We start from the raw sequence: 144,179 nt of genomic DNA on the forward strand, positions 1-144,179 counted from the left end.
AATAGACACAGAGAAGTATGCAGTTTGGTCAAGGCCGCACAGATCCTGAGGAGCACAGCTGGGACTCTCTTTGCACAATATAAGACCACCTCCTAGGAAGAGCACACCCACAGAGCCTCTGTGGGGTCACTTTTTGTTACAAGGATGAGCCAGGTGCTGAATGAAGCCAGAGGTAGCTTTGAGAATTGCATTAAAAAAAACAACTAGGAGCTTCTGGGCAACAGAGACATTCCAGAGTCAGTATCAGCTTCCACCTGAGCCTGCCAGTAATCATGACCCAAACTGGTCCTATCTGACCAGAAGGAACAAAAATAATAGGAGCTGAGTAACTCCCAGGTACCCCTCTGCTCCTCAGTGAATGCACACAAGTCTTAGAACTTTTTCCTCTCCATCTCATGAGCAACACTGGCCTTTGATTCATGTTCCAAACTAGTACCTCTTCAACTTGATGTGTGCACTTATCGGTTTAACCATCAGCAAATGTTTTAAGCTATGAGAGAGGTTCTTGGGCTCTAGAGATGAGATGAACAACACTAGGTTCCTATCCCCCAAATGTTGATGTTCCAGAGATGGAAACAAGAAGTTGAACAGCTGGGCTTTCCTGGTGGCGCAGTGGTTGAGAGTCCGCCTGCCGATGCAGGGGACACGGGTTCGTGCCCCGGCCTGGGAAGATCCCACATGCAGCGGAGTGGCTGGGCCCGTGAGCCATGGCCGCTGAGCCTGTGTGTCCAGAGCCTGTGCTCCGCAACAGGAGTGGCCACAACAGTGAGAGGCCCGCATACCACAAAAAAAAAAAAAAAAGAGGTGTGGGAAGAGGGTTTTGGTGAGATTCCAGAAGGAGGAAGAGGGTTGAGTTTAGGAAGGTTTCACTGAGCACGTAACATTCAAGCTCTCTGTGAAGGATGAGTGACGCACAGCATCATTCATTGGGGTCTTTTGATGGAGTTTACAATCCTGGTGCTGTGAGATAAATCCCAAGCAAAGCAGCAAAGTTTTCTTTATGAATGTTTATAATATACATTTTATCTTGAGTTGAATGGAGTAGCTAGTGTTTTTCTTCTGGCATTTTTCATGAGCATTCAATCCATTTTTATCCCAAACTCTGCAATATACTCACCAAACCCTATAACTCCAGCTAAAGTATCATTTTGAATATCGGCCTCAACAACCCACACAAATCTAATCTAGGCTCCAGCTTGGCACACTCCTTCTTCACTCCAGAGCATATTTATTCCCACAGAGTTTCCAACTTTAAAAACAAAAACAACAAAACCTAGTTAGGACATTTTTATGTAGCAAACTCAAATGAAAAGTGTCTTTCATCTTGTTTGAAACTTAAAAACAGACTAGCAAATATTTCCTGGCTAAAGGATAAATATTCCAAGTGTCAGGACAACAAATGCAAAAGCTTTGATACTAAAACCTATCTGATTAATGCTAAGAGTCCTTAAGAGGCTCTTGGTATAGTAGCTGTGGGGTATGTACTATCTGTAGGTCCTGGAGGTAGAAGCCAGACTTCAGAGTTCTAAAGACTGAATGATAACATTTTCAAATCACCATGGAGCTTTCCTGGAAGGCAAGGTAAATTCTTCCTTGAAGAGAATATATGCAAATTTAGCTAGCTTCCAAATAGAAAGAGAGCTGCAGAGTTTTATACCATTTGGAGGTTATATTTGCCCAGTGGGAAGACCAGTTAAAGGAGAATTATAGTAGTTTAGGCTTGAAAAAAAACTTAAAAAAGGAAAGCAATGTATCAATGCTCTTAGATTTTGAGCAGCGCTTTTAGGCTTAATGTTACAGTACATTATTTTTCCCCCAGAAGAAAAGAAATATTTTAAATTATATTATTATTGTGATTCATAAATAAGAATATGACACTGAGTGATTTTCATCTGACACTGATGCTACCAGCAATTATAGCTTTTCATTGCAGCAGAAGTGTGCTACTATAAGAGGTAAGAAAAAGCAGGCATGAATAATATCAATTTATTTGTGTTTTGATTATTAAGTCTATTTTAAAGTTAATAAATAAGAAAAATAATCTAGTCAATAATGATCCTGAAGTTCTGCCTAATGTTCTAATTAAAGACAACAATATTTATGCTATTTGATGTATTAACATATGTCATGTGGTAGGTGATATTCCCATTACCAGATTAAAAGTACTCTAGAACCGGCATGGTCTTGATGTTTTTGTTGTTGGGTTTGTTTGTCTGTTGTTTTTATTTTTACTTGGTAGCATCTGATTGGAAAGGAACAAATGAAAAAAGGAAAAAAACTTGATGAATGAACAAAATTCAAAGTTAGTACCTATGGGGTCTGACTTGACATTGGGGGCAAAGGCTCTGATCAAGCCAGAGATTTTCAAGTAAAGTCAAATTCAGTTTAGTTTTTCAAATTTTAAGGATTGTTCTTGTTCCTTTGCTTAGCATCCTGGTTGCCTGATTGTAAAGTAAGGAACCAATTTTTACAGACATTGAAGAGGCTGATGTAAAACCGAACTGAACTCTTATCTGGAAATCAATTCCACATGGATCAGGTAGTTTGGCTTTCAGGGTTTGTGCAAAGTTAATGTCAGTAGCATTAAGTATGCTCTGTAACTAACCTGTTCAAGATCCAGAAACTTCCATATCTAGATCACTCAATATGCCTCTGCAGATCATTTTTATCAATTCTCCAAAGAAATAAATGCTACTAGTTATCAGAAGGGTGATTCACCCTCCATAAGGTAAATCTGATCAGTTTTTGAATCTATTTCAATAATTGGCAGATATTATTTCAAGAAAGAGAGATACTAATGGAGGCACGTGCACATGCACTCCTCTAAAAGTACAGAAAGAAGAGAGCAGAGTAGGCAAAGCCAGATTAGAAGAGTTTATTCTCATGGTAACCATCACTGATGTCAGCTACAAAAGTGTAGGGTCATCCAGAAGTGAAAGCAACACCAAAAAGCATTACCCTTGCCAGAGTAGTCCCCTGGTTTACTGCACGCACTGTGGATGAAATAAACCTCTCTAGACAAAGAAGAATGTAAGAATTCCATTCTAAAAACACGGTTTGAAATTAAAATATCTATCCCTGGTCTCAAATGTACTATGTCCCTGCTCTATTCAGCTATGAATCCCCAGTGTCTAGCTTATGCTAGTAGACAAAAGATAAATGTTTATGAATAAATGAGTGTACTGAAATAGTCCAAATGTGTCTAATTATCTGAAAGCAAACAAGAGTTATACAATTAGAAAACAACTTACATGGGGGGCAGGGGATGAATTGGGAGATTGGGATTGACATGTATACACTAATATGTATAAAATAGATAACTAGTAAGAACCTGCTGTATAAAAAATAAATAAATAAAATAAAACTTTTTAAAAAACATTTAAAAAAAAACAAAAGAAAATGACTTAGAAAAACCCTAGGATGTTTTTATTCCCAGTTGTCTTTACTTTATCCTGTGGCCCTTCTTTTATGTTTGAACTGCTCTAGTCTGTAATCCCCCCTCAATGGCGACTCAATGGCGAGTCCATTGTATCAGGGATACCCGTGACAACAGCAATAACAACAACAGCCCACACAGGTTCTGTTACTTACTAACCAGACCCAGAACCCTGAGACAGGCATTCCAGTAGACAGACAGCACAACTGCAAATATGGCTGGATACTAAGATATTAAAGCCCTAAAAGAACTTTATTTTTTAAAAAAAGGTTTTTAACTATTTTAACAATATATTTAATGTACTTATGTTGTTTATCTGACTTGATTTCCTTGCACAACCGCTAAGAATGAGGTCTCCCAAAGAACATATCCAATGACTCTGGACGTGCTAGCATCCCCACAGGCTCACTTCCTACACATACTATACGTCTTTTCCCTTGAGGTCTTGATATTTTCTCGTGACTCTATCACAAAGTAAATTCTACTCTTAGGACTCAGATATACTTCCCACTTACACACTCTAGAAGACTCTCTCCCTTCCTCTCTCACCCCCTCCAAAAAATGTCCCTCCTTATGTTCTCTCTCTAAGTTGTACAGTATCACTTCTTCAAAGAGATTTGGCTTCTAAAAAAATAAATGTACTCTCTTTGTTTCAGTCAGTTCCTTCTTTCTTTAAACTTCTACTGACTAACACCCACTTTAAGCTGCCCCTGAGTGAAGGAATTACAAGGTCTGGATACCTGCTTGTAAAAATAGGAAGGAGAAATGTGATAAGAAAATAATAAATAAATAAATATCTTAGTAACTGTCATAGCTTGTCTACTTGTATTACCTCTAAAACAACACCCTAGCCCCTGTTCACCAAAATCTTCCTTCCACTCGTTCATTAATAAGAATTTATTAAGTACTTCCTATGTACTCAGCACTGGGAAGTATTCCGTATGTGCATAAGGCCATGCACTTGGTACCTGCTATATAGACTTTCCTATCTAGTGAGAGACAGAGACATGTGAACTGGCAAAGGGAAGACAGTATAAAAGTGCTGTGATTGAAAATATACAGGGAATTCTCAGAGCCACAGAGGAGACAGTGACACCCAGGCATGGCAACTGGAGCCAAAGAAAGCTTCCCAAAGGAAGTGACATCTAAGAGAACCCTGAAGGAAGAACGAGGGTCAGCCATGGAAAGAAAGGAGAAAAGAGAGAGCAAAGGAGGAAGAGGAAATGAAGAAAGGAGGATCTCAGGCTTTAAAAATAGCCTGTGCACAAGTTCAGAAGTAAAGAAATAGGAACCAAAGATTTAGAAACCAGTTCAATATGTCTGGAGAAGATAAACTAGGAGATATGGCTAGAGAGGAAGCAGTTGTCAAATCAAGAAGGGCCTTCAGCCAAGTTAAAGGGCTTGGGCATCCTACTGAGGGCATCCTACTAGCTATGATGTGAAAGATGTCTTGGCAGAGGCAAAAGTAGAATCAGGGAGTCGAGCATGGAGGCAGTTACAGTTGTCCAGGTGAGAGAGGGTGGAGCATAACCTACAGTAGTGACATTACAGGTGGCAGGAAGGAACAGAAAGGAGAGGAATTTGAGAGATACAGAAGAGATAAGTGACATAACTGGGAGCCTGGAAGTTTGGGTAAAGGGGAGAGAAGTTAGGATTAATCCATCAAATTAATAAATATTTACTGAGCACCTACTATATGCCAGACACTGTTCTATGTGCCAAGAATACAAGGGTAACCAGAAGAGTCATATTTCTTCACTAAGGTAAAAGTATTGAGAGATTCACATACTAAACCAGTAACCACAAATAAATTTATCATTAAAACTCATGTCAAGAGCTCTGAAGGAAAATTAAAGAATATAATAACAGATCATAATGGGGGACAGATTTAAACTAGAAGATTTAGAGAAGACTTCTCTGAAGGGTAACCTTTTAACTGATGCTGAAAAATTAAGTACAGTGACAAAAGAGAAGAAGAAGAAGCAAGGCAGAAGAAATAACATGGAGAGAAGCAACAGTATTGAGAGATATTCAAAAGGAGAATCAATAAACCTGATGATGGATTGGATGTGGGACTGAGGGAGGACGCCCAGGGGATGATTTCCAGCTTTCAGGCATGAATAATGACTAGATAATGATGAGCTCCAACCAATCTCTTTCTTCATAACAAACTTCCTAAGTGCCAGTCATCAGGCACTGCTTCTGCTTGAGACCATTTCTGCCCTGTGGTGCAGCCCCTTGTCTTCAACAGGCTGGCCATTCTAAGAGTCAGGAAAAAATGGGTACAGCACCTTTTTGTCCTCACATGGGGAACTCATCCTTTGTCTTTTCAGCTTTCCTCCTGAGTTTGACCACATCACCTTCCTTGAGTCCCTACAAACACGAAGATCGACGAATTCAACCCAGATCTACACACTCCTAAGCCCTACTTAGGAATGATTCTGACTAATTGGTAATGGCCAATAAGGTATTAGCCCTTTCAGGTCAATGATTTACACTTCACAGGGAATATTCCATGCCTTAACCTACTGATTTTCGCACATTTTAAACAGTGGAATTCTTTTATCAAACTTACAAACTTATTCTTACAAAGAAGCTCAACCTAGAGAACAGATGAAAAGGAAGCTATTCTGGCGGAAGCTTCGAAGAAGGGTCCTGGGCCTTGTCCACTCTGCTCTTATCCACCCCCCTCTCCAAAGTTATCCCTGGAACTTTGAGGTTTTGCCTCAATTCAAAGTTAAGTTGGGAAAACAGCAGGAAAGTCTGAGATCAAGTAAGAAACAGACATTCTCAAATCCTAACATGAAAGTTAGAAAGGAATAAAAGATAAGTAAACCCTATGATTCCTATGACCCTTTTCTCTTTATGAAAATAATGTCTTAAATATACATTATGCTTTTATATGCTAAATGACAAACAAAATAGGATATAAACCAGGGTCTTGGCCAGATGCAGAGGGCACTCAGATTAGATAATCTAAGGAAAGTTTAATAAATATATACAAAGGTGTGAGGGGCCACAAGGGATACGAGGGAATCCCATTAGGAACAGATCTAAGTTACCATCCCCACCCAGGCTGTGAGGAGAGACCCCTGATAGGAACAGGGTCCTTGGTCAGCACGGGGAGCCCCTCAGGGCGAGAGCTGAGTTAAAATGCCCCAACCTCACTCAGATTTCCCTCTGTCCTGCTGTAACCAGAGGCCAGAAGACAAGGAAGCCTGAGGCAGACCCTCAGAGCTGGTGAGAAAAGGGAGAAAGCAGATATGAAACCACAAACAGGAAATGCACAGTACAGGCAGTTGGCTTGATTTGCAGGTAAGGGAATATTTTAATGTGACTTTCAAACTTGGAATACAGGAAAATACAAGATCACTTAGCAGGTGACGTAAGATGACAATTTATATGGTGCTAAGTTCAGAAGAATGATGTAAGCTCAAAATAATACCTTTGACATTGCAGACAATGATTTGAGTTTTTAAATATTTCTCTCCATGGTGTCTAGGAAAAATTTGTCTGACCTTTAGTAAAAGACTGTCTCAGGCAGATGATTGATTGTATCTGCCCTGAAAAGTGATCATCCTAAAGATGGTTTCATGGCACAACTGCTACAAAGAAGCTTTTTTGTCAGGTTTTTCTTCAAGTGATTTGGTAAAAATACTCAGGTGACAGCAACATGGCTAAATGCCTCCAAAATTCCCCCCTCCAAACTTTGAGAGCCTTAGGCTGCTCTGTGAATGTCTTTATATAGCCATTATCTTCGGGACCAGCATGTATATACATGCTGTACATATGTATATACATATGTACAGCTGACCCTTGAACGATGCAGATGTTAGGGTCACCCACCTTCCACGCAGTCGAAAATTTGCCTGCAACTTAGAGTTGGCCTTCCCCGTACTCAGTTCCTCCATATCTGAGGATTCAACCAACCTCGGATTGTGTAGTACTGTAGTATTTACTACTGAAAAAAAAAATCCGGGTATATGTGGACCCTTGCAGTTCAAAATTGTTTTGTTCCAAAGTGTCACGAGTAATTGGCATGCTGACCAGGCACATGGTGGATGCAATTAAAATACAGCTTATTTTTTTCTTTCCCAAACTTCCTTTGGATTTGCTCAGTGGGATGATCCTCCCCAGTCCTGGAAGAAAACTCCAGGGTCCAGGGTTCTTGACTCATCCTTAGGTTGGAGGCAGGCTTACCACCCCTTTTAAGGAGAGAGCTGTTGTCAGAGTCTGCATTCTTTCTCTACTCATTTGCCCCCTACTCACCAGTGTTGAGATTGGGAGAGGGGGAAACAAGGAAGAAATGGAACAGGAGATCCTTACTGGCTGAGAACGGCTTCTGCAGTAAAGGGATTTTGAGCTCTCCTGCTGCAACAGCCATTTGAGGCTCACTCTCCCTCCCGTGGAAGCTTTCAAGGGATTCTTGACAGGGTCCCTGCTAGGATCCTCTGACCAAGGCTCTTCTGTCCTGCCGTCGGGTCTGCTGTGCTAACGCGCTCTCACTGCTGGTGTCCCCGCACGTCCTAGTGTTCCTGGTGAGGGCCCACGGAGGCTGCAGCAGCCTAGCTCTCCTCCCACACACCCACGGGGCGCCTTCAGGAAACACTTCCCTGGTGGGAGGTAGTTAATCCCCAGTCAGCCTTCTTCCCCCTCCCTCTCTCCCTCTCCCTCTCCCCATCCCCCGCTTCCTCCCCTTATTTTCTCCCCGCTAATGCACCACGTTCCATGTTGCTCTTACTTTCTCAAACATGAGTCAAGCACCAGACCTCAAACTCCATGAAACTGGGCTTTGCAAGGGGTCCCTCCCTGCTCCCCACTCGAAATAGGAGGCAGCACTGTTCCAAGATAGTAATAATTCCCCAAGAAGAGCCAGTCAAGGAACCCTCTTCTGTACTCTCTCCACCCGGAAGTGTCTCCTCGTGGATTTAGAACCATCTCAGCAGTTCTCAGTCCTGGAGTTGCCACTCCACTTTCACATTGAACATCTATTCTGTGTAGGTGCCTTGGACAAGATGTAAAGATTAACATCCTGTTATGCATTCATATGGACATTCATGCTCACATCTATATTCTATTTTACACTTTATACCTTTATAGCTTTAGGGTTTAGGTAGTTCAATTCTGGGGCTCCTCAAACTACTAAAACTCACTGTCTGATGCAGGCTTTTGCAGAGTAAATGGGAGCAAGACTAACACCTGTCTACCTATTTATCCATCATTTGCTACCAAAGGAATTTAAAGAGGGCTACAAATAACACAAAAACAACTTTTTAATGGGTGAAATTAGGAGAAGATAAGCATTAGCTGTTTTCATATAGTCCTTCTGAGTTTGGATTGCATTATATTTCATGACTTGAACGTAAATAATTAAATAAGTGATTATCTGTACCACTGGTTCTTTAGCATGTTTAAGAATCATACGGAGGCTTTTAAACTTAAGATTCCCAGGGATCTTTCCAAACATCTATATTTTAATAAGGTGATTCTACTGCATAAGCTCAAAGAACACATTTGAGAAACTCTTCTGTGTACCCTGGTGAAGGACAGAAACAGAGTTGTAGGTGCCTGTGGGCATGACATGCGGACATTGTGCTTCTAATACACCTACAAGAAGCCCTCTTCCATGCCTCTGTCAGTATCCTGACTACTCAATCAAGAAGGTTATTTAATGCTTAAATCATAAAAATCTATACTTTTCATTAATTTGAAATATGATATGTATTTATTCACCAATCTTTTTATAGGATTAAGCCATTTTTTGAGTATGATTCTTCTGATAGATATTCTAAAAGACCATTCTTTCCTAAACCACACCCCTAGTGCATTTCCTCAATTCCCAGTTCCGGTTCCTTTAAAGTGGAGTCAGAATCTAAACACAAAATGAATGCAAAATCCTTCTGGATTTTTATTATCTCCTTCTGGTAAATATGGTTATATTGGACACACCTAGTTTTACAGTAATGTATTTTAGCTACTAACCCCATGCCTCTACAAAACATTTGACTTAGTTTTCATGAAGGCAAAACCCCAAATCCCTACTTCTTTTTTGAATTCATATGACATGGGTTGATATAAATGCAATTAAGTTAAGGGGCTGCAATAACAAGAACACTGGCACAAACAAGTTTGGGAAAGAAAACCACTGACTCCTGAAAAGAGTCAGTTCCCGAGGGAAACAGAAGTTCAGGGTTGGACTACAGCAGGGCTGGCAAACCATTTCCTAAAGGGCTACATAGTAAATATTTGTCTCAGCTACTCAACTCTGCCTTGTAGCACAAAAGCAGCTGTAGGCTATAAGTAAACAAGTGAGTGTGGCTGTATTTCAATAAAACTTTATTCACAAAAACAAACAGCTGGCTCACAGACAAAAGTTTGCCCACCCCTGGACTATAGCAGTGGTTTTCAAATATTAGCATGCATTAAAATCAATTGGAATTTTTGATTCAGTAGGTACAGCAAGACTTTTGCAAAGCCTAAGAATTTGTATTTCTAACAAATCCCTAGATGATGCTGATACTGCTGGCTGAAGGACCACACCTTGGGAAACACCAGACTAGAGTGTAACTTATTACCTCTGGATGTCCCGTATGCTGTGAGCAATGGTTGATATATTTAATGAAGGTGTTTTATCCCAGGTTCCCTTGAAAATTGAGCCTGAGGAAAAACATATCAGCTAATGCTTCGGGGAATGAAGAGGGAAAACCCAAAAATAAGGGGAAAAAGCAGTAATAGAAGAAATGAGAAAGCAAAACCATGGGGATGTGTTACTGTGCTGGCCACAGTCTCAGGACAAACACAGCTGGTTGCTCAATCGCGCCAGTTGTCTCCACAAAGCCTATATAACTACTATTTCTTGAAACAGTCCTTGATGAGGACGAAGGGCAAGAAATAGATCTGCTGGCTTCTTTCCTTCTTCCATATCTTATTGGTCAACAGCAGGTCCAGCTTGTGTTCCTTGCTCCTCCGTGCAGCTGCAGACGTAACTGGAGTGGCCCGGTGTCCTCTCCCACCACTGATCAGGGACAGGGGATGCCTTTTTATACCATCTCAGCCTTTACCTTAAAACCTCTGCCTCTTCTCACCCATTAAATGTAGCTATTCCCAAAATGTTACCTACACTTTGTAAAGGTATTTTTTCAGTGATGCCATCCATTCTCATGACTGCAAGCAGCATTGCTCTGTGAATTATTCAAATGACTATCTGTAGTCCTGATAACTTTCCCGAGTATATTAGCCACAGCAAACCTCAGCATTTTGTCAGGCCCACATCAGTTCTAAGGGAAACTGCCCTTGATGTTTAGGAGGTTATATTTTATGTCACATGAGCTTGCCACCTCTAGTCACAGCTGATGGAACAAAGGGCAGCACCTGACCCAAAGCAATCAATCCTTGGGCTGGCGGTGGCCTATGCCTTGTCCTGATAAGAAACGATGGGGTAATCAAGCAGATTCCTCCAAGGAATGTGAATATTAGATGCCCTGAAGCTGAGCAGTTGGCATCAGCTGTTGAAACTGAAAGGATCCAAAGAGATAAAGTCAAGATTACATCAACCCGAAAAGCAAGCTGAAGTGATGAAGGGAAAAGAAATGATGAGCAAGAAAGAAAAAAACCTGGCAATGCAGAAAGGAGAGGAGAGCAGAAGTGCAGAGATGGGGAGGACAGTCTGGAGCACTTGGCCCAGTTCCCATGAGGGCCAGTCATACCCCGTACACCACATGTGACTATTATCTTTGCTTCCCTACAGTCACAGTCTCTATACTTATCCAAATGGCTTTCACTACTCTCCAGCAGGACACCTATCAGAACGCATCATTCCCCAAATATAAATTGCCTCATGCTTTTGCTCATATGGTTTCCTCTGCCAGTGGTATCTTCCACCAAAACCCAAATACCATCAATTGAAATTCTCCCCATCCTGATTAATGATGCTCCCCTCACTGTAACAACAGGAAATAACTCCTCTCTGCCTCCCCTATGTTTTCATAAAATGATTCTTATCAGGCACGTAAATCTCAAATATATTTATAACTTATATTTCTTAAAAATTGTAACATCCTTCAGGGCACAGACAAAATATAAACATTTTTGAACAGCATGATGTCTCACACAATAGATTTTCAATTAATATTTGCTAAATATTTTATTAAGTAATTATATTAAGTAATTATTCTAATTCTTTTATATATTAATTCTATTCCTCCATACATCCCTAATACTATCCCATTTGATCATAATACTTACAAGGTAACATGACTTGTCAGCACTGCTCTTTAGCACTTTAAATGTATTATCTTATTTAGACCTTGTGATATAAGTACTATTACTGTACCATCCTTATTTTTTTGGCAAGGAAACTGAAGCACTAAGAGTTTAAATAACCTGGACAAGGTATCACAGGAGCCCTGAGATTTGAGCCTAAGAAGCCAGGCACCAGCGTCTATACCTGTAGACACTATGCCATCATGCCAGGTAGTAATCTAGGCTGCAATGAACAAAATACGGTCTTAAGTTCACTTGAGAATTGGGTCTGGTGTGAAACAGGGTACATTACTAACAGAGAGAAGACCCACAAGCCTACATCAGATGAAATCTGTCAAATTTCAGCCTAAGTGCCAATAACCTGGTGATACATGCATGATACAGAAAGCAAAGACACAGATTAGAAGAGGCCCTGAGTCATAATCCTCCAGTTCCATACACAGAGGCGACGGGAGCCCCACTGACCAGCTGCCCCCTAAAACCCAGTTCTGGGGCTAGAGCAGTAGGAAACAATGTCTGAGTGGAGTAGATAACTGCAAAGTGTTTACTTTTTTTTCTTGTCAATAAGGATCAGAATATTATATCCAAATTTCCAACACCTTTTCATGTTTCCTTGGAAACAGTCCAGCCTAGGGAGGACTCAGGAGCAGCTGCGGACAGCAAATCACCTGGCACAGAGCTGTGTGCATAATCTCTCCCCCCACCCACCCACCACACCTACTCCATCTTGGAGGGAGGATGGATACCCACACAGGTACGACCATGAGCTCATCCTTCATTTTTTCCAAGCGCCTTGTGGACAATGCTGGAAACACCATCCAGCTGGTGGGCATGGTGTCAGAGTTCAGGCTCTGGAGTTGCCATTCTTGGGGTCAATCATAACTCTGCCCTTTACCACCTCTTTAATCTTAAGTACACCATTTCATCCTTTCTGGCACTCAGTTTACATACCTATAAAATGGGGATAATAATAATACCTTTTTCAGTTGTGGGGACTGGACTTATACTAGTTAAATAATTCATTTTGTAGAGCTCTTTTTTGTGACAGAAGAGGCTAATACATGACAGCTATTTATTAAGTATCTAAAATGTCCAAGCTAACTCTGGTTGCATAAATTTGAACTTGTTCAACTCCTCAAACTTAGATTATTTATGTGTAAAATAGAGATGACACCCACTGCTTATGGTGTAGGGGAACATTAAATGAAATCACATAAGTAAAACTATATTACTTGTTGTTTGATAGGCACTAAATTAATGTTAACTGACCCTAAATCCTTCTACACATTTGCTCACAGACAAGGCCTCCATGAAATAGTCTACTCCTGCCAATCTTTGTATCAAGTCTCCAGTTTTGTACAGAAAATAAAAGTGTTTTGAATGAGTTTTCCTGTTCTTGAGAAGCCTGCCAAAACAATTACTGCAATCTATGCAACAGGCTAGTGGGAAAAACTACTGATCACTAATTTTTTACAAATATTTTGAGTCATTTGAGTCATAACTCAGTGCTACCAAAACTTTTTAAATATCATCTGGTTAGATATTTTGTCTTATGTGTAGATCTCAAACAAAGAATTTAGAACAAAAACTTTGAAGCAAAAGAAACTGAACAGTTAACAACTGGAGACTTGAAGATGGAGGAAAACAATCAGTGTTTGCTAACCAAGCGATACATCGTTCTGCACAAAACTTCAGTTTGTCCTCAGAATGTAAGGAAAAAAATTATCATCATATTAGATTTTTAGACTTTGTTCATATTTAAACAAGTCCCACAATGTCCACTGATCTGCATTTAGACAAGGGCCAGCATCTGGGTGGAAATGAAGAGTCACGGAATAGTAAATTATATTTCCAAATTGCAAAACCTTTGTTCTTTGGGGCTCCAAACAAATACAATGAGCAATTACATGCCCATCAGATGCTAAGATAATGGTAGATTACCAGAAATCATGGAGATTAACTATTTTGTTGAATAAGATCAGACTCAGAAATTTATAAATGAAGAAAGATAGAGATCAAGTCTTTGGAAAAATAAAAGAATACCATAAAAATCCTAAACCATTTAAAATATTTACGAATTTTTAGCTCTCTCTACAGGTACTTCAAGGTCATTTGAACAAAAACTAAAATAATGAAACTACAGCCTCAATGTAAGAGCTTTATAGTATAAAACAGGATTTAAACATAGGAACAACGATACCAAGACAGGAAGGTCATATTAAAACCCTACATAAAGGACAGCAGGGAAGTTGTGAGAGGAGAAGGAAGTGTGAAGTGTGGGAATTAATAACTATGCTTTTTCTCAGTCTCAAAGGCTCTGGCCTCAAAGTTAATTAGAAGATATAAAAATATAAAAATTCTTTGTGTATGGAACACACAGAGGCAAGATCAAAGCCTCCCGTGGGTCAGAAACAAAATCATTACAAACTGAATTTCTGGGCCATGGTGCCTCCTGTCTTCCCAGCACAGAACCTCCTGTCCCTGTCCACACCTTTGGACTCTTCCTTTAATATTCTCTTCAGGTGGAGAGCTCCCTTTTTCACCTTGGCCTCTGCATATGAGCAGGAACTTGTTTCAAAACTCAGAGTCAATGGTGATTCTTGCATTGGCGGATATGCTAGAAGCCCTAACTCTGCACTGATCAAAATGCCTTGATGCTCCCCTCAGCTTGACTAAACCTCAGACAGGTTTCTTCCTGAATACAGGCCCCTGACCTTCCTTTTCTTACACCACTTACTTTTTAAAAAACCTGTAAACGCAAATTCTTTCTCTGCTCCTTTGAAATGTAGATAAATCTTCTTCCAGCCTCCGGCCAGTTTTTTGTTTTTTGTTTTGTTTCCTTGCGGCACGCGGGCCTCCCACCGCTGTGGCCTCTCCCATCGCGGAGCACAGGCCCCGGACGCGCAGGCTCAGTGGCCACGGCCCACGGGCCCAGCCGCTCCGCGGCACGCGGGATCCTCCCGGACTGGGGCACGAATTCGCGCCCCCCACATGGGCAGGCGGACCACCAACCACTGTGCCACCAGGAAAGCCATACTGCCAGTTTTATAACCCAGGAGTTTCTGTTTCAAGGACCTGGAAGAGCATCTCTTTGAAACGTCATCATTAAGAAAAGACAGCACCCCTGTCTCCCAGTCTCTGTGGGAGGGGAGAAGTGCCAATAACCTGGTGATACCTGATAATTTGAACAAGAGACAATAGCCAACACAGATGGACTAATCTCACTGACCAAACTTCCTTCTAATGCCCTCCACTACTTTTCCAGTAGCTCACCTCAGAGCTTAAAAACCGTCTCACTTTTTGTTTCAGCAGAGTTGAGTTCACTCTCTCTCCCCTATTGCAATAGTCTAGAATAAAGTCTTCCTTGCCTGTTTAACTCTGGTGCAATTTTTCTTTGACATCATACACGATTTCTAATGAATCATTTTGAGGGCTTTTGTCCTATTAAAAGATTCCACAATTAAGTAAAACAAAAATTATTTAAAATATATATGCAATAATATATTTCATGCCAAAATTTTAAGAGACAATTACTTTAATAAATGTTTGAGAAAACTTACAATCATAGTGTAGCAGAGATGGTCAGTTGTCTATCAGAGAATAAAACAGTGTCCTGTCTGGAAAGCCAGAGGGTAGAGAAATTTTAGAAAGATAGAGTGGTCAACAGGGTCACATGTACAGAACTGCCCAGTAAGATAAGGCAGAAAATAACTGCTGGGTGATCTTTGCAAAAGCAATTCCAGTTAAATGGTGCCATTGAATATAACGCAGAAGAAAAAGAAAGGAAAAAGAGGAATAAGCCTACATCCCAGGAAAACTAATGAGTTAATGATAAATCTAGTGTTTTTGTCCTCGGTTCCAAGCATCTGAAGGATAGTGCCCAGAATATGACCCTCTCGTGGGTAAGCATAGCACACATTTCCAAATGTAGCACCTAATAATCAAAGTGCAATACTCTGTACTTTGTACTCTGCCTGCCAAGAATGTGTGCAAAGGACAGAGGTAACAAAACAATTGGTAAAATAGCTGGATGGGATGGAACTGGACATATCAAGAAAGCAATAGTGGCTTGGGTTATAGTGAAATTTCAACATATAACAGAGGAAAAAGGAGACTACTCAACTTTGTTGCTTACAAAGAGATTGATCTTCAGCGTGATACCATGGAACAGACATTGGCAAGAGAGAAATAAAGCTCATATTAGGTGAAGAGCTTGTTAGAGAATAGCTGAGAGTCAAATTCCTCTCGCCATGGAGCGACCCAGCAGGAACCCACTGACTCTCTTATGGAGAGTACAAACGAACATTCTTGAAAAGTCACTAAAAGGAAAAGTTGTGGAGAACAGAAAGGTCTAATTTCAGAAAATGAGCAGACTTCAAAATATCACTCCACAAAGTAGTTTTTAAATACAAATAAATAAAGTTACCTTTACAGTGGAGAAACTTGGTGGACACCATCTTAACCAGAAGATCAAATTAAAATCACCAACAATGAGATAAATGATCATCACATGTCCCCTGATGTAATGCACTGAGCAGAACACATCCCCTACGTGGTATTTCTGCCAAAAATGGTTAACCAGAATCTGATCATGAGGAAATGATCAGATGAACCCAAATTGAGAAACAGTCTAAAAAATAACTAGACTGAATTCTTCAAAAATTTTCAATGTTGCAAAAGGTGCAAAAGGCAGGGAAACTTCCAGATTAGAGGAGACTAAAGAGGCATGAGAACTAAATGCAACATATCAGCCTTACTTGGATCTTTCTCTGAAGAACATCACTGTGATGATGGGGGAGATTTGAATATGAATCGTGTATTAGATAGTATGTTGATGACAAATTTCTTGAGAGTGATAAACATAATTACAAAAAAGGTGCTTTGTGACTCTTGCTCATTCTCAGTTCTGCAAAAATTATACATATGTATATTATAGAGCATAATCTTAAGCAAGATTCTGTTTAAAAATTAGTTAGTAAGAGCTTAGAAAAAGAAAGCGTGTTTACTACAAGCCAGCTGCATGTTTACTAAATTAAGTTAGACTAATTTTTGAGAGCTTAGAAGACAAGATATTTCAGGGAAATGTAATAGGATTTATTTTTTCTTTTCAAAATTCAAAAAAGGCAATTAATGTCTATCTCAATATCATGTAGACAAACTAAGAAATGTGAATTGAATGGTCATAAGGCAAAGTGAATTCAATCTTATCTAAATGGGCATAATTCAGAGGGTTGACATCAGCCTGGAGGGAGCTTTCCAGTATTAAGATAAAGGATGCTAGCCATCAACTGGATAAGAACATGAATGGCATGCGAATGAAATTTGTTAGTGACATTGGCAAATATTCTCAGTGACACAGACATGAATCCCAAATATCTTGATGGACTAAATGGGTCAAAACCAACAACATGATAGTTAATGAAAATTATTTGAAGTCCCATTATTATCAGTTAGTCATTATATGCATTTTGAACCTCTCCCAGGAACTGGGAATAGACAGGTAAACAAAAAGGTCATAAACTCTTAATCTTGCATGAAAATTATACATTTAAAATAATTTTGAGTGAGCTAAGTCCATGAAGGTGGAAGCACAGAGCCTTGGAAGTATGGATTAGGGAGACCTAACATAGACAGAATATCAGGAAAGGCTGCCCACTTGACAACATATACATGGAAAACATTAGGGTGTGCTGCAAATAACCAGTCAAATGGGAAGGCATCATGACAGAGGGGTGAGGGGAATTGGAGCAGGAAAAAGAAGACTACACCAGCCTGGCAGAGGGAACAATTGTGTAAAAGCCCTACGCAGATGTGGCCATGGCACAGTAACCAGCTGAGAGAAATCCAGTGTGGCTAGAGCACAGACAGCAAGGGAACAGCCCCAAAGAAATGGAAGAAACAATCCTAACAGATGCATGAGTCGAAAAGGGTTACAGATTTAACTGACTCTTATTTCATTATGATTCAATAATGCAATGTAGTTCTTCAAAGGATACAATATCCAAGACAAGGGTGGTGAGGTCCTAGACTGTTCATTGCCAATCACACCCAACTTTAAATCTGTGCTTCGTTCAAATAAATTCAGAGCAATCTGTATGTTGGAGCCAATGGAAATCCCGACAAAGTGTTGAAGGAATTGGAAATAGGTCACCTAAAGAGAAGAAAAGGAAAGGTTCCAGGAGGCATGATAACTATCTTCAAATAATCAAAGAGCCATCATATGAAACAGAAATAATAGCTGGTATGTATTTACCAAGAGTTAATGAATGGGCGTCAGAACAATGCATATTTAATTCAATCTTAGTTAGACTTTACTAATAGATCCTGGCTGGAGATGGAATGGCTGTCTGGAGAAAATGCTGAACCTCCCAGGCAAACTGATAAATAGGCAAAAAATTTATAGAGAGAATCCAAATCCTTGAACTAAATAATTAATAGGTCTTCTTCTAATCCTGATATTCCATAATTCTATGACAGTGCCATTTCCATTATATGGGCAACATATTAAAGAGCTATTCAGAATATTCTAGTAGGAAGAATTTGAATAGGACCAAGCTGATGAATTTATAAAAATAAAACCTATATCCAACAACTGTTCACAAAATTAAGACTGGATCTTAAAAAAAGAAAACCTCGGGCTTCCCTCGTGGCGCAGTGGTTAAGAATCCACCTGCCAATGCAGGGGACACGGGTTCGAGCCCTGGTCCGGGAAGATCCCACATGCCGCAGAGTAACTAAGCCCGTGCACCACAACTACTGAGCCTGAGCTCTAGAATGTGCGAGCCACAACTACTGAAGCCCGCGTGCCACAACTACTGAAGCCTGCTTGCCTACAGCCCGTGCTCCACAACAAGAGAAGCCACCTCAATGAGAAGCCCACACACTGCAAAGAGTAGCCCCGGCTCGCCGCAACCAGAGAAAAGCCCACAAGGAGCAACGAAGACCCAATGCAGCCAGAAACAATAAATAAATAAAATAAAATAATAATAAATAAAATCTCAAAATGTAAAATAAAGGCAAACCTCATTTTTGAGATGAAGGCAGCTGAGTCATTAAGAACTTGGACTTTGGAGTAGACCTGTGTGGCCCCCGGAAAATTCTTCAGCCTTTCTGTTTCTTAGTTCCTTATATACATAATAAAGATAATTTTAAAAAAATACCTGGCTTATAGGATTATTGTGAGAGTGAGTCAATAAATTTAAAGTGCTCAAAACAGTGTCTGACACACAGTTAACCCTATAGAAATGTTTGATATCTGTGATCAATCTTAGTAGTTAGATGAGAGATTCTGGAGTCAGACAAGAGTTTACAAAAGTTTGTGAGGAAGGGCTGGAGGAGCATGTTCTGGACTGAGTTTCAGAAGAGACACCAGTAGGACAATACCACACCACTGGTCCTCCATGGGAGCTGCTGTCTCTGCCACAATTTGGAATCAAGTGAATCAGGAAGCCACCGTCCCAACTACTAATCCCACGCCATTTCTGCTAGGATCTAGAAATCCAAAGCCGCTACCACAACTGTAGGCTTTCAGAACACATCACCAGACAATGGATGCTACACTCTACCTCTCTACAACCACCCTGTTATCACTGTTACACAACAACAAATGCCTCCACCGCAGACCCTGCAGAAGCAAAAGCATGTGGACTTCACCTCATGTCTGGATTCCAAATAGTATGGAGGCGCATCAGTTCACACACAAACCTGAGTTGTAAGGAAGTCTGAGAAATGTAGAATAAACTTTTCAGCTATAGCAGCAATTTAACATTTCTAAAAGGGAGAGAGAATGGAAATAAAAGTGCTAATCTATAATATCTATCATCCTATTTCTTATCACTAGGATAAGAATTAAATAGGATATAATCCATATGCAGTACTTAGCCCTGAGTTTGGCAGACAGTAATCACTCAATAAATTACTAGTTGACTTCCATCATAAACATGGCTGAATAAGAATTAGCTTTCCACATCTTATCCTAAAAATCAAGAAAAAAAAACAACTTAAAACTCTACTTTCAGTAAAACTAAAAGAAATTCATAATCTACTGACTCATAAACATACATAAAGCCTTCCAAAATTAGCAGAAATAAAACAAAAGCCACACAGGATGTCAGGCAGAAAGGAAATGCTAAGAGTGCTGAGAGGGCCCAATGATACAAATCCTATAAAGTATTGGGGAAAAAAAAAAAAAACTTCCTTAAAGTGAAACCACTGAAGCACAAAGGCTATATACCTGGTTTTTTAAAATGCGTGCGGAAGTAGAGGTGAGAAAGCTGACAAAATGAAGTCTCCTGGATGGGTTTTATTTCACTTTGAGAAACAGGGAAGAAGGCACCCCCAGTGATTCACTTTCAGGAGCCACAGCTGTAGAAAGCAGTCCCTCTCTGTGAGCAGGGCAGAAGGGAGCCTTTGGAAGGCTACCATGCACACATACCCACTCCCACCCACCTCACCCCACATACACAGGCAGAAGTCCTAAACAGAAAAACAGTTCAGGAAAATTCAACTCATTCAATGAGAAATATATTAAATCAACATGAAAATACTATAAGTAAAAAACATGAAGGAAAAAAAGTAAATTTTACCATTAGATAAAGAATATTTAACCAGAAGATGTAGTCAAAAGGGCAGATTAAAATGAAAACTAAATAATTTAACAAGAATTCAAAAAAATAACAAGGCATTCACCTGCTATGGGCTGAACTGCATCCCTCTTAGCCCCCGCCAAATTCATACACAGAAGACCTAATCCCCAGTACCTCAGAATGTTACTGTATCTGGAGATAAGATCTTTAAAGTGGTAAAGCTAAATGAGGTCACTGGAGTGGGCCCTAATCCAATATGATGTCCTTATAAAAAGAAGATATAAAGACACTGACAACACAGAGGAAAGACTAGTGAGGACAGAGGGGGTAGATAGCCATCTATAAGCTAAGGAAAGAGGCCTCAGAAGGAATCAACACCTTGATCTCAGATTTCTAGCCTGCAGAAATGTGAGGAAATAAATTTCAATTGTTTAAACCACTCCGTCTGCGGCACTTTGTTATGACAGCCCTAGCAAACTAACACATCACCTCTATGAAGAAAGATCACAAAGCAGAAATGCAAAACTCAGGTAAAAGAGTTACCTTTTAGGCAACAGAAGAAATTAAAATGTGAGCTGATAGAACTCAGGAAATAAGTAAAAGGGAAGGGAAAAGCCATCAGTGGAATAACCAAAAATCACTGAAGAAATAAACGCTGTGGAAAACACTGTTAGGGACTTAAAGGACAGAAATAATACAGTGGAAAAATGCACAGGAAATAAAGAAAACGTTTCAAAGGCCTAGAGGAAAAACGATTATGGAAAGTAATCGAAGCAAATGTAAAATATGCATAATTGGAGATGCTAAAGAATAATACTGAAACAATTCCAAAGAATAAATATTTAAGCACACAATTCAAGAAGAGTTCCCTGAGTCTGCATACCAAAGGGTTCATCATGTGCCTGTCAGTGTGGTTAACAACAAGACACATCCTGGTAAAGTTATTGTAGTATAAAGATAAAGACAGACTCTCAGAACAGCCAGGCATAAAGATTAAGTTGTTTACAAAGGGAAAAGTCACAAAGTGATCTCAAATGTCTCTACAGAAATATACAGTCCCAGAAGCGGGGCAATATGAAAATATAGTCAAGAAAAGAAAGTGTAAGTCAAGGATGAAGTATGCAACCACTCATGGTAGCTTCAGATGCGAAGCTACAATCATTTGAACATGCAAGTATGCAAGGAGTATGCTACTCATAGGTTCTTCTCCAGTACGCTGCTGGAAAACCAACTTTAGCCAATGAAGAAATACCTTGGGGAAGAAAAGGTAAAAGGACTGGCAATGAGAATTGAACATAATTAATTATAAAACTAAGAAGAGAACAAATGTGAAGATCAAGGTAATAAAAGAAATTGAAAATATTGTATCTCCCCACAGTGTAGGAATCATACAACTATTTGGAGAAGAAAGAGGTTAAAAGGTAGGATGTACAGGAAGATTATTATTTCACCTGTAGAGTTAATAGTCAAAGGATTTCAATAATATCATTAAAGTGATAAAATATAAGCATAGGTTAGCAATACAAATGTAAACACTAAGAAAATACTAATAATTAAAATTGAGTTGTAAAAAAGAGAGAAAGAAAATGGTAAGGGAAACATGTTTACATGCTGTAGAAATCAATAGATATTGACTAAAGAAATATAAGACTAAGGCTATTATTATATAATAATTTAATTATAAAGATAACCACTAGGACAAAAATATAACCTTCTCTAAATTCCATTAAAAAAAAACACACACACACAAACTAATAGACCAACAGGAAACACAGTTAAGACTTTAAAAACATTACAAAAACAGAAGATATTACATAAAATAATACAACAATACTAAGATCAAATACAACTTATGTGTCAAATCAGTAAATGTAAACAAGTTTAATTCTCTTAATAAAAAGGAAAAAAACCTTTTAACACTAGATCACAAAGGAACACCCAACTCTTGATTTTTATAAAAGATAAATTAAAACAAAGTGAGACAGAAAGATTGAAAGAAAAACAGCAGGCAAAAGTATACTAGGAGATGAACTTCCAGTTGTGTCAGGGTGAAGAGGTCAGCAAATCATCACACACACACACACACACACACACACACACACACACACACACACAAAGTGCAAAGCTGGTCAAAATTGTTCAAAGCAACTATTATGGGGCTCTGGAAATAGACCTAAAGCAGACAGCACATTATAAAGTACTTAATCTTGAAGAACCACTAGAGCTTCCGATAAGAACAGAAAGAGGTCTATGGCCTTGTTGCCTGGGGTTAGTCACGTACCCAACCCCCAACTCAGTAGACAGGAGTGGTAGTCTTACCAGAGTAGGGATCACTGGAAAACCAGCCACCTGAAAGGGAGCAATCTTTATTTGGATTACGGATGGGGGAAAGGGGTGACACATGGCTTTCTCACTAAAAATGATGGCCTCAGTAGGAAGCAATCAGGAAAAAGCTACTTCTTTTCTAGCCTGAGATTGTGGTTATGGATGGGGTTAAGAGCTAAAAACGAGGGAGCTTCTAAAGGGCTTTGAAAGCTCTCCATACATCTTTGGATTGCAAGACACATGCATGTGGTGGGGAATCCCAAGAAAGCCCAGTGGAAAAGAAAAAACCGAGACTTAAAACTGGCTGAACTTTGCACTTCCAACCTCAGCGGAGGGTTGAAGCCTTACAGGATCAAAGAGTTTGAGCCCAACCTCTGCCCAAGTCATTCACTGACCACTAAGCTATGAAGACATAGGAACAACCCTCATGAAGTTTAGCTAAAAAATACAAACAAAAATAGATAAACTGACCAGAGACTTTAGTGGCTACATACAATGGGGAAAACAAGATTCCACAGATTATGTCCAAGTAATTTACCAAAAACATTATTTAAAAAAAATCAGACTCCAGAGTTGTTACAGAACATTAATTAAAATGTCCAGGATTCATTCAACCAAAAATTACAAGGCATGCAAAGAAACAAGAAAATGTGACCCATCCTCAGGGAGAAAAAATCATTTAATAAAAACTGACTCCAAGTGGACTGAGAGGTTGGATGCACCAGACAAAAAATTTCAAAGTATCTATTATAAATATGCTTGAAGAATTAAAATATGATTCCACAAAGAAGGAATCTCAATAGAGAAATAGAACCCATATTTTAAAAATGGAAATTTCAGGGTTGAAAAGTAGAATAACCCAAATGAAAAATTCACTATATGGGATCAATAGCAGATTGGAGATTAGAGAATAAAGCATGAGTGAACAACAGAATAATAAAAATTTCCCAGTCCAAAGAACAGAAAGGAAAAACACTGAAGGAAAATGAACAAAGCCTCAGAGAACTGAAGATCAAGATTAAGCATCCCAACATATATGCAATGGGAAACCTAGAAAAAGAAAACAGATTAAAGGAACAGAAAAAATACTTGAAAAGACAATGGCCTTAAACTCAAATTTGATAGAAAACATTAATCTACACATCCAAGAAGGTCAACAAAATCCATGTAAGATAAACACAAACACAGCCACACCTAGACACATCATAATCAAACTGATGTGAGCCAAAGACAAAAAAAAAATCTTGAAAGCAGGAAGAGAAAATCAACTTGTCATGTAAAGGGAAGAACAACATGAATAATGGCTGACTTCCATCAGACAGTATGGGACCAGGAGGCAGAGGGACCACATAATCAAAGCGCTAAAGGAGGAAAATCTATCAGCCAAGAATTCTATCTCCAGCAAAACGAACCTTGAAAAATCAATGTGAAATAATGACATTCCCAGAACAAAATAAAAATAATGTGAGATTTGTTGCAAGCAGAACTGCCCTACAAGATATACTAAAGGAAATACACCAGGCTTAAAGGAAATAATACCAGATAGTAACTCCTGTCCACAGGAAGCAATGAAGAGCACTGGAAATGGCATATATGTGAGCAAATACAAAAGAACAACCAGCCAGGAGAAACCTCAGCACCTGAATATTTGACGAGATTGAAACTGCAAGCTTCCCCAAGAGCTACATGAAGAGGCCAGTAATTCAACCCAGAAATGTAAGGGAGTTAATGTCCATGAGAGCACATCCCAACCAATGGGAAATGTGAGACAGAAGGAAGCAGGAAATAAATAGCTCACCTGTCTGCCCCCCTCACAAGGACTGTTCTGAGATCTATAGCCGTAAATGCTGCCTCTGTTACCAGCCCTGAAGAGCCAGTTGTGTTTTGGGGAAGCTTGTCTTACTTAGTAACACACCTCCTTGTATTTCTGCTGCTTCCTTCCCCACTTCACTTCCCTCTTTCCCTCATTTTTGCTTCTCTAGAATGACAACCCCCTCCCAATAAAGTCTCTTTTTTACCTAAATCTAAGAGAGCTGGCCCTAGAAAGAGTGGCCCTAAAAAACCCAACACTCAGGATGGGATTTGGAGGGCTGAATTTGCAAGCTGTCTGGAAATAATAAGGAGCCATCTCTGGAAGTTAATGTGGTAATAATAATTATTATCACTATTAGTTGTTATTATTCCATATCATGCTTTCTCACTTAACAATGTCTTTTAAATATCTTCAATATTAATATATAGGGAACGTTCTCACTCTAGTTTTTTGTTTCATTTTATTAACAGGAGTTAACTTCAAAATAACCAGAATTTTTATTTGTTTATCTATTTATTTATTCATCCATCTAACAAATATTTACTGATTTCCCCCACTGTGTGCCAGGCACTGTGTTTAATATGAGAACTACCCAAATGGAAAAAAAACACAACTGCCTCCTGAAAAAAAATGTCCTTATCCTCACGGACCTAACAGCATAGTAAGGTCCTAACTAGGACACTCCAATGGGATGACTGAAGCAATGATAATTCCTGGCATTCAACGGCACCACAATCTCTAAAGTTTTACCTGTGGTTAATTGGGATGAGGTACAGGTGGAAAGTGAGGCACTGGGCTACTACAGGGTTGCTACTCTTAATGGGTTGTCATGATAATGACAAGGATTGTGGAGAGTGCTGTCTGCTTTTAAAGGAACTGGAATCTTTGACAAAAAAAAAAAAAAGAACCACAATAGGTCCAGCAGTGCAAATAGTACAGACAATAAAAATGGAAAATAATAATAAAATCAGAAAAAAAAAGGCTCTTCCAACACACATACACACACATGTGTGCACGTATAACAGGGGTTAGCTGATTCTAACACCAGGCAGTACCTTTGCCCATCCATTTCAAGCCTCAAATGGATCACAGCCTTCACTTCAAATTTCCATAACCTGCCACAAAGGAAAGAGAAGATTCCTTAGAGTGCTCAGCACCACTACACATTGTCCTGGCCTTCCAGAACCATGGAGAACAGATAAATTATTCAACTGGGTGGGTGTCTGGACCTACATACACACACGCACACACACACAAACACACACACATAAACACATGTACACAATGGAAGTTCACCTGGGATTACAAGGGTGATAGTCAATATGTAACAACTCATAGCAATCAAAACTCTCACCACCGGGGTTTCCCTGGTGGCGCAGTGGTTGAGAGTCCGCCTGCCGATGCAGGGGACACGGGTTCGTGCCCCGGTCCGGGAGGATCCCACATGCCGTGGAGCGGCTGGGCCCGTGAGCCGTGGCCGCTGAGCCTGCGCGGCCAGAGCCTGTGCTCCGCAACGGGAGAGGCCACAAAAGTGAGAGGCCCGCGTACTGCAAAAAAAAAAACCTCTTACCACCTAGAAAGTGCTTCCCAGATGAAAAACTTCACTGTTAATGTACTTCCTGCCTCAAGTTAACCTCTAAAAATCCCCAATAGTCAGAGTTACAGAAACTCTGTCCAACCGGAAGGAGTGGGCTGAGAGTCAGGGTCAGGATCGGAGCAGGGGGAAGAAAGGGAAGTCCAAGCTGATATCCCCCTGCTCCTCTTTCCTCCTTGAGCACGGCCTCTTCTGTAATTATGTTCCTCCTCTTTCCTTCAGCTCTAGGCCTCATCCATTTCCCTAAGTGATGCCTTCAGTTCTCATTTTACTTTTGCTTCCCTTATCCTCTTCATTTCAAAGCTCTCACAGTCGGCTAAACAGGATTGTCCATCGAAAAGTTCCCTACCCAGACTGTCCTAGATTTAATGACGGAATCCAAGTATAACTATGCCAATTAAATCAGGAGCAGAGAAGTGAAAGAGAAAATGGCTTTGTCCTAGAGGAGCAGAAAACAGATCCAGAAATTTTGCAAGGATGGTCTTTGTAGATTTAAGAGCTATATTTATTTATTTATTTTGTTTTTTATTTTTTATTTTTAATTAATTTTTATTGGAGTATAGTCACTTTACAATGTTGTATTAAGTTTCTACTGCACAGCAAAATGAATCAGCCATAAAAAGCTATATTTATATGAACCTCAAAGTTATTTCCTAAATAGTTCTACAGATCATAACAAGCGCTCTAAAAAATGAAGTAGCTGTTTTCTCATAGAAGAGCTATAACTTCCCAATATGGCTCTGGCTTCAGTTATTTATGTATTTAACCTGGGCTCTCTATAAATATTTGCTGAATGGTAAATGAGTGGGTGAATGCTTGCAGTTTTGATTAAACAGATTATAGTAGTTGGTTCTTTTATGGCAGTTGAAAGAGATAACAATGTCGTTTTGAATTTTTTTTTTTTTTTTTTTTTTTTTTGCGGTACGCAGCCCTCTCACTGTTGTGGCCTCTCCCGTTGAGGAGCACAGGCTCCGGACGCGCAGGCTCAGCAGCCATGGCTCACGGGCCCAACAGCTCCGCGGCATGTGGGATCTTCCCGGACTGGGTCACGAACCCGTGTCCCCTGCATCGGCAGGCGCATTCTCAACCACTGCGCCACCAGGGAAGCCCCGTTTTGAATTATTTTAAGACTACATCACTGAAATTACTAATAGAGGAGTCTTCAAATATGATGTGTCAAAAGATTCCATGGAAGCATTGCGGTTAAATACTTTACTGAGGGCTTCCACATCAGCTCTGGGTATGGCTGATGCTTAAAAAACAGAAAAGCAAAGGTGTGGACGGTTCTAGCCCTATTGTAGCCTCCCATGACAATTCATACATACAACTTCCTCCTGGCTCCCCAAATAAACATACCTTATTCCTGAGCCTACTGGGTTGGCCATTTTTCTCCTTTTTTCACTTTTCTCTCCTCAAATGCATAGTTCACTTATTTCATTATGAAAATCTGAATCTTCTCTACCTTCTATCTCCTTAGGATCTTTGCTCTGCTCTAAGTCAGTCAAACATCTGTCCATCCTAATGGAGTTTTTTTTTTATTATACATTAATTGCATTAATGGCTCAAAGTTATGGAGTTTTGCTTAGGCCTCTGGCAGCTAGTCTTTCCCAAGTAAGCTCTGGTGTGACTCCACGGTCAACAGGACTATTGGAAGCAAGACGTCCCTCTAACATAGTAAGAGGGCAATAACTGCATAGCACATGGATCCAAATGTCACACCATTCTACATGTGAAAATTCTGAGGAAAGCACATACATCTAAACAAAAATTAAGAATGGATGGGACCTCCCTGCTGGTGCAGTGGTTAAGAATCTGCCTGCTAATGCAGGGGACACGGGTTCGAGCCCTGGTCTAGGAAGATCCCACGTGCCACGGAGCAACCAAGCCCATGCACTGCAACTACTGAGCCTGCGCTCTGGAGCCCATAAGCCACAACTGCTGAAGCCCACACGCCTAGAGCCCATGCTCTGCAATAAGAGAAGCCACCGCAATGAGAAGCCTGTGCACCACAACAAAGAGTAGCCCCCGCTCACCGCAACTAGAGAAAGCCCATGCATAGCAACAAAGATCCAATGCAGCCAAAAATAAATTTTAAAAATTTTAAAAATTAAATAAAACTATTAAAAAAAAAGAATGGATTATAAAGCCTCATGCTAACAGTATAAAGTTTTACTTTTTGGGAAAATATCTGTAGATAAAATGTCTGTTGACAATAGACCCTGCCTTAGAAAACTTCAGTCTGCCAATGATCTACCAAAGATCTCTAACTTTTTTTTCTATTTGACATCCATCACCACTCATAGTTACAAAAAAAATTTTTCATTATAATAAGGATTTTTAAGATCTACTCTCTTAGCAACTTTCAAATATGCAATACAGTATTATTAACTATAGTCATCATGCTGTACATTACATCCCCAATGACTTATAACTGGAACTTTGTACCTTTTGACCCCCTTCACCAATGCACACCAGGAAGACACAGATATGTAGTTCTCCAATGTTAACAAGACACCTGATATTTAGACTGAGAAAGAGTAGTAGCTTGTGTAATAGGTAAGCATGCAAGCCTAGACCCAGAACCTGGGTTTGAATCCTAGCTCTGCCACTTACTTGGTGAAGTTGCTTAATTCTCTATGCCTCAGCTTCTCCAGCCATAAAATGGAGATAATAATAGCACCTACTTAAAAGTGTTTTTGTGCCATGTAAATGAATTAATACATGTACAGCACCTAGAACAGAGCGTGGCCCTCAATAATTATGGGAATCTGATTCCATTTAGCAAACATTTATTAAGCATGTACTACAGAGCAGGCTCTGTGTGTTAGGAAATGGAAATATAATAATAAACAAGACATAATGTCTGTTCTCCAAAAGCTTGTAGTCTAATGGCTCCACAGGAGACCATTCTCATTAAAATATCTAAGCACCTGGCAATATGTCACAAACTCTATGACTATTCTCTAGGATAATCTGACCATGAAAAAAGATGAGCTGAGATACTTTTCACAGAAAATCTTGAAAGCAAATGGGAAAATTGCAGTTATTATTTGGGGCCATCAATGAACTATATAATATTTCATTTAGACCAAAATGGTTTTCACCTGAGTCACTTGGAGAATTTTTCTAAGCCTCTGCTTCCTGAGGCATGTATGAACCAAGCTCAGGGATTTAAACGCTACTTCTTTCCACTGAAGCTCTCATTGCACCTAAACGTGTAAAAGAACAGAATGTGATTGATATGTCAACCCCAAATTTGTGCAGGTATTAAAAAAACAGAGATAAAATTTCATATAATCTAGCCTCAATGGGAAAAATCCCTAGATTCAGACACAGATCTCTGTCTCACATAGTTATAGAAATAAAATTGCTAAGTTAAATTAGAGAGGACGACATGATTGAAACCTCTGAATCCAGCACTTCCCTCCTTGAAATTATAAAACTGTAATTATAAAAATGAAACTGACTCAAATCCATTTATCTTCAGGGATTGGTTTACACATCACTTCAAAACAGGCATACCAAATGCTTACAGCAACTGAAGCTGAGACAAGGTAATATTAAATAGTCCTCCCACCTGAAATCTCCAGAGGAGCTGAAAGAAATCTTGACCCTTTTCCATTTCTTTCAAATGTAATAATATCCAAACTTGCTAAATTAGCCATAAACATTAGTATCTGAGAACCAGGTTAAAGAGAACACAAAATTTTCAAGAGAATAAATAAATTTGATATGACATGTTAGAAAGTCTCTTTCGTGGGAACTGTCCTGTAAAAGCACAACCTCCTGCAGGACCAAGTCAGTGAGATATTGTAACTGTGAGGCTGCCACCAGTTCCAACCTGCTCGAACATTTCCTATGGGAATCCAGCCAGCAGGAGAATAGAGTCTGTAGCATAAAGGGAAAGTGCGGTGGCCTTGGGAGCAGAGAGGAAGGGGCACCTACCTCTCCAACATAAAGGGGTGGGAATCAAGAGAAACACTCAAGGGGACTGGGGGTGAAGGAAGGAAACCTGTTACTCCCAGGCTGAACACTTGTAGCACTGCCGAAGCCGGCTAGCCCTCCCAGCTCTCTCATCACAGCAGAATGTAGCATCTGGGTTCTTGAACAAACTTGCATGGACCCTCTGGAGTCTGGGCATATTTGAACATAGAGACACATGGATCCCCCTGTCTGGGAAATTGTGAAGTAAGGCAACAACCCATAACAACAAAACAGAAGCAGCATGCCTGACATACCACAGTGTGCTGTGTACAAGTACATATTATTATCATTTTTGTAGGTGCAAAGTTATTCAACAGAATAGAAAAAAAAATGGGTTTCTCACAAGAATAAAGCAGTAGGCTTCACAAAGTGGGTGCAAATTCTCCTGGGGGGTAGCTCAACCCTGAAGTGAGGAAGGCTAGGGGAGGCCTTATGGCATACTTAAACTGCATCGCATCTAGGTGTGGCTACCACTCATCTAACCCTAGCATGAAAGACCCAACATTTTTGGATACAAAACACTAACAGTACTCAGGCCATTAGTACACAATGGCAGCAACATACATTTTGGGTTAAACAAAACTAATCCACAAGACAGAAAGTGTTTTAAGGGAGACAGATGCCAGTCTAGACATCATAGGATAGCTGAATTCACTTTTAATGAGGAGCAGTATTCAGAGGAAAAATATGGATGCTTTCTCTCCCATGAGGAAGGCAAGGGATGGGAATCCGCCTGAAGATGACAAGGCTTTAGTGAAGGGGGCCAGGCTAACTCAACAAATAATGCTGGATAACGCCAGGACCCAGCATTGAGAAAGGGCTTGTCTCCTGACCCACTAGAACCTCTTAGCTGTTTCAATACAGGTTGAGGCTGAAGTAGCCATGAGGCAATGGCCCTCCCTTCAGCTGCTGAGATTTAAGGCGTACACTTAAAGGATCTCATGGATCTCCAAACCTAGGGAGGTTCTCTGGGGCAACTGTAATTTACATGGATGCACGCTCACTGCTCTTACCCCAAGAATAGATCAGAATAAGATATATCCCACGGTACGTTTAGCAGGGACAGGAAATATTCTGAGTAACACTCATGTCCTCTCCACAGGAGGGAGTTGAGTTCAGCTATACAAGAGCACGAAATGGAAACGTGTCTCAGTACAGGACTTTGAACAGAGGTGAGGTAACTGGCTTTGTCCCCAGCTGACTTGGAACCCGGAAGTAACCAAACCATGGCCAGTTTTAATGACTCCTGCCCATGATAACATCTGGTATATGGGCAAGGGCCAATCTGTTGGGAAGACATAGAAAATATCTCTGTAGTTCTTACTGACTTATTCTGTCATAAAACTAAAGTGTACCATGACTAATGGCATTAACAGTAAGATTCAACTGCCTTATGTAAATAAGTTATATAATAATTCTCATATTGATGATCAAATATACGGGAAGATGGAGTTAAAGCCTCTTCAGAATGTAATACTGATGGAAAATGACTGAGGAAGAACTGGAAGCTAAAGCCTGAGGAAGAACTGGAAGCTAAGCCTCTGCTGATTTCTTTGCTAACTAGTTCTGCACAAGTTTATTACAAGGTACAAGTAACCAAATTAGTACAAATATATGAAAATGTATGTCATGCCTACACAGGATGAATTGGCTGCTTCTTTAAGTTTATCCCTACCCACACTGGATCCTCCAAATGTTAGGTATATTTATGCTAACAACTATTGCTATATCGTTACATAAATGCTATCTAAATGTAGGTGCTCAGAGAAATATGAATACTTTAAGAACAGATCCTAGGTCAAGGGCTACGGGTCTGGAACTTGTGGGAAAGAGATAAGTCAGCAGAGCTGGGTTACTCAAACCCTGCACATTCCCAAGAAATGCCTACTTCAGGATTGGCCCTTGGCCAGCTCCTGGGAATTAAGCTCTGAGCCTCTGGAATATTCCGCCTGATAAGAGTGCTTTGGTGTGTCTGAAGCCTTGGGCCACCCAGTACCCATTTGATCAGACAGTTTATGCTAACAGTGTGCTTTATGGTGAATGCCTGTTTTTGCTCTGGGAGGCTGGAGTTCAAGTAGTTGAGATCAGTCATGCCTATGTACTAAACCCCGATAAAAACTCTGGACACCAAGGTGCAGGTGCACTTCCCCTGTGGGTACACTTTTCCTGTGCTATCACACATCATTGCTGGGAGAATTAAGCACATCCATGTGATTTCCCTGGGAGAGGATACCCGGAAGCTTGCACCTGGTTTCTTCTGTATTTTGCCACATGTGCTTTGCTGCCTTTGCTTGTTTTAATCTGCATCCTTTCACTGTAATAAACTACAACCATGAGTATAATCACTTATTCTGATCCCTGTAAGTTCTTCTAGTGAAGCATGAAGCTTGAGAGTGGTCTTGGGGTCTCCCAACGTAAGGAGTAAGTAGGGAATAAAGGCTACGCAGGGGAGGTAGAATGTGAGCCGATACGTGAAGGATGGGTAGATATCCTAAGGAAGAACAGATAATTCAAAACAAGAGGCAAGCTGGACATGAAGAAAGTCCTCTGCTGCAATTACGAATATTGGAAGAAAATAAAGAATTTCAATTTACCTAGAAGTCTGTCTTATGGCTTCCTGGGAATCTCTTTATGACTACTTTCTAACCCTGGCAACAAATAATACAAAACTACATTTTTTATTTTCTAAATTATGTTCCCTAAGTTTGGAAGCTCACGATGAACAACGCTCCAGTTCATTCATCCTCCCTAAAACAGCACTGAAACTTATTTCTATTTTGAATGTTGATAAGTTGTGAATTTTGTCTTTCATGGAATCTTGTTCTTTTATTTTTACAGATTAAACCCATAAACACGGGCCTCTGTTGACTGTCACTTTTTCTGAGAAAATTCACAAACTGTGCCACATGATAGAACATGTACTATAAAAAGTTACTCCACATTAGCTGTCACCAAAAGCATCTGAATTCCTTTTGTTTGGCCAAGGCTTTTTGCCAAGCAGCTAAAAATGTTCTATCATGGACACTTGATTTCCTAATAAAGCTTCTAGTTCATATCTATGAAAATGCTGTGTAAATTATTTCCATTATCTGATCCAAATTTTCCTGATGCTCTAATCATACCAAGTTCTACACCACAGAAAAACCCTCCTTTGAGTGTTTCTCATCACCTCTGCCATTAGTCTTTTCTCTGACTGCCTCCTAGTTTGAAGAAATTCTTTCTTGGCTCTCTAGCTCCCCAATCTAACACTTTGAGCTGTCAAAATGAAGACCTTCCAGAGATATTTCAGAAGTTTGTTTTTTTTTTATTCTCTGAAACATCTGGCTAACTTCCCATAGATGTTTTTCTTCTGCATTATATATGGAAAAATATAAAATAGGACTGAAGGGGGAAAGTAACTCTATAGTAGGTAATCAATAGAAGAGTACTTCTCTTGAGAGAGTGCTGAGCTCAACTGATTCTGATTTGCTTTCTATTTAAAATGTACCTCTCAAGGACCTAACAGTTCTCTTGAGTTCACAAAAGTAACAAGACTTGGAGGACCATAAGCCAGCTGGCTAAACAACAGACTGGAAACTCCAGAGCTATTAGTTCTCTTTCTTGTATTAAAATATTATAATCTGGCTGAAGTCCAACAACCTCCTTCTGCTTTTGTGTCCCCAGGTGTGAGATGGTGCCAGGACTACTAACCTATCTCACTGGGTTGCTTGAAAGATTATTAATAAGGGAAATTTCAAAGTGTTCTCCCAGCATAAAGCATTATACAAATGCTAAGTAAAAACACATGAATGATTTTAAAATACCATGGTGAAAGTGTGCTGTAGTAGAGACTCTCACATTTTGTGTTTACACTAGCAAGAATGATAATGTTGGCATATAGTCTTTGTGAAAGTAACAACAGTCAGCCAAGGGCTTGTCTTGAATCTTCAAGCAAAGCAGTATGCCGTGGGTACGCTCAACTACAATCCGTCTCTCAGCCCAGCAGATACATTAAATTTATGTACAGATTAGTTGAAATGGAGTTAATTTTACCTGAGATTTTGCCTAATTGTGTGATTTGCTCTGTTCTTTAGGCACCTGGCACCTGACAGATTCTAATTTTAATATTCTAAAATCATTAGTAAGATTGTGCTACGCTTCAATTCCAAATGCCTTTAATCACTCGGTATCATCTGTCTCAACAATTTATTTTCTATTTTTAATAATTTTTGACTCTAAGGAATGAGTGAGAAGTAGCTTCTTTGCCCAACATTTATCCAGAGCTTCTTTCATGAGAAAGATATGAAACTTGAAATGAAGCAAGCATAAGCCACTGTAGAAAACAAGAATCTGCCTCAAAAAATAAATAAATAAAACCTAGTGAAAATATAGGATCAGATAACCTCTGTACAAGTCAAATTCTCCTTTAATGCCTCCTTCATAGTTTCTGAAACTTAACAAGTTCAGAAGGAATTTGGTTCTGATCTATATCTTTACAGAGCATTGGGAATGATGCTCTCTTCAATCACATGAGAGTCCCCATTCCATTCAGTGCTCAGTCTCCAAACTGCACCACTGAGGACCTCAGCTGTGGTAGATAATCATGCTAACAATGGAAATGTAAAATTAAAAAGTAGCAAAGTGTCTGCACTCTTCCTGCTCTCTCTGCAGTCCCACTTCCTCCAAAAGGGGACATGTTCTGTTCATTCATCATTTACAACTCGCTGCCATGATTCCAGAAAGTCAATACATGCTCCCAACCCAAAGGTGAAAAAAGGGAAACTGAATTCCCTCTAGTCCGTACACGCGCACCGGCGTGCACATACATACAGTACAAACGTATTTGTTTAAACATGAATATCTATAAACAAAAATTGAAATTTAGTAAGAGAAGCAAAAATCTGAGCCAAAAGTGTAAGATTAACTATTACACTTCTGTTGAGGTTGGGGTGCAGGAAGGATCCCATGGGGAAGAGGAGACGGGTAGTAAGAAGAAAAAGGAGACAATTAGTGGGAGGTCTGTGAGCTCTTCATCCTGGATATAGTGCATCTGCCCAGAAAAGTTTGATTACACCTAAAAGCACAACTTAGCACTAATATAAAGTTCAATCCATTTTTGATATTTGGCTGCAGACAGCTTTCAAGCTCCACCAGTCCCTCTTCTACTTCTGCTCTCCATCTAGGTAAGCTGGTAGGAAAGCCCAGGTGCTCCTTCTTTTGTGCCAGCAAAAAGTTCTAACATGCAAGCCCTGGCCCATGTGAGGGAACCCTCACCTCAATCCCTGGCCCAACCACAATTAAAGCCAAGCCAGTCTCCTTTCCCTACTCTCTCACCCCATTTTCAGACCTGTTTGCAACCTCCCCTGTTCTCCCCAGAAAGCCTCAGCATGTGAGTCATAGACCATTTCATACCCCCTTGGTGCACGTGTGGCATCATCAGTTACAACACCCAAACCAAATTTGGGGTGAATGGAAGAGTACACCCCATCTCTGTGGGGGATCAGAACAAGCACCATCTAAGCTAAGCATGGTCTTTATTAGTTGGGTGAACTATTAGTAGTGTGAACTGAGGTTCGAGTCGTTTCTACTTCCACTATTCAGTCTGGCATTTTATGTGTCAAGGAAAAACTCATAACTAATGTTCCACAGCATCGTCCATGTAAAAGTGGTTGTAACCCTTTTTATCAGAAGTGACTACGGGAATAAGGACCCTAATTTGTCTATGGGGATAGCACAAGTCCTTCAGTTCAAGCCTCCACTCAGGTATCTAAAGCCTACTGGGCAGCCCAGCATTTTGGTACCAACTCCCCGCACTGTAAAAACACAGGGAATAATGCATACAATAAAAGATTTGGTTAAATAAAATTTAAAACTAAGAAGTATTTTATCATATCATTCCACATCACAACGTACCATATAATATTTTCTGTACCAATTATTAAATTATTTTTAAAGAATGGATGGACCTTGAGTAAACACAGAGATTATTTAGAGCTATTGAAAATCAAGGAAAATGGGCTTTTATGAAAATCTCAATCTGTATAAAATCTAATAAAAGCAGAAAAAACTGAAAAAGACCCAAGAGGAGATACTTATGAGACACACAGTAGCGCCTCCTGGACCTCCAGCTAAGAGTGTGTACAAAGAGGGGAGAATAAAAAGGCAGAGAGAAATTGGAAGGGCTGACCCCAGTGCTGTCTGTCCCCTCCTTGTGGAGGGTAAAGTTGCAGAAGTTACTGCCTTTTTTGAAAACCCGAGGTAATGGTGGTATTGAGTACATAAATCAGGACAGTAACACAGCTCACAGAGTTATAAGCATCATACAACTTTATGTACTGAAAGTGCTTCCTAAACCTGAACACTGCATAATTAAGAGTTCGTTGTGACTGTATCCATCTTTCCTACATCCTACACGAATCTCTTCAGAAGTCATGATAACTCAAGTCATAAGGGAAGTTTGGCTTGGTACAACTTCTTCTTACTACCTTTTCATTTGTCTTCTTGAATCCCTGTGCATGTTTGCAACAAGCAGATAAATGGAGCTAAAAACAATAAGTACAAAGTTTAAGGCCATCGATTTTAGCTAGCCATCAGAAAAGACTTTCTAATTAGAGATGCTCTACAAGGAAATGGGCTTCCTCAGCAAAGGATTGAGCTTCCAGCCCCTGGAAATGCTCAAGTAGAAGCCATCTGCCGCGGGGCTGTAAACAGCATTTCTGCCCTGGGAGAAGGATTGGAATATTTGATTTGTGAGGTCCCCTTCCACTTCCATAATGTGATGATTGATTGATCATGTGGAGAGAAAAACATGCTGTGAACTTGAAAATTATTTTGTCCTCTTAAAAAATTTTTTGCAAAGCAAAAACTAACACACTATTGTAAAGCAATTATACTCCAATAAAGATGTTAAAAAAAATTTTTTTTTTTGCATCTCTTTTCCAAAATGACATTTCTAAGGAATGTGACGCTGATGGTCCCCTAGAGGAACATAAAGACAACTACCCAACCTTGATTTCTCCTCTCTAAAACATAATTTCTGATTAAGAGCTGGGGGTGGAGGGATGGTGGGGAAAACAAGGTAGTTAATAAACCTTACAGCACAGCCAGCATCATCAATCCACCAACAGCTACATACTGAGTAGCTATTATGTTGCAGGCATGGCAGGAGATAAAAGATGTATCAAAGGTCCCTGGCTTCAATGTCCTAAAAATGTGTGGACAAATAAGACATTAAAAAGCAAATGACTGAGCTTCCCTGGTGGCGCAGTGGTTGAGAGTCCGCCTGCCGATACAGGGGACACGGGTTCGAGCCCCGGTCCAGGAGTATCCCACGTGCCGCGGAGCGGCTGGGCCCGTGAGCCATGGCCGCTGAGCCTGCGCGTCCGGAGCCTGTGCTCCACAGTGGGAGAGGACACAGCAGTGAGAGGCCCACGTACCACAAAAAAAAAAAAAAAAAAAGCAAATGATTATGAATAAATTAAAAGGTTGCAAACTAACTGCCAGGGACTAGGTCCAACTTGCATGCCTCATTTGGTCAACATACTGTTTTTAAAATTTTTAAATTAGAATGATCCAGGAAGATCCCACATGTCGCAGAGCAACTAAGTCCATGAGCCACAACTACTGAGCCTGCACTCTAGAACCCGTGAGCCACAACTACTGAGCCCACACGCCACAATTACTGAAGCCCGTGTGCCTAGAGCCCATGCTCTGCAACAAGAGAAGCCACCACAATGAGAAGCCCACGCATCACAACGAAGAGTAGCCCCCGCTCACCGCAACTAGAGAAAGCCCACACGCAGCAAGGAACACCCAACGCAGCCAAAAACAACTAAATAAATAAAATAAACTTCTATTTAAAAATATTTTTAAAAATTAATAGAATAAGGAAAATGATTGGATATGGGAGAGAGGTTTCAATTACAATTAATTTAATAAATATTCATAAGTGTCAGTTCTGTTTTAGATACTGTTTATACAGCAGACAAGACGTCTGCATCATACAGCTTACACTCCTCTGAGGAATATGGAGGTGGAACATATAAACTGAGTAATAAGTAATATAATTTCCGTTCCTAATAAATGCTCTGAAGAAAAACAAAAATGTGTAGATGGCATAAAGAGTGGTGAGTGGAAGGTGTTATTTTAGATAAGGTAGTCTGAGAAGGTCTTTAAAGGAGGTGACACTTATGCAGAGAGCTGAACTGTGAGAAGGAAGCAGCCACATAAGGAACTGGAAGAGAAGTGTTCAGGGAGAGGGACCAGCAAGTGAAAAGACTCCAAGACAGGAATCAGCTTGACTGAGGAGAGAGCCAGAAAGACGAGTGGACAAGGGGAAAATGAGAGGAGAGGTGATCAGCATCGGACAAGGGCCAGATTTGGTAGGGTCTCCTAAGCCATGGAAAGGAGATAGGATTTTATTCTAATTGCTATGGGATTTAGAGCAAGAGACATGATTTCATTTGGGCTTTACATAGACCACCCAGGCTGGGCCATAGGCAAGAGTGAAGCAAGTTATCATGGTGGCCCAGAAAAGGACATGGTGGCTTAGGCTGGGATGCTGGCAACAGAGATGGTGTTAGACAGTCAAAGAGATTCAACATGTTGTGCCTGCGTGAAATATAGCATTATTATGAAAAGAAAACTAGAAATGGTTGAAGAAATTTTTCATACTTAAACCTGAATACATCTAGTACTCAGGCTATATCTAAGCCATTGGGTGATACTCCCTGTTCAAGAGCAAAGGCCCACGAGTGCTTCCTTCCAACTACATAGAGGGGGGAAACATGTGCCTAAGAACTGCTTTTGACTAAAAGTTTTAACCAACAGTGGAAGACTATTGACAATAGCTATTTCTGATATGGAAAAAGCCCTAAAGGACGCCCCAAAGAAAAAGAAAGGATGAGAAAGGAATATAAAAAATAAATCAAAATGAAACTTTTAAAAGAATATTATTTCACAGAGGAATTCTTGAAAACTTCACAGAAAAAAAATGAGCTCCTTTGGCCTCTGGCTTTCACGAATTTTGTACAACAAAAAAGGCATGATTCCCTATCTCTTCTTCACTTTCTTCTTTCTATTAAATTTTTGGTGGTTTTTCAGAACAAAAAATTATTACAGAGACATTTCGGTATATAAAGAGTAAATGTCTACAGATTTTCTGGAGGGGATTTTTGGCAGAATCTATAAAATAAAACATACTTATATGCTTTATTCATTCTACTAGTTAATTATAGAAATTTGTCCTATATAAACATAAATATGTAAAAATATTTATGTAAAAAGGTATTAATTACATATATATTTTATCTGAGATATATATATTTAGTTAAGAATCTGAAATAATCTAAATAAATAATGACAGGGGATTGATATCAACACCATAGGTAAGTTTTCTGTATCCTTGTTGTGTTGGATTATAAACACATATGGGCAGGAGAGAAATCTAGAGAAATCTAACAGAAAGGCCCTTCCGGAGTTTCACTGGGTTAGGAGTCTCATGGAAAAGGAAAATTTTTCATCTGGTACCTAGTTTATGACGTACAGTGGGGTCACTGAATTGTGAAATTCTGGCTTTGTCAAAAGAAATCCCTGGATCATTTGTTACTTCAGACCTCAAATTCCAGTACTGAAAGGCAAATAGCCAATAAAAAAAGAAAGGAGCAGAAAATAAATTTAAAAATCCTGTGGAGCAATAGGTTCATCATTTTGGATTGAAGCCAGCAGATTAGCACCTTGAGAATGAAGATGTAGCAGTTCTGTCACCATATCTGTTTACATTTTGATCTTGGAATCATCTGTATTTTGCAATGCTGCTTTTCTCAGGCATTCTTTGGCCCTACCAGATATCTATTGCTATTTTGGTCCTTGACATGTCTAAAAGTTTTTAATCTCAGTCTTTATTAGATTTAAAGAAGGGACCCCAGGGGCCACAACAAAGAGGATGCAAAGAACTAGTTGTCCCTGACTGCCTCAGTTTTACATTGAAAGAGAGAGAGAGACAGAGATAGAGAGAGAAACAAAGGCATGTAAAAATGAACAAGAACATTTTACAGTTACATCAGTGGTTGTCTGTGACACCAGCATCCTGTCTCCTTTGGGCCACCTCTGAATTGTTTTTCACAATTAATGGGAGAACTGAAGAAACAAATGGCAGAAAATTTAATTGCAGGTGCTAACCCTGAATACAATGCTTAAGGCAGAGAATTTAATCTGATGGCTTCATGTACTGAACCAAAATAGAAAGAAAACACCATGTGTTTATATTTTAATGATTTTCATTTTTAATTAGTGACTTCAAAGATGTTTAACAAACCTGAGTTTGGCCCCTCAAATACCATATAACGTTAATTAGAGTCCAAATTTCTCCAGTATTGTAAAGAATGCATTCAGGGCTTATTTCCCTTTGATTGACAAACGTCTTAGTACCCTGTGACAAAATCCACTTTAGAACTTTTAAAAACACAAATGTGTTATAAATAAGATTTACATTTTGGTGACTCTGGTTTAAGATTTATTTAAAAGGTAACCATGTCCTCTTGGTTATGATGACATTTGTACCACACTCATTTGGCAAAATGCTCCAGAGAGATCATTTATGTTTAACAAAACACAGTTGGTGCAATCAAAGCTGTATTTTAATGCCCTCATTTGCAGTATTTTCTCATGACATTGGCCTCTGCTTTGGACACTGAGAAAAAAGAAACAAACACTCCACATCCTATTTTTTTTTTCTGTTTCTTCTGACATTTAGTAGTGTGCCATGATTTCAAAATATGACTTTTCATTTCTTTATACATGATGATGTAGGCTCTTGCCTGGAGACTTTTTACATCAGTGAGTTTCCCAGTCAAGAAAGAGTAAGAGGAAACTAACACTGCCATGGGAGTAGACTCTGGGTCTGTCTAGGTGTTTGAAGGGAAATTTCCATCTTAATGACAGAAATGTATCCAATTCTTACATTAAAAGGAAGACTGGTGTAAAAGATCCAAGTTCAGTGGGAACACAATCATCATTTAAGCTGTGTGAACAACTGTCACCAATATGATTGGTACACCAATGACCTCATTGGCTGAATAAACAATTACCCAAAGGTCATGTTGCTCCCACAGAATCATGATGGTCAAAACAGTGAAAGTAATAGCCCAATGTGGTAACAGTTTGACACTGAAACTCCCATAGCATGGCTTGAGAGAATTTAGTTTGAGAAATACAGTGGTGACTGACTGTGGCCATTAGCTTTTTCCTGTTGTGTGAGATTAATTTGTGACTGAGATTTATTAGCCTAAAGGAGGCTGGGGTTGATGAGATTCTGCTGATATACTGCGTAGAACACACATCAACTCAAAGAGAAAAGATGAAAAATTAAAATGATAAAGTTGCATTGCTAGCTTGTTGCTGAAGTAATTGAAGTGGCTTGTGTTGTGCTGTGCTGTGATGGGTAGAAATAAAATATGTACAAATTTATCTAGATCATCCTTCTGAAGAAAGGAACTACAAAATATTTTCCCTCTCTATTAATGTGTTGAGGAAATCTCCCAATTCTTTTTTGACAGTGATATTGAAGCAAAACGAAAATGAAACCCATTCAGAATAAGCTCCAGAAGTGAAGCCAGCTATTATCCATGGAAATAGGCATAAGGGTTAGCGTAGATAATTGAAATACGAGCATAATGTAAAAACAGCGTTTTGTCTGTTAGGTGAAACCACAACTCCATATAATTTCTTTTTAACAGAACTGAAATAGAAAAATGAATTCAATTTTTTTAACCCAACCAACTTCCCCTCTGATGGAGATTCTAATTATCAGTGAAATGCCTAAAAAATACATACAGACCAGAATATAAAAAAAAGGAATAAAAAAGCAAGGGCCATGACATTCATAAAGCACTAGAATATCAGCTCCACAAAAACAGGGATCTTTAGCTCACAGACATGTTCCACGTGCCTGGGGTTGTGCTGGCACATGAAAGGTGCCCAGTGGGTCTTTGCTGAATTAACAAAGTGCACAATCTTCTACTGCTGAGAACTGACCAGTTAGTGTGGATAAGACCACAAAAATGTCTTCACTTTTGAGAATCATCTGGCCAATAAATGTGTCACATGGAAATCTGGTGCTCTATGGAGTGTCCACCAGAACAGGACCCTGGATGGTGGACCACAACCCAAGTCTAGTGGGCATGGATTTTCCCTGAAGGCAGTGTGACTGGAGAAGTGACAATTCCCCCACACCCACCACCTCCAGAGTTGCAGGGCTTTCAGAGCTGGGAGACCTTCTCCCTCTGAAGCCCATGATGATATTCCAGGACTGTTCTACACCACCTCGATTCTTTAGTTCTTCAGTTACTCGAAGATGTAACATTGACCAGGTATTACAGGTCCTTCACAGAACTGAGCAAATGAGAGTCTAGACATCACTGCCTTCCCCACCCTTTTTTTAACCTAGTATTCTCATGCAAGTGAAACAAGGTTCAAATCAGCAAGAGGCCATAAGCAGGAAAAAACAAAGCACAAAAAAAATTTTCAGGGAGATTTATAAAAGCTAACATGATTCACTTTAGTGAGTGAAGGCAGGAGCTGAGTGCATGTATGAGAATCCAGCTTTTGGAGGAAGCATGGGAAAGGTCTTTCTTGTACCAATGGGAATCATTTCCTCCCACTTCAGACTGCCCTCCACATGACCTTGACTGCAAGGTCAACCAGCAGTCTCTATCCCCAAAGTGCGTTTACCTTCAACACCCCAGGGAAAATTGCGACCTTAATCCTGAGAAGACTCTATCACCGTTTTAGTATCTATTTATTTCAGTTCTCCTCACAGGAGCCTGTGTTCCAAAGTGCACCCAGAACATTCTTCCCATTTCCTGAATGAAGATTCAGCTGGCATTATGGCCCTGCTCTCTCCCAAGACAGCCCCGATGACAACAGGGAATACCTAAGACCCTTCTCTGCATCAGTCTCTAGAAGGGCATCAAAGTCTCAAACTGCCCAGGACTAAAGAAGCTTCTCACCAACAGAGGAATGGCTAAGAGTGCCGGTTCTGGAAATTTATTAGCTGCGTGACCTTGGGCAAGTCACCTAATTATCATGAGGCTTATTCCGTTCAGTGTTAAGTGGAAATACAACAGGAACCCTTCTGAAGGTTTTTATGGTGAATTAATTGTAAGATACTTGGCACAAATAAAGTACTGATACATGCTACAACTTGGATGAGCCTTGAAAACATTATGCTAAGTGAAAGACACCAGTCATAAAGACCACACACTCTGATTCCATTCATATGAAGGTGCATCATAGAGAAATCTGTACAGACAGAAAGTAGATTAGTGGTTGCTCAGGGCTGGTGGTTGAGATGGAGGGAGAGGATGGGATAGCTAAAGGTACAGGATTTCTTTTGAGGTGATAAAAATGTTCTAAAATTGACTGTGGTGGTGGTTGCACATATCCATGAAGAAACTAAAAACTGTTGAATTCTACACTTTTAAATGGTAGAATTGTAAGTAAATGAGTTATATTTCAATAAAGCTGTTTCTAAAAAGATACTTAGCACAGTGCCAGCCACATATCTAATATTTGAAAAATGTCAGTCATTATCATTTATTAATTCACTCAACAGATATTTATTAAGTTTCTAACATAACTCTGGCACTTCTAATATAACTCTGTTCTTCTTGTTCTTTTTCTTCTCATCATTCGTATACCATTTTTACATTTGAAACTTTGCATGTGTGTGAAACAGTTAAATGCAGTTAAAGTCCATAATTAACATAACAGTTAATGCAGTTAAAGTCCATAATGTTATTTTGACTAAACTGCTTCCTTGAAAAGGTAAAATTAACTTAGATGAATAAAATGTTTTAGATGTAAAGTTTTTACCTGAGAAGTAGTCACTGAAACCCTGGAACCTTAAAGGCACCTTGAGAATACCAACAAAAAATGTCTTAATCTATTCAAAACTAGAGTTAATTTATTTATAGTCAACTTAGAAAGTTTTCTAAATGAGAAACACATAATTTAGTGACAGCAGAGCAGTTCTGTTTCTGTAGATTTTAGCATTTCATATTTAAAAACACAGAAATAAAATTCTGCATTGAATGGTTTAAGCCCAATAACAAAATCTAAAAGCCATATTTGAATCTCAGAAGACATGAGACAATTATTCTAAGTAGCTCTACAAATGCCATCATCCTACTATATTTCCCATGACTTTCATAAAATAATAAAATTCTGCTTCCTCTTGCCCTTCTCTCCACCAGTAATCGCTCTCACGTCCATCTTCCACCAAAGACTGCAGGTAATGGGTAAAATTTGTAACCAAAAAAATTAAAGAAAAGAGAAGGGAAAAAAGGGCTCTAAAAATCTATGTCCAAATGGGAAATTCTTTTACGAAAAACATTTGGATGTGCTTCGGCAAGTCCAGAGATTTAAATGGTGTTGGGTTATTGCCAAGGTGGCACGCACTGGGGCCCTGAGCACAAAAGAGAACAAAGAAGCAAACTAAAAAGTCAAAGCAGCCAGCCGCCAGATCGCCCCCTGTGAATCCTAACTCTATTTTTTATTTCAGATCAGATAGGCTGCTCACCAGAGCGCTCCCTCAACTTTCTAGTAAATTCTCAGAAGCCAGGGCCAAATGGAAAGCATTGAAGGCACCTGTAAAACCCAATTTCTCCCAGAGATTCCCTGACACCTTGGCAGCTGTGGTCGGAACCCAGACGAAAAAGTAAGTCTGTGCTGGTGAAAGATTTTTATGTTAAAATGCTGCTCTCCGGGTGTCCTCGCTTTTTCCATACACACTCCATGGGTTTGTCCCTTCACACTGTTTTCAAACCACCAAGAGCCATTGAAATAAGGAGGAAAATTGCCCTAAAAATATAGTATTCCAGGCAGTATTTTTTCCTTATGGACATATTCAGGATTCCTTCCCAAGCAGATTCTGAAGCAAAACAAAGTAAAGAAATTGAAAAGACTAAAAGAGTAGGAATTAACTCAAGGTCTATGGACAAACGTCCATGGGGATCACACTCATTTCTTTTCTCCTTGAACACATGGCTAACTTACTTTGCCTGCTATAGTAATAACACAGTAAATTTAAATCATTAAAAAATTTTAAATTCTTTATAGAAGAAAACTGATGGTTTCATTTTCATAGATACACCAGTCTATATAAAGCAAAATAATAATATAATAACAATAATAATAATCAGAGTGAGTTTTTCCTTCTATTAAGACAAAATTTTTTGATAAATTTCCTGTGTTACTGATATAACTATGTCCTTGTAAACAGAACTACATTTATCTTAATACACTTATTTGTCAGGAATTCTTTTTTTAATTGAAGTATAGTTGATGTATAATATTATATAAATTACAGGTGTACAATATAGTGATTCACAATTTTTAAAGATAATACTCCATTGATAGTTATTATTAAACATTTGCTATATTCCCCGTGTTGTACAATATTCTTGACAAATGCCTTCTTCCTATGGTTCTAGCCTTATGATAGCTTGCTAGCTCAACCCTAAGTTTCTTGAGGAAAGTGACTGCTATTTATTACTATTTATTTTTATTCCTCTTCCCTCACACAGTATCTGGCACATAGTATGCTTCAGAAATTGCTTCTGAAATAGTGAATTATCATCTGAGTTACTGATGTATACCTGGCATCATTTTAGAGATCTATGATCAGTTAAAGCAACTTCTCTCATAAAACGTCAGCTCAAACCATTACAAACTTTCATAGATTGATGCCCAAATTATGATTGAGAAGGAATTTACTATGCTTCCCCTTTCACTAGGTTTTGACAGTTGCTGGAAGAAAGTCATTCATGGTCATTTTATTCCATTTCAGCAAAATATTTCCTGTTACTTTGGGGGATTATAATGCGATGAGACTATCCTAGCTGGTCTATTAACTTCCCTCAAAATTGTACTTGCCCACTATTTCCCACTGTACTCCCAGATCCAGAACCCCACTGTCAAATGAACCCAGAACAGGGTAGATAGATATGCAAATACAGGCCCTTCCTCTTTGCTTGCAATCGAAGTGCTGGCAGTGAGCCTGGAATGAGTGAAATGCGTGCCCAGGGCTCCTGACAATTGCCCACATTCTGTCTCTCTTTCTCTTTCACATGCTTCATTCTTTGCTTTCTGTTAAGGATATGTATTGACTTTGTGGAACCACTGCAGTGAGCTGTAAATGATGCATTTAATGAAAAATCCTTGCCTAGCACTCTGAAAGGGAACACAACAACGTAGGGCAATCATTGCTGGGCAGTGCTGGGTGTTGGAATATCACATTCATCAGTTTCACCGGCAAGACAGATGTACTGATTGGCAATATTTCAAGAGTGTGTAGTAAAAATATTAACTAATATGTTAATCATCTTCATTATTTGCTGTTTCTCCTGTCCCTATCATGGTAATCCTTTATTCTTTAAAGATTGGTGACTCTTTTGTCTGAATGCCCCAAATCCCATATCCTGAAAAGATGCACGAAAGGGTTTTGAGTGACTACTCTTTTGGAGGAATTATATTAAAATTTTGATTTCCACGGAGCTCTGTAGTTATTGCTACCATCCTTGTATTTCAACACTGAACTTCAGGTTATTGAAAAAATAATTTTTCTTCCAGTTTCTCTTTCTTTCTATTTCTCTCTTAAAAACAAACAAAATAAACAGGACTTGGCCTTTTCTGACAATGCCGGGAAGTACAATCTGAGTGACAAAGTCCAATTGAAATAGGCACCTGATGGTGACAGAGAATCTGCATAGCAAAGCCTGGTTTGAATGAGACTGGAGGTGCTCCCCAGGGCCCCGAGGCTCCTGCCCCATCCTTCACACCAACGGTGGAGGAACGTGCTGTCGCTGGATTTCATTTTCTCCGGGATGACGACACATAGTGCCCTGGCACACTGAGAGTGCACTTCCTGTGGGAGCCTGACTCACATCCACCAGCTGGTGTGTTAAGAGACGCACCCCATTACTGAACAGCCCTGAGACAAGAGCGACAGGTGCAGCCAACAACCGCCACAGGGTAACAGCCCAGGACTCTTGCAGCTAGCTCTTCGTCCTGCAATCTGGTGAGCTGGAGCTCTGCAGGCTTGGGGAGAAGAGCTGGTTTTGTGATAACAGCCTGCAGGTGCACATGCCAGCTCACCTCTGATGGAGCAGGCTATCTAGTTGTCCCCCACGCTAGATAGAACTCACAAACGTACCAGTCACCTTGTGTTCATATTACCTGAGACTTGTCTCCCTGGAGACAGTATCTTCCTGTGATGCTCCAGTTTTCAATTACTTACTCATCTCATGAACAGTCTGTCCAAACTGCAGCCCATTATTTGTTCTTAATTGACATTACTATTCACTATATTAAGAAACAAACTTTCTAGAGGGCTTTTTTTGGGCATAATCCAACCACTAGAGCACATTTCCAAGTGAAGACAAAAATATTCTCTATATGATACCTAAAGATTTGGCCAGTTCCGATGGGGAAAAAAATTAGTCAACTATGGTCTGGGGGTCGTCGAAATGAAATAACTGGTTGACAGGATTTTGTTGTTGTTTGTTACTTTGGCTTGACATAGAGTATGAGTTATAGAAATGGTCACTCATTTTTTTCTATTTATGTCTAACTTTGACAGGTTTCCTGGAGTCTCCTGAGTGGCATGCGGTATCTCCAGCCACCCTAGAGCATGCCTGAGTCTTCAGAGAAACCTAATTAAAACTGTGGTTAGAAAAATCTTACTTTTAACATATCTAATCATAGAAATGTTATCATGTGGAGATCCATACAGGATGACTAGGATCCTTTTACATCCAAATATCAGAGGATTCCTTGTGTGTATAATTTTTTAAATTTAAATAACTCCCTCCATTTCCTATCACTGGATAAATTATAAAAAATAATTCATATATAATTTACAGATTTATATTTTTTCCAAAACTGTATTTCTAGAAATATGCTACGTCAATTTCTTACAAACTCAGCATGCTCATATTCTATTTTATTTAAGTCATCACTTGTTTTATCTGTTCTTTTCTATTTGTTTTACCCATCTTACTAGTACTTCTGGAGTCTATTAAATCACTCATGGTCTTCCACATTTAAGCTATACCAAGCTAAAGGGATGTCACCACCTCAAATGTTGTTTTCACGTATTGTACTTTCTCTTGAAAAAGAACCTTCTTTTGGTCACTCTACATGCCTCTTCTTTCCCTGATAATCTTGCCTGCTTGACTTGAAAATATTTTACTGTGTGATACGTGGGGAGATGGGGTGTTGTTGTCGCTTCCTCCTGACACTTTTCCTAGGTGAACGGAATCTCCTCAGGAGCATTACGTTGGCTTCCTGCAGAAACCTGCTGTATAAAACACCTTCTATGACATCAATACTCTGTCCTAGTTTTTCTATTTCCTGAAGGTTTTTAAGGATGATTTGAATGTTCTCACTCTAAATCCCTCAATTTCTGTCTTATAAGTACTAACCTTCTTTGACACTTCCTTGTGAAACTTTGCTGGTTTTCCCTGTAAGAAATTCAGCCTTTATCTCCCCGTTGCATCGTCTCCCTCACCACATCCCTCTAGCTGCCTGTCTCTTCCTGCTTTCCAAAACATTTGTTCTCCTGCAGACCTTCCTTTATGTAGGCAGGTAAAACAAGAAGCCGGTCCCCCAGTCATCACATTTCACTCCCCTAACAGAGAATCGTACAAAATCCAGTAGCAACTCATCACTACTTGTAGCCTGTAGCAAAATGTGTCATTAAATTTGCCCAGATTTCCCATAGGGCTCAACATAAAATTTTCAACAAACAAAATTAAAATTGTGTTCTCTAATAATTGCTTGTGAATGTCCAATATTTTTTTCTACATCTTTATTTCAATTTCTATCTAATTTTACCTCTTATATCACTCTAAACTGCATGCCCAAACTCCTATTATCCTTGCCCTGGTTGAAAGAATTTTCAATACTTTCCATTTTCTTACATTTTTAGGATTTATCTCTTTGTCTGAGGATCACACAGTCAGTTTTCCTGGCATAATTCTTACATTTCATATACTGACTCTTATTCTTTCCTATTACTTATGGGACATATGTTAATATGGGATTTAGGCTACCCAATACTTCTTTTCCACCTTTACAATCCATCAACCTTAAATGAGATAACTGGTTATCTCCCTGGCTTTTGCCTCTGAAAAACATCCAAACTCCACAATATGACAAGGGCTATAACACACCTCTCATTCTTGTAATTTTTTTCCTCTCCACCATTGAGAGTAAAGATGGATGCCTTTCACTTCTGTGTAGACTCTTCATACATTACAGTAACTTGGCTGGGACCTACAGCTTTGAATGATCTTAAAGAAAAACTGTGTTTGCCGGATCCAAAAGTTGTTCTCGGTCTAAACCTAACAGAATTCCTTCCTTTGGCACCTTCCCTTGTTTTTTTCCCTAAGACCAACATCAGTCATCTGTCTGCCGCCACATAAACAAGATCTGGAGAAGTGCTTAGAAACTTGTTTAACACTCTTTGGTATTGCCAAGCTTTACAGGAGACAGAATTCTCCCACAAATTCTGGGTAATCAGCTTTGGAAATATCCATGAAATCACATTTTACTACCTGCCTTATCCTCCTTCTCTCTACAGATCATCTCACTTCCCTCCCGTGTGCCATGAAGAACTCTGAATGTTTGTTCTTCCCAGCTTCAAAAATGCAGGAAAAAACCATCTAAGTTAGAATTGTTTGCCATCCCTAAGAACTTGATCACATTGCTAACTTGGAGCTGAGAGTACATGATATTTCAAAAGACACTGTCAATAATGTTCTTTGCAGAACTGTTTCAATGGCAGGAAACTAACTGGCTTCCCTTAAAACATTCATACACACACACACACACACACACACACACACACGCACACACACATCTCCGTACACTCAGACCCTCTTAGAACATTCTCTCTTGGTAATTATGCCTGTCCTCTAAGCCTAGAGTATCTGGGCTTGACTTTATGAAGTAAGCTGGGTTTACCCAGTGAAAACAGTGGGATGATGAGGAAAATCCCCAAAAGCAGGTGCCTCTCAAGGAAACGGAGTCAGGACAACAAGGTCCAGCTGACCCTCCTGTTATGGAGACGCCACCTCTTCCCCACTCTCAGAGCTTGAAGGTTTCTTTGCCATGAACTGCTTTACTTCTTTGGTCTTTCTTCCATCATTTCTCCACCACCTTTAATCTCAGAGTGTAGCTCTTCCTGCTCTGGAAACGGTTCTTAAAAGTACTTCACTATTCACGTTACTAACTCTTTCAGCACCATTTAATCTATTTGTTTTCCTCTCCAGTCAAGCACCCCCTTCTCTGCTTGCAAATCAGATGGATTTGCCATTGCTTGACTTCTTTTCTTTCTCCATCAACTTCATCCTATATATAAATCTTCCTTTATTGCTCTTTGATTCCTGTTATTCATTCATGATCAATTTCTTCATTGCTTTCCTATACAAATAAATTTCTTCTTCGAAAGCCTTTAGTCTCATCCCGTCTTGTAAACATTCCGTCTCTCTTGCTGAATTAAGACATGTTCCACCCTTCTATGACTTTTTAAATAGAATTTCGGCTTGTATTTTTTAATTTTAACATATTCTAAAGTGAACTTATTCTTCCACCACAGATATTAACTAAATTTTCCAGATTCTTCAAATTAATTTGACTTTTATCTTTAAAATATAAGGAAAAATGCAGTATTCATTCAGAGGTTAGGAAATGTTTTTCAAAAACCCTTTATTTACTACCTATATCTAGTAGATACTGTACTAGATACTTGAGATATTCAGATGATGGAAAGACCTACTGTCCACACCCTACTGTGAAGCTAGATGTACAGAGAAACAACTGCATACAGTGAAACACGATGGACCAGAGAGGTGGACCCAAGAGGTCTCCTTTAGTAGGAAGTGATCAAAGAGGTCTCAAAAGAAGAGGAAGTGAAGTGCTGAAGATGGAGCTGAAGTTTGCCAATCAGCTAGCCACAGAGAGAGTGGGAAAGTGGAAAGAGAGGGCCATCGGTGACTTAAATCTGACCCCAACCCTAACCAGCCCATTCCTAGCCATAAACTTAATGCTACTGGCAAGCGTCATCAAACCACACGCCTAATTTCCTAGTGCGCAGGAACGCGCAGGCTGAGCGCTGCGCTTACCCCACACCTGGCTAGCTCAGCCTCCAGCAGCTTCCCACCTTCCTGAATCACCTGCCTTACAGTTTCTGTACAGGCATGCATGACTTAGGTTCCCAAGGCTTCCCCCCTCTTCTTCTGTTTCTCCTCTCCTTTATTCTAATCTCGGGGATTAGGGTCCCATGTCCTACAGATTAATCACTTTCATTGTCTTGGGTCTCCCACTCCCAGCTCATGACTGCCAAAGGTCTCTCCTTTCCTTTCTCCCATTGCGGACCTGTCCTTTCTGGAGCAGTGGATTCTCAGCTCCTTTGTTCAGCAGGAACTCTCTTACTGGCACTGTCCTTGACAGCTCTTCTGGCTCATCTTTATGGTATTCACTGCCCTTCCATGACTCTCTTCCCTCCCCATCAACCCTGTATTTTTTCCCCGTATTTTCTGTGGCCCCTAGTAATATCTCGCCTTCTACCTCTAGGTGGCGCTGTTGCATCGGTAAGGGCAGGTGGCGCGAGCTCTGTCCTTTGCAGTTTCATTCCGGACTGCCCTCAGCTGCAGATTACACGCTTCTTCCTCACAAAGACTCTACACCATCTATATAAAGAGATCATTGCTGTGCCCTTGTTCGCCACACCTGAAAGACTTCTGCTAACAGTCTATTTACTGGAATCATTTCTTAAACTGCACCCATAATCCATTTGTCTTTGGACTCTGGTAAAATTAGTCAACCTCGCTAAGCCTCACTTTCCTCATCTATGGGGATAATAGTAGTAGACACCTTAAACTGTGATGATACAATTTAAATGATATAATGTATACAAATGTTAGGCACCATCTCTGTGCCATAGTAAACAAGTAATAAATGCTAGATATTATCATTGGTGTCATCGTCAACATCATCAGCTCTGTCATATACAAACTGTAGTCCTTCTTTGTTCTTTAAGTGAAAAATTCCTGGAATGTCATTCTAATTCCCTCTTCCCTGGGGTTTGATTCTCTATCCCTAAATACTCTTTTTCTTTTCCAAAAATATCACCATCCCAAAAGAAGCCTCAATTGCTTCAATCCCACTCTTTTATTTCTGGAAAGAATGGTGAGAATTTTTAGTCCTAAACATGCTAAGTAAAATCACAACAAATTTCTCCTGAGTCCTGTCCCTTTTTCTCCTATAAGATCTCCAGAATAAATCCATATTCTCTGTTGATCTAAAGCTCACATCAAACTTCTTATTGGGAAAAATTTGGTTTATTGAAAAATATTTCCCTTGGGTTCATCCTAATTGAGCTGATAGTCAGGGTGCACAGCCATATAACCTCTTGTTGGACGGCTGTTTCCCCCCCCTTGTTAAAAGAGTCCTTGCAACAAATGTACCTCTGATGCCATGTTTATGGTGCTCTCTTCCTCTTTCACAAACTTCCCAGATTTTCTTTACTTCTCTATTTATTCTATTCCTTTCTACCTATAATACATGAGAGGCAAAACAGACAAAGCATCCATTAGGAGTGAAATCATTCCCTTCCTTTCCCTCCTCATTCTCTTATTCCTCACCCTTCCTCACCTTCACCCAGCTCTTCCACATTCTGCTGTCTCCTCCTCTTCAAGTTCCCACTGTAACGGACTCTAACCTAGCTAAAAAGTCAGATCCAAATGCGTCTGTTCCCAAACAGGACACTCATGGAGACAACTGACCCCAAGAAGTTGTAAGAACAGGACCCACCGCAAGCTCTAACTGCCTTCATCTACTCCTTAGGCCACTTTTGCAATTTTAGTAATATCTACAACCTCTTTCTGGTACATCTCTCACAGCTGAAACTGTTTTGAGATCCTGACCACACTGGGAGGTAGTTTTATCAGATGTTAGATTTATAGATGAGAAAATGCAATCAAAAGAAAAGAAGAACTTTGCCTAAGTTCCATCTGATAATAGAAACAGCAATAAATTCATGATCTCACCACTTTTCCAATAAGAAAAAAGGGGCCCTTTTCAAATATTCTCAGTGGGATGGCTCAGTGCACGCTGCCCTCCTGTGAAAAACATTCAATTTCCATTCTTTTGTCTCTCCCCTCTATGTATCCCACACTGACAAAGCTTGCTCCTCCTTGCAAGAGCAAGAATCAGACTGATTGGTTCTATAAAGTTGATTTGGTTCACGAATCCACATGAAAGGGAGAAATACCCTATATTCACATGGAGAGGAAAAATGGTGTGACTTTGGGCAAGTTCTTTCAACCATCTTTACCTCAGTTTTCTCAATAATAAAATAAGAGGGCTGAGTTTGACTGTCTCCAAGACCCCTTGTATTGGAACATTCTGCGATATTATTATTTTAACAATGATACAAATGATACTGAAGACAATATTTCAATCTCCTTTCTTGACAAACATGATATTAAGTGGGATTTATCCCAGGGATGCAAGGATTCTTCAATATATGCAAATCAATCAATGTGATACACCACATTAACAAATCAAGGAATAAAAACCATATGATCATCTCAATAGATGCAGAAAAAGCTTTTGACAAAATTCAACACCCATTTATGATAAAAACTCGCCAGAAGATGGGCATAGAGGGAACTTACCTCAACATAATAAAGGCCATATATGACAAACCCACAGCAAGCATCATTCTCAATGGTGAAAAACTGAAACCATTTCCACTAAGATCAGGAAGAAGACAAGGATGTCCACTCTCACCACTATTATTCAGCATAGTTTTGGAAGTCTTAGCCACAGCAATCAGAGAAGAAAAAGAAATAAAAGGAATACAAATTGGAAAAGAAGAAGTAAAACTGTCACTGTTTACAGATGACATGATACTATACATAGAAAATCCTCAAGATGCCTCCAGAAAGCTACTAGAACTAACCAATGAATTTGGTAAAGCTGCGGGATACAAAATTAATGCAGAGAAATCTCTAGCATTCCCATAAACCAACAACAAAAAATCAGAAGGAGAAATTAAGGAAACGCACCCATTTACCACTGCAACAAAAAGAATAAAATACCTAGGAATAAACCTGCCAAAGGAGGTGAAAGACTTGTACTCAGAAAACTATAAAACACTGATGAAAGAAATCAAAGATGACATAAACCGATGGAGAAATATAACATGTTCTCTAATTCTTCACAGAATTAGAACAAAAAATTTTACAATTCGTATGGAAACACAAAAGACCCTGAATAGCCAAAACAATCTTAAGAAACAAAAAAAGGAGCTGGAGGAATCAGGCTCCATGACTTCAGACTATACAAGGCTACGGTCATCAAAACAGTATGGTACTGGCACAGAAACAGAAATATACATCAGTGGTACAGGATAGAATGCCCAGAGATAAACCCACGCACATATGGGCACCTAATTTACGACAAAGGAGGCAAGAACATACAATGGAGAAAAGATAGCCTCTTCAATAAGTGGTGCTCGGAAAACTGGACAGTTACAGGTAAAAGAATGAAATTAGAACACTACCTAACACGATATACAAAAATAAACTCCAGGGCTTCCCTGGTGGCACAGTGGTTGAGAATCTGCCTGCTAATGCAGGGGACACGGGTTTGAGCCCTGGTCTGGGAGGATCCCACATGCCGCGGAGCAGCTAGGCCCGTGAACCAGAACTACTGAGCCTGCGCATCTGGAGCCTGTGCTCCACAACAAGAGAGACTGCTATAGTAAGAGGCCCGTGCATCGCGATGAAGAGTGGCCCCCACCTGCCACAAAGAAAGCCCTCACACAGAAACGAAGACGCAACACAGCAAAAATAAATTAATTAACTAATAAACTCCTACCCCCAACATCTTCTTTTAAAAATAAATAAATAAATAAACTCCAAATGGATTAAAGACTTAAATGTAAGACCAGACACTATAAAACTCTTAGAGGAAAACATAGGAAAAACACTCTTTGACATAAACCACAGCAAGATCTTTTTTGACCCACCTCCTAGAGTAATGGAAATAAAAATAAACAAATGGGACTTAATTAAACATAAAAGCTTTTGCACAGCAAAGGAAACCATAAACAAGACAAAAAGATAACCCTCAGAAAGGGAGAAAATATTTGCAAATGAAACAACAGACAAAGGATTAAGCTCCAAAATATACAAACAGCTCATGGGGCTCAATAATCAAAAAAACAAACAATCCAGTTAAAAAATGGGTGGAAGACCTAAATAGACTTTTCACCAAGGAAGACATACAGATGGTCAAGAGGCACATGAAAAGATGCTCAACATCACTAATTATTAGAGAAATGCAAATCAAAACTACAATGAGGTATCACCTCACACCAGTTAGAATGGGCATCATCAGAAAATCTACAAACAATAAATGCTGGAAAGGGTGTGGTGAAAAGGGAACCCTCCTGCACTGTTGGTGGGAGTGTAAATAGATACAACTATGGAGAACAGTACGGAGGTTCCTTAAAAAACTAAAAAAGAAATACCATATGACCCAGCAATCCCACTACCGGGCATATACCCTGAGAAAACCATAATTCAAAAAGAGACATGTACCACAATGTTCACTGCAGCACTATTTACAATAGCCAGAACATGGAACCAACCTAAATGTCCATCGACGGATGAATAGATAAAGATAAATATTTTTCATAAATAGGCAAATATTACTCAGCCATAAAAAGAAAAGAAATTGAGTTATTTGTAGTGAGGTGGATGGACCTAGAGTGAAGTCATACAGAGTGAAGTAAGTCAGAAAGAGAAAAACAAATACCGTACGCTAATGCATATATATGGAATGTAAAAAAAAAAAAAAAAAAGGTTCTGATGAACCTACTTGCAGGGCAGGAATAAAGAGGTAGACATTGAAAATGGACTTGAGGACATGGGGTGGGAGGGCAAAGCTGGGGCGAAGTGAGAGTAACATCGACATATATACATTACCAAATGTGAAATAGTTGGCTGGTGGGAAGCAGCAGCGTAGCACAGGGAGATTGGCTTGGTGCTTTGCAGTGACCTAGAGGGGTAGGATAGGGAGGATGGGTGGGAGGCTCAAGAGGGAGGGGATAGGGAGACATGTGTATGCATATGGCTGATTCGCTTTTTTGTGCAACAGAAGCTAACACAGTATTGTGAAGCAATTATACTCCAATAAAGATGTATTAAAAAAAAAAAAAAAGAATGACACAGCCCGAAGACATGATATAAACTGATTAGAACCAAATGGGTCCAAGATGGCGGACAAGTCGACTTCCACTAGACCTTGAGCCTCAGTAGACGCTCACTGTAACACAAAAGCAAGCTAAACGACACGCCCACAGGCACCAGGACAGTTCCAAGACTGACCATAAGGATTAAAACGTGGGTGGTGGCCCAATTCTGGGAAATCCCCGCCCCTTCCTGAAACAGCTGGAATACTCCTCCCACTCATTAGCCTATGAAATTACCCACCCCTATAAAAACTGACAACCCCATACCCTGGTGCCTTTTCTCCCCTTCTGAGGTGGCCCACACTCTATCTGTGGAGTGTGTTTCTCTCTAAATAAATCCATTTCTTACCTATCAAAAAAAAAAATTACAGAAACACATGTATAACTCTTTTATTAATAATAGTGGGTCATCTTTAATGTATGCTTACTATGTGCCAGATGGTGTTAAACAATTTTTGTGGGTTATCTAATTTAATCCTCATAAGAACCCTATGTAGTTCTATTTATGCCCACTTTACAGGTGAGGAAATGTAGGCACAAGATTAAATAACTTGCTCAAGGTCACGGGCAAGTAGCCAAGCCAAGGTTCAAATTCAAACAGTGAGACTTCAGGAGCAGCCACCACGTTCCACTGCTTTCACGTTCTTAATGCTCTTCAATGAAAGAAAAATATGCAATTAGTGGCTATTAATTTTTTCAGATACAGCACTAATCCTCTAATTTAAATCATGTACAACTTTGCCTTTAGTAGGTTATCAATAAGCACTTTTAGACCTGTTTCTTGCAATTATTTGTTGCATAAGGACTTCAGAATAATGTCAAGAATAACAAATAGTTTTTACTTACAAAGGGGCTGGCAAGTTGAGTTTCCTTCATCTGTAAAACCTCTCCACATAAAATTAGTCATCCTATTTTATACCTTATTTTTAGGCTGCTTTATGTTCTCTTAACATTTGGTGCAGTTGAATATCAAAAATCACAGCAATTCTATGTCTGGGGAGTTACTTACCAGAGGCTCATATTCAAATATTAATTTATAGTCCATGCTAATTTTAGGAATTGGTGCTTTTTTAAATAACATACACCTTGCCCAGCTTTTAAAGGATTTGTTATGAATCAGGAGTGATCATTATGCATATGTGTCATGCTGAGTGTCCATGTGAGTTGAACAGTGAATATATTTTAAACATTTTTTTCTGCCATTTACTCTCTTCTTCGAAAAAGCATCAAACCTAAATGATAGGCCAAACCCATATGTTGCTAAAACACAGAAATCCCCACTCAGTTACTGAAAATTTACATTTTTTATATGAAGATACAATGTTTAATATTATTACTACTATCATTTTTGAATTATTAACTCATCTCACATGACACTTGCAATACAAATAACAATAACGAAAGTAAAAAAGAAATCAAACATCTTCTTCCAAAAGACATGCCACTTGAAAGTGAACTATAAAAATGAAAAATTTTAAATGATTGTTTTGTTTCAGCAAAGCACAATTTGGGTGTCTCGGACAGGGTTATAAACACACACTATGATTTTTGTGCATTCATGCAGTGTTTCACAATGGGAGATGCTAGCGGCCCTTCTAGGAGTACTATCTGAGGGACTGCACAGAAAGCTTAATTTAAAACCATCAGCCTCTTCACTGTACCCAGAATGACATAATCAAAGGACATACACTCTGCCTTCACACCACTAAAGCTGTCACGAATATTATATTCAGGCCAAGATTTGGTATTTTATAACAAAACACATTTCTGTAGTTGAATCTAGGACATGACACAAACCATAACTCATGTAGTCTGGGGCATCATGTACCCTAATATTTAATAATAAATCCAAAATAGTAAGCATGCTGGTTATCCTTCTGTATTAGTTTTCTATTAATGCTATGACAAATTACCACAAGTTTAGGGACTTAAAACAGCACCAATTTATTATCTTACGGTTCTGGAGGTCAGAAGTCTCGTGTGTCACTGGGATAAAAATCAAGGTGTCAGCAGAGCTGTGTTCTCTGCAGGATCTCAGGGAAAATGTTTCCTTGCCTTTCTCAGCTTCTGGAGTCTACTCCCATTCCTTTGCTCTTGGCCCCTTCCACCATCTTCAAAGCCAGCAATGGCCAGTAGAGTCTCTCATATCACATTACTCTGCCTCTGCCTCTTCCGTCTCCCTTTTCTACTTTTAAGGTCACTTGTGATTACACTGAGCCCATTTGGATAACCCAGGATAATCCCCCTGTTAGAATGTCAGCTGTTTAGCACACTGAATTTCCCTTGCCATGTAACCTAACATAGTCACAGGTTCTGGGGATGAGCGCTTGGACATCTTTGAGAGACCATTATTCTGTCCATCACACCTTCTAAAGAATTAAAAGGAAATCTTGATAAAATGTCCTGAAGTTCACATGAGAAGTTTTTTCAGACCTCAGAGAGGAGACATATTCTAGGCATGAGGCTTTCCAGCTGTGCCAACCATCAGGTCCACCAAATTTTTGCATCTTCTCAGACATTTCTATAATCAGAAGTCATCTTCAACCCCAGACATGCTCTTTTTTCCAATGCCAATTAATAAGGGACACAGGAGAATTTTTGTAGTTTGCCTACCAAAATCCAGCACTAGCCAGGATCAATATTTTGCAATTCCTCATTTTCTCTGATGCCCCACATCAACTGTTTTTTATTCCATTCAGCAAACGATTATCTAATGCCAACAAAATGCCTGGCACTGTGCTAGGTGCTGAAGTATAAATACAAAGAGAAAAAACGCAAACCATACTCTTGAGGAGCTCACTGTGTGTATATTGCATATGCATATATGCATGCATGTGTGTACGTGTATATGCAAGTGTGCCTATTTGTGTGCATGTGTATATGTGGTGTGTGCTTACGTGTGCATGTGCGTGTGTGAGAGAGAGAGAGAGTATTGTTGAGTGAGACTGGAGCATCCAGGACAGGCAGAAAAAAACATTATTTCAATGTACTGTTGACACACACACTATGATTCTTTTCTATCTCTACTTCCCTTTTCCGGTCCTGCTGCCACATGCCTGGTCCAGGCCATTATCACATTTTGCTTCAGCTACTGTGAGTCTCCCGGCTGGTCCCCATCCTCCCACCTCCAAAACATTCCACACTCAAATATAAACACAGCTGTAGCTGCGTCACTCCCTGGCTCAAAAGTGATACCTTCTTCATTGTCTATGGAAAAAGATACACATTTCTCCACATGCTATCCAAGGCCCTCCGGGCTCCACCTGCCTTTCTCATTTTATGTCCTTTTAATGTCATGCGTACTTGGGCTGATTGCAATCACAGCAGTCCCTCAAAATCGTCCTGTGCTTTCCCAGGCCTCTCTCTACCTCTGACCATTGAAGGCCCCTCTACCCTTTCCCCATATCCAAATAATATCCATTCTTCAGAACCTAGACCAACCATCACTCCTTCCATGGAACATTCTTCTGTCCCTTCTCCACTGAAAATAATCTCTCTACCTGGGGCTCCGACAGCATTTCATTTTGTATTCTTTAATAAAAACTATTCATTTCTGCCTTAGATCTTTCACTTTGCTAAATATCAAGGCCCCTCTCCCAGATTATAACTTCCTTGAGAGGAGCCACTGGTTTTATGTCTCTCTGAAACATCTACAATAACTGGCGCAGCACCTTGTCCATAGCAAGGACACTGTACTCAAGTTTGTCAGATTCCACGGAATGGATCAGCAGCGTGATCTTCCAGAATGCTGTCACAAGCACTGCATGTTTTATGGCTAGTTCTCCTTGGAGGTGATGGTCGGTGGGTGCATTTTTCTCTATTATATTCACAAACACGGTGAGACAGACAGGAATTGACAGACATCCAGAGTGAGGGAACCAATTTCTTCTGAGAATGACTAAAAGTCACTGATTAACCCACAAGTTCGAAGGCCAGCATGAATGTGTATGTTACACAAAAACAAAAGTAAGGTTACACAGAACCTCAAATGGCCTTGTAAGTCGATCTAGAAGCATCACCTGATTTTTACATCAATGTTACAGAAAATAAAGAACGTACAGAACATATAGAATTAACAGGAATTCCTGATTTTGTGAATGTGCATGTGTGTCCAAAACAACTGTTTCATAATAAATATTTATGGTAAGACAGGCTATGAAGCCACACAAGTGTTTTTAGTTGCCATTGTCATCAGTTCTACTACATAATTATCATCTCAAATCCAAAAATATCTTGAATGGGTAATACTGAATAATCTAGATCATGAAATTCCATTAGAAGGGTATTAGCTGACTCAAGAGACTAATTATAACGAGGTATTGAGCTGCTTATCCACTCGTCTCAATTGTAAAACCATAAACCACGCCGTATGGGCAGTGGCTGCCAATCAGGGTCATGTGGAATAGTGAAAATAGCATCGAACAAGGATCAGGCGCCCCAGCTCTGTCATTAACTCTGTGACCTTGGGAGCCCTTAATAGAGATCATCCCATAGGAGAAAAGCAGATCCCTTCCTTAGAAAAATACAGCTATACTAGCAGCTGATGCTGCCCATTCATAGAAAACACTCTTAAAACTGCAGAAAGACTGCACACACACACACATTCACTCACCTTTCCCAGACTAATACCTTCCTGCTTAATGGGCCAGTTTAGTACTACCATTAACCAGATGATTATAATCTGAGCAAGTGTTATCCATCCATGTCCTAAATAACAGTAGCTGACAAAATTATCAAACTGCTTTCTCACCCATGGAGTTTATCAGACAGAGGTCAAGGCTAAAATTACTGTATTTATTTCTGAGTCTACCTTTTAATAATAATAATAAAATCATTACATGTTGTTTTTAAATTTCCAAATCACCTGCCAATTATTTCATTTAATCCTAATAGCCCAGCAAAGTCAATGGGACACATTTCTGAAAGCAAGCAGAACTGCTGTTCATGGGCTTTCTGAGCACCTCCAACTAAGCTGAATTTGGGGATACAAAAATGATGAAGACAAGGTTCCTGACTTCAGGGTGCTTTTGGTTAGTGGTAGAGACAAGACATTGTGTTCTAAATATTTCCTTATGCATCTTAGAAGTCCTAAGGGAGCACAAAGGAGGGGATTGTATTTCTACTGGAATAAAGTGTGTGTGTGTATGTGTGTGTGCACAGCGGCAGAGGAGGGAGGGAGTTAGACAGAGAGAGATGTCAAAGACGGCTTCACTGAGAAGGTGACTTTGTCACTGGATTAACGTCCCTGTTCTATCTGTTCCTAGGAGAAGCTCTAAGTGTTACTGAATCTCTGTGTGCTTGAGATTCCTTCATCGATTAAATACAGATAACAGTGCTGAATTCATAGGGTTACCAGGAGGATGGACTGATATAGTATACGGGAGAGCAATGTGTAAATATCAAAGCACCCAATATATACGGTATTATTATTTCCACCTGGCGGAGGCACCAACTAGGTCCACTCCAAAAGTGAATGGCTGGTCCAAGGTTGCTCCACCCCCTCTACCCAGTGCCAGCGTCCCACTTCGGACTTTGGAGGTCCTTCCCTGACACTGCCTGCTGCAACTCTGGAGCACATATAGAAAGCACTCATCCTGATAGCATTTTATGGGCCCTAAAATCATATTAACATATTCATATAAGTAAACATTCCAACAGCTGAAGACTCTTCTGTGAATTTTTGCCTCTAAATCCTAAGGGGATACTCTCCATAAAAGAAGGATCCAACAGAGCATTATAAGGGAGGAATCGTGATAAGGAAAATCTTAAATATTTAATACAGGGAGAAAACAGTATATACTTTTTTTAACAAAGGGTTTTAAACTACCCAAAGTTTCAGAGAATAAAATACAGCAGATCCTCAACTGTTTTAAGTGATTTAACTGTGAACTTCAATAGAAAATATTTGAATAGAAATGTGCCTTGCATTTAACAGATACTCAACAACTGTTGAATTCAGAGATTTAACCTGATCATTCTTACCCCTAAATTTGTAATAATAAAAAATTTCCCCTCATATAACATCTATAAATCTTGTTTTAAGCCAATCTATTATAGTCCAACTTTCAGTTCTTCAAAGGTAAAATTTTATTTAAATCTAATAAAGTCTCATCCATATATATAATTATTCCTCTCTTATTAATAATGTCTGGAAAATCTTAAGTAAAAAAATGTATATTTATTGTACACTATGTACCAGACAATGTGTTGAGAGATGGAAACAGACATTCATGGGAATTTCACAAATAACAGCATTTACTGAATGTATCCATCTGTATTAGTCAGGGATCCCCAGAGAAACAGAACCAGCAGGAGACAGATAATAAGGAATGGACTCATGCAGTTATGGAGGCTGGCAAGTCCAAAATCTGCAGAGCTGATGTCCCAGCTCTAAGCTCGTCAGGCAGGAGAATTCTCCTACTCAGGGGAGGGTCAACCATTTTGTTCTATTCAGGCCTTCAATTGATTGGATGAGGCCCACCCACACTGGGGAGGGCAGTCTGCTTTACTTAGTCAACCAATTTAAATTTAATCTCATCCAAAAATATCCTCACAGAAACACCCAGTATAATGTTTGACCAGATATTCTAGCACCTTGTGGCCCAATCAAGTTGGCATGTAAAAATAACCATACCATCCAAAAAAACCCTCTTTTTTCCCCTCTAAATTTGGTAAGAAATTAATCACCAAGGACAAGTCACTTCAACAAAACATCAATTGACTGGTTCTCTTTTTAGGTAAGGAGGCAGTAGAGGCTTCTGGTGACTTGAGGGCTCAAGCATATTAATTAGGCTGCTTTGGGTCAGAATTTGTCTCCACCACGTATGACCTATGTGACTTGGACACACGATTTACCTTTCTGAGCCTCACCTTCCTCATCTATTAAAATGATGGCTTCCCTGGTGGCACAGTGGTTAAGAATCCGCCTGCCAATGCAGGGGACACAGGTTCAAGCCCTGGTGTGGGAAGATACCACATGCCGGGGTGCAACTAAGCCCGTGCGCCACAACTACTGAGCCCGTGTGCCTAGAGCTGGTGCTTCACAACAAGAGAAGCCACCGCAATGAGAAGCCCGCGCACCGCAACGAAGAGTAGCCCTGCTCGTCACAACTAGAGAAAGTCCGCGCGCAGCAACAAAGACCCAATGCTGCCAAAATAGATAGATAAGTAAATTTATAAAAAAAAAAATTTATAAAGTTGTTTTTTTTTTTTTTTTCTGCAGGCGCCTCGAGCGCTAGTTCTCTCCCGGACAGAAGGACAGACAGACAATGCGGCCCGCACCGTCGGCCCGCATCATTAGCACCTTGGACACGGCACCAGGCCCAACCCAGTCCCTGGTACCCTCCCGGGAGAATTCTGGTCCGGCCTCAGATCAGCACCTCAGATAGCTCCCGCCCAACCCGCCCCTCCCCCCTACCTCCGGAACAACCAAATAAATTAAAAGGAGTGGGGGTGGAGGGGGAAACAAAAACACCTAGGGATAAGGAAGAGGGGTGCCCCTCCCTCAGAGTAAGAAGAGTTTTCTGCCTCCTCCCACAAAATGGGGAAATAGTAGTGTATATTGAATAGAGTAGTTGGAAAGATTAAATGAGGTGACTTGTCGAATGCATGTCACACACTAAGTAACTGGAAAACATTAGCTGCTCTAACATTAATAATTACTGTTATTACTGAGAGCTCCAATTCTAGGCCTTACTATTAAAATATGGCACAATTGCCTTAGCCAGGATATTTCTTTCTATTGGCATATGTGGGAATTCTATCAGTTACTCATACACACAGTTTTATCCATTGTTTATATACATAGATCATTTACTAACAATCAACTCAATCAAAATAACTTTCTGTATTTAGAAAATCGGTGATGGGCGGGGGGAGGAAATATTAAAACACCCGAAGATTATAGAGAGATTCGGATGCAGAACTGGGCAAAGATTCCCCCTCTCCCACTAGCTAAACCCAAGCTGTAATCAATAACTGTGAAGGCCCTGGCATTCCAGGGTAGGAAGCAGGACAAGAGAGAGCGTTTTCCTCCTGTCCACCTTGTCTGCTTGACCCCAGACAGAGAAGCTTGGACTGTAGTTGGGAATTGCCTTCTAGAACGGCCCTGCCATGGTTACTGTGTGATTTGAGAGGCTCTCTTCATCCAAGTGTGGTCTCAGCTTTCTCCTCTGAAACTTCTGACCTTTAGGTACTTCTGCCCCATTCCTACTTCACCCAAAGGCTTAAAACTATGGTTTTGCTATGAGGACAAAGGAGGGCAATCTGAACATTTGGAGAAAGTCCTAAAAGTAGATAATTGAGGTTTTCCTCTCCCTCTGCCAGCTCTCCCCACTCCTACTGAACAGTATTAGAGTACTCAGCATCCTCAAGGTCAAAGTTAAACCCAGGTTGATACTCATCTCCTTTCCAACCAGGCTTGCCCATCTTTTACTGTTCACATCAACTGCCTCTTCCAGAATTCATAATCTATGCAGAATAAGTCATTTCAAGTTCAGGGGGAGTTTGGGGGGTAGAAGCGCCCCGTACACCTGCTTACCCATTTCCTTTCCCCTCTCTCTCTCTTAACATTTCCTTACTCTCTCAGCCAATAGAGGAGTTTAAACATGTAAATGCGGTTCTAAACTGCGTTTAGAGAATTAACCCATTTTGCCCCTCACTGGTCTAAACCACAGGGTGCCAAGCAGACGCTAATTGCTTTCTTCTGGTGGGGTTCCAGACAGCTCCTAGGAAGGAAGGAGCGCACATTCCTGGCACCAATTGGCCAATTCAATTTACTTCAACGGCATTAGCCTCTGTCAGAATATTCATGAGCAGGGGAATGAGGACCCGCGGCACAGGCAGGCGGCAGCCACTCGGGCTAAAGAAGGCGCGAGGGAGGGGAAGCGGACCGCGCGCCGTGCTCTGGGGACGGTGACCGCGACGAGCGGCTCTTCTCCTCGGCCGGGCGGAGCGCAGGGGACCGCGGAAGGGCGGGGCAGTGCATCGGCGGGGTTGGCGCTCCTGGCATCGCAGCTCAACTCCTGGCGACCGCGCGGAGACTTTGAGAAAGATCCGAAGGCAGAAAAGCTGTGACACTTTTGACGGAGGGGGTAGGGGGGTGGGGGGGCGGGGGCAGCGCCGAGAGCGGGGAGGAAGGGACCCAGCGGGACACGGCTGCCTGCTGGGGGAGGCAGCGATGTGAGCCGGACGTCTGCCCCGGAGGAGTCTGGACCGAACGTCCCCGGAGAGTCGCGGGCCTGCCAGGTAAAGGGGAGATCTCGGGTGGGGCCCCGCGCGTTTGTCCCTGGGCTCCGAGCGCAGGGCTGCGCAGGGCGCCGGAGCCCGTTCCCCCGGGAAGCCGCCCCGGGCGCCGCGCGCGGTCCGGCTCCGCGCCGCTCTCTGCCCGCAACTACCCGCCGCCGCGGCCAGCTTGCGAGCGGGTCTGAGTTGGACTTGCTCGTACTCTGGGGGGAAGGGGATGTGAAGGAGCTGCCTGGGCTGGGGAGCCGTTCTCTGAAAGCTAGAGCGCAGTGGAGCAGCCTGAGGGCGCGGCGCGCGAGCAGCCGCAGCTGAGCGCCCGGGTGACGGGGACCGGAGACCCAGGAGCGCGGCTCTCTGGGGCTCTTGACCCAGCCTTCGCCCTCGCTTGCCCCGGGGCGGCTGCGCCTCTCTCCAGCAGCGGGTGGGAGAGGGCTGGCCGCGTCCCCGGCTCCAGGATGCGCGCCGGGGACGGGGACCAGAGACCTAGGCTCCAGGGAGGATCGGGCGCCCGCGGGGCTGGTCCCAGTCCGCACCCACGCCCGAGTTCGTCCGTGGGAGGAGAACGTGGTGGTGACTCCTCGCGTCCCCGCCACCTGCCGGACATCGCCAACTCCTCGGATTTCCTGTCTCCGGGCCCTGACACTCCCAGGGAAAGCTCTGAATTGCGCGCGAGTTGTTTGGGCTTTGCTCCTTGTAGTTGCTGTGGAGGGAGAGCCGGGGGTGAGGGGGCGGCGAGGGGTCAGATGGGGTGAAAGTTTCAGATTTGTAGAGGAAACGCTCTCGCGGAGCTGCAACGTGCCCTTAGCAACAGGGAGAGACTGTGGGCTGGACTTACGCCGAAGCAAAAGCCTCTGCCTGGCTATCCACCTCGCGGCGGGGGGTGGGGGTGGGGGTGGGGGTGGGGGTGGAAGCTGGAACCTGGAGGGCAGCCCGGAGGCAGCGCCAGAGCTGGGTTTTTTTCTGCTAAGACCAGGCAGAGAGTCAAAGGGCTAGCAGCAGAGCGTTGGGGGGTTGGTCGCCTAGTAGATTCGGAGTGTACCGTGCCATTATTATTGCCCTTATTATTACTATTATTAATGCTGTTGTTACTGGCACAAATACCAGGAAGGATTTTTTTCTTCTGATTGTTATAGGTCGCCTGGAAACTAAGTCTGCCCCTCCCCCCAAAAAATGTCCCTTGACCCCACTCTAATCTCTGATGCTCCTCTCCACCAAGGAAAATTACTCCTCAGAGCTGTGGCGGAGCCAGGGACCCAGCTAAGGAATTGGATCTACCTAAGAACAACAGAAACAAAAAGTCGCAACTTCACAATGTGCTTGCACCAACGCTAAAGATGAATGTTATATTTCTATGGGCTCACCTTCCTCAGCCTCATCTGGCTCCGGAACGGTGGAGGTATTGCCAGTCTCGAACCTATACTTGACCCAGCTTTTTCTTTTCATGTATTTATACAATCTGGAAATTCATTTTTCTCTTGTCGTGACCCTCGCAATCCCACTGGGCATGTTACCTGGCAGGGGCAGACTCCAGTTCCCAACACCCGAGGCAGCCACAAGGGCACCTGCGGTCACCTCCTCTTGGCTTGGCCCTGGTCAGAGCTGCTCCAGGGTGCAGGCTTGGCCAGCTGATGACGCAGAAAACAGGGCAAGAGTGTGGGAGAACAGTGTGTCAGAGTTAAGCCAAGTACAGGAGATGAGGTCAAGCCTCCTTGCTGGCCACATCCCTTCCTGCCAGAGAAAAGAGAGAGACAAATGAAGAGCAAATGGGAAGTAGTTTAAATTGGAACCAAGCTCTCAGAGTCTACTTTCGGCTGTTGCCATTGACTTTGGTATGACCTTTTCTTGCCAGTGCTTCTGATTTTCCCTATTTGCCAATGCACGAGCAGCCGTGCCTTTCTAATAGGACAGTTGTGGTGGTGAGATGATTTAATTGTGTATCCCAAAAATGCTTTGAGCATCCTGGGAAAGGACAGTCTATAAAATATTCAATTTTAATGTTTTGTGGAAAGTTTGCTAAACTGCAGGTTACGGAGATACATTTTTAGCATGTGTGCCATGTGGCAGTGTAAAATTAAAATAGAAAAGGAAAGTACAAACATAAAAATGACAGCATTCTTGACTTTCTTGTGCATACTTGTAGAAAAATTATCTTTCATTTGCGGAAAGTTGCCCGGGAATTTAATCAGTGTTTATACTACTGAAACGCCCCCTTCTACCTTTCTCCCCAGTAAAATTTTATGACCCAGTTCTCACAGGAAAGGCAATGGGAATGTAGTAAGTGCTGGGGGCTGAGAGGCAGGATGGAAGGGTTGTTAGGGGAACCATCACATAGGATTTGGAGACTGGAATGGGAAGAAAGATGCTATCATCCTTGCAGAGCAGGGAAATGTTCTGGAAAAAAACAGTTGAGCAGTATAGGGCAATAGACCCAGCACCGGCTGTTGTCTGCCCTCTATTTCAGGACTAGAACTTGATCAGATGTTCCAAAGAGGGCTAACCAAGGTGTTTTGCCCTCCTCCCTTTGGTAAAGGTATTGCCTTGCTCTTATCTTTCGATGGCTGTTAACGTCTCTCTCCCTGCCTGTACAGTGCAATAGTTTCCCTTGCCTTTTCAAAAAGATTCAGATGTACTCTCTTAGTCCCTTATATATTTGTAAATATTCCCCAAGGTCTGAAGCTTCTCAGAGACGTGCAGCTGTTAGCAAATTTAAGTACATAGCTGGAAGTAATCAAGAGAGCCACTGAAAAGTGGGTATGTTTTCCCCTGGTGGAGAAGTTATTGAATGCCTTTTGAGCTAGAAAATTAGCAGTTTAGAAAAGCAGGAGGGATTTCCTTGACTTCCCTCTACTCATAAACCAGCAGTTGTATTTTTCTTTCCCTCATAGTAGTGAGCACTGTTTGGTTAAGCATTTTCTACAGTTTGGGACTTAAAATGGGGTTCTGCCTGATGGTGTTCTATGGAGAGAGGAAAAATGTAAAGAGATACGGAAGGAAGAGCTGCAGTAGCTAGAACATAAATCAGCCAGAATATATGGGGGGATGATGAGAATAGGTCTTTTCAACCTTAAAAAAATGTCCACTTTGGAAGAAAAAGAAGTCTGATTATTGGCAACCAAGGCTGAAACCAAGGCAGCTGATGCCGAGAGGAGCCAAAGGGCAGTTCTTCTTAGTTTAGAAACAGCAAGACAGCCTCTGCCAAAGATTGCTGTAAACACAGAATAAAGATTTCATTGTGGGCTGGTGTGACTAGAATAATTAGACAGTTAATTGTTCATTCTGATCTGGTTGTGTTGTAATCAGTAGGACAGAGCAGCGAAAATAAGAGCAAGGGAGAAATGGAAAAGTAACACATCACTTTTATCTTCACTTGTTTTACTCTGATGGTATTTAGGAAAATCCTGACTAGTTTTATTATTTTTTTTTAAGTATATTCATATCCACAGAACACTGAGAACACTGGCGATCTAAGATCCCTTGCTGCCATTTTTCCCACTCCAGGTTCTACTCTGGTTATGGACAAAATTTCTCATCTTCTAAAATCAGCATGGGAAACTACAGTGGGAATGAGTGCATTAGGTAACTCCAGTGTTAATTAATAGATTTATTATGTGCAAACCTTAGTGTCAGCTCAATCAAAATATATGCAAATAGCACTAGATTTTTGTGCTTCTCCAACACTTTTTTCATAGACATATAAAGTTTAAGAAGTAAATATTCCATTTTTGATGTTTAATTATATTCTATTGTGAAATAAATTGCGTAGTGATTAATCTTTCACATTTAATTGAAGAAACAGCCTCCTCTGTATTTTCATACTAATTTAGAGACAAAAGAAAATGTATTTTAAGTGATAAAGGCTGAGCATCTACAGTTATTACAGGCAGTAGACTGTGACTTACTGTTATTTACTAAAAGATGGCACTGTCATAAATCCCTTCTGAAATGACTTCTGCAATGAAGAAATGAGCAAGGGAATAGAGAGCATTAAGTACCTGGTGTCTGGGGTGGAGGAAAGGAAGAACCATGTATTCATTAAGTTCAAACCCTCCCTGAATCCCAATATTGACATAGAATATGGAGCAAATTCTCTTTATTTGAATTTTAAAAAGGAACATTTTTAAGTGTCGACATTAAGTATAATTGTTCTGGGAATAAACGCACTATGTTACAAAGAAAGCATAATAAATTACATAAGGTCATAAAGTCTCAATAGAGAGAAATACTTAGTTTCTCCAAGATATATTCATTTTGTCTCAGTTTAAGAGGTACAAAACTGTCCTTACTAACCTTTAGTTTCTTTTATCCATCATGAATCAAAAGGGATTGCAAAGGAAGAAAACTTACTGAAATGTTAGAAAAGCATAAGTGGTACAAAATTACGGAACTATCGAGTTTTCCGAAGACAAAATTCTACTTTACAAAATGCACTGTCTACAGCAATTAAAAATAGAAAATCATATTGCCACATTAAATTATGGAAACAATCCATTTTAAAGAGAAATTTAGCCTTTTCTCATTTAATTGCTATTCATGGTTTGCTAAATAGATTTTCAGAATAAACTGCCAATCTCCTGCTAACCAGGACTGTCTAGTTAAGAATATTCCTAATTACATATGGATTAACTTAATTTTAGAACCCTAAGAATATTCAAATCAAAGCATCACTCAAGTGCAGTGCAAAACAGATATGGTCCAATTTGCCTCAAGGCATATATAATTTTTTTTTAAGTTTAAGGAATCATAAAAGAACAAACACTTGGTGTGGGAGTACATCAATGAATAACTACAATAAAAGAGTAAGGGAAGCTATAAACTGTTAGATCTTTTAAATATATGCAAAGTAAAGTTATAGCAATACAGCTTATTTCTTCTTCCAAAGCAGTAAGGGCTGGTCATGCAAATACCATGCAAAGTTCAAATGTCAAAGACACGCACAGCATTGCCTGAAATGGGAGTATTTTTGCTATTTATAAGAATGTTTGACAATCTGATCAAAAGTTTAAAATTTATTCCAACAAATGCCATGACCACGTTAAGAGTAAAGAGGTATCTTATATGGAAGAGATATTTCTTTATAGTTCCATAGTTCCTAGCTGGAATCTTACACATAGTAGATTCTCAATAAATATCTATTGATTTCATTTTTTATAAGGAAAATAAAATTGAATTAATGGAATTTTCAAGATAGATGAATTTATAATATATCAAATAGTTGAATGATCTTTGTTGCTTCAAATTCTTTCTCTAAACTGGCAAGATATGCCTGTGACCAGTAGTCATAATTACTGGCAATATTCTGGTCTGGGTATGAGGGAGGTAAAGAAAGAGGAAAAACTTAAAGTCTTTCCTCTTCTCTAGTTTCACCTAACCACTCAGTATGTTTATGTATATACCTAAGTTGATAAAAATGCACAGTTATCTCTTCATAGCAAAGATGGCACTCCACCAAATGGTTATTATTTACAAGAAGCCGTCACACAGATTCCACCTTTGAAGTACTATTAGACCTATTATGACTAAAAGGCTGCTATGGCAACTAATTAAAGGGTAATTAATAAAATAATAATTTCATTCCAAGGCAATGGCTACCTCTGGTTGTCATAGAAGTTTGTTTGACATACGGCCAAATGGTCAAGCCCAACCATGCAACTGCAGCAGTGTTCAACCTCCCGCAGGAGGACAGAAACCTACAATGAAACTACTTCTGCCCAATATACTTACATTTATCTGCCCCTGCACCTGATTTATAACTAAAACAAGCTATGCTGACCTTCCACCAAAATGAAAAACAGGTGCCCATAAGGAACTGAAATGTCTATAGGTAAATCATCGGACTGTTTTCTTTTTCTTTTAGGTCTGACCTTAGTTGAAAGAACAAGATGGTCTTAGTGTTTTCCTAGAGAACAGAACATAGTGTGGTATGTTGGCATAATTGGGAGCTAACAGTCAAGAGAAAACCAGGCTAGAATTAGCATGAAGATTCAATTACCCCTTGTTCCCAGAGGCAGTTGTTTACCAGGATTGGTGCTAAGGTTGTGGTCAAAATAGGATGGGAAGATGTGCAGTGCAGCTTGTTTGTTACCTAGCTGATCTCCTTGGATGGAACCAAACTTTGGTTTCCACTTTCCACCAGTAAATTGAAACAGAGTTTATTAGATAGTAGCTGATGTAAATTGCTGGATACACATTTTAAGAGTACAGTTGAGCATAAGTATTTTAGATGTATTTATAAAAATTTGTGGTTAAAGATATTGTATACATAATATTTTTTCTGAAGGAATAACGTACATTTTAGATCATATTCATTATTACTTTCTTTCATTTTATAAAGCTAATGACTTTGAATCCCTTATCAATTCCTAATATGGGGTTAATTTTCACATATTATAAATAATCAATGAACTTACTATAATTTGTTTTCAAAAACCAACAGAAGTAATTTCATTTAGCAATTTAATTAGAAATTGGCTAAAGGAATTTCATTTAGATGTAATTTCTAAAGGCAACCAAATAGGTGTTTTTTAATTTGAAAAATTATTAGCACTCTGATAAGAGTATCAAACAGATGGAAGTGAACACTCAATCTTCACATCTACTATCTTTTTCTATGCAAATGTTTTGAGTAGACATGTAGAATGGGCAGTATCACCTACTTCCCACTTTTTAAGTTTGGGGGAAAACCAACTGAACATTACACTCATCTCTATGCCCACCCTTACACAGACCCAAAGGTTCCCTTATCTTCATTTTATTTGTATTTGTATGGACATATATACACTACCGAATGTAAAATAGATAGCTAGTGGGAAGCAGCCTCATAGCACAGGGAGATCAGCTAGGTGGTTTGTGACCACCTAGAGGGGTGGGATAGGGAGGGTGGGAGGGAGGGAGACGCAAGAGGGAAGAGATATGGGAACATATGTATATGTGTAACTGATTCACTTTGTTATAAAGCAGAAAACTAACACACCATTGTAAAGCAATTATACTCCAATAAAGATGTTAAAAAAAAAAAAAAACAAGACAAGTTCCAGTATCTCTCTTTTTCAAATCACTTGATCCCCTGCATCAAAGGCCTCATCTGAAGTATGAATTTGCAAAGGCATCATCATCACATCATTGAAAGAAGAAGCCACACTTGAGAGCATGTGTCTTGTAACCTTTTTTTGGATATTAAATAAGACTCTAAATCTGTGCCATACTTTTTGCACAAACTGGCAAGAACTCCCAAGGATGCTCATCTTATAAATAAATATTAAATAAGATTTTTGTTATTATTTGCTATCGTTAATCTCACTACAAATTGTATTTAAAGCAAATAGAATATAGCAGTCAAAGCACATCTTCATTAAAGTTATAGTTTTGAAGTGTTACAGTTGTATCTACCTTTATCCTTAGGCTATGCATTCATCTCAATAATATTGGGAACATTTATTCAGTCTAAATATATGAGGCATACTCACATTTGGAAATAAAATCCTTGAGTAGTCATTAAAAAATTAATCCATTTAGCAGTTCAACACCTCAGTGTAATACTTCAGGCAGCTAAGCACAGAGGCTATCATCTGATTCATGGGGCTGGCAAACATTTGGAGATCAAATTGCCAGTAGCATCCTCTCAGTCGCGAAACCAAAAATGTCTCCAGGCATTGTCACGTGTCCCCTGGGGAGCAGAATTACCCCGATCAGGAACCACTGCCACAGAGCAAAGTTCAACCTCCATGTATTGCTTATTTTGCACACATTTTCAACTTAAGGTTAGGTCATTCATTTTCTAAATAATAATATAGGTACCTCTCATAGTTATGTTAGCCACGTTATAGATGATTTGTTTTAAAAAAAAATGAGACAAAACTTTGGGAGAAAAATTAAGTCAACATGCATTTATTAGTATCAGTTCTGTTCCTACTAAACTTGTTTCATTTGGAGCCCAAAGAGAGCCTTTGGATCAAAAGAGTGCTGTGATTATATTTTTGTACCAACGAAGATCAGTATAATGGTTGAAAAAGCTTTAAGCCATAGTACCCAGAAATGCCAATTAACAGATTGTCCAGTAGACTCCAGGTTCCCAGAGAACAGGGATGGGAACCCTCTTGTTCATCTTAATATCCTCTGAACCCAACATTATACCTTGTACATAGTCAGTGCTCAATAAATACTTCTTTAATAAATGACTGAAATTATGGTTAACCTAGTATAGGTTTTGGACGCTCTATCGCAGGCCTCTGTTTAGACTTGACAGGTATTACATTTTCCTTTAATTAGAGGCATTGATGTGCACCTGACAGTATGCTGACCATATTTATAACTTTAGTGAAACCAGAGGAATAGATAATACGTTACATGAAGAAATATGATCAAAAAGGCTGATTGGGTGGGCTGTATCTAATAAGATGAACGGTGAACAATGCCGATGAGGAAAACAAACCATGTAGAGATCGAGTGGCCTGCCCAAGGCCTATCTCAGCTAAGGAAAAGCAGAGCTGGAACTCAAACTCAGGCCTCTTGATACCCACATTTTCCAGGGATGAGTCGATCCTGTCTTTGCTTTGTCTTGGTCAGGGGCACCTGAAATGTCCTATTCTGTTCCATGCATCACGCTCTACCTGCGTCATATCTATAGAAAATAGCCACTGGCCTCTGAGCGGCTCAAAAACATGCCTTTCAGATGAATATAACTACTGTAGCACACCACCTCATCCTTTCAGGAGGAGTACACTATTTTGTTTGAAACGTTGGCAATTTCTAGAGTTGAGACATGTGGCTAATTTAAACGCAAATACCTAAAACACCTTTCAAAGACTAAAATACGTCATTTAAAAAAATTATATGCTTTTTCTATTATCCATGATGTTGCTCCCTTCAAATAGTGCAATGCTATGAGTCAACTTTAAGTAAATAAGCAAAATAGGGTTTTAGGGTTTGGTTTTTTTTTTTTTAGATGTCTTTAGACGAAAGCTTGGTATTGGAATTTCAGACACTGTTCTGTAAATTAGAGAATTAGAACTCAGGTCTCCAGGCTGAAAGTACTAGTGTGAAAACGGGACCGTGAATTTCCATAAATTTGGAAATTCTAATGGTCAAGTTATTTAACCCAATTATATCATTAAAGATCAGGCTCTCTTCTGATCACGATTATCCTGTTGGATGATCTTCTGTCTTACAATTATCTTATTGGATATTTCACAAAACCAAACTGATTTTAAAACTACTTCCTCTGCCTTTATTATTTCAGTGCCAAAATGATGCTGAAAAGCTCTAAAGCATTCTGCCAGAGAGCAATGGATTCAGCCCATTTGTAACTCAGATTTACCTGAAGATAACTTCAACTTTGCAAATTAAATCTGGTGACTTCCTGTTCTCAGGAAGTACTGCTTCATGCCCACCATTCCAGACAACAATTGGCTAAAGACTTAAAACACTCTTCTGCATTTGCTTTCTAAACTTATTGCTACCCTAGTGCTTACATGACTTCAGTACTTATTGAAGTCCATAATTCTATATTTATCTTTCTTGCAAAACATCAAGGCCATTGTAGGCGGGGGTCCAAGCACTTATAGAACTTCAAGTGGCATTTTATGCAGCTCTCTTCAGGGCAGCTGTTTTGCCAAAAGGAAGGAGGCTTCACTGAGCCCTGTGGCTTGCAGTGCCAAGAAGAGGATGATCGAAGTCATCTGCTGATAATGAAATAGTCTTGTGCTGTATGTTCACAGCCCAGCAAGGCTCATGCCTAAAATAATTGCCTTGCTGAGCCTCTTACCATAACATATTCTCATCAGGGTGTCATTCTACCATGTCAAATTGTGGCTTGAAAAACATTTATATGACTTTGTGAAGTGGAATGGAGATTAGCGCACTGTTTTATTCACAAATTTCCCTGCAGGTTTTTACATTATTCCATAAAGGGAAACTCTTATAAAAAGAGTGTTCTCAATATACTTCATGGTGGGAAATATTCTAAATCAAGAACCAAGACGTCTCCTAAATGAACATGAGTCATGGGAAACATCTCTACAACTCGAAGAATTATGGAACATAGAGAGTGAAACCATGAAACCATGTCTTCAATCACATGTGAGCTACCCAGAATGTAGGATCTGATAGGTTATTCAGGGGATTTGGACAGAAAAAATTAGGAACTGACCTGGGAAGGAGACATCGACAAGCACTGAAGAATGTACCAGGCAAATGCTGCTGCCAGTACCTGACCCTGGACTTCAAGCTCCTTGAGTCAATGTGTGTCAAAAGCCAAGTGGCATCAATCTGTACCCTCATTTACAGTTCTGAGAAGCATAGACGGCCTTAAGTCATGGCACCTTTAGAAGTCACTGGCTAAGGGATCTGAATAAGTGGGCCAGGAGTAAAGGAAGTACAGAGGAGAAAAAGAGTGACTACAAAGGCATGGCCTTATAATATCATAGGGTAGAGAGGAAATGTGTCATTTTAGGAGTTTGTTTCATTATAATATGCAGCCTTCAAGTTAAAAGAGATGTTACCTTCCCTTTCCTATCCAACCCTACTATTATTCACATCCTACAGAAGATACCAAAGATAACTCTTGCACCTTTAAGATAAAAGGAAAACTTTCATACATTTGGTGCTGGGTAAAAGAAATATTTAAGCCAAATTAAAGACATCAAAAATAAGTAAGTGCATCAAAAAGTCACAGCCATATTGAACAATAAACAATTTATGGAAGGAGCCCAGAAAAATTGTTTTTTAAAATATTGAAAAGCATAGCTTCTGACAAGTATTCTTTATTTACGAGTGTAAGTAGAATTTTTCAAGGAACACAAAAATGCTAAAATAAAATGCAAGTTTGACACATACATTTCTCTTTGAGGCTTGGCATAAAAGGGAAATCTAGGTAGATATGAGGTTAACTGCATAGTTTAATTCAATGACCATTAGCTACCCTAATTGAGAGAACAGGAGGTCAGGATTACGCGAAATTGTAAATGATTCCAAATCATTTATAGTTGACTAAAGAAGAGTTTTTGGCCTTTGACTTGAATACAGGTAAGCCTGGGGATCTAGCAATCCAGTTTTTAAAAAGATAAGGAAATCTCAATAGGAACATTGAAGATGATTTTTTAATGCATTCTTGAAGGAATAAATAAACTCATTTTACTTTAAAAAAAACAAATAAATAAGCCTATATGGAAAAAAAAAAGATAAGGAAATCTCATAAGTGAAGTCTAGATGCCCAAGCTTAGAAACTTCTCTTTTTCCCCCTCCTTTCTTAGCTCAGCTCCTCCCTACTTGTCCTGGGGTGCTTGTGGGCCATACTCACCAGAGCAGAGCTGAGCTTACTTTCTGCTGAGGACGCCAGATAACTGGATGGTTCGTTGGTTGTATTCTTGCTCTTGCTTCCTATCCCCTTAGAGCTCCCTTGATTTTATAAATGTGTGGGTTGGAGGGCAAGAAATAGGAGGAGGTGCTGAGAGGGTTAACCCAGGAAGTTGCCCCAGTGACACAACCCCAGGTCTGACAGACCCCAGACTCTTTACCGCTATCAAAAACACAAAAACAAAAAACACCATCTCTCTTAAATATTTCTCTGGTTCCAAGGCAAGTTGGAATACAAATTGTTTCAAAAGGATCCCATGCATGCAAAGTGAATAGCTGTCAACAAAGCTATAATTAAGGAGATGAGATGCTGTCAATAAACTTGAAATAATGATCTTCCTCGGAGCAGCCACAGTATGTCTTATCTCTTCTCTACCCTCTCCTCACATGGCCTCCCTCCAGGATAATCCAGAGTTTTCTCAATAACATTAAGAAGGGGAAACATAGCTTTTTAGAGACTTTGAGAAATTCCATAGACCATGTTTCTCTTCCTTTTCAGATGGACATGTTGCTAACGTTTCCTTAAAATTCACGGTGTATTTTTTAGCCAATTATTATTATTTGTCCTCCCTCCAGTGTTCTATGCATTTAAAGAACCCAATATAGTTTCATTAGCTGATGACTATAGCAATTAAGATACCTCCTGGGTGAAGAGAGTTTTGCCTTTGCAAATTAATTCCACATGTGCTAGTTCATGTTTTCAGCTGCATCTGCCAACAACCCTTCTCTTGGCTACAATTGATTTCATATTATTTATTTCGTCCACTGGAACATTTTAGGTTTCAACAAAAGTTTTTAAATGAAAATACAGAGCTTCCAAGACAAAGAAGTCACTTTCCTTAATCTTCCTTCGGTCCCCTGTTTCCGCCACAGCCTTGCTCGTCACCCCCTCTTCTTGAAGAAACCACATTTTTTGGGACCTATGTCTGATCCTTTTTCCCAAAAGATGACTCAAAACTTATCTTCCTGAAGGAGACCACCATTAGCTATAGATTTTTCTGCCCCACCCCCAAGACTCTGTTGTTCTCCCCTACACCAAATTACATTTCTGCACCACGTGAGATGCTGTTTTTACCAGTGATGGTTCTTGTCTCAGGTGTATATTTTCTCTCCCCCATAAGAGTCATAACTTCTTCAAAGGAGAGATGCGGTATTTTCCTTTTCTACAGCACAGAGCTCCCTGCTCTGAACGGTGAGGGCTCATCAGCATCAATGGCCTGGTGCTTTATGATATCCCTGAAACATTTTTTCTTTTCCACCTTGAAACATTCTGTTGTGCCAGCTCGATGCTGGGAATGTTCTAAGTCCACACTCCCCTCAGCTCATTGATCGACACAGCCACAGAAAGATGAGAACTCCAGAGGGTCATTGTCATTTCAGGAAAGGAGGAGCCACAAAGGTAGAAGGTGAGGGGCACAAGAGTACAACTAGCACTAGGAGAGAAAAAGGAAAGTTAGGAAGGGCCTTGAGAAGGAGCAGTAAAGTAGAATTGTGTGGAAAAGGGAAAGTTTTCAACTCTTAAAAAATGCATGTGAATAATTACACTTATGTTTACTCCTTGGAATATAGGTATAGCTTTGTGACATGCTGGTGAAAGAAAACTTATTTTTAAACTGCATGTGGGCTGTGCTTTAAAGGTTGAAGACTGCAAAAGTTGAAATATGTGCTCTTTAGGCTTGGCTGTAAGAAACATCGGAATTACCAGAACAACTAGCCATGGTGTCCATCTCCGAATTCCATGCACCAGGTGGCATTCTGGCAAATATGTTCTCTGTATCCTACCAGGTAAAAAATCTTCTGTTTGACCTTCACCATCTGCCTCCTACGAGCAAATCCAACCCAAATCCAAAATGAGCAGGTGGATTTAGGTCCTGGAGATTGGCACTTCCCAGGGAAAACTGGAGAAATTTATTAACCATTAGCAGTTTGAAATACTCATTTACAAGTACTTCTCTAAATACGTCTTCCCAGGATGAGATATCTGAATATGAGACATCCAGGAAATAGGCTAATTTAGAAGGAATTTGAGTTCATAATGAGTGTTTCCTACAGCTTCTGTAATGACTCCATTCTGTTTTTGACCATGTAAAGAAGTATATCCTTTTCAATGCTGTTAGCATGAACTTTTTAGAGATTCTCTCCTACACAGTACAGTAACAATAATTTTTCCATGGATATCTACAGATTCAGTACCTACAGGTTCTGCACCGAGAATCAGAACGTGTTCATTCAAGCCATACCTCTCCAAACCAAGACTAAAAACCAAATGCAGCAACATCCCAAATAAGACCAAAGTGCTATATAAACTCCTAAATAGCCACATGCATGTGATAAAAGAAAATATCAAAATTGGATGTTTTGATCAATCTCACACCGTAGCTTGCCACAATGTAATCTGGTTTATATCTTCACAAATGAACATGAGCTGATGATTTAAATGGATGACTAGAGAATCAGGGCAAAGGTCACATATCAGACTGCTCAGGCTGCCATAACAAAATAGCACAGGCTGGGGGGTGAAAATGGAAGTCCAAGATTAGGGTGCCAGCAGAGTTGGTGTCTAGTGAGGGCTCTCCCTTGGAGACCTCTTCTTTGTGTGTGCACGCGTGCACATGCACGGGTGTATGTGTCTAGAGACAGAAGTAGAGATAGAGAGAGAGGAGGGGAGAGGAGAAGAGGGGAGAGGAGGGGAGAGTTCTAGTGTCTCTTCTTATAAGGACATTAATCCTATGGGATTAGGGCTCCACCCTTATGACCTCATTTAACCTAATTACTTCCTTATTCCAAATATAGCCACACTGGTTAGTTAGGGTTTCAACATATGAATCTGAGGCAGACATATACATTCAGTCCTTAAAAGTGACATTTTAACCAATAAAGCTTATTATTGTTTTGTCACATTTAGAGTGACTCAAGCATTAAGGAATCCCTGAACGCTATTTAAACCCACTGAGTTTAAGTGACTTCCGCAGTGGTCACACAGTAGTTGACTAACCTGAGACTGGATTCCAGGACCACATGCCATTGTTCTTGCCAATACCATTCAGTGCCCCCTCCCCCTTCCCTGCCAAAGTGCCTCTGTACTGCTTAGGTGGCCACTGAATTTCATGTTGTTTAGCAATGTCTATTGCTGTTAAGTCTTACAAAATATCTGAAGAATCTAGGTTTTTCTCTTCATTCTACTGCTTTATGTTCTATCCCTTGTCATTTTTGTTTAAATTTCTAGCTTAAAATTATTGGTGGTCTCCATGCCTCTATTCTCATCTTCTAGCAGGCCATTTAACTTTCTAACAAGACTGTACTCCCTTCAATAATCCCCTTGGTTCTAGAGCTGGACTCCCAGGCGTCTCAAGCTGATATGTCAAGGTAGTTATGGAGTGGACAACTGAAGCTTGTTGTGCATTGGAAAGAGAAAGGGTGAAGTGTGAAGGCCCAAGGCCATTGCTGTAAGTAGTATTTAGGGTAATATCTGCTAGGTGCTATAACAAAAACACCAAATGTTAGTGATTTAACACAGTAATAGTCTATTTCTTACTCACATCACAGTTCAATTTCATGTCAGGTGGACCTTCTGAACTTTCTCTCCAAGCAGTGACTCAGAAACTCAGGCTGATTCCACCTTGTAGCTCTGCCTCACCTAGGGGGCAGAGAATTTTGCCCAAAGTTAGCAGAGAGGCAAAGACAAAGTGTGAAGCATGTTTCAGAATGTTTTCTAGTTAGTAACGAAAATGGTAATGCCACCTCCAGCTGCCTTTCTTTGGCCAGAACCCTGCCACATGACCCAAAGATAACAGGGAGACTGGGAAATGTACTCTTTCTGTGTGCCCAGGAAGAGGAAATGGGACTCATTAGCACCTGGTCAGTCTCTGATGTAGCTCACAACCCTTTCTTTATTACTAAGAAGGATTTTGGTGTTTAGGTGAACTCCCTGATTTGGTGGCATTGCGGAGGGGTAATAATTGTCAGTAATTCCATGTTACCTATACCATGAAATGCAAATTCCTTGATGACTCTCAGAAGACACAACATAGCAATGCTGTGTAATAGTAAGTGCACTGTCTCAGGAATCAGACAATCTGGGTACAGCTGATGATCCTGGTTCCAGGATCATACATCGAGAACCACTGACCACAACCCATCCCACATTCTGTGAACGGGGGTGTCCATCTCTCCATCTGATGATAAGCTCCTGCAGCATTGGTTGGAGGATTAGTCAATAGCGTTGGAGTCTGGTTGCTTTAAATCACTGTTCCTGACTCTCCCTGAACAAGTTACTTAAATTCCTGGACAAGTTAACTTCATCTTTCTAAGCAAGCTCACTCATTTGAAAACTGGGAGTAATAATGCCAATCTCAAAGGAATAATATTGAATTATCTATATAAAGTATTTGCACCTTCACTAAAACACAGGAAACACAATAAATGCTAACTGCAAATATTATCAGAAGAACATAGGGACTATGTGTAGTTTGCCTCTATACAATATCTAGCCAACAAAAATAGTATATCTTTCCATTTGTTTGTGTCATCTTTGATTTCTTTCATCAGCATCTTATAATTTTCATCTTTTGTTTCCTTAGGTAGGTTTATTCCTAGGTATTTTATTCTTTTTGATGTGATGGTAAATGGGATTGTTTCTTTACTTTCTCTTTCTGATCTTTCATTGTTAGTGTATAGAAATACAACAGATTTCTGTGTATTAATTTTGTATCCTGCACCTTTACCAAATTCATGGATGAGGTCTAGTAGTTTTCTGGTAGCATCTTTAGGATTTTCTATGTATGGTATCATGTTATCTGCAAACAGTGACAGTTTTACTTCTTTTCCAATTTAAATTCCTTTTATTTCTTTTTCTTCTCTGATTGCCATGGTTAGGACTTCCAAAATTATGTTGAATAAGAGTGGCAAGAGTGGACATCCTTGTCCTGTTCCCAATCTTAGAGGAAATGCTTTCAGTTTTTCACCATTGGGAATGATGTTACCTATACATTTGTCATATATGGCCTTTATTATGTTGAGGTATGTTCCCTCTATTCCCACTTTATGGAGAGTTTTTATGATAAATGGGTGTTGAATTTTGTCAAAAGCTTTTTCTGCAACTATTGAGGTGATCATATGGTTTTTATTCTTCAATTTGTTGATGTGGTGTATCGCACTGATTGATTTGCAGATATTGAAAAATCCTTGCATCCCTTGGATAAATCCCACTTGATCATGGTGTATGATCCTTTTAGTGTATTGTTGGATTCAGATTGCTAGTATTTTGTTGAGGATTTTTGCATCTATGTTCAGCAGTGATATGGGTCTGTAATTTTCTTTTATTGTGGTGTCTTTGTCTGGTTTTGAAGAATCAATATTGTCAGAATGACTATACTGCCCAAGGCAATCTACAGACTCAATGCAATCCCTATCAAACTACCAATGGCATTTTTCACAGAACTAGAAGAAAAAAATCTTAAAATTTGTATGGAGACACAAAAGACCCTGAATAGCCAAAGCAATCTTGAGAAAGAAAAATGGAGCTGGAGGAATCAGGCTGTCTGACTTCAGACTATACTACAAGGCTACAGTCATCAAGACAGTATGGTACTGACACAAAAACAGAAATATAGATCTATGGAACAGGATAGAAAGCCCAGAAATAAACCCATGAACCTGTGGTCAATTAATCTGCGACAAAGAAGGCAAGACTACAATGGAGGAAAGACAGTCTTTTCAATAAATGGTGCTGGGAAAACTGGACAGTTACATGTAAAAAAAAAATGAAATTAGAACATTCTTTAACACCATACACAAAAATAAACTCAAAATGGACTAAAAACCTAAATGTAAGACCAGATATTGTAAAACTCTTGGAGGAAAACATAGGCAGGACACTCTTTGACATAAATTGCAGCAATATCTTTTCCAAGCTGTCTCCTAGAGTAATGGAAATAAAAACAAAAATAAATGAATGGGACCTAATTAAACCCAAAATCTTTTTCACAGAAAAGGAAACCACAAGCAAAACAAACAGACAACCCACAGAATGGGAGAAAATATTTGCAAACAATGCAACCGACAAGGGATTAGTCTCCAAAATTTACGAACAGCTCATGTGACTCAACATCAAAAAAACAAACAAACAATGCAATCAAAAAATGGGCAGAAGACCTAAACAGACATTTCTCCAAAGAAGACATACAGATGGCCAAGAGGCACATGAAAAGATGCTCAACATCTCTAAGTATTAGAGAAATGCAAATCAAAACTGCAATGAGATATCACCTCACACCATTCAGAATGGCCATCATCAAAAAATCTACAAATGCTGGAGAGGGTGTGGAGAGAAGGGAACACTTCTATTCTGTTGGTGGGAATGTAAATTGGTACAGCCACTATGGAGAACAGTATGGAAGTTCCTTAAGCAACTAAAAATAGAGCTACCATATGATCTGGCAATCCCACCCCTAGGCATATATCTGGAGAAAAACATGGTTCAAAAAGATACATGCACCCCAGTGTTCATTGCAGCACTATTTACAATAGCCAAGACATGGAAGTAACCTAAATGTCCATCAACAGATGAATGGATAAAAAAGATGTGGTACATATACACAACGGAATATTACTCAGCCATTAAAAAGAATGAAATAATGCCATTTGCAGCAACGTGGATGGACATGGAGATCATCATAGTAAATGAAATAAGTCAGATAGAAAGACAAATATCATATGATACCACTTATATGAGGAATCTTTAAAAAAGATACAAATGAACTTATTTACAAAACAGAAACAGACTCACAGACTTAGAGAAGGAACTTATGGTTACTAGGGGGAAGGGTGGGGGGGAGGGATAGATTGGGATTTGGGGATTGACATGTACACACTGCTATATTTAAAACAGATTACCCATAAGGACCTACTGTATAGCACAGGGAGCTCTGCTCAATTTTCTGTAATAACCTAAATGGGAAAAGAATTTGGAAAAGAATAGATACATGTATATGTATAACTGAATCACTTTGCTGTACACCTGAAACTAACACAATGTTGTTAATCAACTATGCTCCAATATAAAATAAAAATTGCTTTAGAAAACTGCAAAATTAAATTTTTAAAAAATGATTTTTTAAGTGGTATGGGGTAGTTTAAAGAGCAGCAGTTTTGCAATGCCTAAATCTACGTACAAGCTGTGGACTTTGGCCAAGTAACTTGACATATCTTTCTTTAAAATATATTCCTATTATCTATGTCACAAGATTGAGGTCATGACTACCTGCGTCAGGAGATAACACATAGAAGCTTCTTAGCATAGTTCCTGTAACACAGTTGGTGCTCAATGCAGTTACCAAGTTCCGCTCAAAATGATTCTACAATGGAAAGTAATGTTTCAAACTATGTGAGTGAGAAAAAGCAATCTTAGAAAGACATATTTTGGGAGAATTAAATGATTATCATTTCAATCAGATGCTTATACGGGTGATTTTTTTATCTTTGACCTTCAATCCCATCTGAGAACAGCTTCTCAATACTTTTATTCAAATGATAATCACTGTGCAAAAACTCAACATCTCTTCATTCGGGAACTTACAGTACCCATCTTAATAAACCACAATGAACTGAAGACGTGAAGAATAACTGGATAAACAGGCCTCTCTCTCCAGCTGTCAACTCTGTTTGTGATAGCAACTGGTATTTCATTGTAAAAGATGCTAATTTCAATTTGAACTGTGGCAGTGTTGAGAGAAGCATAAAAGGAATTCTTGATTATCTATATCAGTAACTATGGTCCCTGGGGATACACCTGGAAACTTCAGATCACATATGGCAAGAGTGTTGTGATAAAATATGCATCAGTGGAGCTTCATGATTTATGATAATAAAGAAATGGATAGTTTTGTCCTCTGTGATAACTATTTGTGTCTGGTATTTCTCTCTTTTTACTATTTCTGGAGGCTTTATAAATGACACTTGTTGTACTAATTATTACATCATTCTGTACCTGGACCACCATTTCATTTCTGTAACTGCCCTGTCAAATTCCTGGGGGCTTATCGTAATACTGTTTCAATAATAATGATTTTCCCAATCTAAATTTAAGAAATAGTAATTACCTTAGCTGCTGGACCGCATTAGCTGCCTCTCAGTTAAACAAACACTAATTATTATTTCAACTTAAATATCACTGCTTATTAGCATTAGCCAGACTACAGAGGAGAAGAGGGAGGTAGAAGTTCTCAGAGATGCATAGCATCATGGGGGGAAATGGGTGTAGGGGTGAAATCAGGGTAACCACTATCTTTTCTTGGGAATAAAGAATAAAAATTCTTTATTTTAAAATTATGTTCTTCCTATTTTGGGGGCCAGGGGGTGTTGCAATGTCCTTTCCTATCTTAAATAGTGATAATACCACATGCTTAGGTTGGGAAGAGTGTTTAATATCCTTACTTGGCAAAATTAAAACTTTGCAACTCTAACTCCTCCCTTTATTGGTTTTGACCAGCCCTTGAAATCTCAAAATCTGGAAGCCAAATGGACTCTTCCCTATAACATCCCAGCACAGAGTCTTCGGTGGCCAAGGGCTTACTCACCATTTTACAAGTTATCTGTTCCATTCATAGAAGTGCTCATTATTTACTCATTTTATTGATCCAAAATCTACCTTCATATTCCACAACCCTATCTCAGTCCTCCCATGCTACACAGAATAATCCTCATCCCTTTTGCTATAACAGCTCTTCAAATACATAAAGAGAGGCAGCATGGTCTCCCAGTTGGCCTCCACTGAAGTAACCCTCATCTGCTGCCCATGGTTTTTACTCCATGGCTTTCTCACTTCCAGTCACCTCCACGATGTGTGCCTCTACAAAAGAAGGGTCTGATACATCAATTTAGAAACTTAGAAACATTCAATTGTCTAGAGAACAAAGCCCAACGTGTTTAGAGCAGCATTAGCATCTCCACCATCTGCTTCCAAACAAGCTTTCTCTCCCACAGTGTTCTCTATTGTACAACACACACCAGTACAAATCCTCTCTCCATTCCCATACTCTTTCTGACCCTGGACCTTTTCTCATCGAAATGCTCATCTCTGTCTCTTTGACTACTTTTCAAAGCTCACCTCTTCCACAAAACCTTTTCAAATCCATAGGTTGGTATTCACTTCTCCATCCCCTGGGTTCCCTTAAAATGGACGTTGTATTGCAATACCACCACTAATGATTTTTTTACTTGTGTTCCTATTGGTTTCAGTAGGACATTACAAGATTTATAACTGTACAGACAACCTTACTTGCTTTTGAATACCCTATAGTGTCTACCACAGTGCTTTGCACATGGTTTAATGTTCATTAAAACTGTGTTCAGTTGAATTAAATGGTCCCTCAAACGCATATAAACTATCAAAAACCCTTTAGCCACTAGTCTCCAGTTTTCCAACCACAACCCCCATTAGATCTCTCTTGATCCTGACCTATTCTGTCCAATACAGGAGCCACCAGACACGTGGCTATTCAATTTTAAACTCACTGAAAGTTAAATGAAATTAAACTTCAATTCCTCAGTCTTACTAGGCACATTCCAGAGCTCAGTAGCCCCATGTGCCTCGTAACTACCATACTGGACAGCACAGATTTGGAATATTTCCATCACTGCAGACAGTTCTGTTGGAGAGTGCAGGTCTAGACACCATTCCTTGCTGTGTGATTAGCCACATCACACTGTTGGCAAACAGCATGCGAGCCTCTGGCTAATTAGAATCCCCAGATCTTTTTTTAATGAACAGCTTTTAAGTTAAGGTCCCTTCATATTGTACTTAGATGATTACTTTTAGGGATCTAAAGGCAACCCCCTTCCCCTCATTAAACTCTAATACATTTTATATCTTCTGTTTTATCCCATCCATCTAGCTTATCGAGATATTCAGTTTTTAACTCTGGCATCTTTTGAGATATCCTATCCTAGGTTTGAGTCACCTGCACATCTTTAAGTACTCCTGATTAAAGTGTTGTCTATAAATTGAGTGACTATATAACTTGTCATCCAAACCAGGACACTTTTCAGAGTGAAATGGAATGCTATAAAAATTATGCTGAGGCACAAGTATTAACTGGGACTATCCAAGGCTCCCCAGGATGGATAGAAGTTTGTCCATAAAAGATCACATCCAGAACTATTGCCCCATCACTAGAGAATGTCCCCCAGATTGACTGAGCTATTTTCAAAAATCTGGTAATATGCTGACTAAATTTTATATAATTTCAGACCATATTACTCCATTTAATTCACGAGGCTATCATGAGAAGCAACAAATATCTTACTTAAGTTCAAAGCATCTTACTGCTTTCAGCACTCAATAAATAGACCAATACAGCAGTTTTTTATTTCAGAAAAAGAAAACACAATACAAATGGAAATAAAATTTATGTATACATTATATAAATATGAGCAGAATAAATGAGTTTACAAAATTTGGATATAGTATCTTTCTTATTGTTATATAAGGACTCCTTATTGTTATATATGGACTTTCTTATTGTTATATAAGGATGGTCACAAAAGTCTTCCTTGTACGTGAAAAGCTCACAATGACTTGAATCTCCATTTTAAGATTCCAACAAAAGGAAAGAATACATGTAGCAATTTTACTTGGGAAAGTTATCCAACATATATCACTTTATTTGTGAAAGTGTCAATTTGTAGGAAACCTACAGCTCCTAGTGGTCTTGAATTATCACTTGCCTTTCATCTATGGCAACTGGACCAACAAAATCCCTGTAAAACTCTAAAACACAGAATATGAGCCCTTACTTTTTAAAAAAGGAAAGACAAAGTCAAGTGCAGATGCTTAAAAAATGAAGATGATGTTGTAGCACTGCCAAGCCCACATAAAAATAAAATAAAACAAAGATTTATGTGGAAGTCTGTTTTCATGGATTTTCATCTTCAGAAATATGAATAAATTTGGGCAAAAATCAGACCAAAATTCCTATAAATTAATGTAGCTAAAAATTAGATAAAGATCATAGCATAAGATTGAAAGAAAGAGATGAAAGAATAATATTAGACTGAAACCAGGAGAGAGGGACCAAGTCTTGGCTCCACCTCTACCTAGCCCTGGAACCTTGGTCAAGTCCTTCCTGATCTCTGCACTTGTTTCTTCATTCATCCAGGGAGCAATCTTTGTCCCCAGGGATGACTTGGGTGGGAGTAAGGAGTGACATGACCCCTCAAAGACTACACAGACAGACTGGAACCCAAGAGTTCTCCAGCTTTAAAATTCTGTAATCCTAGATATAAGTTTAGAAGGAAATACTTAAGCTTCTTCTATTCATTGAAAATATAATTATCAATTATGATTGAAATAAACTCTTTTTGGAATTGTCATTTATTTCTTGAATCTCTACAATGTGTAGCAAGCGTATACCATCCACCTTCCACTTTTAAGACATTTTAAAGACACTCTACAGTATTATCCTACCATGTCTTCTGCTTATTTTTTCATGTTTTTCTCATGTAGATTATTTTTTCCTTAATCTTGAAATCAGATATTTGTAATTAGGTATTTATAAGTTAAATATTATTTCAATAAAATCTTTCTTCTATTGACCTATCATAACAATACTAAGACGAGGCATATATTATCTCTTAAGAAAATACTTATTTTCCTCTGCAGCCTAGATATATATGAAAAAAACAACTTTCTAATCCATAATTTGTGGGATTAATATATGTTATCATTTTATTTGGGGCCTTAATTCCCAAGCTCATAGCAATTCACAGGCAGTTAAGAAACCCAATTCGATCAATTTTCAAAGTTCCTTATTTTTCATTAGGATGATCCTTAAGGCAGGTGGCCTTCAATTAGTTTGGCTGAAAGCTCTGGCTAGTGTTTTAATGATCCCTAACAAGGGAAACAAAAAAAGAGAAAAAAAATAAGGAGATTTACAATGGTGAGGATAAGCTAGATCAGGCAGGGAGACAGAGTACATAACCACTAATTAACTCTCGTCATTTAAACGTCTGCAAGCCAAAAGGAGATATCCAAGTATCCCTGAACTGCTCACAAGTCCTTGAAGCATATGCTACAAAGAGTAGCCTCTAATCCTATATTCCCAGACACGTAGGAACCTGTCAAAGAGCCTAGCTAATAATACTATTACAACATCTAATTTTTGAAGGTGTAACTATACCAAAATACTTATCATAAAACAAATGGAAGGGAACAACATCATCTCTTACTACAGCCTTCTAATTGTTCCCTCTGTTTCCATCTTGCCTCACTGCTGTCTAATTTATACACAGCAGATAGAATACTGTCCAAGAATAAACTAGATTATATCACTTTTTTGCTTAAAACCGTCTAAAGGCTTCCTGTTGCAATGAGAATAAAATGCAAAAGTATCTTCTGTGGCAAATAAACCCTACATGATCTGGCCCTGACCACTTACACTTTTAGCTACATGAATTAAAAACCCAACTATAATGGTCTAAACACTGTAACACTTTGACAAGCAAGTGATGTAAGCACTTTACCCTTAACCAAGTAAGAGGTTTTTGGTTTTTTTTTTCTCACATAACAAAAAGTCTAGAGGTTGGCAGTGCAGGCCTGGTACAGCTGCTCAACAAACTCATTAAGGAACCAAATTCTGACTTCCTGCTCTGCCATCCTTTGCATGCATAGTTACAAAATGGCTGCTCTATCTCCAGGCACTGCGTCTATATGCCAGGCAAGAAGGAAGAGAAACCTCAAAGAATGAAAGTACTGCATGCCATCTGAGTCTGTCACTTTTAATGAGGAAAACAATCATTTTCCCAGAATACCCACCCAGTAATCATCATCTTGTTTAGGACAATTTCACAAGGCTACTGCAACACAAGAAAATCAAGTGTTGTGGGATTTTTGTTACTTCATTTCCTAATCCCTTCACTCCATTCTCCATGCTCCAGCCATCCTAGCCTCTCTGTCTCTAAAATACCTCTTCCTCATTCCTATCTCTTGATCTTAACACTTGTGGTTCCCTTTGCCTGACTGTTCTCCAAATGACTGCACGAGTCATATCTTCACATCATTCAGACCTCTACACTGAAGTCAACTCCTTCAGGAAGCTTTATCTGATCCCTCTAGCAAACATAGCTTTTACCCCATCTCCGGTTGCTCTCTTTCTCTTTATTTTCTTTTGTTTTTGTTGTTGGTATTACTTTATTTTCTTCATAGTATTTTTGTTATTTGAAATATTTTATTGTTTTTGTTTTTGTGCTTATTATCTACCCACACTAGAACATAATCTCATAACTGTGAGGTTTTCCGTCTTTTGCCTGCTACATCCAGTGCCTTGGACATTGCCTAGCACAGGGTAGATGCTGAGTTAATATAGTTTGATTCTGGCTTAACAAATGGATCAGTGGTTTTCCTGACCTATCCTGAATTTTCAACTCTTCTCTTCACTGCATTCTTAGATACTCATCTTTGACTCTAAAATGAGTCACAGCATAATGCTGCTTGATTCTATCTGAATTTTTAAATTACATTTCATGTTTTCTTAAATTACTATATTGTTTAGTTGGCTTTTGTAAGCATGATTTTCTTGGTCATAAAATGTATTTGAGAAAATTCTTTCCAATTGTTTTGTATACGCAATGGAACTTTGATTCTCCCATCATTTGTAAGCCTTCATTTACAAGTCTCTACTTTTAAGTATTCTAAATATTTGTGCCATGAACACTTCTTTCATATTTTCTGAGTGACTCTGTATTCTAAGGACTATTGGTCCTGCACCCTCTTCTGTCTTAAAGTCCAAGAGAATAAACTACATAATTCTTCACAAACATCTCTAGATCCCTTATGAAGTAAACAGTTAAAACATTAAATTTCCACATCCTGCTGTCAAACAAATCTCTAAACCCTGGAATACAAATATTTTTGACTGTCTGATTTTTGTCCCTGACTCAAACTTGGTAGATATAATAAATTACTTTAATGTGAATTTTCTATTCTATCTCTTTTTTGCACCCCCCCATAATGCATTTTGCAGAGCATTACAGAAGGACTCAATTTTCCTTATCCCAAAGATTTAACACTTATTATGCGCAAAGCTTCTAAAGATTTTTTTTGGTGTAGATTTTTCCTTTATATTCACTTGTCCCACTGCAGGGACAAAAAGCTAGGAGAGCAGGGAAAAAAAAAGAAAAAGAAAAAATTGCGCCAAGCTTAGAAATCTTTTTCCCTTTTCCTCATAGGCATAAATGAGAACCTTTCATAACCAATCTTCTAAGAACTCATGTTTCTTTTCACTCTAACTTCACTGAATAAGGGTGGGGAGCATGGATTATCTGGGTAAAGTAGAAATAAAAATAGTGCTAAACTGATATAGGTCCTTCTTGAGAAACCTGAGACGTACATTTGTTTTTTTTTAATCGTCCAGTTGTCCTAACCCTGGGGTTTCTTTCTAAAGAGACAAGAACATTTGGATATACTGAGAAGAATTAAACACGTGTGAAGACAAAGGCTGTTCCTTACAGGTGAACCAAAATTGATCTTTCTGGCCATGGGTTCTAGTCACTGGTAATCAGGCATCATCCGTCATTCCAGCTATTTCTCTGGCAGCGCCAACTCCATGGTTAAGCACTGGGCTGCCCTGCTGATGCCCTGAATTTAGCATCGGGCCCTGGCTCCATCGCTATGCACAGAGTGACAACAGACACAGGCAGCTGTCCCTTGAGCAAGGTAAACTCTGCCAGAGATAATAGAATAATGGTTAACAACATCCCAAAGAAAGGAGTGCCTGTCAAATTTTAGAGGGTGCAAGAATCACTAAAGAGTTTGTTGAAAATGCAATCATTTTTTTCTTTTCGCTCTACTCTCACTGAATGAGGGTGGTAGCATGGAAGTAGAAGTGAAAATGGCGCTAAACTAAGATTGGATATTCAGTAGGTGGGATGTGGAACCTGGGCACGCACATTTAACAAGCACCCCAGGTAGTTTTGATGTAGATGATCTGTAACCAACACTTTGAGAAAAGGTGCCCCAAACTATTTAAATGGGGAAAAGGGAGGGACATGGCTCATGCACTGAAAATTAAGCCTGTTCTCCAAATCTGATGATAATAGATGGGCGTATGAATAAATGAATGAATGAAATGTTTTATTCACTAACATTTATGAAGAGAATACAAAATGAAAGAAACAATGCTTGCCGTAGAAGTTCTCAGTCTCTTGAACGATGCACAAGCAGCCTCCACCCCCAGTGGCAAGCGTGTAATAGAGGAATGCAGAGCAGGGGCCATGGGGAGTAGGGCTGAGATTTACGGAGCAGCTAGCCTGTGCCAAGCATTTTGGAGATAGGTGTCCTGCAAGGTCTGCTTGGTGGCACTGAGTCAGGCCTCAGAAGAGAGAGAACATCTGAAGAATGAATAAGAATTTATCTGGTGAGTAAGGTGGGAACATTCCAGGGAGAAGGAGCAAAGAGTACCAATGCGCAGCCAGGCCAAAAAATCCAACACGCTTCCAACTCTGCCTGCCCCAGGGCTGGGTGCAGGCAGAGAAATGGTGGGAGACCATTTCCTTAAGCTGTCATCAAAACCATGAATGTTTTTCTACATCCAAAACTCTCCCTTGCCATGTCAGTTTCAACTTGCAGAAATCACACCATGTTTGCCACACTCATGTTAGCAATGGAGAAGCTACCACGATCTGTGTCTCAGAATTTTCAAGCAAGTGTGCATGATAAATCTCAGTCTGGGTCCGTGGCACTAGATCATTAAGGTCTAAGGACAATTCATATGATTGTCGTTCAGACTATTTCTCAGAATGTCTCTAACAAGCCCTGTATAGTGACTACAAGTGTTTCCATTAGTTTGCGAAAGCAAATTCCACTCACTTTTTCCCATTGCTTTGTGGTTATTACCCTTCTCCTTGGCTGGAAGCACGGTGGTAACAGAAGCTTATAGAAGAAGCTAAGGAGAAGGGGGTAAATACCTGTGCTTAAGGACATCCCCCAACCATATTTAACAGATTCCAGCGTTGTCAGTGCTGTACACTTGAAATTTTAAAACTAAGGCGCAAATTGTCCTTCGAGAAGATTTTACAGGGTTTTTTTTCTATTAGTACTTTTGTTTCTTTTATCTATTTTTCAATTTACTTGAATTTTGTTTATGAATTTTATCATCTAAGTCAATTAGCCTCTTGAAATATCTGCATAAAGGAAAATCTAACAACCACTGAGCTAAGAACAGAAAATAATATTAAATAAAATGCACCTCTCTGATCAGTCATTCATTGGTCACAGTAATAAAACCAGAAGACTCATTAAAGGCCGCCTAAATGGCAGCCAGCAATGATTCATGACCACCTAAGTATAGAAATCAGGAGTCTTTATAAACATTTACAGCAATTTGACAGAGAAATATTTTGTGTATTAGCTCTAAAAATAAATTTTAAATTGGGGCTTGTATTTTCAATTTTTTTCCATTTCATTTTTCTATCGTCTCTTTCATTGTATTATATAAAAGCATCAGAACACAACAGATTAGAAAATAAAAGCAACTGATCTATCAGCACAGATAGTTCAAGATGCCCTAAGATAATCCTCAGACCTATAATAATAGTAATTACAATATTAATTCACAGTTGCACAGAGCTTTATCTTTTTCAGACACTCCCTTGGTCTTGAGTGCAACCTTTCTAATTGTTAATCTCCATTTTACAGAAGAAATCCATCTCCAGAGGTTAAGTGAATCATTCAAAGGTCAGACAGCCAATCTGAGGTAGACCTAGTACAAGGACCTGTGGCCCCTTACTCTAAGAAAGCTTTTTCTCTCTTTCCATAACTCAAAACCATCACTTAAAAAAAAAACGACATTTCAGAAAACTTAAGAAAATCTACCAACATGAGGAAGGAATATTTTTCTTTAATTTTAGGGCATGGTTCAATTGTAGGGTTTAAAAATACTCTTCTGTTTATGCATGACTTTCACGCCAGCAGGGGTATTAAGTATCCATAACGTACACACCTCTCTTCCCATTACATAGATGGGAAAAACAGAGACCTAAAAATACAGGTATCCCTGGCTTTTCAAAAGTTCTCTTTAAGCCGTTTCACTTTGATGAAAGACCTACATTAGCATCTGTTGTCACTAACCTAAAAAAATCCAAAGAGGATTTTCGCTTTTACAAAAAAAAGGTGAAAATCAAATTAGCATTCAGCATTTGTTTTGCAGCCAGCAGTTACAAAGGCATCGTGCGCCCTCAGCAGTAAGAATGGCACCACCAAGCTCCCTCCCCAGGAACTACACTCAGCATCTCAGCATCAAGCCGCAGTAGCTTTCAACTGTGTGAGCATCTTGTGCTTTATCTCGATTTATTTTGCACATCTGCTGGCAAGATAAGTCTTAAGGTAATTGCTCCTCCGCTTTATGCCATTTCAGCTTACTAAAGGTTTCACAGAAACACTCTACTCTGGTATAGCAGGAGGCGGTGGGGTGGGGGGAGAACCTCTATAAGTGCTATTTATCGACAGAGCCAAGGTTAGATGGATGCTGTATGTCTCCTGACCTTGTGTCCTTTCCACTTGTAAACACCGCCTCTTTCATTATTTACAGCACATATTTATTGAGCACCTACTGTGCACCAAGGGCTATCCTAGGTGTTAAGGATACAAACAAAAATTCCAGCCCTCTAACAGCTTACATTCTCATGGGAATGGACAAACGATAAATACAAAATAAGTCAACTAAATATGTCAGACAGTAATAAGCACTATGCAGATTAAAAGAGGAGGAAGGGGAGTGTGAGAGAGAGGAAAACAGCAATTTTAAGCAGAGTAATCATGGAAGACATCATAGAGTAATCTTTGCTCAAACAGACATATTAATATAATATGTACATGCATATATAATTTACTTATTCAGAGTTTCTCAAAATGTCATCAATTTTGACCAATGATGGAAGTGCATTAGGAGCAAAATCATAGTTTACCAGCCTTCGCAGAAGGTAAAACCTTTGAGACAAGAGACTTTGAAGGTGTGAATGCCCTGGAAAAGTTCTATGTCTGTTCTTGCCTGGTCATGATCCAAGGGGCAGAAATGAAAGAAAGCAGATGCACCTTTTATGATTAATTAACGAGTGTTTATCCTGCTCCCCTAACATGCCCAGACCTGTGCTTGAATTGGGGAGAAAACAAAGATATGTGGCCTCCTCCCTCTTTGGGGAGTTTACAGTCCAGCTTGGGTGATCAGAAAGAACATACTTAAACCATTCCAAGAGTCATCTGGGATGAAGGTAAGCAGTACTGGCTGTAAGACAGAGCAAGGCTGCCAGGCACGTCCGGGAAGGTTTTTACCAAAGCCCTGGGTTGGAATCTCTTTATTAAGTGGTGTACTTTCTATGGGACCCCCAAATTCTCGAACTAGGGAATTCTACTCTCCATCAAATAACAACGTAACAAGCAGGCTGTAATATCCTTTCCATTGTAGCTAATTTATAGGGGGCAGAACAAAAGAGTATTTCTCAAAGTTAAGAATTAAGATTAGGAAAACGTAAGAGACATCAGTAAAATAAAAACATGCAGCCCTTAATGCATTATTTTAATTAACAAATGAAAAGGCATGCTTCAGTACATTTCAACTACTTTTGTTCTTTTAGCTGCAAGACTGTAAATCTTGAATATTCACGTGGCTTAAAGTGATGCTTCCTTTTCTGGGCTTGTGCGACATGTCACAGAGAGAATACGACTTATTGTGGATTTATGAAGAAGGTCTATAAAATTTTATTTTATCTTACTTAAATCAAGAGTCAGGGAATTTGTCCCACTGGATGGTAGTAACAGACTTTTATTACATCAAAGGTGGTGGTAGCTTACAGAGGAAAAATTGGTCTTCGATGGTGTATAACTTCATCATCTAAATGAAATGAGATGGATAGTCCTCCTCTGGGTGATTCTTTATGTTGCTGTTTAAAAAGAAAATATAGACAGAAAGAAAGAAAGAAGGAGAAGAAAGTACTAGTAAAGCCCATCTTCATACAACGCAGTGTTACTGACATCATACAGTGCAGTGCCGAAGTGTGATTGTGTCCGAACGGCTCAGAACTGCACCTTTAGTCCAGCTCACAATGGTCATCTCTATAATTACTTTAAATTAATTAAAACGTCTTAAATTATATTTGTAACTTAACTATTAGGGGAAAAAACAAACCAACGAAAAAACATGATAAAGCTATGACTACAGGAATGTCTGGGGAATGAGTCATTCCGAATAGCTAAGCAAGAGTTGAGGTTTTACATCCATCTTTAATCTTTAAGCATCTAAACTATCTTTATTATTTTAATTTGGATAGAAATCCCATTTCTTACTAGGGAAAGCCTGTGCTTCCATAGTATTTTGTCTCCACTTTCAGGGTACATAACCTTCTATCTAGAAATTACTTCTTTTCACATCTGCCTGCCACCCCAGTACATTGTACATAAGCTCCTCAGGAGCAGAAGGTATGTTTCATTCACCTTTGTTTCGCACAGAGGAGGTGATCAATAACCTTGTGGAGTGAATCAGCAGTGCCCTTACCATGACGACTGCAGTGCCTTCACAAAGATTCTCTCAGTGAAGAGTCAGACGCCATTTTGAACATCCATTATTGAGCTGGACTACAAGACAGAGATTCCCTCGGGTTCTGCTCGGGATTGCAGGACTGTTTGCCTCTAATAGCTGGTCCCAGCCGCTGTGGGTTTTTTAATTCCTATATCAAGGTTTGGAGTTTTAGCTATTTTTAATCTGAAGGGAAACCAGACCACCACACTTTTTTCAGATGCTTTGGCATAGTGATGGATTTCCAGTGATAGTCCCATGAGTAAAAAGGGTCCAGTGAGTAAAAATATGAGCTTTAATGAAAGAATTTTTTAAACTCTCTCCTGGCAACTCAGAATCACACCCTCCACCTCTTTTTTAAACTTATTTTTTGGTTCTCAAACATGTATCAGAGAAAGGAGGCTGTTGATTACATAGTTGAGATGTTACATTTTCCAAAACTAGAAACTCTTGTAGTTATAGTCAGTTTACAGATTCCTGGAAATGGAGTCTCTTAGCAAGTAAATGTTTTCTTGGAACTCATGGATTCTACAAACCTCTAAGCTACTTAAGTAGTAAAAGTCACACTTCAATGTGATACAATGTTTGACCACACACTAGATATCACAAATCTTCAACTCCTTACAAAATGGAATTGACCTTGGAGGATTTATGTGTTTAATATTTATAAAGTATTTAAAACTCCTTAAGTAAAAACTTTCTGGTAGAAATATTGTTTTATTGTTACATTTACAACTTAAAAAACAAAACAACACTACTTGAAACAATGCACATTTTAAACCTCTTACAGTTTTCATATACATGATCTAATTTGATCCTCATGATGATCATTCAAAAATATAAATGATTGTGAGATCTGTATCAATGAATCTGTAATACTAAATTCTCAAATTTCACTTGGTTCTAAAACTAGCCTCCTGAATTCTCTTATCCTAGATATTATTCATTTCTTGTGTAAATGTCAGAGGCCAGAGAAAAATAAACCATTCTGCCATTTGGTATGAAGCAAGGAATCTAAACCAACATCATTAGTGTACTTAGCATTTATGGTAAGCACTTCAAATACTGAGGATGTTTTTTAAAGTTAGAAGGAAAGGGCTTCTGCTTCCCTTATGGCCTTCTTTTGACCATTTTGAGTTTCCTTAGACTTTATTAAAGTACATGAGTTATGTCATTAAGAAATTTTAAATTAATGTTTTAAATATGAATGTGGCATACATAATTTCTCCAAGATATGCATCAAAGAACTGGACATGCCCATAGATTCTTGTGTTTTTTAATAACAGATATTTGATATTTTTTAAAGAATGGCAACTGTCACTGCTGAGGGCCTGGGTTCGACCACTGGTCGGGGAACTAAGATCCTGCAAGCCATGCGGCACGGCCAAAAAAAAAAAAAAAGAATAGCAACTGGTATAGGTTACAACAATAATGGGAGTTGTATTTCTTAATTTTTAATGAAATTAGTCTGTAATGAGTAGACAGCATCTCTGATTCAGGCATGCCTTAATTATAATTTTAAAGCTTTTGTTATACAGCTATGTCTAGAAAAATGTGAATGCTATTTGGAAATTTATAACGTTGCTGGACACACACACACAACTTTTCATAATTCCTTTTTCTAATTTCATTTCCAATAGTGAAACAAAGCAGAACGAGTGAAAAAAATCTCTTCTGGCATGCTTGTATTTTACCTGAAGATTATCTATTAACTGTTACTTTACACAACGCTAAATTACTGTGAAAAACTGTGGAATTACTGAGGAGGCTTGTGAGAATACAGGATGAATATATTAGGACTCAAACAGGTAAAGTCAATTCCTAATTCTTAGTATACTAATGGCCATCTGTGGTGTGACTTAACAGGTACATCAAGGATTGTAAAGTAATTTCAGAGAAGAAGAGAGGAATAAGAAAATGGGTCTATTGTGTGTCTTAGTATAAAGGTTTTCTCTAGCCTTTTTAGAAAAGGTGCACATTTTTAAAACATTTCCTGTTATGTACAGCAAGTGAACATCCTAAAGGAGTTTGCAATTCTTAAGAAAGTGAGAAGAGAAGAGGCACGATGAGTTCCTTTAAAAATGTTTTACATGTTCTCCAAAATAGCAGACGGAAGAATGAGCAAGAGCCCAAAAGCTCTGAATCCACAAGAGACAAAACCAGAACAAAAGGAGGCCAAGCAGGATCCTAAGGAAATCAAATTTCACACTTATGAGAAATTAAACTTATTCGCTGTATAAGGTTTCTATGGCTGCTGTAACAAATTACTACTTAGTAGTAATTAAAACAGTGCACATTTACTATCTCACAGGTCTGTAGTTCAGAAGTCTAAATGGGTCTTGCTCGCCCAAAATAAAGGTGTCAGCAGAGCTGCCTTCATTCCTTTCTGGAGGCTCTATGATAGAATCTGTTTCCTGTCTTTTCCAGCTTCTAAAGGCTGCCTGCATTCTTGGCTCATGGACCATTCTATCTTCAAAGTCAGCAGTGGCTGGTCAAGTCTTTCTCACCTTGAATCACTCTATGACTCTCCTGCCTCTCTCTTCCGCGTTTGAAGGACCTGAATTCGTCAGGCTGGTAGCTCAAAAAACAGAAATTTATTGTCTCACAGTTCTGGAGGCCAGATGGCCAGGATCAAGGAGTTGGCAAAGTTTGTTCCTTTTGAGGGCTGTGAGGGGATGATGTGAAGACACAGGGAGAGGACTGTCATCTCCCTGTGTCTTCACATCATCTTCCCTCTGTACCTGTGTCCAAATTTCCACTTTTTATAAGGACACCAGTCATATTCAATTAGAGCCCACTTCAATAAGTTTATTTTAACTTGATTACCTCTGCAAAGGCCCTATTTCCAAAAAAGGTCATATTTTGAGGTAATGGGGGTTAGGACTTCAGCATATGAATTGGGGGGGGGGCAGGGAGGATACAATTCAACCCGTAACAGGACCCTTGTGTTTACTATGGGCCTACGTGGGTATCCAGGATAATCATTTTATTTTAAGGCCAGCTGATTAACCACCTCAACTGCATCTGCTTCCTTAATTCCCCCTTTGCTATATAATGTAATGTATTCAAATTCTGGGGTAAGAATGTGGACATCTTTGGCCAGGGAGTTGCGGTGGGGGGAGTTATTCTACTGATCATACTCACTTTCTCTTTTTTATTTAATGTCAAGTGTTTGTTAGGAAATCTGATATATTTGCTCTATGCTGATGCCTCAGATATTTTAGATAATTGATAATAGAAAGAACTGCTGTTTCAGTGAGGAGTGAAGCAACTAGTAAACATAATTAGAGCCAACATACATTTTTTGGGTTAAATAAGTAATTCTAGAAATTATAAAGATAGATGTAATATATATAATATTTTTTAAACAGTTAAAATTTTAAATATGTGCGGATATAGCAAAAAGTCCTAAAAGACTACTTTATGTTTTAGGTTAATACTATTACATCTAAAAACCAGATAATGTTAAAAAAAATGTATTGTGCTAATATTACATATCATATCTCTTAATAACAAATTAGTAACCAATTGCATTTAAAGTATAAGTACACTATTTAATAAACTTTACTTCCAGAACATTCTTGTGGGGAAGAAGGCAAACCTTTTTTCAAATGTCAATAAGGAGGAAAAACTGATAACAAAGATGTGGAGTTCACACAAAGCCATCCTGGAAAAAAAAATAAAATAGGGACTAATTCTTTTCCAGGAAACAAGTAAGTTCCAAATTAGTTGGGAATTCTGTAAATTATGTTTTCCCATTCTATTAGCCCCACAGAAAAGCTGTGCCACACATTTAATAATTTATAAGCCTAATTTATAATAATTTTACTGAAAATAAGTCATAAAATACAGGTAGTTCTTAGGACTTGAAAATGTTCTATAGAAACTATAATTTGTGGGTTGAATCCAAACAAAAAAGCAAGAGAAAAAAGTGAAGCAGCATCGCTTATTATGAAGGCCTACCAAGCATGAGATGGTACATGTATTTCAAATAACAATGCTATAAGGGTAGGTAGAATTTTTAAATGGGGAAACAGGCTCAGAGAAGTTGTATGATTTATCCAAGCTCAAATAACTTGCAGGGGCAGAACTAGACTTTGAACTCAGGTTTGTTGACTGCAAAGCTCATGCTCAACTCCATGCTGCTTCCCTGAATCCGAAGAAAAGATATTCTATGGATTTCTAATCTCTTTAGTTACAGGATAAACTTCTAATGTGAGTATATAACTCTTCACATAATATACATTCAAATTAAGTATTCTCTTTAAAAATATCCAGCTTATATGTTAGTGGTTATATGCTAAGTTTAGTAGTTTCAGGTAGTATAGTTTAAAAGGGATATATGTCCTATGGTTTAAATTTACATCTCCAAGAGATGTCTCTTAATTGTGAATTTGTGTAACTAAGGGTTTCACTCTTAACAGGACAGTTAAAACTTTACAGAGTGCTTGTTCTGTTGTTTTGTTCTTTTGATTTTCTCAGTAAGTTCTTTGTGCTAAGGAAATAAAACGCAAAGTCTCTCACCTTAAGTGTAGTGTATCTTATCTAAGGATGTCCTGAGATTGATAGGATGCTTGCTTCCTGGCATGTACTTCTCCACAAGGCATTTGGAGTATTATTGCTTTAGTAATTTAGATTATTTTAAAGTGGGTACATCTATGCTTCAGGTCCAGTTAAGTCTAATACCTCTAAATGTAGGACAGTTTTCATAACTGATGTTATATGATCACCATATTACTTTTTTCTTCGCAATATTAGCTGCTCCAATAGTGCATCACCATCGAAAGTATCTTCTTTAAAATGTATTAACTATTCAATGACAGATCAATTTTCAACTTGAAAACCATCATCAGGACATTCTTTTAAAATAACAGAGGAATCTTCTCCAATTAGAAAAATATTAGACAAGACAGGTAGCTCCAGCAGTAATTACTGATGGGTAATAAAATCTACTGAACAACAAAAGCACCCTTTTAAATTCAACTCTTTATTTATAGGGCTATAATCTCATATCAGATCTTCTGGATTAAGAATGAATTTTAAGAACAAGAAATATTCATCAAAAAGAGACATCTTCCCTTGAATTAGTGTTTTCTAGGTTTGGGGGGAAAAAATGGGAATTAGTAACCTGCAATTAACTTGCTGTATTTGTGCTCTTCTCATCAGTCAAAGTGCCTTCCATTGTAACTGATGAGACAGAGCAGAGGGCCAGTATTTCTTCATTAGTGCTGGTTGGCTTGTTTTGGGTTTTTGTTTCCTACTGAAAAAAAATTAACTGGTGATAATGAAATGGTTTCTGTCTTATTATAGGTGTTGTATAGTGAATCACTACAACCTTCGTCGGGATTGCCATCCATATTATTGGAGCATGGCATTTACTGAATTGAGGAGGCTAGACTCAAGGAAATGAGGCCACACAGGTTTTGCAATCCATTTATGCACATGGATATAAAATATACATTTCCTTGCATATAAGGAGAAAAAAAACTTCTTTTTCTCTTTTTTAAGAGAAAAATGAGGTATTTTCTTTCTTACCCATGCCCTATGCCCATTACACAATAATGACTGACAGCTGCCCAGAGGGCTTAGGTTCAGGAAAGGCTAATAAATGGCCAAATGAAAATAGCTCATTAGGAGCTAGAAAGCAATGACTTTTTATATCCTACAGCTAAATTTGTGACAAGTAAGATTATTGGCCTTACATTTTCCAAATGGTCTCCCTTCTTTCATTACGGGATAGGAGTACACACTGCTGCAAGTCAACATGTCTAATAGACGATTCCAGTCGAAGATGCCGCCTGTAAACAGCATGGCTATTCAGAAATGTACTGACTACAAGAACAATATTTCAATTGTAGTCATTCCCTCCTCATACTTGAAGGTCATGTACTTAAAGATCCCTGTGGGAATAAAATTGCAAGTTGAGAAACTATCACTGTAGATAAAAATGAGGCTGGAGGTCAGAGTCAGGAAAAAAGTCTATAAGAGTCCTTACACTTTTCACTCACTAGATATTTGTGCATGTATAAATATGTGTGTATATAAATAGTGCACACTAGATATAGTTAACAAAGATGTTTCACTTGTTTTAAAATTTGAAATAATGAGTATTATACTATTAATTTTCATTTGTCTTTCCTAGCTCTCCAGAATTTCTCAGAATCTCTTTTCCCCATAATTTCAAAGTCCTAGATTTTGTTTTACTTTGTTGCACATACCCATGCTAAAACGTTTTCTATGTCTGTTGATCCATTAAAATGCTCAACTCATTTCGAATCTGATAATCCCTTATTAGTAAAAGGAAAATATTTTATAATAAAGTAGCATGTATTTCAATATATATGTTCAGGAAAGACTTCACTAGAAGACCAAAAATGTCTCCTAAAATTTCCCAAGTGCGCCCAAAGGGATAATTACTCCCCAACAGGACCCTCTAATTTAGAGCAGAGGCCCACTGCTTGTTTTCATACACCCCACAAGCTTAAAATTGATTTTTCCATTTTTAAATGGTTGCGGTGGAAAAAAAAGAACAATATTCTCTGACATTAAAAAATTATATGAAATCCAAATTTCAGTGTCCATAAATAAAGTTTTATTGGAACACAGCTACACTCACTCATTTATGGCTTGTGTATGGCTGCTTTTGTGCTACAAGTGCAGAGTTGAGTAGTTGTGATAGACTGACTGGCCTGCAAAGCCTAATGTACTTACTAACTGACCCTTTACAGGAAAGTCTGAGGTCCCCTGATTTAGACAGCAGCATCTTCCAATACATCAAGTCATATATTCTCAGCTCTGTCCATCATAAACGCATGGCCAAATCAATCCCTCTTCATTCTAAGGCAGGACTTTACTTTGTCTTCTCTTCTTTTATCTTACCCCAACTCAACTCTGCTTTGGAGTTTGGGGGTTTTCTTTGTTTTTCTTTTGTTGTTTTGTGTGTTGTTTTAATTCTCTCCAGTAGGAATAACTTTTATTGTGCATACACAACCTATATATTCCTGACCCCAGCAGATTATACTTATTTTGTATCTAATTACTATTGCATGAGACTCCTTCACCTAACTGCCATAAATTAGCCCCCATCAGGTTCACCCATCATTTCTCAGGCTGCTGTCCTCAAGAGCTCCCTAATGAACTTCTGTTCCACCACAGGGAGTGTCACTCTGCTGCCCCCGTTCCTTCCACAGTAACTGCTCTTCGAATTGTTGACTACTCTTCTCCTGGCTGCTCTTTCCAAAGCGTGGGACAGACTCTGATTCCCCACTGCACAAATGAGATCAAGCCTTTAATAAAGGCTTAGGGGTAACAGAAGAAAGTGTAACACAAAACATAATCGACAGCTGCTACTAGAATGACTATTTTAAAGCCTACCACCCTAAATCTGCTGGGACCAGAATCACCCATTTCCAGCAAATCACCACCCATCTCCCTGCCTTGGTATCTGGGACCAAGTGAGCCCACGTCGGATGTGGAGGAAACTGTCTTCCCCAGTCCAAAGCCCACACATGTCTTAATCCATGTCTGGAGAGATGTCCTTACAATTTCAGATTTACGTCACTAGGTACCTATCTACACAAAGCAAGCACAGCTGAAAGGGTGCTATTTCCCTGGTCTATCCACTCTGGATATAACATCTTATTTTATTCTTTATCAGTTTTGCCCACCCAATTTAGGTGATTTTAGCAATACTTAAAGAGGTTCTTTTAACGTGGACCCTTTATAAAGACAGCAAAAACATTAGGTTAGTTGGGAATGACTGAACCCCAAATGTGGGATAAATACTGTATAATTTAGTAACAAATATTTATAAATATATATAAATCAAGTCATATATAAATTGGTCATAAACCAATAAATACTTTCTCTAACTCTGTAGCCTCTTTTTTCAACAGAGAAGCAGTCTGACCTCAAATCAGACCCAGAGAAAATAAGGAGCTACCTACTGACTTAAGAAAAGTATCTGCTGAAAATATGAGTCATTTGATCATATTAAAGACCAATAAAATGCATATAAACATATTTTATTTTTTGACTTGAATTATGTCATTCATTGATTGAATATTTTTTAATATAAGTTCTGGAATGCAGTTCTAGCTTGCAAATATTTTTAAAAGAAGCTTCATAATAGCACACTGGCATGTGCCCTCTGTCCCTAAAATAGAGTAGGGCCACCAATATTCTCTGTAGGCCAATCATGAGGTGTGAAATCAACTCACCTCCAAGTCTATTCCAGCAGATCCTGTTCACACATCAAATGAATGCACAGATCTATACACAGCAGTTTGTTCCTTATCCTGATTTTACTATCAAATGTATAAAAGATATAAGGCAGCACTACTCAACTCTGTAACAGCAGCATTTTTACAAACCAACCAGTTCCTTTCTAAAGAAAAAGAATTGGGGTTATATAGCCATGATGAATTTTTACATGTACATTTTTATGAGACTTAGTTTACATTTGGATATAAAATATCATCATCTATTATTTTTCCATCAGAAAGTCCCTTTCCTCAAACTACCAGTAGTATTTTGGGTATTACCTAAGAGACAGATTTCTAGTATTAAATATGAAACACAAGGGACAGCTTCTTAGGTGTTGAAGCTTAAAAACTTCAAATTCTCTTAAAAACTGAAGTTTCCTAACCTGATCTTTTCTTTAAAAAGAATTGCCTCTTATTTGTTTTGTTATTAGCTGTTCTAATTCATTATTATTAAAATACCTACTGTGTGTGTGTGTGTGTGTGTGTGTGTGAGAGAGAGAGAGAGAGAGACAGAAAGGCAGAGACAGAGACGAAGAGGGAGACAAAGAGAGACAAAGAAAGAGAGAATGAGAATAAGAAGAGAAAATAAACATGCTAAAAACCTTGAGCCTTGAACTTTGTAAGAAAGGTTATTCTGCAGATGGTTTCTCCATGGGTAAAATACAGGTCTCAAATATCTCTTTGGAAGTTTAACTTTAACTTATTCACACATTTCTTTATATTACAAACGAGCTATTTCAGGGTGTAACAGCACCCAAAAAGATCAGCAGAGAGATGATGGTTAGGAATAGGTGTGTGCAAGCATGGAACTGGTTATTTACGGAGGGGAGGTATCAGAGGGGACAATGGCATAAACTAGGGATTCTGTTAGCGTACCATTAACAAGGATTGTTAGCTGCTCTGGATAAAGACTAAGCTGATATAACAACAATAAAAATACAGAATAGAAGTTTACTTCTCTTTTATAACAATTAGAAAGTAAGGCAGGACTGCTCCATGAGGTCATTCAGAGACATGTGTTCCTTCCAACTTGGAACCCTTAGAATACACATAGTCAAAGTTGAGTTCACCCCACATCCCTTTTCCAGTCTACGGTTCTCATAGGGAAAGTGGGAAAAGGAAATCTGTAACCAGTAATTTCGTTCTAGGGAATTACTTGTACAAGTCACACTTGGTACATCGATTTACATATCACTGCAGAGAACTGAGTCTCGGGGCCACATCTAGCTGCAAAGGAGTCTGGGGAATGTGATATCTAGCAGGGCAATCATGTACCCATATAAACTCTATTACAAAGCAACAAGGGGAGAACAGCACTGGGAGAGAACCAGGTGCCTATTTGAGCACTTTATTATGGGTTCCCCAGTTATTGTCAGTCACCTGTTTTTTTTTAACTGAAGTATAGTTGACTTACATTATTATATTAGTTTCACATGTACAACACAGTGATTTGATCTTTTATAGATTATACTCCACTTAAAGTTATTATAAAACATTAGCTATATTCCCTGTGCTGTACATTACATCCTTGTATCTTATTTATTTTATACCTAGTAGTTTCTACCTCTTAATTCCCTCCCCTGTCTTGCCCTTCCCCCTACCCCTCTTTACCTGTTTTTACACTGTGGGGCAAAATTCCTTCTTTGAGGGAAAAAAATTGTGTACTGGATCTCTGTTACTCTTCACCCCAGAGACCTGCACATATTAGACCACTTACTATCTTTTGGATTAGACTGAGTCCCAGTCCCAACAAATAATGGGTTATTTAGTTCACTTTTTTTTTTTTCTGCAGTACGCAGGCCTCTCACTGTTGTGGCCTCTCCCGTTGCGGAGCACAGGCTCCAGACGCGCAGGCTCAGCGGCCATGGCTCACAGGCCCAGCCACTCTGCGGCATGTGGGATCTTTCCGGACCGGGGCATGAACCCGTGTCCCCTGCATCGGCAGGCGGACTCTCAACCACTGCGCCACCAGGGAAGCCCTAGTTCACATTTTTGAAATGTGAGGTCTCCCTTTAAGTAAGGGTCTGCCCAAGAAGGAAAAATGTGTACCTTTTGCCAAACTGAATATGTCTATGGGGAATCTAGTCTACTCCTTTGATGCTCTTGCCTTTCTTGCAGATTCTCAAGGGCCAGTAGAGCTCTCTTCACTTCAGAAAAGACTAAAATGCTAAATGGCAGATTGCTCACTACAGGTTCAATCTACCAGGGTCAGATTAAATACTTTTGTGAGTATTCAAAATTAAAACTTAACACAATAGAACTATGACATAGATTCATTGTCAGAATTATGTTGACTTTAGTTAGCTGACGTATTAGTCAGGGTTCTCCAGAGAAACAGAACCAATACGATACATATATACATATATAGGCAGGTGAAGACCAATGTCAAAGCTCAAAGACAGGGAGAATGAATCCCTCCTTACTCAGCCTTTTTGTTCTATTCAGGCCCTCAATAGAGTGGATGACAGTCCACACTGGGAAGGGCAATCTACTTTACCCAGTCCACTGATTCAAATGTTAGCTCATCCAGAAACACCCTCATAGACACACCCAGAATAATGTCTGACCAAATATCTGGGTACCCTGTAGCCCAGTCAAGTTAGCACATAAAATTAACCATCACTGATGATGACTATCTTTATTCTCTTCAGTAAAAGCTCTGAATTAGATCAAGTATGACAAAAATATCAGGTAGATAATGAGGAAAACAGTTTTGCTTTTTTTTTTTAAATTTCTAAAGGACTGGCATTTGACACATCAGCTTAGGTGTGACTTGGGATATATTTTAAGGAAACAACCATACTCCAGGCACAATTAATATGAGACACTCAGGCCACTTCCCAGGAATAGAAATATATACTGCAAATAGTCAGTCTGAGAGAGAACATGTAGCAATTAAAGAAGATCTTGCGATAAATTTGGAGAGTGGCCTTTTTCTCTCCCTCTCAGTAGTTTTCGCATAGTATTAAAGACCTTCTGAGATACCTAGATAAATATGATATAAAATAAAAATTCAAGAATAACATCCACAGTTAGGTTTTTTCCCTTTTAAAAACCTAATTTGCAAGCTTTTAGGCTGTCTGTATCTCTTGAAATGATGTATAAAAATGATAATGACACAGACCGTAACACAATCAGATAATTCAGATAATTACAGCACAAGAGTGGATTTCTTTTATTTCAATTGGCTATTTTAATTGATCAGATAAGCCTAATAATCAAGCAATTTCTACTTAATTTGTGCTAGGTACATATAATTTCAGCAGTCTCGAAGCATCATTATACTCCCTTAAAAAATTTGTTAAGGCTCTTTGGGAAAATGTAATGTCGAAATTTTAATGGCTTTATTGAGGGCACCAAATCTTAAAGGCATTAATAGAAAAATCCCCTCATAGTACTGCATTGGTTTCCTTGGTCTTAAGATATAGACAGACTACACAAACTTAGCAACCTTTCTCTTTCTATTCTTCAGGCTCACAGTATAGTTTAATAAGAGTAAGGAAAAACTTACAAAATATTCTTCAGGACCAAAGAGACATTCCTATTATTAACTAATAGTTTTTGGTACTGGAAGATAGTTCCCAGTATGAATCCCAAAGATATCAAAGTTTTTAGTGTTCATTAAGTAGCTAAGAAAACATCAGAGGGGAAACCTAGTCTGCAAAACTGTGGCCTTGAGATTTATAATCATCTCCCCCATCTAGTCTTTGTATATAAAGTGCTTATTGTTAGAGATGTTCTAATGTGAGTGACCAAGGGTTTTGCTTAAATGAGATAACTGCTACTTAAGAAGGCTGCCAAGATGGAGAAAGCAAGTAGGTTTGCTTTTGCTGATTGCATTTGAATTTCATTTTCATTTTAATGTCATGAACCAGTTGCAATCAGACTCCGGGCCTTGTATTTGCTCTCCATCTGCTGCTGGACCAAGGCAATGAGAAAGTACTTCTAAGGACTATGGGCTCACAGTTGATACAAACGGAGTATCCTTGTCAGGATTAATAATGCAGGCAGACAAGTGGATGTTTATTTTAGATCATTCATTCTGACAAGACTGTCGATTTCGAGTTGCTGCAACTGTGGGTAAGGGAAGTACTGAAAGTGGCTGCAGGCAGAGAACACCCCTTAAGGGGGATTCTGGGGAGGAGGGTCAATATCCTGATGAAAAGTCTTCTTGGATTTATCTACAGTTAGCTTTGAGCTTGTAAAATCTAAAGTGAAATCAAAGTGTATTTCCAGGACTTGATGCAATAAAGAAGTAACCATGGCAATTGCCTGCACTGCATGGAGACTGAGGGAGGAAGTACAGTCTCAGACTTCATGTACATTAGAAATACCACAGAAAATTAAGTAGGAAAAGTCTTGGAAAAAGCGAAGTGTGTGAAGAGAAGATGACAAGATATTATTGGTTGCTTTGTTTGGTTCACACAAGTAGAAACTACAGTTAATTCATTTTTCCCTGTTTGAATTTCTGCAATTTTTGTGGTAAGAATTAACAAGACTCGGGATCGGGAAAAATCAGCACAGAAATACTTCTTGGTCAGTTAGCGGCACGTATTGCTGAAGTAAGATAAATGGGTTCTGATTTTGAAAAGCAATTATTCTGCAGAAAGGATATAGCCGTCCCTCCCCTTACTGTGATGAACAATGTGTTTACTATAAAATGCTAATTAGCCCTTAAAGTTATTAATGTAATTATTGTTCATCTAAGGACATAAATCTGACAGCCCCTGAGGACAAGGGCATTGCTCACTTAGAATAAGCAGGCTTAAAGCAGTTTTTGCTTCCCTGTTTGCTTATTTTAAACTAAATCACTCTTCAAAGAAAGATGAAAATAAAATATCATCAAGTTGCCAGTCATTCAAAGAGGACAAAAATGCTTGGAGCTGAAATTAGAGGTTATGAGACACACTGACATTTGTGTTTACAAGTAAGGCATTATTTTTTAGGCCTAATAATTAGAGCAGATCATGGATTTAAAAGTATGTGCTATGTACGCCTCATTTAATCTCTGATAGGGCATCTTACTTTGAGTACGGTGTGGAAGAATCATTTGGGCAGGGAAGAAAATGAAAAATGGTATTGCTCTATTAAATAAATATAGAAGACTTTGAAAAGAGTCTGTTTATTTACATTTCTACAGAACTTCAAAGTTATGTGTCTCTAGGGCAATATTGCCAGCTTGTCCTCATTGCCTTCTTCAAATACAGAGGTATCACTCTAGTTGTCTGGAGTAAATAAAATTTCCTTGCCACAAAGAGAGAAAACATATTAGAAATTCGCCAGTCGTGTTCAACACTATTTAACTGAAAATGAGGTTTGTACTCCTCATTAGGATGGAAAGGAGTGGGCAGTCTCACTGCCCAAATTCCCAGCCCTTTTATTGGAAAAATTCTTCATATTGCATGTAACAGAAAATCCATGGCTTAAACAAAAATAGAGAATGACTTTTCTTTTATAACTGGACACTCTGAAATGTAACTAGCTTCAAGTATAGTTTGATCCAGAAGTTAACTGTGCATCAAGGCTCCTGCTGTTTTTCACTGTGGTTCTCACAACTATGCCCTGCTCTGTGTGTTGTCTTTGTCCTCAGATGCACTCCCCTCAGCAGCAATACTGGCTGCAGCAGTTTTAGAAATCAGAGCCATATGTTACATGGTCCAAAGAAAAAGAATGCTTTTAAGTCTCCTGGAAGAGCAAGGAAGTGGCTTGTAAGGAGGATGCCCCTGCAAAGGTCTACTTATGGCTTACTGAGCCACACACCAAGTGCAACAGACTCTATATGTGGCCTATCCAATAGTTATTACCACCTTCCTCCTTGGTAATAGAACCTCGATTTTGTTTAAGAATGGAGCAGCAATGTTCTCAGGGAAGTGGGCCACTTCTTCAGTCTTCAGGGGTGAACCAACCATAATTGAACTAAGTCAATCATGGTAATACTACTACTTTTTCCAGTGACTAGTTTAGGGCATGAGTGATTCCGGTCAACAGAACCTTTAGAGAAGTCTACTGGAAGCCTCTGGAAAAGATTTTCCTCTCTAATAATAGAGAGACATTTAGGTAGACATCTCTAATCTCTCTACCCTTCTTTGGATGTTATTATATAAGGAAGTAATAGTTGGAGCTGTGGCAGCCATCTTGTGATTATGAGAATCTTAGAGAGGCTGATGCAGAAACTAACTTTGTTGAGTCATGGAAAAAACCATGGAGCCACCTTATTCTAGAAATCTTTTTGTGGAGAGGGAAAATAACCTCCTGTTTCTTGTGACACTTTTAGTCAATTATTCTGTTACTTGCTACCCAAAGCTTCCTAACAAAATCAATCCTGAGAAGTCAGGAGATGGATGTGGTGATGAGCTTAAGTCCTCCAGGCTTACCTACTGAGTGGTGGGTGGATTAGTCCTATTCAAAGAGCTCAGCTGAGAATGGAAAAGAGTTCTCTAGAGGAAAATCTGAGTCATTTCAAGAAAGGCAAAGGGGAGAGAGGATGCAATCCACCTTCATCAAAAATACCATTCAAGTTGCTAATCAGGAACTCTGTTAACTGTAAAGGTAATGAGATGATAGATTCTCATTTTCAGATGTCTGCCAAGCATTGCTTCCTAGATGTCCCACAAGTTCATTGCACTCAAAATGTTTAAAAAAAAACACATCTTTCCCCTCAAAAGCTGTTCCATCTTTTATATTCCACATCTCAGGGTATAAAAATCTTTCACTAATTCAAATAAACTGGAAACTTCAAAGACATTCTTTTTTTTGTTTGTTTTGTTTTGTTTTTTGGCTGCGCCGTGTGGCATGTGGGATCTTAGTTCCCCAACCAGGGATCAAACCTGTGTCCCCTGCAGTGGAAGCGCAGAGTCCTAACCATTGGATCGCCAGGGAAGTCCAAAAGATATTCTTGACTCTTCCTTCATCACCACCTCCTACTATGGTCATAAATTCTGTTCCTTCCATATCCAAAATGTCTCTTGGCTTGGTCTCTTCCTCATTATTCCCATTTCCTTGCCCTAATCGATGTTTTATGCCCCATCACAATGGCTAGCTGGACTTCTAGGCTTTAGACACATCTAACTCCAATTCACCATCTCATTGCTATTAGAATTAAACATACCATTGAATAATTTTTAAAACAACCCTTCAAAAATTTCTTATACTGTTCCTAATATAAAGCCTCTGACTACTTTGTTCCCTAAGTTCACACTTCCAAACATACTTCTAAATACACATAGTGATTAAGCTAACAATAAGCAAATTTACTTTAATAGAAATAATATTTGCTAAAGAAAATAGAGTAATACCTAGGGCAAAAGAATAGAATGAGAAAAGCAAGGGCTTTGGAGTCAGGAAGTCCTGGACCTGAATCTTAGCTTACTAGCTGAGTGAATTTGGTCAAGTCTCAACCTCTCAGAGTTCTACTTCCTGACTCTCTGAGTATGGGGAATACAGTCCCCACTTTAAGAGCTGGCAGGGGACTGAAATGAGGTAACAGAGGTTAAGGATTTAATGCAGAATGACAGTAGACACTCAACAAATAACTATTATTGTTGTTCTTATTACTGGGCACTTACAAAACACTGGATTTTCTTCCTTATCCAGATGAAGGCTATTGCAGAGATTTTTTTTTTAATCCACAGATTCATGTACTAACACTCACACGCTTTTCACATAAAAGAGCATACCAGGTTCCTACTCAGTGACAATGAGCAATTTTAATAATCTTTTTTATTCTGATTTCCCAAGCCCAAATCTGATGAACAGTAGCAAATTGAAAGGCAGGAGAGTAAAAATGGAGAGAAATAGTAGATGACAGCAAGGAAGCTTAAAGATATACCTTAACATACAGGTTTAAGAACTCAAAATGCGCAACAGCGGGGCAAATGTACTTCGCAACCCAGAGTAAACCACCATGAGAGGTATAGAGAAAGAGCATTATGTGGTGGTTAAGAGCACAGATTCTGGACTCTGCTGCATCGGTTTGAAGCTCAGCTCTACTGCGAGCTAGCTTATGGGCTCATCAAGTTTCTCAACCTCTCTGTGAAATGGAGACAATCATCATACCTATGCCATAGAGTTGTATGTAAGTAAATGCAGAAGTAAATAACTTAATGCTCTAGGGCACTTAGAACAGTTCCAGACCCATAGCAAGTGACCACAGAAGCACTAGCTTTTATTATTACAACACAGTACCATCAACAGTGCTTATCTGAAAGAATGAATCATCAAATATTATCCCTGTATCCTCTGTTTTTTCTTTTTTTTGTGGGGGGGAGGTACGCGGGCCTCTCACTGTTGTGGCCTCTCCCATTGCGGAGCACAGGCTCTGGACGCGCAGGCTCAGTGGCCATGGCTCACGGGTCCAGCCGCTCCGCGGCATGTGGGATCTTCCCGGACTGGGGCACGAACCCGTGTTCCCTGCATCCGCAGGCGGACTCTCAACCACTGCGCCACCAGGGAAGCCCTATCTTCTGTTTTTAAAGAGAAGTGGCAATCACTTGAAAGGCAGGAGAGTGAAAATGGAGAGAAATAGTTGATGACAGCAAGGAAGCTTAAGCTTAATCACTTTCTCTTTGAGAATTGATGCAATCAAAAATGTTACATTCTTAAACATATGGTGAAAAAATTTAGGTATCTGAAATATTTATGTTATCTGCAATTCCACTGAGAGTAACAGAAAAATGAGATACTACATTTAGATTCAGAATTTTTAAGTGAATGTTATTCTCAGTATATTAAAAGAAATCTTTTCTTCCACCATGTCTTAGGAATTGAAAAAAGAGACAGGGAGAAAGACAGGTTCTTTTGAAAGGAGTTCCTGCGCATAGCCGTGGGACAGCTCAGCCTAAGTGGAAGTTCCTGGGGTGAGGAAAACTTGGACACAATTCAGCTGTTTCTAAGTGACATAAAGACCCAGCCTTGCAGTTTGTGAGACTGCCAGATCTCTCTTGGAATAAGGCTTCCCTACCTTGCACACAAATGTGTCACAGATGTGTTTCTTCTCTTTTCTGAAAAGAGACCACAAAACAAATCTACTCATTCCTATTCCCTTAATCAAAAGAAGCAGGAGACAGTGGTTCTTGCATTTTTCTAAAGAATGAGTAAAAGCTGCTTACTAAATTTTTGTCGGTATATTGTCTCAAGCTAGTAAGTATCTCTGCTTTAGAGATTTTTTAAAAATAGTAAATCACTCAGAAAATGTTGTGCTCAATTTTCAGTCTAAAAGCAGATTAAAATCATGTATCATCATCACTCACAACTTTTTCATTGTACCTCATCAGGAGAAAGAAAATAAGAGTTGTATTGATTAATGGTCCTAATTCAGTCTAATTTTGACAATAAGTTAATACAGTCTTCAATATTTCAATCTTTGTAATAAATCTTCTGAAGGTGGAAAGAAATGCCAGCCAGTGCCAAGAAAACGTAGGGTTAGTGTGCCCTCTCACAGTGTAGCACCTTTTCTCATTTAATCCCTCCCAATAACCCTTAGAGAGTCTAAACAGAAGGGTTGCTAGGACTTTGCGGTGAAGAAGACTGCCTGACATTATCCTTCAACTGCAGTTGTGAGCACTAAAAAAATAGCTGACAGATAAGTCAATGAGATAATAATTTTATTTTCTTATGGAATCTTTTGGATTCTCTCAGCATTTAGGGCTTTTCTCCAAATAATAACCAATTGTTTAAGTAGGTAACTTCCAGCGGAAGGATTATTAAAAGTTCCCCCATCAATATTTACTCTTGAAAAAACAACGAGAAGCAAATCAAATTTTGGAACATATAAAAATAACATTCTACTGCAATCAAGTACTTTATCCCACCCATATAAGACTCTATTAGTAGACAAGAGATAAATCCAATATGATTTGTTCAGTAAAAGAACAAAAGAAGTTTCATAAAATTCCCACCCTTTCCTAAGAACGGTGAAAATAATAGCTAATATTGACTGAATGCCTCCTATGCTCCAGGCTCTCTGCTATGGTTGAGAATCATCATCTCTTTTAACCATCTCATCAACCCCATCCAGAAGATGGCATCACAGAACTCAATTTAAAACTCAAGGCTTGTGCTTCCCTGGTGGCGCAGTGGTTGAGAGTCTGCCTGCCGATGCAGGGGACACGGGTTCGTGCCCCGGTCCGGGAAGATCCCACGTGCCTTGGAGCGGCTGGGCCCGTGAGCCATGGCCGCTGAGCCTGCGCATCCGGAGCCTGTGCTCCGCAACGGCAGAGGCCACAACAATGAGAGGCCCGCGTACCGCAAAAAAAAAAAAAAAAAAAAAAAACCTTCTATGGTTAAGGAAAAAAAAAAATGCAATGATTTAAGAAAAAAAAAAAACCTCAAGTCTTAGAGACACTAAAGAATTTGTCTAACACCTTATTTCCAAACCTGGGCTTTAATTCATCATAATATACTACTTATACTCTTAGTTAAAAAAGATTATAAGGCAACAGTCTTAATCTGATAAACTATATTTATACTAAACCAACAGCCAATATCATACGAATGGCAAACAACAAATCAATGCTTAAGAACCTTACGACCACACATGAAAGACATTAACAATTTATACAAAAACCCCAAGTAGATACATATGCGGAAAAAATTATCATCTTTACTAGTATGTGAAAGTGTAATTTTTGAAAGTGAGACACCCTTTATATTCACATTTATTTATTTTATTGGTCAAAATAGCAAACATTTCAAATATAATTCTTTTTTTTTTTTTTTTTGCGGTACGCGAGCCTCTCACTGTTGTGGCCTCTCCCGTTGCGGGGCACAGGCTCCGGACGCGCAGGCTCAGCGGCCATGGCTCACGGGCCCAGCCGCTCCGCGGCATGTGGGATCCTCCCAGACCGGGGCACGAGCCCGCGTCCCCTGCATCATCAGGCGGACTCTCAACCACTGCGCCACCAGGGAAGCCCTCAAATATAATTCTTTAAGGATACACTGGAATAATTACTTGTAGAAGGGCAAATGTCTCAACTTCTCTGGACAGAAATTTATCAGTAAATATAGACTCAGACATTTCATACCCTTTGTTCAAATAATTCAAAACATTGTTCAAAACATTACACATTTACCCTAAGGAAATAATTAGAAATTTGAACAATTTATATGAAAAGCTATCCTTTGAAATGTTATATCTAACTCTGAAAAAATTGGAACCAGCCTAACTATTGAACAATAGAGGGATGGTTATATTAATTTTAGTTCATTCTTATTACAGAATATTAAGCTAACTCCTAAAATCCTGTTTGAATATTCACACAACTTAAAAATGATTTATATCAAAATATAAATAGCTAAAGCTAAATGAAAAAAGGGTAGAGTAGTTAAATATAATACAATCCTAATCACCTATTTATACATTAACGGAAAATGACTGAAAGTAAATACATCAAAATGTTGACAATAGTTATCAACATATCTATTAGGTTATGATAGGTATATGATTGATTTTGATCTACATCTTCATGTGTTTCTGCATTTTCCAAAGTCCCTACAGGATTTTGCATAAGTGTTAAGTGTTATACTCTTTAAAAATGTTATTAAAAAAACAAGATAGTCTCATATAATGGTATTCTATAGGTAAAAATTTCAAGACTATCTCAATTTTTATCCACAAGGGGCTCCTGTATTAGTGACCTATTTTCATCCATACTTCTATTCAACTTTCACAAATGAAACAGCTCCTATCACATTGTTGATGTTCATTAGAGTAAACGAACACATGACCATCACTGTGGTCTCCTCAGCAAGCACACCTCTCCTGCTGTTCTGGAATCTGGCTTTCTTCTGTTTTTTTTTTTAAACATCTTTATTGGAGTATAATTGCTTTACAATGGTGTGTTAGTTTCTGCTTTATAACAAAGTGAATCAGCTATACATATACATATATTCCCATATCTCCTCCCTCTTGCATCTCCCTCCCACCCTCCCTATCCCATCCCTCTAGGTGGTCACAAAGCACCGAGCTGATCTCCCTGTGCTATGTGGCTGCTTCCCACTAGCTATCTACCTTACGTTTGGTAGTGTATATATGTCCATGCTACTCTCTCACTTTGTCACAGCTTACCCTTCCCACTCCCTATATCCTCAAGTCCATGCTCTAGTAGGTCTGTGTCTTTATTCCCATCTTACCCCTAGGTTCTTCATGACCTTTTTTTTTTTTTCTTAGATTCCATATATATGTGTTAGCATACGGTATTTGTTTTTCTCTTCCTGACTTACTTCACTCTGTATGACAGACTCTAGGTCCATCCACCTCACTACAAATAACACAATTTCGTTTCTTTTTATGGCTGAGTAATATTCCATTGTACGTATGTGCCACATCTTCTTTATCCATTCATCTGTTGATGGACACTTAGGTTGCTTCCATGTCCTGGTTATTGTAAACAGAGCTGCAATGAACATTTTGGTACATGACTCTTTTTGAATGATGGTTTTCTCAGGGTATATGCCCAGTAGTGGGATTGCTGGGTCGTATGGTAGTTCTATTTGTAGTTTTTTAAGGAACCTCCATACTGTTCTCCATAGTGGCTGTATCAATTTACATTCCCACCAACAGTGCAAGAGGGTTCCCTTTTCTCCACACCCTCTCCAGCATTTATTGTTTCTAGATTTTTTGATGATAGCCATTCTCACCGGTGTGAGATGATATCTCATTGTAGTTTTGATTTGCATTTCTCTAATGATTAATCATGTTGAGCATTCTTTCAATCACTAATATTTGTTGGCAATCTGTATATCTTCTTTGGAGAAATGTCTATTTAGGTCTTCTGCCCATTTTTGGATTGGGTTGTTTGTTTTTTTGTTATTGAGCTGCATGAGCTGCTTGTAAATTTTGGAGATTAATCCTTTGTCAGTTGCTCCATTTGCAAATATTTTCTCCCATTCTAAGGGTTGTCTTGGTCTTGTTTATGGTTTCCTTTGCTGTGCAAAAGCTTTGAAGTTTCATTAGGTCCCATTTGTTTATTTTGTTTTTATTTCCATTTCCCTAGGAGGTGGGTCAAAAAGGATCTTTCTGTGATTTATGTCATAGAGTGTTCTGCCTATGTTTTCCTCTAAGAGTTCGATAGTGTCTGGCCTTACATTTAGGTCTTTAATCCATTTTGAGTTTATTTTTGTATATGGTGTTAGGGAGTGATCTAATTTCATACTTTTACATGTACTTAATCGTAGTACAAACTGTCAGTCCTGCCAAAAGAAGTAGGGAACAAGGAGTGGCAAGCCTGAGGTAAACAACTGCCAGGGTCTACGTTTTAAGTGTAAGCAACCCCTTCTTAAGAGTAATGATAAAACTGTCACTGAGTCCTGGTTCTTGTCCCCAATCACCCTCAGACCACTAACTGTGAGAATCTATGGGGCAGGCTCCCCCTCTCTGGGATACCTGTCCATTTGTTCAGTTCAAAGAAGAAGCAATTCTAAGTTGACAAAAAGGTTGGAATTCTGTAAACTGCTAAATTTCTTGATGAGATTTCCAGAGTCAAGTGACTTCACACAATAACTTCTAGGCAATCTTGTCCATACTTTGAACAAATCCCCTCTTTATTCTAAATATCCATAGAATAATGTATATATACATAGACATCAACATAAATATGTCTTCCAGGTGCTGTACTGGAAATTGACAGTCAGACAAGACAGAAAGGGATTTACAGTCTTCTAGCACCTTCCAGCATCAACAATGCCTACCCAACTAAACTCAACATTTATTTGTCCATGGTGGGGGAAACATTAGAATGAATTATTTCAGATTCTAAACATTTATTGTATTAGGGCAATGGATCAATGAAATGATTCTTTTTCATTTTAACTTTTCATAATTTTTCCAAATTTTCTTTCATCGAGTATATATTACTTTTATAATGGAGAAAAAAACATTAAAATGCTTAATATTCTCTGCCCTTGCAGAAACTAACACCTGGCAAGGAGAGAGTTTTCAGACTAGGTATATGACAGTATAAAGAGTACTACCCTCACAATACAAAGTTCTGGGAAGCCCCAATGAGAGAAAAGATGAATTCTGTCGAAGAAGGAAGAGGAACCACAACGTTAGCTTCTGAAGCAGGCCTTGAAGAATGAGTAATATTTGTATCTGATGAGGAAGAACATTCCAAGGAAGAAGGCAGCATGGAAAGACTCAGACATGAAAGCCCAGAACATGCTAAGGAAAGGGCAGTTAATCTGGGGTCATAGCCCTTATCTGATGTGGCCATCCCAACTGTCACCCTATCCCAACCCAATGTTCAATCTTGATTAACTTTTAATTCTTCAATACGCATTTGGATTGTTTCTTATTTTAATATGTTTCACATTAAATGTGTCTACGTGTGTCATCTGTACCAATGTTAATATTATTTCAAAAATGAAACTGATTTGAAACTTAAACAGATTTAAGTGTTCAGTCAATTCATTCAATTTGCATTTTAGATACTTCTCTTGAGAAATTATAATGGTTCCCCACAGCTCATTATTTCTTATCAATTTGATTAAAGGTTCTGTAACTTACCTAACTCAGGTATAGAACAACATTTAGAAAAACATATTTAACTGGTTTTATGACATATGTGAGGATATGAACTGTAATATAAGTATGCAGAATAGTTTCTGTCAGAAATCTTTTCAGACACTTCAACCAGAGACTCCATTGAATCAACATAAAGCCAGTTAGAGGAAATCATTTCACAGTGACAAAAGGACTGTCCAAACAAGAAACAGAAGACTGGGGCTCTAATCCTAGTTCCTCTATTTACTAGACATGAGATTACAGCAAGTGATAAAATCTGAACCTCAGTTTTCCCATTTGTGAAAGACATAATAATAAATACTATGTATTCCTTACTTCACAAGATTATTAAAATCACATCAGAATGTACATGTCAAAATAGATAACCAACAAGGACCTACTGTATAGCACAGAGAACTCTGCTCAATATTCTGTAATGACGAAATGGGAAAAGAATTTGAAAAAGGATAGATACATGTATATGTATAAAAAATAAATATTATGTTTTAAAAATGTACATGTCCGGCTTCCCTGGTGGCGAGTCCGCCTGCCGGATGTGGTTGAGAGTCCGCCTGCCGATGCAGGGGATACGGGTTTGTGCCCCAGTCTGGGAGGATCCCACATGTCGCGGAGCAGCTAGGCCCATGAGCCATGGCCGCTGAGCCTGTGCGTCTGGAGCCTGTGCTCTGCAACGGGAGAGGCCACAACAGTGAGAGGCCCGCACACGGCAAAAAAAAAAAAAAAAAGTACATGTCATCAGTTATGCAATTGTTAAAGACCTTAAAGATAATCTTATTAGGTTTCTAGATTTTGCTCCAAGAGCCCCATTCAGGGGCCCCTAACAAGATGTAGGAAGGGTGGAAACAGGATGAGGGGTATTGCTGCTGAATGGACAGTTTCCTCTCTCACACCGCATTTTCAGCTGAGGAGTCCTAGATTATCTGCTTTACATACTGAGCTCCACAAAAGCTTCCATTTGAAGAAAATGCCCAATAGTTTCAAAGGATTGAAAACCACCGATTTATCCAACTGTCTCATATAACAATGAAAAAGTAAAACAGAGAGAAGCTAAATAACCACCCTGCCCCAGCTTTAAGTAACTATTATAAAGGGGCTGGGCAAATAATAAAATCCAAGCCTTCTGTTTCCAAGCCCAGTGCCTTTTATGACATACCACATGGAAGTGTTAAATAAATATGTGTACTGACACCAAAGTACTAAGAATCGGTACAAGTGTATACAGGAGATATGACATCACCTGTACAGTATGAAAATTCTGTTCAGCAATATAGAACTATAGTTCATTCATTAACTTGCATATTTATTCAATAAATATTAAGTGTCAGATACGTGCCATTGTTCTAAGTACTGATTTCAACACTGTATACAATTCAATTTCAAAGAAGTTATGACATCCAAGCTTAACACTGAAATACAACATTCTACTTTTTTATGGAATTGAATAATAGGTGGAGTATTATAAATTTAATTATTGCCCATACAAAAATACTTCTTTAATTTCAATAGTGAAATAAACACTAAATTACTTGTATCTGGGCATACCTCACTGAATTTCCCCTTATTAATTTGCTCCTTCTATCAAAAGCTAACACTCCACTTGTGAAATACCTTCCACCTACTCTCACCTTCAAGGAATTGGAACCTTCAGGCACCTCCTTTCTCTTCTTTATATTTATTTTTCTCCCTTTCTGGTGATCATTCTGAAGGATGTAAACATGCTCTAATATCTCCCATATTGAAAACAAAACAAAACCCTTCTTTGCCCCCATGACCAACTGCCACCCAATTTCCTTTCTTTGTTTCAAAGCAAATATTTTTGGAAACAGCTGTCTAAAGCCACTGTGTTTTTCCCATTCTTACCCCCACCAGTATCTACAGTAGAAGGCAAGTTCCGTTGTCTCTTCCCTCTAGTATGTGAGAAAAGGGATCCTGTTTGTTCACCAGCCCCAGCACTTGGAACACCACCTACCACATGCCTAACTCAGTAAATATTTGTAAAAATAAATCATCTAGAACCATACAGTGATTTAGTGAATTATGTATTACATAGCTTGCCAATTTCTCATATATTTCTGAAGGCTGGATCACAATATATGCTAAATCTTAACTGATCCCAAATTACATAAATTCCTTCAACCACTATTTGAAAAAATGTATAATGACCCATAATGCTAGAGTAAAGTTAATCTATAAATGAAATTTAATCCCTACCAAAATTGCAACAAGGATAGTTTTTGTATAACTTGGCAAGATAAATCTAAAATCCATTTTAAAGAACAAATATTTTTAAATAACTAGGAAGATTTGACGCAGAAGAATAATGTAGGTAAAAATTGCACTACAAGATATAAAAACTGTTACAAAATAACAGTAATTAAAACAGCGTGAATCTGGCACAGGATGAGAGCTCAGAAACAGATTACAGAGTTCAGAACTGAGCTCAAATATATTTAAGAATTTTGTAAATAAAAAAGATTGCACTTCAAATCAGGGAGGGACATAGTGGTTACTCAATAAAAGGTCTTGGAACAACTGCCTACATACTTGCAAAATAAGTAAGTAACCCTTCCTTACTCTTCACAATGAATTCCAAACAAATTCACAGTACAAAATAAAGTACTGGAAAATAATTTTACAGCCTTGGAGTGAGGAAGGCCTTTTGAGTATATCAACAAAACTAAAACCATAAAGAAAAACACTGACTGGAGACAAACTCAACGACAAACTTAAAAGTGAAAGAATGTATATGGTACAAACAACAACAAATAAAAACTAGAAAACCCTGTCAATAAGATTAAAAGGCAAACAAAAAGCTAGCAAACATTTTTGCATCATATGATAAAGGATTACAAAATCCTTGTCATTGTTAAATCAACTGGGAAAAGAACATTCCAATAGATAAATGGGCAAAGGAAATAGATAATTCACCAAAGAATAAATATAAATGGTCAGTAAACATGTAAAAAGATAGCCAGTCTCATTAGTAATCAAAAGAAGGTAAGTTAAAATATTAAATTTCCTTTGCCTATTATCTTAGCCAGCTAAATTTAGAGTACTGGAAATACACTGGATTGGCAAGGGGATGGAAAACAGAATTCTTATGCACCTATGACACAGTAAACCGACACAAAGTTCATGGGAGTTAGTCTGGTATCAAATGTAAAACATACAATAAGGGAATAACCAGACAATTAATATATAAAGGGTATTCTTTGCAGAGTCATTTATAATTGAATAAAAGTCCATCAACAGATTATTGAAAATATCATTATCGATCCATACAAAGAACTACTATGGAGACCTACATAAATATAGAAAGATACCCATAATATGTCAAGCAGAAAAAAAAAGATTACAGAGCTATTCTACCTCCTAAATAGTTCTGAATCAGTCCCCTTCTTTCATCTCCATCATTACTCTGGTGCAAGCGAACATCTTCTCTTTTCTGCACCCCCAGCTTCCTCTTGGGCCTTCCGCAAGTGGAATTTCCATGTGCAGCCACGGGGGTAGTTTTACAATGCTAGTATCTGATTATCTTACTCCTCGCTGAAAAAGTTCACTACCCTTTGCCCAATCTGGCCCTCCTTATTCCTCTAGCTCTCTCTCTTGGCTCTCTCCCCCTTGCTCTAGGTACCCCAACCCCCAGTGGCCTTCTTTCAGTTCTTCTGCTCCCCTAGACCCACTCTAACCTCAGTCCCTTGCACTTGCTCTCTGTCTGGAACCTTCTTGCCCACCCTGCACCACCCATCACCACATTATGTCTGTTGACACCTCTGCATCTTCCAACGCTCAGCACAGATGCCATTTCCTCAGGAAAGTCTTCCCAACCACAAAGCATAGATTGGCGCCCCCTTTATGTACCCTCATAACTCTCTTTCTTTTTTCTTGATCACCTTATCACAGTTTGCAATTATATACTTGTGGATTATATCATAATGATCTATCTCCCTCCTCAGGCTGAGGACAAACAAGGACCATTTCTATTTTCTTCACTATTATGTATCACTGATACATATTAAACACAATTTAGAGACTGACATGTATCAGGCACTGAAATATAAATGAAGGAAGGAAGGGAGGGCAAAAGGAAAGGAAAGAATAAGGATTTGGTACTCTGTTACTTGAAAATCAATAAGAACATCAAGACCCAAAATAACTTCTTGATTATTATTTTAAAAAATGAGTACATCCATCACAGATTTTTAACCATAAAAGCAATAAACAGTCACATCACCAAAGAAGATATACAGATGACAAACAAGCATATGAAAACATGTTCCATATCATATGTTATCAGGGAAATACAAATTAAAGCAACGAGATACCACTACACACCTATTAGAATGACTGAAATCCAGAACACTGACAACACCAAATGCTGGCGAGGATGTAAAGCAACAGGAACTCTCTTTCCTGGTAAGAAAGCAAAATGTACAGCCATTTTGGAGGAAAGTTTGGTGATTTCTTACAAAACTAAATATACTCCTATCATACGATCTAGCAGTTGCCTTCCTTGGTATTTTTCCCCAGAAGATGAAAACTTAGGTCCACACAAAAACCGGCACACAGATGTTTATAATAGCTCTATTCGTAATTGACAAAGCTTGGAAACAACCATGATGTCCTTTAGTAACTGAATGGATAAACAAACTGTGTTACATCCAGACAATGGAATATTATCCAGTGCTAAGAAGAAATTAGCTAGAAAACCATGAAAAGACATGAAGGAAACTTAAATGCATATTACTAAGTGAAAAAAGCCAATCTAAAAAGACTACATACTGTATGATCCCAACTATATGAATTCTGGAAAAGGCAAAACTGTGGAGACAGTAAAAACATCAGTTGTTGTCAAGAGTTGGGGCGAGGGCTTCCCTGGTGGCGCAGTGGTTGGGAGTCCACCTGCCGATGCAGGGGACACGGGTTCGTGCCCTGGTCCGGGAAGATCCCACATGCCGCGGAGTGGCTGGGCCCGTGAGCCATGGCCGCTGAGCCTGCGCGTCTGGAGCCTGTGCTCCACAACGGGAGAGGCCACAGCAGTGAGAGGCCCGCATACCGCAAAAAAAAAAAAAAAAAAAAAAGAGTTGAGGGGAGAGGGCTTCCCTGGTAACGCAGTGGTTAAGAATCCACCTGCCAATGCAGGTGACATGGGTTCGAGCCCTGGTCCAGGAAGATCCCACATGCCACGGAGCAACTAAGCCTATGTGCCACAACTACTGAGCCTGCGCTCTAGAGCCCGTGAGCCACAACTACTGAGCCTATGTGCCACAACTACTGAAGCCCATGCGCCTAGAGCCCGTGCTCCACAAAAAGAGAAGCCACCACAATGAGAAGCCCGCGCACTGCAACGAAGAGTAGCCCCCGCTCACCACAACTAGGGAAAGCCCGCGCACAGCAACGAAGACCCAACGCAGCCAAAAATAAATAAATTGAATTTTAAAAAAAGAGTTGGGGGGAGAGAGGGATGAATAGGCAGAGCACAAAGGATTTTAGAGCAGTAAAACTACTCTGTATGATACTATAATTGTGGATATATGCCATTATTTATTTGTCCATACAATGCAAAGAGTGAACCATAACATAAACCAACATGGACTTTGGATGATAAAGATGCGTCACTGTAGGTTCATCAATTATAACAAATACATCACTCTAGTGGGGAATGCTGATAAGAGGGGAGGCTGTGCAGTGTGGGGATGGGGGTATATGGGAAATCTCTGGACTTTCTGCTTAATTTTGCTATGAACTTAAAAATGCTCTAAAAAATAGTTCCTTAAAAAAAAGTAGTGAAGTATTTTTTTTTACTATTTATTCTTCTCAAATCAGAGGATCAATAATGCATTCTCTGGTTATTGTTCCTCACTGCCATAAACAAGATGGACGATTCATCTCCTGTGGCAGGATCACTGTTTGCATCAAGTTTACAGGACCTCATGAATTCTGATGCCAAGAACCAGACCCATCTCTAACCCAGAGCCCTGATTTCCTAAGCGTTGTCAATAACAAAGCCAGTTCTATTTTCCATTTGCATACAGTAAATCAAAATTTCTATGTTGAATTGATGATTCTAGATTTCTACTTCTCAATCTGTCTTGCCATGGCCCTAAAATAATTCCACTTTCTTGGGGAAATTTCATTGTAAACCCAAAAGGGAAAGAACGATTTCCTCTCCATCCTCTCTTTTCCTAGGCTTTCCACACGACACACCACAAAGCCCATCAAATCCACCCCTAACCACCTATGAAACTCAGGGCAGACATTTTGCTCCCCATGATTATCAAGTTTCATTCCATGGATCCCAGTTCAACATTATATTTGTTAAATTTGAAATTGCAATAACCAATGTTTATCTGTCAACACAGTGAAGAATTCAGGACTATTTGTAGAGCCCAGCCCACTTCTCCAAATTAGGTTTTTCTGATCTCACTTAGGAAAGTGAACGACATTAAGGGAGAAGACTATAGTGGTTCAAAGTGGCTTATGATTTTCTTTTTAAAGAATTCAAGAAATTCACTGTGTATTTTGGCATCAAATACATATTATATAAATTGTGTGTAACTATAGGCAGATTGGCACCTGTGGATAGTGGGTGGTTGAAGATTTACAGTCAATATTTAGTCAACAGCTCAGTCATTCTGTACTGGATATAAATGTCTGTGACTTCTTTTATACATTATTTTCCACTGTGCTCACAAGCTCATGTAATCTTTTTCTTGACCAGTTATATGAAATAATTTTTAAAATAATACATTTCAAAGACATTTGACGTAACAAAAAATAGGTCTGCAAGTGTGTTTATATACATAGTGTAATTGAAAGAGCACATTTACAGCTGGTAGACCTTCATCAGGTCATTCAGCATTTCTGGAAGTGAGATTCCCTTACCTATATAATAAAAAATAAGCCAAATGAGCTCCAAGACCTCATTTGCCTTCTCAAATAACCTTTTAATTTATGTAAGAGTCTGCTTGTATCTCACTTATAACATTCATCAGATCCTACTTATGTTTCAGTTATCTGAGTTTTTCATACTCTATCCATTCCCCTTTACCTCCTTCAATTCCAGGTTCTTGAAGCCAGGGACTCTGTTTCATTCATCTGTATATTCCCTCCTCCAACTTGATAAATTAAAAAAAAAAAAAAATTTCCCTGATCACAGCCTCCAACCCGTTCTGCTTACTTGTGCAAATGCTCTCGTAAAAATTCTACCACCTCCCATTACTTCCAATCCATAGATGCCACTCTCAGTACTCATCAATCTTCCCTTGTCTTCATTTGCCTCTAGCATTCTTCCTCTCCATGCCAGTACTCAACCAGGTTAACAATGCTAAATAAGTTTATAAAGTCATATAAACTGGAACAGTGGGTTCAATATTTTAAAATATTTCCCTCCCTTCCACTAGTTATCCATATAACAGTAAGGTTGTTCCTCTTAAATGTGTTAATAGGCAGGACTCTGTTCACTGTCACATAACTGGGTGTGTAAGTCATTGTCTCTGGCTTCTGGTTCCCAGTCTAAGCCCTAGTCATAGTCATTAATCCCAATGATAGATGTCTGTTTCAAGAGGCAAATGGGTACCCTCCAAGGCTTAGGTTCTTTCCTGAAACCCTGCTCCCCCTTACCAAACACCATTTTTGTCTTCATTGCCAGGTATGGAACCTATTTATGGGGATATTCTATGACAAAATGTTCACTTATTTTTACAAAAGCAACTCAAAAAATATTTAAAGGAGAATACGTATTTTCCCAATAATCTTAGAAACCAGGCCCCTCTGAGTCCATGCACTAGCTTTGCAGTGAAGTCTGGTTCCCCACTCTCTCCACATACATAGTATCTTTACCCCTCTGTGTGTGTTTATGTGTGTATGTGGAAGGATACATCATTGGAAAATTAGGAGCAAGCACCATTGAAGGGATACTCAATTTATTTTTACCTTGATAGCCATATCTCAGAGAGACTAAAGAAGAGTATGCTCACTATAGCTGGTACTGCTAAAAATGCCCTTTCTTTTCCTGAAATAGTAACTATTAGTTTATTTAGAAAAATCACAGTCCAAATTAGAAGCTACAAAGATCATATTCAGAAACACACATATGGACCAATGGAACAGAATAGAGAGCCCAGAAATAAACCCACACACCTACGGTCAATTAATCTTCGACAAAGTAGGCAGGAATAAACAATGCGGAAAAGAGTCTTCAGCAAGTGGTGTTGGGAAAGTTGGACAGCCGCATATAAATCAATGAAGTTAGAACACATCCTCACACCATACACAAAAATAAACTCAAATTGGCTTAAAGACTTAAATACAAGACATGACACCATAAAATTCCTAGGAGAGAACATAGGCAAAACATTCTCTGACATAAATTGTACCAATATTTTCTTAGGTCAGTCTTCCAAGGCAAGAGAAATAAAAGCAAAAATAAACAAATGGGACCTAATCAAACTTTTAAGCTTTTGCACAGCAAAGGAAACCATAAGCAAAACGAGAAAAGACAACCTATAGACTGGAAGAAAATATTTGCGAATATTGCAAATGACAAGGGCTTAATTTCCAAAATACACAAACAGCTCATACAACTACAACAAAAAACACAAACAACCCAATCAAAGAATGGGTAGAAGACCTAAATAGACATTTCTCCAAAGAAGACATACAGATGGCCAATAGGCACATGAAAAGATGCTAGTCATCACGAATTATTAGAGAAATGCAAATCAAAACTACAATGAGGTACCACCTGACACCATTCAGAATGGCCATCATTTAAAAAGTCTACAAAGAGCAAATGCTGGAGAGGGTGTGGAGAAAAGGGAACCCTCCCACACTGTTGATGGGAAAGTAAATTGGTGCAGCCACTATGGAAAATAATATGGAGGTTCCTCAAAAAAACTAGAAATAGAATTGCCATATGATCCAGCAATCCCACCCCGGGCACAAAATCCAGAAAAAAACTAGAATTAGAAAAGATAACGTGCACCCCAATGCTCATAGCAGCACTATTTATAACAGCCAAGACATGGAAACAACCTAAATGTCCATTGACGGATGAATGGATAAAAAAGATTTGATATATATACACACACATAAAAAAGAATGAAATAATGCCATTTGCAGCAACATGGATGGACCTAGAGATTATCATGCTAAATGAAGTAAGTCAGAAAGAGAAAGACAAATACCATATGATATCACTTGTATGTGGAATCTAAAATATGACACAAAAGAACTTATCTACGAAATAGAAACAGACTCACAGACATAGAGAACAGACTTGTGGTTGCCAAGGGGGTTGGGGGGCAGGTGGGGATAGATTGAGAGATTGGGATTAGCAGATGCCAACTATTATATATAGAATGGATAAACAACAAGGCCCTACTGTATAGCACAGGATATATTCTATATCCTGTAATAAATGATAATGGAAAAGAATATATATGTATAACTGAATCACTTTGCTGTACAGCAGAAATTAACACATTGTAAATCAACTATATTTCAATAAAATAAATTTAAAAACTCATATTCAGAACTCACCCTTTCTAGGTATTCTTCTAAAAATCAATAATTTAATTTACTAAAAATTTAAAACAAGTTTTTTAAGACCTCTAAGGGTACATTCACCTACTCTCTCGTTCTCCTGAAGACCACCTTGTTTTCTTCCCTGAAGGTTTAAAACATTCTCTTATACATTTTCAAACTCAGCCTCATCACAGTCCACTGATATTTTCAAAATCAACAGTGACTTCTGAGAGTCAACCTCATTTCTGTTTGACAGTCCTCCCACAGTTTACACATGTTACCTTCAAATGCCTTGGCTTTAATTCTAGGGTTTGTACAAAACTAGGGTTTGTAACTAACCCATGGTGTGACTATTTGATGCAGGTGAATTTTTACCAAACCTGCAAGGGGCCTCCACAAGAAGCAAGCAGGAGCCTCACTCCACAAACCCAGATGGGCAAGAGACCAGCTTTATTTTCCCATTATTCCACTTCCTTTCTGAGTCTCCATTCTGTGGGGTTAGTGGGCAGTTAATTCCCAGCAATCAGCAAGTCCACTTTTCCTGGGGTTGGCCTAACTTTCTGAGGACGGGGGAGAGCTTTCATAGCAGCAAGACACTGATAAAGGGCATCTGCCATTCATCTACACGAAGTCTCCCCAAGATGTTCCCTTATGGCTGTCTGCATGATCCCATCAAACCTGGCTGTTCTCTCCCCTGTTTACATTCCTGGGGCCCCAGGAAATGTTTGAGCTTTGGTACCACGCTGGGGCACCGGAATCTCTGTGAAGCGATCTGTGACCCCATTTACCTAGCTCTAACTTACTGCCAGTTGTTGCTGCTTCTACGGGCATCTACCCAGGATGTAGGAAACAGATCGCCCCTGATCTCAGCATCTTTGAGTTTCTTGATGGTTGGCTGTGCCCCTAAGACTTTCTCTGGGACCCACCTACATCTCTGCCCTCCTTACTTCCCCTCCATATACTTTCCCATCCCCATCCAAACTCCCCATATTCAAAGAAATATTTTTCTCATCTATAGAAAGCCCAGAGATAAACCCACACACCTATGGTCAACTAATCTATGACAAAGGAGGCAAGGATATACAATGGAGAAAAGACAGTCTCTTCAATAAGTGGTGCTGGGAAAACTGGACAGCTACATGTAAAACAATGAAATTAGAACACTCCCTAACACCATACACAAAAATAAACTCAAAATGGATTAGAGACCTAAATGTAAGACTGGACACTATAAAACTCTTAGAGGAAAACATAGGAAGAACACTCTTTGACATAAATCACAGCAAGATTTTTTTTGATCCACCTCCTAGAGTAATGGAACTAAAAACAAAAATAAACAAATGGGACCTAATGAAACTTCAAAGCTTTTGCACAGCAAAGGAAATCATAAATAAGACGAAAAGACAACCTTCAGAATGGGAGAAAATATTCGCAAACGAATCAACGGACAAAGAATTAATCTCCAAAATATATAAACAGCTCATGCAGCTCAATATTAAAGAAACAAACAACCCAATCCAGAAATAGGCAGAAGACCTAAATAGACATTTCTCCAAAGAAGACATACAGATGGCCAAGGGGCACATGAAAAGCTGCTCAACATCACTAATTATTAGAGAAATGCAAATCAAAACTACAATGAGGTATCACCTCACACCAGTCAGAATGGGCATCATCAGAAAATCTACAAACAACAAATGCTGGAGAGGGTGTGCAGAAAAGGGAACCCTCTTGCACTGTTGGTGGGAATGTAAATTGATACAGCCACTAGGGAGAACAGTATGGAGGTTCCTTAAAAAACTAAAAATAGAATTACCATATGACCCAGCAATCCCACTACTGGGCATATACCCAGAGAAAACCATAATTCAAAAAGACACATGCACCCCAATGTTCACTGCAGCACTATTTACAATAGCCAGGTCATGGAAGCAACCTAAATGCCCATCGACAGACAAATGGATAAAGAAGTTGTGGTACACATATACGATGGAATATTACTCAGACATAAAAAGGAAAGAAACTGAGTCATTTGTTGAGACGTGGATGGATCTAGAGACTGTCATACAGAGTGAAGTAAGTCAGAAAGAGAAAAACAAATATCGTATATTAACGCATGTATGTGGAACCTAGAAAAATGGTACAGATGAACTGGTTTGCAGGGCAGAAGTTGAGACACAGATGTAGAGAACAAACGTATGGACACCAAGGGGGGAAAACCACGGTGGGGTGGGGATGGTGGTGTGCTGAATTGGACGATTGGGATTCACATGTATACACTGATGTGTATAAAACTGATGACTAATAAGAACCTGCAGTATAAAAAAACAAACAAACAAAAAAAAACAACTAATACTAAACTTTCTTTGGGTTATTTGTATGGAAATATGTTAATATAAATGTTTCAGACATGAAATTTCTAAAAATCTTATATGTTCTGGTATAATAAGTCATAATTCTAGTTATTACTTTAAAATGTATATCTCAGAAATAACTAAAAATATATATATATATATTTTTTCTCATCTAGAGGAATTGTTTCCTCTATCTCACGAAGTTTCTTCCAGGCATTTTGTCTGAAATCCTGTTCTGGCTCTCACTCCCCTCCTGAAGTGACAAGCACCCACCTGCCTGCTCTAGCCTCCCTGGCCCCTGTTGAGTTTCTTAAGCACCCAACCTTCCCTTGGCCTGGATACTCTCTCAGTCCTGCATTTGGCTGCCTCCTCCCCACCCTTCCTGCCTCAGTTTAAATGTCACCTCTTCAGTGAACTTTCCCTGACCACCCTATGGAGTCAGCCATTATCCTTTGTTACTGTTTGTTGCCTTCATAGCCCTATCACAGCCCATTATTTTTTTGTTTCTCTTTTGTTTACCTGTTTGTTGTCTGTATCCCCTCTGGACTGTAAGTTCTAGGACAGCAGAGACTATATCTGTCTTAAGGTTAACAGCATGAACTTTGGAGTCAATGTGCCTGGGTTCTAATTTCAGCTCTATACTTACTAGCTGTGTGACCTTGGGCAAGTTACTCAACTTCTTCGTGACTCAGTTTCCTCATCTGTAAAATGTGGGAAACATAACTCATAGAGTTGTTATGACAATTAAATGAGTCAATACCTGGCACACAGTAAGTGCTATCAAGTGTTTATTAGACAAAATACTGTACCTAATAATTGGTATAATGCCTAAATCATATTTGTTGAATATAGAAATTAATTAAAGAATCAGTGAATGAATGAATTAATAAATACATACTACAAGTCCAAACACATATAGTCTTACATCTGTGGCTCACTTGCTCTATTAGCTGAACCATAGTGCAACAAGATCAAGGTCATTTGCTTGAATCTTAAAAAGGGAAGCATAATTTATTGTTTCACAGCAACTAGCTACATCTCTCAGCCTGTGTAGCTGCCTAGCAATTGAATAGTGCTGTTTTCGTCTGGAATGCATAAATTCTGAATGAGTCAATGTTTGTTTGTCACAGTTAATATATAAATCATATACAGGACATGTTTTATTTACTGTAGTTTCATAGTTTCACCTGCTTTATAAATGATAGCTCTCGTTTTTAGTCATCTTATGAAAACTGTGTAATTTTACCAACAATAATCCTAGAATCTGAGAAGAAAAATATAATAGCAACTTAATTCTGGTCTCCTTAAAATTATTTACATATGTATAAAATTAATAATTTTATTTAGAATTATTATATAATTTTATAATTTTAATAAAAATTATTTAAAGTTTATAAAAATAATTTATAGGTACATATTTACCTATATATCTGGTTATGTCCATCAAAATTTGAGTCAAGTATCTGACTCAAGGAATAGTCCATGGAAGTGTCTGAAAGCCTTTGTGGTGATCCACATGTTGACATTTTTTTAATGTCCAAAAAAAATGTAAAGGAAAAGCAAAAATATGTAAGAAGATACAAAGTGATAAAATGATCTTTAAAGATGAGTCATTACTATGAATTTAAGATAATCTCCACATCTAAAAGCACAAGCATTATTATTTTGTTTGCTTTGTGGGCTTCAAGGCTTCTGCTTATGTGCTTTTCTCTTTACTTTGCTTTTCCTCTGTCCATTCCAAGCCACTATAAAGGAGTCATTGACATAGGGAATTGGTCTATCACTGCCCAGTCAGAAAGAAGATTATTCTGATATTAGAAAACAGAAATGAGTTTGAAGACTGTGCTTACTATGGGAAAATCCAGTCTACACAAGAATATCCTAAGTGGCCAGCGCTCATCCAAGGAGGACAGGATGGTCCCCTGACTCCCTGATGAGGGGGAAAATTACTATTTTCCCAGACGCAATCCATTATCAGCGCTTGAGGAGAGCAGAGCTATTATAGGTAAATAAAAGTCCCTTAATCTGTTTGTTTATATGCTACGACTGAAATTTAGTCAAGCATGGGGAATATAAAACTTTTATCACAACTAATGGAATAAAGACATAGGTGGATGCATTTTGTAAGTACCAACCTATCGGTTCCTGACTCTGCAATCATTCAGTATTCACTGCTAATTCACGTTAGGTCCTCAGCTCCATTCCCAGAGCTCTGGCAATGTATCCACCCTACTGCGTAGAACATCTGAGAAATTTCCTCTGATTAATGTGCCTAACAGCAAAATGTTCTATATCCCACCACTAATACATGACGTACTCAAGTAGCCTAATTTCTAACACTTACCTCTCTTCTGCTTTCCTTGAGTGTCATGTCCCGATTTTAATATCTCTATGGATATAAGGCCATATATAGAAATGCTATCTCCGTGTTACACTTGATTTTGTGCCAATACCATGATTCATTTTATATAGGCAGCTCAATCTAGTATTTCCTCTTCAGCCTAAAATCTCATCGTGTTTTGTTCAGCTCACTGGATCAAAAATATATTGCCATATCATTTTCTCCACTGGAAAACATACTTACTATCATTATTTTTTCTTCATGGAAATCACGCTTTATCCTTTGCACGCTGCTCCTCATCTCTCCCACCAATGCCTCTCTCCAGGCTACCCCTGCCTAAAATTTTTTATCATTCCAATAAACTGATATATTGGAATGGAAAAAATTTAGCTTCAGTCTCAGGGATCAATTTATGATCACCTTAAATAAGCCTATTTTTTCTTATTCTTTTTTATTTTTTTAATTTTTGGCTGCGTTGGGTCCTCATTGCTGCGCGTGGACTTTCTCTAGTTGTGGCGAGCGGGGGCTACTCTTCGTTGCGGTGCGCAGGCTTCTCATTGCGGTGGCTTCTCTTGTTGCAGAGCACAGGCTCTAGGCGCACGGGCTTCAGTAGTTGTGGCACGTGGGCTCAGTACTTGTGGCTCGCGGGCTCTAGAGCGCACGCTCAGTAGTTATGGCTCACGGGCTTAGTTGCTCCGCGGCATGTGGGATCTTTCCGGACCAGGGATCGAACGCGTGTCCCCTGCATTGGCAGGCGGATTCTTACCCACTGCACCACCAGGGAAGCCCAAGCCTCTTTTTAATTGATGAGTCTACTGCAAATTGCATACTTCAGTTTACTCTGTAAGGAATACAGTTAAACTAAGGCAAAGCTGGTTATGACCCATGTATAATAAAACGAAAACAGTATCATCATTAAACACCAAATAAAGCCATTGATTCCGTGTATTATTCTGCCAGTTTTAATTGAATTGCATTTTCCCCCTTTCAGTTCTTAATTATGCAGTTCATGCTGAATCTTTATTTTTGTGCACAGAATGGGATAATGTTCTCTTCCTCCTTACCTTAGTGTCTAAAAATATAAGCCTATTGAGAACAGAAAAGTCTTTGTTGGTCTTATTTAAAGCAAAACACCTGCTTTTATCCTGGGAGCTGAATGTGTTGCTGTATGGAGGCTGTTACCAAGTGAGGGGACAATAGGGCTGCTTCCTGTTGCATGTCCTTCTCCCTGACCTGTGGTCTCAGCTCTTTCCAAATTCTATCAGAAGAAGAAAACCGTGACATCACATTACCCAGCCAAGAAGATCCAGGGGACTTCTCCAGCCTGCTAGTGAGCATTAACTCTATCTAGACTTACAAGTCTAGACAGTACAAAGTGAAGTAGATACTATTTAACATGGGGGTAGATATGATTAGTGAGATAATATCTAAAAATTCATTCTTTTCTTTGGTTAACTTGTGGAAGATTTAAAGGCAAATGCCAGACTCTCTTCTCTGATATGTGCCATACAACTGAGATTATGTGCAAATAAAAATGAACAAAGGGAGATGGAATAAGTGTAGAAACCTAGATTTGAAGGAAAGTCTGTGATTACAATGAAATTCCTTTAATTCAAAAGTGGCAAAGGGAACACAACCTCTACTCTTCTCTCTTCCCATAAGGGTGTTGTCTATTTCGGAAGTGCTTCTGCCAGAGTCAAGTACATGCATCACTCTCATACCAACACAGTTTTTATTTCTAAGACTCAATTCACAGGGGCCAGATGTTCTTCTCTAGAGGTATCAATGATAGCAAGTAATGGGCAAGTTATTTACCTTAGAGCATACAATAAAGGCAAAATTGTATATTTTCTGGTAGGACACTGTCCCAACAGAAACCTAGCTTGGTGAATATATCTCAGAATTGAGAATCAAGGGATGAACTGGGGTCAGTCTTTGATGTCCCAATGACATTCAATAGGAACTAAGTAAATAAAGACTGAAGACATCACCTCACACCGGTCAGAATGGCCATCATCACAAAATCAACAAACAATAAATGCTGGAGAGGGGGTGGAGAAAAGGGAACCCTCTTCCACTGTTGGTGGAATGTAAATTGATACAGCCACTATGGAGAACCGTATGGAGGTTTCTTAAAAAACTAAAAATAGAACTACCATGTAATCCAGCAATCCCACTACTGGGCATATACCCAGAGAAAAACATAATTCAAAAAGACACATTCAGGGACTTCCCTGGTGGCGCAGTGGTTAAGACTCCGTGCTCCCAATGCAGGGAGCCCGGGTTCAATACCTTGTCAGAGAACTAGATCCCACAGGCATGCCACAACTAAAAGTTTGCATGCCACAACTAAGGAGCCCATGTGCCACAACTAAGGAGCCCATGAGTTGCAACTAAGAAGCCTGCCTGCCAAAACTAAGACCTGGCACGACCAAATAAATAAATATCTTTTTAAAGAGACACATGCACCTCAATGTTCACTGCAGCACTATTTACAATAGCTAGGACATGGAAACTAAATGTTCATCAACAGATGAATGGATAAAGAAGATGTGGTACATACATATATACAATGGAATATTACTCAGCCATAAAAAGGAATGAAATTGCATCATCTGTAGAGACATGGATGGACCTAGGGACTGTCATACAGAGTGAAGTAAGTCAGAAAGAGAAAAACAAATATCGTATATTAACACATACATGTGGAATCTGAAAAAATTGGTATAGACAATCTTATTTACAAAGCAGAAATAGAGACACAGATGTAGAGAACAAACGTATGGATACCAAGGGGGAAAGGGAGGGTGGGATGAATTGGGAGATTGGAATTGACATATATACACTGTTGATAATATGTATAAAATGGATAACTAATGAGAACCTACTGTATAGCTCAAGGAACTCTACTCAATGCTCTATGGTGACCTAAGTGGGAAGGAAATCCAAAAACGAGGGGATATATGTATATGTATAGCTGATTCACTTTGCTGTACAGTAGAAACTAACACAACATTGTAAAGCAACTATACTCCAATAAAAATGTTTTTAAAAATAAAGACTGGAGGAATATTATCACAGTCTAGAAGCTCAGACGACCAGGGCCTGAGTCAAGAGAAGAGGAAGTGGCTACCATTTGGACATATCCTGAGAGTTGAGGAATTGGCTTTCTGGGACTGAGAATATCTGATCATTGTTGAGGAACTGGGTCTCCCTGGAATTTCTCCTAGCTCTGGCATATCAGACACTGCCAATCATGCAGCTGTATCACCAGTAGCCATGCTAATGGAGAAAGCTGTCTTGGAATGAGAAAAGGCACTAATTATTCTCATACTCGTTTTACCCATGTTGAAACTCATCTGCCAATAGTTCCTTGTATCATGTACTGCAAATCACTCTAATGAACTTATTCCAATTCTATCTTTTTTATTCCCAACCTACCCTTTGATGGAAGAGAGGAGAGAAAGAAAAATGCCCAATAAATGAAAAGGGGGCTGTAGGATATAGAACCCACATGCACTGAGTTCTTTCTATGTTACAGGTACTGTTTGATTTTTTTACATCAGCGACCAGTTTTGTTCGTTTTGGTTTTTTTTTAATATCAGTGATCAGTTTTTTTTAAATATCAATTAGGATTAAAAGATTAAAAATGTCACTTAGATACTAGACAAGTAAGGGTTAAATGTAAATTCAGAGCCATGGGTCTACATAGTTTATAACATTCCTGACTCTGATTCTATAGTAATAGGTAGCTGGCAAGTCTATAAGTAATGTTGTTGTTTTTTAACATCTTTATTGGAGTATAATTGCTTTGCAATGGTGTGTTAGTTTCTGCTTTATAACAAAGTGAATCAGCTATATACATATACCTATATCCTCATATCTCCTCCCTCTTGCGTCTCCCTCCCACCCTCCCTAACCCACCCCTCTAGGTGGTCACAAAGCACCCAGCTGATCTCCCTGTGCTATGCGGCTGCTTCCCACTAGCTATCTATTTTACGTTTGGTAGTGTATATATGTCCATGCCACTCTCTCACTTCGTCCCAGCTTACCCTTCTCCCTCCCCGTGTCCTCAAGTCCATTCTCTACGTCTGCGTCTTTATTCCTGTCCTGCTCCTAGGTTCTTTTAGATTCCATATATATGTGTTAGCATATGGTATTTGTTTTTCTCTTTCTGACTTACTTCACTCTGTATGACAGACTCTAGGTCCATCCATGTCACTACAAATAACTCAATTTCGTTGCTTTTTATGGCTGAGTAATATTCCACTGTATATATGTGTCACATCTTCTTTATCCATTCATCTGTAATAATGTTGATTTTTTATGTTCATTGTTCCTAAGGTTGCAAACTAATGCTCACACCACAGTAACACCTATTTTGAATCAATTTCCTGCAAATGCCTTTCACAACTATATTGTTTTTATTAAGAAATTAAAACACAGCATATTTGGGCAGTGTATTTTTTTTTGTTCCACACAAATTCACAGGGATCCAAAAAGATTATAAAGGAGATAAAATTGTCATTTACAGAGACTCTCCTTCAGAAGGGTTTATGAAATTATTCTTTCGCTATTCAAAATGGGAAATCATAAAACAAGGAGCCTATAACAAATCCTTGGCACAAATTCACATGAAGACTGCCTGCCAATATTTTAATTAAGGACAATAGGTTGGCTTATCAAATATAATTGAGAGAATATCGACCAAAGGTTGGTTTGTCTAAGGGGCAGTCGATGGAACATGAGATTCTAGGCACAGTCTCTCTCACATTTCCCCTTGACATCCTTTGGAAAGAAACATTCTCCTTCACCTGCCTTCCAAGAACTGAAACGGTTAAATCAAAACACTCAGTTGGATCTGACAGCCAGGTTCTATGGAAATATAAAACTTGGTGCTGAAGAAACTTTATGAAGGTAGTAATTATATGCCTTTGGGGATCAAGTAGGATTCCCATGATGGAGAAGGGTTGATGCCTCTCCCTGGCTGTAACTTGGCCCTCAACAAGTGTCTGATAAGATTTGCTGAACTACTTCTGAATGCAGAACAACATAGATTTACCCTGCCAGCAAACAGGAATAACGTTCTGAGATTAAAAAAAACAACATATTTTCAAGAAAAATGGAAATCAGCTGACAAAAACACCCCATGAAATACATCCCTTGATTCCTTAATGGCATTCTCTTTATAAGCCAGATTTTCTTATGACCTAAACTGCTCCCTGATTGTAAATTAAGCACTGTATGAATAACTTGCCTGACAGTATTCTAGTGATCTAAGGTTCATGTTTAACTATTAACAGGAAATAAGATTCCAGGTGCTATGACCTGAGAAGAGTACCATTGGGGTACCATGTAGCAAATTCTGTTTAAGTCTTATAATAAAGAAGTAACATTTAAGTGCTAGAAGAATGCAAGCCAATGAAGAAATTGATGTGAAAAGAATCTATCCCCTGGGCTGGGGTATTTTATGTCTCAATATTGAAACTTGAACATTTTTTGCATCAGAAAAGTTATTCTTAGTTGTTGGCAGAGTAAATCCATGTTATCCTGCATTCTGAAGCAGTTCAGCTGAATCTAATTAGAACATCTGCAGATTTATGCAGCTTTCTGTATATTAAAGTCCCTACCCTTGTGAAATAAATATTTCTCCTCAATCCTTTATTTTTACCCATCTCAGTGTTAATCAGACTAATATGGTATAAATTTTAACAGCCACTTTTACGATCCTAGGATGAATGGTACAATACAAGTCTAAAATATCAAGACCTTATAAATAGTGTCAGTGTGTACTGGATTTCAGCGCCTTCCAACTCGCCATCAATTTTGGCTTAGAGAAAGGGAAACAATCATGAACTCAGTCATTTGTTTCTTGTTACTAGTTTTTCAGAGATTTTCAAGATGATCCATGCGTTCTTGGGATATTAAGGAGAACCTCCTTGGTCTTGGTTTCTCTTGATAGAGAATTCACTGACTCATGTAGGTAATTACACCAGAAAAAAAAAAGGTCAATTTGTTTTTGCCACTTAAATAAATTACTCAGACTCATATAGAAAATGAGGTTTTTCTGGAGTTAACTTTAAAATAATCCAACCCTCTTGGGAAGCAAGTCCACTGCCTTTCTTGGGGAGCAAGGCACCTAGATGCTATACTTCACATTAGGACTTTGTAAAAATCTTAACCAGCCTCTCTGTCAGATCAGGCTAATCTCAAGGTCATGAGTAATTTCTACCTTAGTGTTATAACACCTCAAGGTGTTTCCCATTAGTCTTAAGATAAAAATCAATTTGAATTTTCTCAGGCTGAGAAGCAGTGTAGTGAAAAGAAGCCTAACCTGGAGTCAGATGGCCCTATTGCAACTCCAGCTTTGTCACTGACCAGGTGTGAACCACTGGGCAGTAATCAAACTACCATGAAGCTCAAATTTTTCTTCGGTAAAATGGAGATAACATTTACCTTTGTATATGATTATAAGGATTAAATGAAATAATATGTGGAACCAGTACATGCTCAATAAATAAGAGCGGAAATATAGAGATGGGGACCTGAAAAGGGGACCGTGCAAAAAAAGAGACAATTTTTTAAAAATTGTAACATTTGTTTAATTTTAAATAGAAGGCACTGTCGGGCTTCCCTGGTGGTGCAGTGGTTGAGAGTCTGCCTGCCGATGCAGGAGACGCGGGTTCGTGCCCCTGTCTGGGAGGATCCCACATGCCGCGGAGCGGCTGGGCCCGTGGGCCGTGGCCGCTGAGCCTGCGCGTCCGGAGCCTGTGCTGCGCAATGGGAGAGGCCACAGCAGTGAGGCCCGCGTACCGCAAAAAAAAAAAAAAAAAAGAAGGCACTGTCAACTCCTAACAGATTGTTTTAAACAAATTCCATCAGCATCTTCAAGTCATGCTACAATTTAAAGCAATGATTCTCAAAGTGCTGCCGAGGCCAGCAATAGCAGCAACGCTTGGAAAAGTCTTAGAAATGCAGATTCTTGGGTCCCACCCTGACCTACCAACTCAGAAACTTTGAGAATGGGGCCTAGCAACCTGTGTTAAGCCCTCCAGTGCATGCTCAAGTTTGAGAAACACTATTTTCAGCCTTCCTTCAAATGTCAGCATAACCCCTAAAGCTTCCTCTATGAGGATGTGAAGATTCCCAGCAGATTTGCTAAATGATCTGAATCCTCACTTCCTCCCTCTTGGCATTCCTCTCCTGCTCTTTATTCAGGACTAATGGATGTTCACACTGGCCAATTAGTCAGTGCTACAATTCAAATGGCCCCAGCTGTATCCAGAATTAACATGAAAGATTTCCTAAAATATTTGAGTGGGTTTTTTAAAAAACATTGCAGATCTTCCTGTTTGAAAAACAAGCATTTGGACCTATTTTTATTCAAGTATGAGGTATATTCATGCATTGCATTCATGTGTTGCTTCCTCTGTATAATTATTTTACATGTTCATCCAATACAAACACTGCTAAAAACTAGTTTGTTAAGACTTCTACAAGTTGAGATTATATCTGAGCTCAGTCCTAAAGAACGGAAGGAATCGCTTAGACAAAGAGGTGGAGGAAGGTGGAGAATTTCAGGTGGAGGTTAGTTACAGCAAGCAACAGCTTGGTGTTTTTCAAAATGTGAAAGTAAGTCAATGGAGAAGTATTGGGAAAATATAATTAAAAACATATTTTTCTCCCAATCCAGGAAACCTCTCCACAAACATAGAAGAGAAAGAAAACAACTTTATTATTGAATCAGTGTCAAGCCAGAATGTGATACTCATCACAGCAATCCACTAAGAGAGTATAAAGACTGCAAGATATCTCACCCTTTCATAGAGCCAAGCAGATCAACCCTTTACAAACATGTTCTCAAGATAAACAATAACTAGTCAAGTAAGAGGACTTGACAGTACCACTTGTCACACACAGTTCTTCCTAAATTTACTTAGTAGTTAGGGTGACCATCTGTGTTAGCTAATTGGCTTTATCCAAAGGAAAAATTAACTTCTCTTTATGACAAGAGGTAGCTTTGTAACTTGGAGCGAGGCACCACCAAAGTTAGGCTCCTCCCCTCCCACATAAACTGGGCCATGGAGGCTCCATCTTCCTGGATGATGGCATTTCAAAGAGACAGCAGAAAGAATTTCACAATTACAAGTTCTCTAAAGTAAGTACTCTAAGAATAGAGAGTAGGAGGAAGTCTCTTCCCTTATTTTCAACAGGGAGAATTAAGCCTATTATTTTTCATTTGTATTCACCCTTGCAAGAGGCATGAATTAAAGTCCATAGAAGGGGCTTCCCTGGTGGTGTGGTGGTTAAGAATCCGCCTGCTAATGTAGGGGACATGGGTTCGAGCCCTGGTCTGGGAAGATCCCACATGCCACGGAGCAACTAAGCCCGTGCACCACAACTACTGAGCCTGCGCTCTAGAGCCTGCGAGCCACAACTACTGAGGCCACATGCCACAACTACTGTAGCCCGCACACATAGAGCATGTGCTCCGCCATAAGAGAAGCCACTGCAATGAGAAGCCCGCACACCACAACAAAGAGTAGCCCCTGCTCACCACAACTAGAGAAAGCCTGCGCGCAGCAACGAAGACCCAATGCAGCCAAAAACTACATTAAATAAATAAATTATAAATAAATAAAATAAAGTCCACAGGAGACTAGATTTTTGCAGGGTCTTAGACTCTCAGAGAAACAGAACCCCACTGAAGGTCTGTGACATGATTTAATTTATTTCTTTAACAAGACATTTAGCCCCCTTGATATGATATACTGAAAAGGGCAGGACATCACTTTTGTGATAATTCTTGCCAAAAATGCACAGCCTAAATCTAGCTGTAGAAGACAACAGACAAACCTAAAGTGAGGGACATTCTACAAAAGAACTGACCAGTACTTTTCAAAAAGTCAAGGTCATAAAAGACAAAGAAAGATGGAGGACAAAGGAGACTTGACTACTAACCATAATGTGGGATCCTGGATTGGATCCTAGACCAGAAACATTAGTGGGAAAACTGCTAAAAATTGAATAACGTCTGTTACCTTAGTTAATAATATTGTATCAATGTTAATTTCCTTGTTTCCATAATTGGTTATGTAAGACATTAATGTTAGGGGAAGCTGGGTGAAGGATATACGAGAACTCTCTGCACTATTTTTTGGAACTTTTTAATAAAATTATTTCCAAATTAAAATTTTTTTATTTTAAAATATCATTTAAGCTACTGATATTTTGATTAGGGGAGTGAGGAAATGGTGGCAGCAAAGATGGAGAAAATTAGTCATCAAGGTGCATTTTTCAGACAGAATTGACAGTATTTGGAGGCCTACTGAATGTGAGAAGTGAAGGTCAGGGATCATTTCTAGGAGTTTAGTGTAAGTAACTGTTGGGGTATGCCATTTCTTCAGATAGAGAGAACTAAGGGAGACAGAGGGTTATGGGCAAAATGATCTATAGTTCCAACCTCTCCTCTAAAATGTCATCTTATAATTCCAACTCCCAGTGAATGAGCAGAGGGCATTGATCAATGTTATAATGATCAATCAATGATTCTAATATTATTCCTCATAGAATTGGCTACAGACACTTCAAACCCCAGTTTAGACCTGTGTATGAAGTGCAACCTGCATGCGTAAGACTTGTTTCGTACCTGTATTTAGCTTTGGATTCATTTTCTTCCTCTCTACTCCACCCAAATTACCCCTAAATCTTAGACAGCAAACTAGCAAGAAATAAAGAGATAACTAGAACCTTAGCTGAACCTTTTGGTCCTTTTATTTATCCAATTGTGGAAGCCAAAAGAAAATCACCACCTGTCTAATTTTTATTTAAAGAGTCCTATTGCAGCACGTGGACCGAGATAGTTTTAACTAAACTTCACAAAATTGACAAGTGCAGATAAAAGAAAATAGTAGTAAGAAAAATGACATGCTCTGTGGTGACCTAAATGGGAAGGAAATCTAAAAAAGAGTGGATATATGTATATGTATAACTGATTCACTTTGCTGTACAGCAGAAACTAACACAACGTTGTAAAGCAACTATTCTCCAATTTTAAAAAAAGTTAAGAAAAATAAAATTTTTTTTAAAAAAGAAAAATGACAGAACTGACATTTCTAACTCTAGTATAGCTCTTCATCCACCACGTTAAAACTTAAAAGTAAGCACAATTATATCGGATAAAGCAGTAACTTACTGCTCTGCATTTTTAAAAAATAATTACAACCTACCCCTTCCCAGGTAAGGGTGCCTTTTTATGGAGACTATTACTACTTTTTACAAGAAACTTATGCTATGCCTCCATAGCATTTTTTGCTCAGAAACATTTGAAATGATTGCTTAGGAATATTTTTAATGATACATGATTTTGTCACCAAAAACAATGTAAGTCTTCCTCACAGTTCTCAGCGTGGAGAAGTGACGTCCAAAGCATTCTCACCTCCACTTTTACAAAGACTAAGACCCTGACTTTTAAAGAAACGGGCAACTGTTTCTGTCTTTGCTGGCCTGACTCTGGGGCAGACTCCTTCAGCATGTGTTCATGGCTGTCCTGGGGAAAGGACGGTGGCCTCAGGAGACGCTTTGAGGAAGCCTTTGGACTCCAAAGCCTCACTGCCTGGATTCACACTCTGGCTGGGCCACTTGCTAGCTATGTGGCCTTGGGCAAGTTTTCTATCTCCCTGAGCCCCAGTTTTTCATCAGAAAGCAAGGGTT

The sequence above is a fragment of the Grampus griseus genome (assembly GCF_964374135.1).
Source record: "Grampus griseus genome assembly, chromosome: 12".
Taxonomy (NCBI): Eukaryota; Metazoa; Chordata; class Mammalia; order Artiodactyla; family Delphinidae; genus Grampus; species Grampus griseus.